Source organism: Cryptomeria japonica, chromosome 5, assembly GCF_030272615.1.
Source record: "Cryptomeria japonica chromosome 5, Sugi_1.0, whole genome shotgun sequence".
Taxonomy (NCBI): Eukaryota; Viridiplantae; Streptophyta; class Pinopsida; order Cupressales; family Cupressaceae; genus Cryptomeria; species Cryptomeria japonica.
This window is the reverse complement of record NC_081409.1, coordinates 205,835,950-205,980,128: the sequence shown is the minus strand read 5'-3', so window position 1 is coordinate 205,980,128 and position 144,179 is coordinate 205,835,950. Positions and strand designations below refer to the sequence as shown.

Genomic DNA, 144,179 nt, shown 5'->3' with positions numbered 1-144,179 from the left:
TGTTTGATCACTCTAATATGTTGTCTTGCTATGTCTTCTTCTTGTATTTTTCTTTGGTATGCCATGTTTCTATGATCTTCAGCTATTCCAAAAAAAAAAATTCCATTGAAAGGATTCAATTGTCTAAAAGTTGTTTTGATAAGTGATCAACTGTCAATGTAAATGTGCTAGAGTGATATGACATGAAAAGATGGTTCAAGTGTTTAAAAGTTTGCAAGTTTTTTGATCTTTGGTTTAGGAGTGCAATGATGATGATTTTGATAAAAAACAAGTCCAATAGGAATGAAATATCCTATGATGTGGGACAAGGTTATCCTAACCAAACATTGTAGTTTTGTGATAGAGGATGATTGATCCTGATGAGAAACTATGTTTAGAGTGATCAGTTTATCAAAGAGGGTGATAATGCACTTTGAGGTGTTTTAGATCTTAAACTTGTTGAAGGTGAATACTTGAAAATCTTGAGGTGTATATTTCTAGAATCCGATTTGACAGATGATAACTTGACCAAGCGAACAAAGGAGACAATCCAAGCACATAATGACAACAATCAGACGTTTATGCTCACTCTAAATTGATTAGCCAGACATGATAATTTTGAGAAAGACATGCAAGAAAATAGTTCTAAACTGATAAAAACATAAATTTGTATGACACCCTATGCTGCTTTAGACGACAATTTAGGTAGGACAGGACAATAATTCATAATTCTAGCACGACGAAAGCTTAAACTCATATGAGCTTTCCCACTAATACAAATTTCTTCTTTAAACAGACTCATATAACAATTCCCACTGCATCGAACGACATACTAGATAGCTCATACAACAGATTAGCAGACTCGTACGACAATTCCCACCAGGTCAGACAACAAACTAAATACCTCGTACGACAAACTAGTAAACTCGCATGACTAAAGACAACAGAGACAAAAAAATTGTTTGGACTAATTTTTTATCAATGAAGTTTAATATTTTTCTTATGTTTTCTAGTTTTAGATGTTTGATTTTTTTATTTAGGGATGAAGACATAGCAAACACATGATATGATAAGTGACCTCAAGCACATTACGCTACCTAAGGAAGCTGGCTAAGAGAGAAAACCTTTGCTTGCAAACTTAGGTACACACCCAATAGCTAATCAGAATACGGCTACTAAGTCTCATGCAATGGATTCTCAACACCATATTATCCGACTCCAAATGCTAATGGGGGCATGATATGGCAAGTGTCTTGGGATAATTACTATCTCTCTAGCACAAAGATTATCACCCTTTTGAAGGTGAATCAGGTAGCTTCTAATATAATTGGAACTAGTAAGGGATCTGTTTGGCACGTTGAGGTATAAACTCAATTAAGAGGTCTCCTAGCCTTGAAAACCAAAGTTTGATATACCCAAAGGTACGAAGGAGAGCTATTCCGGAGCACTGTCATTGACTTGATTTTCATCCAAGGTGAGAGCAACAAAGATAGAGGCCACGAGCTAATAAGGAAAGGCAAAGTCAGAGGCATATACAGTAGCCACGCCATAAAGCCAAGCCACCAGTTACTCTAGCAGGCTCGGATAATGAAATCGAGCTAGTCTCATCGGCACTCTCACTCAGTGGACCAAAGGACAGACGCGAGCAGCAGTGGAGACTCCATGAGTGGGGAGAATGGTGAGATAATGCTCAACAATCTCTACCATCTAGAAGACCGGTTGATGATTCTTCATAAGCAAGCAGAAAGTGCCAATAGGTAGGGACACAATTTCCATTATAGTAAAAAGAAACCTCATTGCCTGATTAGTGGGCTGCCTTTTCTCCTGCTATCAAATGGAAGTGGTTAACACGCATAGAATAGACCAGTCATATGCTCAAATCAATAAAGTAGGGCACTCGACACCCAGTGATCTGTTCCTACACGTATTAATAACTAGATAGAATCAAGAGAGATCGATCTTGGGTCAGATCGATGCTTAGATAGACAGATTGAAAGATGAAGTATGGCTGCCACCATAAGGCCAATTTTCCGCCGCCCCTACGGGCTAGCAGGCTGATTAATTAAGGGTGGGTGGGAGGTGATTCATCGAGATCAAACCACAAGTATGTATTCATGGCATCAAATGTGCAGTTGAGGGGCCAATCGAAACCCCCCTTATTATTATGGTTCAGTTTGGGATCTTCAGTAAGAATAAGAAAGCTCGCCACTGAAGCAATCAAGCAAAAGCGGATCGACCTCGTAGGGGAGAGCTCATCTGTCATCTTATCCCATCTATCGAGTGCAGAAGCAAATCCTCGATGCCACATCTCTTCATGATTGGTTCCACACTCCAGATGTGGGTCAGCTATTACATTAGACAAGAGGTTCAGTCATGAAAAGGGGAGTTGAAGGTGGTCCTACTCCGGAGTTACAAGTAGTGTGCTCTTGAGAAGTTACCCTATGGAATAGAATAATAAGGATTATTAAAGCTAGCCTTAATTGGGGCCTCTATTTGAAAGTCAGCAACCAATAGTGCTTACACTTTGAATATGGTTTTGATCAAGCCCCGTTATAGACAAAATTAGAACAAGGAGCGCCTACACTTGAATTGGCTATAGTTCCAGAAGACGACAAGATCTAACGGGCCCGTTCTACCACTTCTTGTAGTGTACTCATTCTGGCCCCACACACAAGGAGGTGGGGGGGTTGGCATCATTTGTATCTGCTTACTCCTTGGGGATCCAATTCCTAGGCCACCGATGATGGCATGAGGAGATGCTGGTTAAGCTAGTTTGCTCTCCTCACTCACTGGGGGAGATCTCGCTCCCTAACTTCCTAAGCTTACCTAGTCTCAGATTCTCTAGTCATAGTTGATCCAAGACCAATAAATGACCTATGTGTGTATTCTTTCAATCCATTTGAGATCATCTCTTCTCAAGGACACGAGTTAGACCACCATTGAGATGGATGTGCTCATCCATCCGTACATTATATGGCCTACCTTCCCATAGAATTATAGGGGCCACCTAGACCTTGTAACGTGACTTCGGGGCCTCTCACATTTTTTTAATAGTGGGTTGGAGTACTTGGTGTTAGCAATTCCCACTTGGTTCGTTCCCCTCTCATCGACCTTAATGGCTTAGAGTAATTAGCTCCTCAGGAGGGCAGGCCTGCTAAAGATATGCACTAATGAAAGCAAAGGATGAGTCTAATTTTCTAGTCACCTAAGAAAGGTGAGAGCATAATAGCCTATCATCAAAACACAAAATACATGGTTGTTCATTCCCATTAGCAAAATAAGTGTGCCTAGAAAGTTTAAAGAAGACATAAATTTTGGTTGAGTCCTCCTAAGCAACCTGCAAAATAGATGCATTAGTAGTCATGATGTGTTTTGGTGAAATGAAGCTTTGACAAGCGTAATCTTTGACAATCATCCTAAAAAACCAGTTAGGTTGTTGAAAAACTCACAAACAAACCAAGGTTAGCATTAGTAATAATCCAAATTAAGCATAAAACCTTGAAATGTAATATGCTTTGAAAACCAGTAAGCAGAAATTCGTACAATAATTCACAGTGTCGTACGATAATCTTTACCCCTTCGTACGAGAGCAAAAATCATGTCGTACAAGATGTAAAGGCTATTCATACGATATTCTGATTCCACTCCGGCCAGAAACGCGCTAAATTGTAAATTTGATGATGTCAAGAGGTCAAAAATGAGATTTCCAACCCCACGGTGGGTGCCAAAATGTCATGCTCTATGAAGTGTGATACCTGCAGTTGCAACACAAAACACTCAATAGATCATTACAAGCATGGTTAGTGAATTCAAATGCAAATGAAAGATAAAAACCATGACAAAGCGACCTATTGCCTCCTAAGAGATGCGAGTGTGGATTTGCTCTCAGATCTGGATAAGCAATCCCAGTGACTTGACTACACCTAGACTAAGCATTTAAAAATGATATGATAATATGCAAGATAGATGAGATTGATTAAGTTAGATGCAAGATCCAAGAGACTAAGATAAGCTAATGATATGCATGATTAAGCTACAAAATGAGATTGATAAAAGACTAATTAAGATGCAATTGCCTATAATAACAATGCACAAATGATAAACTAAGATGCAAATTTCTATAATACCAATACTTAAGATGACATGAGATGGGATCCATATTGCTCCAAAATGGGGATATTTATAGGATTTCCAAGGCCAGGGGTGAGGTGGTAGGAATCAATGGTCAAGATTAAGTCTGAAGATATCAAGGGTGAAATTGGAGGAGGTTGGAGAAGAGGTTGGAGGAGGAGAAACTTGTCATCTCTATGGTGACAAGTGTCAAGAAGTTTTGCTCATAAAAGGGCAAGTGTCCAAGAGAGGAGACATGTGGCCAAAGTGCCATGTGTCTCAAGAAGAAAATACCCACCCCATATGAGGTTAGGATAAGGAGGTTAGAGTGTGCAAGATAAGATAGGGTTGGTTAAAACCCAAGTTAGGTGGAATGGTTGAGGTTAGAGGGGTGGTTAGGTTAGGTGGTTAGAAGTTAGGAGGGATGTGGGTAATTTGAATTTAAAAATTCAAATAATAGGAAAAGACTAATTAATTCTCAACAACTCATAAATTGATTTGTTTTAATTAATTAGAGGATTAGAAGAATTGATTTAAAGTGGGGGGGAGGATTAATTAATTTGAATTAATTAATCAAAGGGGACTATGGAAATGAACCTATTAAATAAATCCTTAGATTTATTAATAAGTAGATGAAAGGGGGAATTTAATCAAATTGCTTAATGAATTCAATTAAATTAGGGAGGGGGATTAATTAAATAATTGCTTATTTAATTAATTATCTTCAGACCATGTTTAGGTGTATACAATAAGGTGTTGACTATTAGCATTTGTCAAAGGTCTTTTGAAAAGTGTAAACCTTGGTATGTTCGAATTAACAAGAAAAGAGTTACATGTTGTTGCAAAACTCATGTTCAATTTCACTACCATTATGATGTATTTCAATATATGCGTGTTACGATGCATAGTAATGGAATGTTGCAAGAATGTGGTATAAATATACCACCTGAAACTATAAAGGAGTTTATATCAAGTTTGTTTTTCAACCCACCAAATGAGCAAAATTTTCTTTTCCATGCATATGTTTCCGATGTATGTGATATATGTGGCAATCTTGCATTGTTGGATGAATGTTTGCATGAAAATCTTTCAAATGATTTTGGACAAAAATTAGTTGATGTTAAAAAATTTAAAATTGTTGAGCATCCACTGAAGGATGGAAAGGTTGGAAGATGGTGCGATCTAATCACTGAAAAAGTTAGTGTTCATTCATTTATGAATGAATTTAAGAGTAAGATCGTACCTAAATATGTTAAACACTCTCAAAATTATAAATGGATCAATGATTAGTTTCGAATATGTAAGGATACATTTCCTGTTGGTAGTTTACTTTTGGTTGTTGACTTTGCAGAGAACTACATGCTTGCACCACAAGATGAGGTCCAATCACAATACTACAATTCAGTGCAAGTATCGATTTTTGTCCATATTGTCTATAGGCATTCACCAGATAGTATAGAAGAGGATCATAAAATTTTGAGAGACTACTATTTCTATATGAGTGATAATAAATTACACTCATCTGAGTTTGTCCAGTATTGCTTCAAGACCTATTTTGAGAATTTGAGGGAGAGAGAAATTCAAATGACACAACATCTAATATGGTCAGATAATTGCACAGGGCAATTCAAGAATGCTAGAATGTTTTATTGGTTGAGTAGGATTCATAAGAAAACTAGTATCGAACACATGTGGAGATTTTTTGAGGGTGGACATAGGAAAGGAGAACATGATGGTGTCGGTGCATGTGTTAAGAGAGCCCTTTGCAGAGAGAAACTCAAATTCTAGGAAAAGGCTAAATCTAAAAATGCACTTGTGCAATTGTGGATTGGTGTAGTGCAACTTTATCCACAGGATCAAGTAAGAACTATACAATTAGATATTTCTTTTGGCTAGTTAATGAGGAGAATATCCTTCCAAGATATGATTTTGATACAATCAATGAGTCAGCTAGATGGCATTCATTTAAGAGTTCTAATTCTAACACTTGGACTATATGGACTAGAGAACTTGCATCTTTTTGTTAATTTTGTGTTGCAGGTGAATGGGAAGAATGCCAGAATACAGAATGGGTCAAAGAATGGCAACACAAATCCTTAACACCTAGTGAGACACATTATCAAGATGTTAAAAGAAATGAAGACCCAAATCATTCATTTGCATCAGAAGATTATGATTGTGTTTCAGACCTCATACAACCTGGTAATTTAATTCAATTTCATGTTTATAACATTAAATTATATATTTTTTATGTATTGTCATATAATTTATTATTGTATTTGAATTATAAATTCTAACAAGTTTTATTTCTACATGTACTTAAATTCGTTTTCTAGTACATGTGTATGTTGTTGTTGCACCTGAGGATAATGATGAGCAAGTTGAGTATTGGCTAGCTAGATTTATAGAACCTAAGAAAAAGTTGATATGTGATCAAGTAGATGATGATGGTTTTAAATATCCAGTTGGTTCCATGTGATAGTTGGCACATGGCTACGCAAATACCTAATAAGAAGGAATGCCTTACCAGCTTATGAAGACTACCAATCAAAAAAGAAGATTATACACTATTCTCATTTGGTGGTGGCAACAAACATCAAATTAGAAGATACAAAGGTAGACCTGCTAATAAGGTATTGTGGACACTTTTAGTAGAAGAGCATGAGGCAATCATAGACACATTGCAGAAGAGAGAGGATGCAGATGGTACATTAGGTTGAATCAAATTTATATGCAAGTAAGTTTGTGTTAATTATGTGAAATCTTTTTTATTTAATTATGATAAAAAATAAAAATAAAAAATCCCTTTAACATTGTATTTGTCTACATTTGATACAATTTTGGTTTCATAAACAACATTATATTAGTTATCTTCTTCTTAATGTTATTTTGTGCACATTGTAATTGTGTTACAATCATTCTAATTTTTTATTGTGTTACATTGTATTTGTCTAGTTTAGATACAATTTTGGTTTGATAATAATTTAATGTTATTTTGTGCACATTGTAATAGTGTTACAATCATTCTAATTTTTTATGATATTTTTTTTTTATCATAATCTCTTCATAGATTAATTGTAAGTTCTTGATTTGGCGTCAAATCACATAACAAGACCTGATATCATAATAGCAAGGAAATGACATAATAAAAAGTCCTATATATAATCACATAACAATTCTTGATGACATAATAACAAGTCCTGAAAAAATAATAACAAGGAAATGACATTAAAACAAGTCCAAATAACATAATAACAAGTCCCGGGATAACATAACAAGTGTCATTATAAAAATTCCATAATACAATAACATGACATGATCTAAAATATATAATCTAAGAACTCTCGTGCATCTCATCTGCAGTCCTCTTCACTCCATGTGAAGGTGGCTGAGATGAATCATCATGTTGCACGTGGTCCCGAGATGCACCATCTTGTGTGTGTGTGTAGTATCAGTGTCTCGACCCTCTTGTACATTATTAACAGATTTTACATGAGAAGAAGATTTAACATGAGAAGAATTTACTTGCATAATTCACTTATAAAGTAATTAAATATTGAAAATTTAAAATAAATTACCATACGACCGTGCTCTACAATGCCCTCACTGGTACGTGGAGGTCCACTATCATGGACAAGAAAAGTGGTTATAGTCAAGTCCTATAAAAAATTATTGTACATCAATTTTGATAATCCCTATAAAAGCCAAGTACATAGTATAAACAAATTAGAAATTATTTTTCTAATCATCACCGTAAATGACAACGTCGATGGTTGCATCTAGCTCAATCCCATAACCATACCAATATTAGTAGTGGTATCGACCTAAACAACATATATAAAGAATGAATCAAACTTGTATATATACATAAATTATAAGGTATATATATAGACTACAAGTTTATCGCAGAAAAGCATACATATGGTGTGTCATGTGCAGCCAAATTATCTGATGGGTGAAGGCATACATGTGATGCATCATCAAACAATCCAGAAGCCTATAATTGCAAAAAATAACGAATATGAATCAGTGTTGTACATAAATTAGTAAGCATACAAACACTTCAAATTAATGGATGAAAAACATACTAGTGCTATATGAGGCCGAGCATCAGTAGTCGACGGGTAATGTGAAGAACTACCCACCTCGGAGCTACACGAAGCACCCTACAAAATTGAAAAAACATATCATACACATCATTACATTAAAAAAAATTATTGTTTATTTTAAATGTACATATCAATACAATGTATCTAGATGAAAGTTCATACCGTAAATGGGGCACTGAAGTCTCTAGGTATCGAGGTAACATGATGTCGGTCCCTCAATGATGTGGTATGATCCATCCTCTATTCAGAAAATTGACTCATGTTATGGTTCATATGTGTATATATAAGGAATTTAATATTACACTATAAATTATATAAATAAATTTGTACCTCTGTAGGCTGATCATCGTCTACCCACAGGAGATCAACATATGAAGAGATGGCATCAGCATGTGCATCCTCCTCAGCATCATCATAACCACCATGGGAAGCACCAACATCATCAAAATCACCATCTCCTCCTAGGGAAGCCTCACTTTGTGGACCCGTACATACATTCCCGCAACTCGTGCAAACATGTGCTAAGTTGGGGGCAACCCTCACCTCGCGCTACTGTTCTACCAAATTGTCTGATAGGGCACTCAATGAACCAATAGCAGAATCCATTGTTCGATGATGGGCAAGTGCTAGAACAATTGATGCAGGAAGAGGAACTAAGGGATCACCACGCACATGATTTCTAACTCTATCGCTCAATTTGGCCCTTGGCCTATCCTGGGGCATGCTTCTCCCGACCCCCTAAAATAATCTAATGTCAAAGTAATTGGGGTTTTTACCCAATTCAAATTTGGCCCATAATTTTTTCAAAAAATACATGGGAACCTCATGATTGGAGTGTGGCAGATAATCAAAGACCATCCACCACCGCTCCCAAAAGTGTCTAGCTATGCCAGGGTGCCTACACCATCGAATAGAGATATGTGGCTTCTTCAGATCTATCTCTTCACCCGTCTTAGGGTTCACAAAATATCGTTTCAAAACCATTTTTGTTATTTTTAATTTATTGACTTGTTTGTATGATAGGCCATCAGTGTAAAAAGCACGCAATCCCTCCCTCCAACTACGATAGCTATCCAACTCACTATCTAAATCATGTACAGACTAAACAATCCCTTGCATACTATCTACAAGGCATAACAGTTGTGGAGGAGGATGAGGCTCGCGTCTAATAGTGTGGATATCTCTAATCAAAAAATCAATATTCCTCCTAATGGTCTGTCTCAACTGGTCGGGTGGAGGTGGAGGGGGTGGAGGTGGAGATGGCACTAGACCTAATAGCTCATCTATCTCAAACTCATCAATTATGTGAAAATAATCTGCATATATATACAAACATGAAAATTTACAATTACTATTTAATTTACATTTCACTTTCCAAAAAAACATAATTAAATACAATTTACCAACTTAAATATGAAAAAATGAAACTCACATAGATCTATATTATTAATAGGTGGGTCTATTTTAATAATAAGCATCATTTAAGAAATATTATCCACTTAAATCAAAGTATAAGAAATATTCTACAAAATAAAACATCATAATGCCCGTGCAACTCAAACAATACTTTTTTACCTATTTTTCTTAATATATATTATTTTTTAATAATCATTATATAAATCATTTTTAATATGGAACATGAATTTGATTTAACATAAGGAACATGAATTTGATAAATTATTTTGATTTAAGATAGATCAATATTATATAAGGAACATGAATTTGATTTAACATCTAAAGATGCATTAGTATAAGTTCCATCAAAATCATAAAAATAATCATGAGAGAGAGAGATAATAGATAATGAATAAAATGACTCCACTGATTTAGATAATGAATAATCACCTCATCTAGACTCCACTGAGGGCTCATTCTCGATTAAGATTTTTTTTTAGTCAGCATTTTGGGCCATCATGGTGCATTTGTATGTTTGTTATAGAGAGATCAATGATTATAATACCTATGATAGTTGTACTTTGGGACCCATAATAGTTGACCATATTGTCATGAGAGGCTTCTAATCATATTTTAATGGTAGCATTGTGTAGTTACATAGTTGTTGTTATCTTCTTGGTTGGATATCATGGTTTTTCTCTACCCCTTGGAAGATCTTTGTGTTTCAAATAACTTATTTGATTGGGGAGGACTATGGGTGAATTGGAAAGCCTATGATTTTTTGTTCCTATAGTGATCTCTAGTTCATCTTTTCAAAGAAGGTAACTTCTATGGAACTACAATTTAGTACCCTTGCAATATTTAACCATTATCTTCAATTAGGCTACCACTTTATATTTTCAACTTGATAGGAATCGATTCAACTACTCTCTTTTGGTTTTAACTAAATCAATTAAAGTCATAAGTTATATCTATGAACTTGTCAATACATGTACTACTTTGTTGTGTTCTTTGCTAGAATCATGAGATGATTTAGTGATCGCAACTAGTAGTACTACACTAAGTTGAAGCTTGAATAAATAGTAGGTTCTCTACTCTTGGAGGAGTTAAAACAAAACAAAAAAACTAATTTTTTTAAAGGATGCATTGGTTATTAGAGGAAGATAAAAGGATAAAGCAGAGAGAAAAAATAAGAAAAATGACAAAGATCAAAATCTAAAGTGAGATCTAAGTCTCTCAATAAATCCTATGTTAAGCTTTATAATTATGTCAAGAAAATCCACATAAAAATGAATGCAAGAAAAATATTACAAGAATGAATTAAATGATGATTTAGATTCAATAAATTATTAGGATGACAATAGTGATATAATTGTTATATATTTGGAATGCATATATGTGAGGATACATGGATGATTAAATATAGAGATTCTTTCCACATGACATTCTATTTCTCATTGAGACATAATTTTACATTTAGTGTAATATTTTTTAAGTTCAAAAACATCTTTAGATGCACATTGCGACATTGGTAGAAGGTGGACTTTAGGAGTAGATGAAATTTAGTATAATAATGTCATTTTAGAAACAATTAGGATACTTCACCGATAATGTCACTTTGATGACAAGTTGAAAATTTGACAACTTTTTATGACACTTTAACAATACTTAATGTTTTTTATTAAGGTAAAAACAGGTTTTGAAGGGGCCCCGAAACCCTTTACAAAAGATCCTTACAAGATAAAAGCATTAAGAAACCTAAAGGAGCATACGTAAGAAAAAACAACATAACAACTATAAAAACTAACTAAAAAGCCCCAAAAAACCAGCGATAACAAGCCAAACCAAACAGAGCACAGAAAAGGAACTAATTTATGTTTTTCAGGGCATTAGCCAAGTTACTGCTAATCCCATACAGATCTTTGATATTATCCCTTAGATTAGGGATTTCCTTAGCAGACATTGCAGTTGCTTTCTTCACGCTCACCCTAGTTCTCTTTGTCGCTCCACCAGGCATAGCTTCCCCGCTCCCAGACTCAATAGCATCTTCATCAATGTCGAGGTCCACCACTAGTTTGGGAGAGCTAGAGATTTCAAGGATCTTATAAATATCCTCTAGGTTCTTTGTAACAGTAGACAAGATATTCAAGATCATTCCCAGCAGGTTTTTCATTGCCACTTTACCTTCTTCCAGATAGTTTATCTGAGTTGCCATCTTTTTTCTTTTTCCTCCATGTCCTGCTTCCATTGCTTCTGGTTCCTATCATCTTCCTTCCTTTTCTCCTCCATCTTCTTCCCATTTTTTTCCAAATTCTTCAAAAATTCATATGTCCATCTGTCAAAACCCAATCTAACCTCGGTAAGGTTTTTGAGGTTATCCAGGAATAACCCTTCTCCAAAACTCTCCTTATCCTTACTCAGACTATCCTTAGACATTTCCTTCTCGGGTTCCTTATTATTCTCCCTCTCAAAATCCATATCTTTTTCCTCACTAACCTTATCATCCTTCTCCACCATAGGCTGGTTGTTGTCATTGCCTAAGCTAGCACTGTGAATTGGGCTATCTTGGTCAGACACGTCCTCAACTTCATCTTCTTCTGCACCCATGTCCTCATCTTTCCAACTTTCCTCACTTCCAAACTTGTCTATTTCCATTTCACTACCATCTTTTCCAGTTTCCTCTGTGTCATTCTTGTCATCTTGGGTTTTCATCCCAGTGGCACTCTTGCTTTTTTTGCTCTGAATCGACTCTTCCTTGTTGGGTCCTTCTTCCTCCAGCTTTCTCTTGCCTTTCCCTGGAGAAGAAAACAACCTCTTGTTTTCCTGAATGGCAAGGATTTTGTAGTACTCATAAATGAGCAAAATGAGGCCATAATGAAGCACCGGGTTCGAAGGATTCTTGTTGTGTTTGTTGAGAGACCTCGACAAAGACCTGAAGAGATAATAGGGCAAGGAAACCCTTTTCTCATGCCTAAAGTGGATTAATAGCACAAAGTGATACGTATGGGCCCTAGTGAAATGAACCTCCACTGTTATGTATTCCATGATAGCATTCAACACACAACCCCAAATTTTCTTGATGTTGGAGGCATCATAATAACCCCTCGTGGCTTTACCTATTTTAGCCCTCTCCTTTTCCTTACGCAGAAAAAGTTTAACTGCATTATTGGAAACTTTAAGATCTCTAAAAAAATTGAGCCCTGAGTGGGGCATACCTGTTACAGTCACAATAAGGCCTGCGTCCAATTTGAACCTCACACCATGGATTTTAAAAGACCTATTACTCCAATTTTTAGTTATTTTGGAAACTACAAGATTAACCCTTCCTCTATCATAATCAACCAACTTCTCCATAAAATTCATCAGGGACCCTTTTTCCAGCTTCGTCCATACTTTTGGCATTTCCTTCCATCTAGAAATGTTGTCTGGTTCCTCCCTCCTTAGATCCCCACCCATATTCAATTTTAGAATGTCTCCTCTGTTCTTCTGCAAGCTCAACGTTTCCTTATCGTTGTCTCTTGAAATTTTGAAAATGATAACCCACAAAGTGTGCAGAGTGTTAATATCTTTGATTGCAATTCTGCCACTTTGCCAAGTAATCATAACCTTTCTATAAATGTATAAAATACTTATTTCAGCTATCATAATTGTGCGGTCCTTCTTTCCCCATGAATCTATCCTTTCTTAGGAGATCTTTGATACTAAAATTAATATTATGTTCCCTGTGCCAAATAGTTTGAGCTTCAGAATTAACGCCTAGGTTTGCCAGGCCATCCACAACCAAATTCTTTTCTCTAAAGGCATGTTCAATTATGATAACTTTAAAACTAGCAATAATTTCTCTAGCTTTCAAAATTATGTTTTCTATAGACCACAATGGCTCGGTTTCCCCCTTCAAGCACTTGACAATATTTAGTGAGTCTCCCTCCAGCCATAAGTTGTCATGATTTAGGTTCTTAGCAATAATTAGAGTATTTAGTGTTGCTAAAGCTTCAGCATAATGACTGGTTTGAATTCCCAAAGGGCTAGCAACCGCCACTAGGTAACTTCTAGCAAAATTCCTGACAATGCCCCCATAACCAACTTTACCCGGATTCCCCTTCGACGCCCCATCAAAGTTGGCCTTTATCCATCCCTAAAGTGGAAAGCACCACGCTAGACCTTCCCTACCCTTCGTCTTACTGGATTTGGTTGTTGAAAGGTTCCACCTATCATTAAAGTCTTCTTTAGCTGCTAGACTATGATTAGTACCATTGAGACATTCAAATATACTTTTGTATATTTTATCCACCACAACTTCAGGGTTAGCACTTTTATCCCTAAAAATCCTATTGTTGCGCTCCTTCCAGATGTTCCAGATTACATGAGGGAAAGTAAGTTTCCAAAGCTCCACAATCTTAGGGTTGGAATTAAGATAGTACCATTGCTGCCAGGACTCCCCTAGAGAGTTCAGAAAAACCCAGCTCAACTTCCACCTACTAAAAATATTTTTCCAAATTTCCTGGCTGAAAGTACACTGGTGGAGAATATGGCAAGTAGACTCTTCTTCCCTGCAACAAAGAGAACACATGTTAGGAAAAACAAATCCTCGCTTTTGAAGGTTATCCAAAGTCAACACCTTGTTTTGGATAAAGATCCAAAAAAAGATATTAACTTTAGGAATTAACTTCTTATTCCACACTTTAGCCCAAATAGGATCTCTTTCATAACTTTGTTGTGGATAGCCACAGCCAAAGACACGAAATAAATCCCATCTGGGGTTTCCCTCCAAATCAAACTATCCTCTTTGTTGTCCCTCAAAATTTTAGAAGAAAGCAAAATCTCAAGAAACTTTAAACCCAGACAATGTTGGCTAAACTCAATCCAATTCCCATTTCTCCAGTAGTCTCTGACCAAACCCCCATGCCTACTTTTTAACCAATCTTTCCAATCATAAAGGATTGGAATTTCCTCCAACGGTTTATCCATAAGCCATCTGTCTTCCCAAAATATTATACTTCTACCATTCCCCAATTTCCACATTCTTCCAGCAGTAGCCCAACTTTTAGCCGATTGGACTTTAGGGACATACTACCTCTAGGTTTGGAGTTTAATATCTAGCATCTCAATGACTCACCCTTACATCTAAGATTTCCATAAGGTTTTAAATAAATATACTATGGTGTAGCATGAACACATGGGCCGCATTAGTGAAAAAAACTTAGATATTTGAAAAATAAAAAATCTTGTTGAGGGATCAACTAATTATTTTTTATTTTCACTTTTGTGATAGTTGTATATATGAAAACAATAATTTCTAGTTTTATTTGAGATATACTTAGAGATATGTCTACACCTATAAATATGGAAAAAATATAAACTAACTACAAACAACATTTTGCTACACCTAGAATTATGAAAAAACATGAATTATTTGAGCAATATTTGTCTGCACTTAAAGATTTGGAGGACATGAGTCATGTGTTTTGTGATAGTATGATTGGGAGCCTCATGTATGCTATGGCCTACACTAGACAATAAATTACCAAACAATGGGGGTATTGAGTTGGTTTATGGCTAATCTTAAAAACAATCACAAGGTTGCATTCAAGAGATTTTTTAGATATCTTTATGGTACTTTGGATTTCTCTATTTGTTATCAAGGATCTTTAGAAAAAATGCTTTCAACAACCATGTTTTCAAAGCACAAAAATTGGAAAGAAGAAAGTTTAGTAGTAGGATTGTTCCACATGTTATTAACATATAGGGACTTGTAAACTTAAATTGGATATGGGATGTTGACATTAGGAAGTCTAACATTGACTATGTATTTAGTCTATGTGATGGTGCAATTAGTTGGATGAGTAGGTAATAGGTTGTGGTTTCTCTTTCCACTATTAAGTCAAAGTATATGACATGTTATCATGTTTGTAAATATATAGTATATCTTTAGAGATTCGGCTAAGTTAGGAAGTAGTGAGGATTAATAGTGATAGTTAGAGTTCTAAAATTTAAGAACCCTATTTTTCACACACACAAAAAAGCACATTCATATTTATTATCATTTTAAAGTTCAATTTAAACATGAATTAAACATCAAAACATAAATTAAACATCTAACTTTTACAAAAGAATCCTATAATTAAATACAATATTTAGAAATATAAATTTAAACATTCAAACTTTTACGCATGATTAAAATAGAGAGAGAGAGAGAGAGAGAGAGAGAGAGAGTAGGTAATTTGAGATACAACGAGTTAGAGAGAGAATAGATAACGAGAGATAGAGAGTAGGTAATGACAGAGAGATGGTAGTGAAAGAGAGAGAGGGTAATGTGTGAGAGAGAGAGGGGGGGTAATGTGTGAGAGAGAGAGAGAGGGAGAGAGAGAGGGGGTAATGTGTGAGAGAGAGAGAAGGGGTAATGAGAGATTGAGAGAGAGAGAGTAATGACAGAGAGGGTAACATGTACGTGAGAGAGAGAGAGAGAGAAGGTGGGTTTATTATTGATTTTCATCTAGGGTTTATTGTTTGTTAATTTTTTAAGGTTTGTTGTTCATTTATTTTCTAGGGTTTATTGTTCATTTTTTTCTATCTAGGGTTTATTGTTTGTTTTTTTGTCCAGGGTTTATTGTCTATTTTTTGTGTCTAATGTTTATTGTTTGTTTATGTTTATCGTTTTTTGTTGTTTTCCTATGGTTTTTTGTTTTTTTCCTATGGTTTTAAGTTTTTACTATTTTTTACTTTTCATGTTTTTTGAACTATTTAAAAACTAAAAACTATTTTAAACATGAAATTAAATTAAATAAAAAACATTTTTCAAACTTTAAAACACTACAATTAAAAACTAACAATAAATTAAATTTTTTTTTATGAAAATTAATAAAAATAAATAAAAAAGAATATAAAAAATAAAACTATGTACCTAGAAGGAGGTAAAAAATGGTCTAGGGGGGTCAGCTAGGATGAAAAAAATGGGTACCCGTGCTCCTCTGAAACATTTACCCATTTCTGAAACAGTGAAAATGATGGAAAATGGTTTAAAAATAAATAAATACATTCAAAAAATGGGTGCTCGTTTAGCTTTGGACACCCGAACCAAAACGGGCAAAAATTTTTAAAAAAAATGTGCACCCATTTTGAATGCCTCAGGCAAGACACTCATAAGAAAATGGAGACCCATTACTCTCCTCAATGTGTCCTGTAAAATTATGGCCAAGGCTCTTGCACTCAAGTTAGAGAATGTATTGCCCAAATTCATCTGTCCCACACAAACAGGGTTCATAAAGGGAATATTCATCCTAGAGAATCTAATTACCAATTGGGAGGTGATGGACTGGGCAAATGTATCAAGGTAGAATGTGGTCATGTTTATTTTATATTTTGAGAAGGCCTATGATAGGGTTGAATGGGATTTTATTTTGATGATGCTAGAAGCCTTTGGATTTCCTGTGGAATTCTGCAAATGGGTGAAGATTCTCCTTAAAGATGTGTCTGCATGGGTAGAGATTAATGGATCTATCACGCAGGTAATTAAACTCGATAGGTCTATTAGACAAGGTTGTCCTCTTGCCCCTACGCTATTTGTTATTGCTTCTGATGCCATGTACTATATATTAAGACCATATCCCCTAAAATAGGACATGTTATGCTTCCTGATGGGTCTAAACTGATTAATACCCAATTTGCTGATGACACTGCACTTTTTGTTGAAATTACCAAGCAAAACATGTAAGCCCTAGAGTGCAAAATTAAGTTCCTAGGTGAGATTTCAGGGGCAAAAATCTCTCAGGCTAAATCTACCCTACTTGGGTGGAAAGAGGAGCCTCCAGAATGGTTACACCTCTCCTCCTCTCTCAAGGAGATGTGGGTATGGGTTAGAGGCAAAATTGACAAGAAGCTCAATAAATGGAATAATAGGTATTTATCGCTTGCTGGTAGAGTGTAAGTTTGTCAAAAAAAACTATCCTCATACAGCATTCACTATTCCTCTATTTGGATGTTCTCCAACTATCAAATCCTGGAAATACAAAAAGCTATAAGTAACTTCTTATGGTCTGGCGGAAAAGGAAATAAGAAGATACACTCTGTTAAGTGGGGATGGTGCCACATAGAGAAGAGACTGGGAGGGTTCAGGTTAAAAGACCTGAGAATTGTACAAGGGTTTGCTCTTGCTACAAAATGGATCTTCCAGGAATTTGATGGCAGTGAACCATGGAAAATTCTGGTCAGCAACAACATCATCAGAGTTGTTCCTCAGAAGGTTAAATCCTGGAAATCTCTACCCTTTTGTGACCTAGTGGCTGGAGGATTTGCAGTCTCAGTACAAGTTTCAAGTGTCTTTAAGTCTATTTGGAAAGCCTGGGAAATTATTAGAACTTACATCACCAATAGTAGGGCCAAAAACAATGACCACATCGATGGGGAAAGGTCTATCTGGTGGAACCTTCTCCATTCTTCTAAACCTCTCGTGCTTACTCAAGGGTGCTCTGCTAAGTCCTAGGCCATTGAAGACATTCGTTGCTTTAGAGACATTATTGAGAATGATAGGCTCATTCCCTAGGATACCCTTAGAGTTAAATATGATTTGCAAAATTCCCAAAAGAGAACCTACAATATGGTGAAACATGCCTGTACAGATTTGCATTTGCCTATAAACTGCAAGATAATTAATGAAAGATGTACTGATATTATGTGGAATAATAATATTTTTGTGTCCAATATCAAAGCTATTAATGTTTATAATACCCTCTCATATGATGAATCTATTATAATGTATGCTAACACTTTGTGGTATGCAGACCTCTCTGTGAAACAATGGCAGAATATATTCTCACGACTATGGAGCAACCTTATTACACCCAAGAAATCATTTTTTAAATAGTTGATGATTATTAATAGGTTGTCATTCAAAAAAGAGAATAATAATAGTGATATCTGCAACGTGTGTAGAGTACCTGAGTCTATTAGGCACATTTTCTTTGAGTGTAATATTGCTAGAGAAATTTGGTTGTTGTTTGGTATCTCTATTCCTAATCAGATTCTTATTCTAGATGTTCTCACTGGGTATATTAAGGGATTGAAAAATGATACTAACCTATTTTGGCATATTCTATCCATTAAAATTTTATGGTATATATGGAAAATTAGAAATGAAGATAAGTTCCAAGGTAAAGCTAGGGCCCTTACTGAGTCATTTCGTGGACTCACTCTTCATCACATTTTTTTGCAGGTATTTGTTACAATGAACATTGAGAAGAAAAAATTCCTCAAATTCCTTAAAGACGGACAAGCCAAGATGTACGTACATGAGTTGGAGAATAGGTACAAGTGGAGGCAGGCTGCAAGGGAACGCTAGTCTATTTATTTAGCATTGGAGAGCCTTGGGTTAGAGATTGGGAGAACTAGAGACCCAGTGAAGGAACAAATTCAGATGCTTAGTCAATTACTTGAGGGTAAGCAGGTCGTGTGGATGGAAGGCCCTCTGGGGTGGATGACCTAGATGGAGGCCTTTCAAGACCACGAGCAGATGTGTTTTGCCTTCTCCATTCCATTAGCTCACCCATGTGATCTGGATATTACATACTATAGAGATATGCACAGTCTTATATAGTTATAGACTTCTATAGTTTTTTGGATCAGTGATCCATATGTACACACAGTTGTAATCAATAAGATACTGGTAATGACAATTTTTTGTATCAGTTAACTCCTTATAAAAATAAAAATAAAAAATATCTCGGGCACCCGAAGTGAAATGGATGCCCGATTTGTAAAAATCAGGCACCTGTTTCTAGCGGACTCTTTTCCCAACCCGCGAACTTCCTCAGGATTGGGACCCAACTTTGTGCATTTACCCTTCTAGAAATTCATTAATGATTAATGTATTGTATTTTATATGTTATTTCCTTTCATTTGGTTTTGAAGATAGAAAATCTTGTTAGGTTGTGGGAGGAGATAGTTTCTCCCTATTATTAATCCTATTTCAGTGGTATCTCTATACATACCTATTTTTTAGGGGATAATATGGATGAAACTAGATAAATAGAAAAAGAGAAGTTTAAAGACAACTTTAAACTTTGGAATCTCAAGCTAGAAGACTGACTAACTCTATCTAAGTGGAGTAGATTGATGCATACAACTTGCAACTAATTAGGAGATGAATTAGTTTAATGTCCCTACCAATGGAACTAGTATTGTTGGTCCTTTAAGTCTTTGGTTCCTAGGTGATATGATGATCCCTAATATTCTTACGCACATCTCTAAATATGTAAGTTATAGAAATATATATTCTACATAATAAAAAAATTGCATGCTTAATGTTTAGTCATAATAAGTGTTTTGGTGTGATGAGAGTTTAATTTCTATAGATTAGTACATTATGGAATGCAAATGTCTTCTTATATTCGATCCTATCAATCTTGCGCATTAATGACATTCTTCATGTCTTAGACATTCTATGTAATGTAAGTACGTATTTTTTTGCTTGATGTATGCATAAAACATAACCTAGATCAACATTTTAGAGCTCCAATTTTTTTAACAAATATTGGTTCCTACTTTAAGAGACTTGTTCAATTTAAATTACATTTACATGTAATAATGTTAAATAAGTCCAGAAAATCTACAATTTATTTAAAGTTTGTGAAATATTGAAATATATATAGTCCAGGAAATACTAAAGCATATGGTTCATGCAATACTAAAATAAAGTGTGCATGCCTAAACAAGTAAAAACTAAAATAAAGTCCATGAAATGTGGACTGAAACATGTCTTTGGAGTCAGAAATTAGTTAACATGATAAAAATAATACAAATCATCTTTCATGTAAAATAGTGAAATATATTCTGTAAGTTGGGTATTATCTTTAAAATCAAGACTCCTCTTCAATCCATGCAAACCAAATTGACCCATCTCATGTTGTATAAGAGAAAGTAACTTCAAATCAAATTTTAAGTTTAAAAAATTATATTTAATCATTTGCACATAAGTATGAATAATTTTTTTATTTAATTCATTTTAATTTATAAAATCACAACAATTATCATGTGAAGTTGTGCATCTCTTCCCACAACCTAATGTGCATGACCTAGTATAGGTACTATCAAGTCAAGACCTATCTCATTTTCTACAAGAGAAAGAAACATGTGCAAACATGTATGATTTAAATTTGATTTAATCCATTAACCAATTTATAATTCATTTACAGATTAATTAAATAATCAATATTTAAATTACCATATAAAGCTTCTCATCTCCTCCCACAATTTGTTGCGCAAGTGGTATATGTACTATCAAATCAAGACCAAAAGTCTTATTAGCTAACTCCTACAAGGTCGGAATAAAGAACAAAAATTAGGCTTAAAAACATACTCAAGTACCAATTTTGTTAATCTATATAAAAGAAGTCTACAAATTGTACATAGAAAATTTACTTTTAAACAACTTGAAATAATGTGGATGATACATGAAGTTGGCCCTAACAAGTAGCCTAAGAAACACCCATCCTAATAGTGGTATCAACTTGTAGACGCATATATTAAAATATTTAATACATGTGTTAGATATAGTGAATTGAAAGTACAAATTTCAAAGTATAGTTCTTAAAAATTACATATAGGGGATGACTCATGCATAATAGTTGATGATGGAGGAGCACTCACTACACCCTCTATTCAGTTGGACATGGAAGTTGCATGACCTCCCTGGAGCAATAAAAAAATTCTACATGTCCAAGACTGAATTATATTACTCAAATTTAAATTATTTAATATATCTAAAAAAATCAAAATGTTAATTCAAACAATTCAGTCTAGATATTGGTAAATACTCTAAAAGGTGTGCCAATTTGTACAAATACGAACCCAAAATAAAAATCGATCAAATGTAGTTGATGTCCTTGATGCTATCATCTACACCAAACAATATGGATGTTAAAATATTATATATAATTTTTTTTATATTAAATAATTTTTTTTGATACGTAAATAAAAAACACACTTAATTTATGTATGGCATACATACCTATGTAGGATGCTCATTAGAACAAGGAGCATGCTCTAGAAACAAAGGTTTACGTCAGCTTCCATTCTTCTGAAATCTGTATCCAAATAATTTGTCCTTCCTCCTAGCTCTCAGGCTTTGATACCATGTTAAATTTTCTACACAGTAGAATACAGACCTAGCTAGGAAGTAAGAAACAAAACTTCCAGAAAATAGAGAAGAAAAACAAATCTACAAAAATGAAATTATATTAATTCATTATATCAAATTATGCAAAGATTGCATGATTTATATACAAAGTACCATCACCACAAAAGAAAGGAATTGTGGAGGTAACAAAGGCAAAACAACTACATAGAACAAAACTTGCAGTGAAAGAGGTGGAACGGGTTGTTGCATGTCCATTATTCATGAGGAAAATTAATCGCATTAGTTAGCTTAAACATAGCAATTGCAACTGATGGTTTCTCATAAATCACAAAGATGGTGGTACAAAAAACTAATGCTAACACCTTCGTGAAGTCCAACCAGTACAACCATGCAGAAAAACATCTATGCTTCTATTTCAAAATTCACATTACAACAAGGCCCATCGAAGATTTCAACTTTGCTAGAGACTGTTCACAAAACTTCGTATGAGCCTTCTCCAAAATAAATCTGAATCGAAAACCTCATCTCTTATTACTTGATGGACTCCTTCTCTTGTGCTCCTCCTTAACATAAAATCTAAAAAGTTGTAATCTTCGTTGTTTTTCTCCTCCTATGGGTTGAAGCACTCTTGATTCACCAAATTCTTTTTACAGTTCGTAATAATATCATCTTCATTAATTGTCATGTTTTCTTGAAGAACCATGACGACTTCATCTATTTTTCGTATTGTTCATCAAGAATTCCATAAGCCACGACTTGGGCAACCGCCAGTAGGGATAAAAGCACTGCATCTACCTCCAATGGTGATATTTTCTCCCCTCTACGGTGAATGGATTCCTTGATTCTACCGATCAAGAAAATATAACCGTCCTTGTCAAGATAACCGATATGGCTGGTGTGAAACCACCCGAACTGGAAAGTGGTTTTATTGGCTTCTAGATTGTTCTGATATACCTTGGTAACGTTCAAACCACATATGTAGACCTCATCGTTGGTGCCTTGTGGTTGGGGCACACCACTATCATCCAAAATACCGACTTCTAAACAAGTGGGTTTGCCAGCACACCCCGGTTTCTGTTGCCCACGATGAGGCAAAGGGTTTGATTTCATCTAATGTGACGCCTCTGTCATTGCATAAGCTTCTAGAACTGGTGCCCCAAAAGCGCTCTCCAGGTGCTTTAAGATCACCAAAGCCAACGAAGCGCTACAACTTCTTATAACTCGGAGCTTCGGGTAAGCAGCCTCTGGTTTCACAGAGTATCCTTCCACAAGAATTTGATGAAGCATGGGCACCACCATGTACCACGTGGCACTGTAGCTCTTCATGTCATTCCAGGAGGTGGAGACACTAAACGTGCCCGCCACTAGTAGCATAACTGTTGATTCAAGTTGCTCCTTCACAAAACTCTTCTCAACCTCAGAGTTCTCATCATCCACGTTGACACTATCATTAACATCCATCCAATCAGGTTGGTGAACCATATCTCCCTTCTGTGACGTCTGAAACTACTTGGAGAGATGCCCACTATCCTCGGCTCTTGTTAGTGGTTGCTTCTACTTCAAACCAGAAAACCATCTTTTATCTTGCACTACGTCATCTGAATCCATAGGCTCGTAGTCTTCATGAGAGTGCCTCGTTATCTTAGCTAAAGCCGTGCCATTCGTAGAGCTCTCAGAAGGCACAATTTTTACCAGGCTTCCTTGCCCTGTGACTTCATTCCAATTTACATCCTCCTCCTCACCATGGGAAGCAAAATCAATAGCGAATTCAAATTGGGTTTCCAATGGCATACACTCTTCCTCTAAAATCTTTTGATGACTTATTTTCCATTATCTTTCTACCAATAAATTTCAACTGAGGCATCATGGGGTTCAACCTTCACCACACAAATGCCAACAACTTCCTGTCCATTAACAGTTTGGCCAATAAGTACCAAAGCTGGCTCAAGCGAGGAGAAAATAAGAATCCCAACATCCTTCTCTTTTACTGGATTCTCCTCTTCAATTAAGTTCCCCTCTTTCTTCCAACCATCCCACCAATGTACACAAGGCTTGAAGCATAGTTTTACATGGAATGTAAAACTACCATAGAAGTTATGAATTTTACCTTCTCCTTCTTCCTCCATCTCTGCTCAAACCAATCATAGCTCTGATACCAATTGTTAGTTTAAATCGATCAAAGAAATAACATAAAACAATGAAAGAAAAACAAATTAAAGAATGAGACACGAGACACGATTTACAGTGGTTCAGAAAATGCCTACGTCCACTCTCAAGCAAGGAAATCATCTATTAACGGATATTCAAAATTACAACATACATGATTGCACTCAGTCATTTATACAACCACATTCAGCTGTGAAATAAATATTTTGGGGAAGTTGAAAGATCATTTGACCATTGGGCTTCATATACCCAACATTTCGTCTACGGAAAGGAGAAGAAAAACACATTTAAAGGTTAAAAAATTTAAATGACTCATTCGGTACAAATTTTCAAATCATAATTATATTTTATTTTACCTTTTTATATAATGTAATTATTATTAATTATATATTCTTGTCTCATAGTTATTCCTTACGCCCACCTCATTTTTCCTTTGATTAAAAAATTTATAGATATTTGTAAACTTCGAAATATTCAATAAATAAGATTATTTAATTAATTATATATTATATTTTTTATTTTTTCATATTTATAATATTAATTAAATATTAGATATAATTATATTATATATAAATTAATATATTATTTAAAAAATGAATTTACATTTTATGAAATATAACATATTTTATTATTTTAAAAATGAATTTATATTCTATAAAATACAATACTTATATGATTACTAGGGTATTTGTGCATATTGGATCACTTGTGCAAATTTTGTAGTGGCCAAAGGAAATAGTTAATGGGACAATAGAGAATATGTATTGAACATCAACTCAAAGTGACCAAGCTTTTTTGTTTGTCAAAGTTAGCTATAATGGTTACTAGTACCCTTCCACCAATATAAGTTGTATTTTTTTTTATCGATAATCGGGTTAGATTTATATTGCTTAAAAGGAAAGTATACATGCTTAAAGTTGTTCAACAACATTCCACAAAATGGGGTCTAGCCCCTACAAAACCAAAAGAACCTAAGACTAACACCACACCTACAAAGCCTGCCATTCCATACGCAAACCTTACAACCAAGCTTGCCCACCCAAAACCCAACAAACCCCATGAGACCTTCCTACCAAAACCAACCAAGGACATCCTCCCTAGATAAATTGGGGATGCCCTAACTAGGACCTGCCTCGAGTGTCACCATCCCACCACCTGTCGAGGTTCCTGACCTACCACCTTGAAGCAAACTGCGATCCACCACCATTGCACTCTTCCGTAGGATTTGGTGATGCACCAACGGTCGCCCTTCTTCATCAATTGGAGCCTGCAACTTCACGGGGGTCTGCTTGCCACACATTTTCGCTCTTTTCGCTGGTCCCAGATCCCGCACAAACTCTACTACATGCCTCCACCCATTACTTGCATCCTCCATCTAAGCATCCATTGAACGAGAAGTTGACCACACCACCAACAGCTGCACTGCTCCCCTTTCCTCACCAAGACACCGCCACAACCCTTACACCAATCTAAAGCCCTTGCCAATCTCTGCACAAGCAACCACCTCTGCCAGCACACCTGACCATTTAGGTCTCAGCACAAGGGACATCACCTGTAACACCTCCTCTTTCGAACCTCCCACCATCAGGGCCAGTGCCACAAACAAGGATGATATATCAAAGTTTGTTCGTGGGCGACAATCTGAGTCCAAGAATTCTTCCCCAAACATCAGACGCACAACCCTCTAAAAAACTTCCTCATCCACCCTGAAAATGTTCAACAGTCGATTGCTTGAAATTGAACCACGAAATGCAAGCATTTGGCCCTCTATAGACAGCAAGAAGTTGGCTTCTATCCTTCCCCACACTCGCATCTAAAACCTGCTCTCACGAAAGCAAAAACTGTCCACTGTGAAATACCAAAACAAAAAGAGACGAGGCCCTAAAATAATCGTAGCCACTCCAAAAAATAATTACTTCTCATGCATCACCTCAAACCAAGCATCATCAGCTGGACAAACCTCCAATCGCTGACATCAACACACCTACGCTGCCATTACCACTTGCAACCAAATTAAAGATCATGAACCACGTGATACATCCCTTCCCCTCCATCATTTATACCAAATCACACAAAAAACAACACCACATCTTGGGTTCTCCTTTCACTTCCTAAGCACCATCAACCAAACTCTAAGGGACACACATCCCTTAGGTCCTCAAATAAATTAAAATAGTCAGCCAAAGAACCATTTGCGCCAATTTTCAAAAGCTTGTTAGCCTCAGCATTTGCTTCTTTGAGCACATGCGATACCTTAAAATCCTCAAACCCACTCAGAAGGTTATTCATCCTTCTGACATGTTTATCCAGGTACCAGGCCTCCATCTATCCCCTAGCAATACCATTCACCATTATCTGGGAATCCCCCTCAAGATGGAGTTTTTTCACCTCCAATTTCTTGGCCAAAAGAATGGCTTCAGTTGTTGCCTGACACTCAGCTTCATTGTTCAAACCATCCACCAGTCTCTTAGCTCCAAGAGCAAGAATACTTCCATTCTCATCAAGGGCTATGACCCCTTCCCCGAAGATCTCGGGATTCCCCCTTGAAGCCCCATCAAAGTTGATCTTTGTCCAACCCTTATCTAGAGGAACCCACTCTTGACTTTTATCTCCCTTCCTAGGAGGATTAGCCCTCAAAAGCCCATTAGCAGGCCTAAATTTAATCAAAGGCCATCTCACCAGGATACCAGCATCAAATTGAGTGAAAGAGGTATTTGCCATATTAACCTGGGAAGCAACATTAGAGACTAATTCTGAAATTACCCTCTCCAACTTGATTAGAAAGTGTTCCCTAGGTTCTGATTTATCCTCAAAAAGTCTTCGGTTTCGTTCTTTCCATACTTCCCACATTACAGTTGAAGGCATAACCTTCCAAATTGCAGCAAAGGTTGAAGACTTATGCAAAGATGGTCACAAGTTTAGCCATTCACACAAATTCCCTTCCAGCGGCCCCTTCCAACTCAACCTCTGCAACCCAAAATGCCAAGCTTCCTGGGCAAAATCATAATTCAGCAGAAGATGATCCACATCTTCCTCCTCCGACTTACAAAGAACGCAACGAAAGGGGCCCGCAAACCCCATTCTCTTGGGTCTATCTCCAATTAGAATCTGATTGTTTCCTGCCAACCATGAGAAAGCACCTACTTTCAGCAAACAAGCGTTGTTCCAACAAACCTTAGCTTCCCAATCCACCTTCATGCCTTTTGCCTCCAACAAGGCATACCCCAACTTAACAGAATAAATGCCACTCTTTGTACCACACCATATTATTTTGTCTTCCTCCCTAGAACTCATCACCTCTCTGCTAGCTAGCATATTCCTCATCATCCTTTGATCAGCCTCCTCCAAGTCCAGATCACGGGGGTCCTTCTAGGTCATTTGTTGTCCCAGTTCAAAAGAATCTTGGTCCAGGAAATCACTCACTTTGTTCCCCCACTGTTGGATGGTCATTTGGATAATCTGTTGGGGAGCCCTGTTATCTAGAGACAGGCAACCATCCCAAGAATCCTACCAAAAACTCACCTTACGGCCATCTCCAATCCGCCAAGTGAGATGATTAGTAATAAGGCTCCTACAATTCACCAAAAAATTCCAAAGAGTTGATCCTCTCGGGGGATTTTCAACTGTGAGAATCCTCTCCCTATCTCCATTATCCAAATACTTAGCTTGAAGAATGCAGACCCATCTCTACTCCAACTTACTATACATCTTCCACACCAACTTTGCCCCCATAGCTTCATTAATCAACTTCCAGTCATGGAGCCGTGCACCTCCTCCCCCTTTGAGTTTGCACACTCTATCCCAAGCCATTAAAGGAATTTTGTCTTGATGCTGTTTACCGTTCCACAAAAATTTCCTCATTTTCTGTTGAATATTCTTAATGATCATGCTTGGAAGTTTAAAACAAGCCATGGAGAAGATCAACATTACCGAAATAATTGATTTCAAAATTGAAATGTGACCAGCCAACATGAGCCATTTACTTTTCCAGCCCTCCATTTTTTCTTTGCAACCATCAAGAAGCTCTTTCCAAATTTTTGACTTTCCTACTCCAACAAAGAGTGATGTACCAAGGAATTTCCCTAGAAGCTGTCCAATTCTGATTCCAAAGAGTCTGGCTATGGCCTTCTAAGAGCCAGCTTCTGTGTGAAAGAAAAATATCTCTGATTTTTACCAATTTATCTCCTGACCGGTGGCCTAGCTAAATCTATCCAACACTTTTTTCATCACCGATGCTTCTTGCATGGAGGTCACTTTGAAAAGACAAGTATCATTGACAAACTAAGAATGAGTTGTAGATTCCACCCCGCAGGCAATCTCGATACCTTTCCACAACCCCTGAGATCGCTTACAAGCTATCGATCGACCAAGAACTTTCGCTAATCAAATGAAAAGAAAGGGGGATATGGGATTCCCCTGACGAATACCCCATGAGGTGGGAAAGAATCCGCACGGGATGCCATTGACTAAAACCAAAGCATTGAACTACATTACCATACTAGAAATCCACCTAATCCAACACTTACTGAAACTGAACTTGGCAAGCACAACCAAAAGAAAGACTTGTCAACTCTGTCATAGGCTTTCCGAATGTCAAGCTTAAGTATCATTCTTCTCTGTCTGCTCTTCATGGCTGTGTGAATCACCTCATGAGCCACAATAATCCCATCCACAATATTCCTCCCTGGAGTGAAACCACTTTGTTCATAAGAAATCAGTTTGTCCAAAATTAGTTTAAGCCTGTTGGCAGCAACTTTTGAAATAATTTTATAAATAGTGTTACACAACGAAATCGGGTGGAATTCCTCAAAGACCACTAGTTTAACTTTCTTTGGGATAAGTGCTACCAGAGTACAATTGAATTCTTTCAGAATAAAACCCCTAGACCTTGACTCTTCAACCACCACCAACAGCTCGCCACCAAGCAAATCCCAAAAGAACTGGTAGAAGAAAGCCTGAAAGTCATCCGAGCCCAGTGCTTTCTCCCCTCCCAAGCCGAAAACAACTGCTTTCAATTCCTTCAAAGAGACAGGCTCCTCAAGCATCTGATTGTCTTCCCTAGAGACTAAAGGATGGATCACTTCCAAAAACTCTGATTTCAAACTGTACTGACCTACCCCACTCTTCTTCCATAAATTTCCAAAAAAAAACCACCACCTCCTAGTTAATCAGGGCGGAATCCTCCGTTAAGGTAACATCCATGAGTCTTAGGGATAAAATTCTATTAAGGCTTCTCTTAACCTTCACCGAACTATATAAAAATTTGGTGTTTCTATCTCCAACTCTAAGCCAATTCTCTCATGATTTTTGCCTACAAAAAATCTCTTCTCTCTACAGACCTTCCCCATATCTACTAAGCAGATCTTTCTCCATGAGATAATCCACCTCGTCCATACCCTCTGCCATGAATTTCGAGTTCAAAGCCCCTAACTCACCTTCAATCTTTCATTTTTCATCAAAGATATTTCCAAAAACATCCTTGTTCCAGCTTTTCAGTTTCTGTTTAACATAACTTATCTTTTTAAAGAACTGGTAGGCCAAGAAGTCGTCAACCATAGGGGCCTCCTTTCACCAACAAACCACCTAATCTCTGAAGCCCTATTCCCTTAGCCACATCTTTTCCACCTTAAAGGGACATCTGAGCTGAACTCCATCCTTCTACACAACCAAAGAGACCGAGAAGTGGTCCGAACCTTAAATAGCCAAAAAAATTGCCTCAAAAATAAGGGGAGCCATGTTCAAGTCCCCAGCTAGAAAGAGCCTATTGAGTCTCTCAGCTATGTTGGAGAAGCCCAAATGCCTATTAGTCCACATAAAATTCCCCCCTTTAGCAGCCACCTCAACCAAAGCATTAGAAACCACAAAGGTCTGAAAATCAGATCAAATCCTGCACAACCTTCTCACCCATCCGCGTTTGTCTGAATAGGAGAGAGTGGAATTGAAATACCTCACAACAATTGTTAAGGCCAACCTAACATCCTCTAAAATCTTAGAAATTTCCTCCCATAGCTAGCACTTATCTGTTGTTTTAGTAGGCCCATAAACATTGATTAAAAAACTTGAAAAGTTGAAAGTCCTTGAGCTAACCTTTACCATTTGCCAATATCTAGAACTTGAGACTGGTTCCACTTTAACAAATTGGGGGTTCCATAATATACCCAACCCACCTGAATCCCCCTCCAAATCCACAAAAATACCTGACCACCTCTGTCTAACACCAAGAACTCTAGCTGTTTCTTCTCTACCTAACTTTGTTTCTTAAATGCAAATAACTTTCGACTTCGCCTGATCAAAACCTCTTTTGATCAAGCGTCACTTGTCAAGGGCATTGTAGCCCCTGACATTCCAAGTAAGGAACTTCATTGCTTCCCAGGAGAGAACAAGTCTCTCCCAGATCTTAGAAGTCTAGTATGTCCCTTCATGTTGTCTGCTTCCTCCAACAACTTCTGTCTATTTTCCTTTCCCCTCATACTCTCTTCCATCACCTTAATAGGTTTTTCTTTAGATTGTTTGATGGTCCTTAAATTTGTCTCCCCTACCTCTGCCAACAACCCCAAAGAATCATCACTCAGGCCTTCTTCATCTTCGGACTCCAGCTCAACTGAATTCACAAAATCCTCCTTAACCGAGGACATATGGATATCTTTGAACCTGCCTACCTTAACCTCTTCAAATCATACTCCAAAGTCATGACTCGGGCTCACCGAAAGATTCCATGTCATGCCAACAACTAGTACCTCCATCCCAGGCCCAGATGGGGGAGGCGACGAGGGAGGGGAGGGAATCCCCACACCACCTACTCTAGCTTGAGAAATAAGCACTCAATCAAACTCTGAGACAGAGCCAACCATAAGACTGAGACCTCCCCAAAGCACTTCTCCATTTGTTGAAGCCACATGTGTCTCCCCAACACATCCAGCTAGAAGCGAAGACTGATCCAAGGGAGTCTCCCCTACAAAAGCTTTCCTATTCGCATCCTCCACACCAACCATAGGAACAAAGGTCATGGCTTGATCAACCAACTTAGATGCCATTGTATTTTTAGAAACCAAGGACACTTCAAACCCACCCCTTTTTGCAATGCTATGTTGGAATGTCACATATGGACTAACTGTCGAGTCAAAGACAAGAACCGACTATGAGAGTATGGTGTCTGACACCACCTTTTCACCATCTGTTAATGCTATCAACTGATCCTCCAGTGCTCTGTCTGCCCTGTCCTTACCTTTTTGACCTGCCTTGCAATTAGACTCCTCATGCCCCCATTCTTTACAGGACTTGTACTTCACCATGATTTCTTCAACTTCAATCTCTTGCCTCCATAAACCCTCAAGTGAGCGGATTTCAATGGTCTTGGGGAGCCTAGGGTGCGATTTCCACATGATACAAATTTGAGCATACATACATGAGTCTAGTTTGTCAATGGCTTCATCAGATTTAATAAATCTCCCTAGCTTATCTCCAATCACCTTGAAGACTTCCTCCTTCCAATATTCATGTGGAAGGTTATACAACCTAATCCAAATAGGGATCTCCTCAATGGAGGCTTGTCGGGGATCAAAGTTGGGGATCCAATCTTTAATGTAGAACCCTATTCATAGCATCATGAAAGGCCCTTTGTTCATTATTCTAGTTTTTCCACTTTCGACCCAATAATGATTAAGAAGAACCCATTAGTTAGGGTTTTAATCTTAAAGTGGCTCCCTCATTCCTCATCAACCCATTTCCTAATCTTGGAAAAGGCAAGCCAATTACCTCCCCACTTCATGAAGAAGGCTTTAGCACGCAAGACTTGAACTGATTCCTTCCAAGCCGTTGAATCAATATTGATGCTAATGGTTTTCTTATCTATCGTCATCGATACCTCCACCGAAATGGGGTTCTTTGAAGCTGCTAGTATTTTCTTCCACAACTGCTCCTCAGTCTATTTTTTGCTCCACTTCGGAAAGTTCAGAATTTGGGAATGGCCCCATTTGTTTTTATCTTGCTCGAAAGAGAGTCTGGCCTTGCCAAGACTCCCCCCGTCTCTCCTCCTACAGTCTGAGACCTGCCACTGAAAGTGGTTTGCGCGTGGTGTAAGCCAAGGCCGATGATTTACCAGGCACGTGGAGCCATCCTCCCAAGCTTGCGAATGAAAAGTGCCACCGCCTGCAAACCCTAGCCTCCTCCTGTGGTCCATTTAAAAATTAATGGTTTGAACCAAGGATGTAAGCACTATAGGCAAGAAGCCCCACTATTTCTCCAAGGTTCTCCCCAAAGTAAGGGTGCTCCATTTTTAACACGGTAGAGATGAACCCATGGAGTTTGAACCTAGGTTGTAGGCACTATAGGCAAGAAGCCCCACCATTTCACCAAAGGGTCATCCCCTAAATTATGATTTAAACCAAGGATGTAAGAACTATAGGCAAGATTGCCATTAGTTTTCTACTTATCAGATTGCCATTAGTTTTATGTCAAAGTTATTTTATATACTCTAGTCGGTTATCTCTACTGAAATATTCAGTCAGTATGAATAGTCCAGTTGGTTACAGAAGAAAGTAGTCTCAAAGCGTAGTATACACTGAGCTGTCTACCGAGTATCATTACATGTCTACCGAGCAGCAAAGATGACACACCGAGTTAATATACATTGAGTGAAACGTGTTACTAGATTCATTGAACCTGGACATGCATACGAAAACGTGTTACAAGATTGAGGCACATCTAACCGTTATCACATTGGAAATTGCACTTAAAGATTGTGTATGATTTTGAGGTCATCTAACCAATGAAATATTTTGTATGGTTATTCATTCGATAAATTGTATTTGTAAGATCAAAGCAATGAATTAGATCATTGTCATAAGAGATCTATTTATACAACATCAATTGAGATCAGAGATACAAGTAGCATGACAGAAAGGATGATACAAAGATATATGAAGCAAGACATGTGAAAGCACTAAGTGTTATGACTGTTACAAAGACATAGAGGTCACCGAGAAGGTTTTCAGAGAACAATCAAAGAACAGAGTAAACAGAAGGGTTTACCGAGTTACTATATGGGTTACCGAGGTATGCTACAAGCAAGGTAATCTTATTCTGAGCACATAGAATCTGCTCTAACATTCCAGATGTAAAGTTGCAGATATTTGTAATATTTTATTGTAATATTTTGAAGTTGTAAGAGAAACCTCTAACAGGGTAAAAGACTCTAATCAAGTCTATAAATTGTAAAGCCTCTAATCAGGTGCAGCATTTTTAGATGAAGTGTTGTAAAATCCTTTAGCGAGGTAGATCTAATAGATCTTGTTACTCCTAACAAGGTATGCTATCAGAAATAGCTAAACATGTAGCTCTAACCGAGCACTCTTTATTATTGCAGTAGTGAAGTTGTGGGTACCATCCCCACCGCAGTTTTTCTCTCTAACCAAGAGTTTCTGTGTAATCAAAATATATGTGTTATGGAGTGAATCATGTATGATGGTTATCTATTTGTTTTAGCTTTATATTATGTTACTGCACTATTCGATTTATGCATAATAGTAAAGTTATTATTGAAGAAATGTTTTGAAGTACGGATTCACCCCTCCCCTCTTAGTACATTAGCTTTCCATATTGGGCCTAACAGTTGAATCAATATTGATGCTAATGGTTCTCTTATCTATTGTAATCGGTACCTCCACCGAAACAGGATTCTTTGAAGCTACTGGTATTTTCTTCCACAACCGCTCCTCAGTCTGTTTTTTGCTCCACTTCGGAAAGTTCAGAATCTGGGAATGACCCCATTTGTTTTTATCTTGCTCGAAAGAGAGTCTACCCTCACCAAGACTCCCCACGTCTCTCCTCCTACAGTCTGAGACCTGCCACTGAAAGTGGTTTGCGCACGGTGGAAGCCAGGGCCGATGATTTACCAAGCATGTGGAGCCATCCTCCCAAGCTTGCAAACGAAAAGTGCCACCGCCTGCAAACCCTAGCCTCCTCCTGCGCTCCATTTAAAAATTAATGGTTTGAACCAAGGATGTAAGCACTACATGCAAGAAGCCCCACTATTTCTCCAAGGTTCTCCCCAAGGTAAGGGTGCTCCATTTTTAACACGGTAGAGACGAACCCATGGGGTTTGAACCTATGTTGTAGACACTATAGGCAAGAAGCCCCACCATTTCACCAAAGGGTCATCCCCTAAATTATGATTTGAACCAAGGATGTAAGAACTATAGGCAAGAAGCCCCACTATTTCTCCAAGGTTCTCCCCAAGGTAAGGGTACTCCATTTTTAACACGGTAGAGACGAACCCATGGGGGTTTGAACCTAAGTTGTAGGCACTAAAGGCAAGAAGCCCCACCATTTCACCAAAGGGTCATCCCCTTTAAATTATGGTTTGAACTAAGGATGTAAGCACTACAGGTAAGAAGCCCCACTATTTCTCCAAGGCTCTCCCCAAGGTAAGGGTACTCCATTTTTAACATGGTAGAGACGAACCCGTGGGGGTTTGAACCTAGGTTGTAGGCAAAAATTATGGTTTGAACCAAGGATGTAAGAACTATAGGCAAGAAGCCCCACTATTTCTCCAAGGTTCTCCCCAAGGTAAGGGTACTCCATTTTTAACACGGTAGAGACGAACCCGTGGGGGTTTGAACCTAGGTTGTAGGCACTACAGGCAAGAAGGCCCATCATTTCACCAAAGGGTCATCCGCTGAGGCAAATTATGGTTTGAACCAAGGATGTAAGCACTATAGGCAAGAAGCCCCACTATTTCTCCAAGGCTCTCCCCAAGGTAAGGGTACTCCATTTTTAACACGGTAGAGACGAACCCATGGGGGTTTGAACCTAGGTTGTAGGCACTGCAGGAAAGAAGCCCCACCATTTCACCAAAGGGTCATCCCCTAAAACTTGAAATCACTTTTAAAATATGGTTTGAACCAAGGATGTAAGCATTGCAGGTGAGAATCCCCACTATTTCTCCAAGGTTCTCCCCAAGGTAAGGGTACTTCATTTTTAACACGATAGAGACGAACTCGTGGGGGTTTGAACCTAGGATGTAGGCACTACAAGTAAGAAGCCCCACCATTTCACCAAAGGGTAATCCCTAATTGTATTATTATTATATCCTATTTTTTATATAATATAATTTCATATTTTTTAAATATTGTACCTGCATTTATAATAAAACAATTATTAAGTTAACACCCTAAAATTGCATTCTCTATATTTATTTGTGGGAACATATTGTCAATTCTTATATTAGGTAGTAGAAACAAGAGTTTGTTTTGAGTTCCATGGTTATTTAGAAGATGTGAGATAATTTGAGCCATGAACAATGTGGTCACATTTCTTCTCCTACCAATGAAGAAATTTGGAGACAAGATGATACAGTGGTTGCCTTCTTAAGCAAGTACATTTCATGCAAGGCATTTAAACTCCAAACAATTTATTTGGTACAATGGTCAATTGAATGTTATAAAAATAAAGCATACTCTTTTATATGATAATGGAGAACCTATTATATGAAAGGATCAAAAGACTTGTGTAGCATATTTTTTAGACTATTCTTAACACTAAATTTAAGCATGTAGGAGTATGATCTTTTATGATGTTTTGACCATTAGAAAAATATTGAATGTTCAATGCTTCCATTTCTACAAACTTGAAATAAAACAAAAGAAGTAATCTAGAACTAAAACAAAGATAAAATATACATCCCAATATTAACAAATTCAAATATTTGCTTCATTGTGAGTCATCCCTTCCCCTAGTTAACTGTAGTTAATATGTTTCCAAAAATTAATATTTTCCTTCATAGAATGTAATTGACATTTCTCACCTATTTAGGACTAACTTTTCAAGTTGTTAATGTGATAAGTGCCTCTGATTTTGTGTTGAATCAAAGTTTTCTTACAATCTTCCATTCAAAAAATTGTTTTTCACGCTCACATATTAAAGATAAACAAGTTCCTTTTTTTTTCTTTTTTTCCTGTGTTGGACTTATAGATGTGTTTTTGTCTTTTGCTTAGCATACTTAAAGCTAAGTGTACCTATGCAGTTATTTGGTCATCTAGGTTCCATGTTGAAGCAATTTCCGTTACAATCTTCTACGCAACAAACTTTTTCTCATTCTCACATATCAAAGGTAAATAAGCTTCTCTTTTCTCTTTGTTGGACATATTAATGAATTTAAGGTATCGATTCTCTATTCCCATAAATATTGTTGAGTTTAAGGCAATTATTTAAATTGCATTTGCATAGGAAGTCCTATTACCTACTGAATCTTGCAAAGTACCTTGTCAACACCAATCAATAAACATAATCCCCATAAAAATATTGTATATAAATTCATAATAAAAAAAAAAATTTAACACCCAAATATCATATATAAATATCTTGGCAATATAAAGTGTAAATGTATTCAAAAAACACCTAAATATTTCATACAAATAACTCATGAATTTAAGGTGTAGATTCATTTCAGTAACACCAAAAATTCTCACATAAATATCCAAAATACTTAAGTTGTAGTCCCTTCCAAAAACACCCAAATATCTCATACAAATACACAATGTAAGGTGTAAATCTTCATTTTAGAAACATTCAATCTTCTCACATAAATAACTTGATAGTGTTAACTATAAATACATTCTAAAACACCACAACATCTCATACACATAACCTTGGAACAATGTACAGTGTAGGTTCATTTTAGATACACCCAAAATTTTCACACAAATAACCTAATATTTCTTTCACTATGAAGTATGATTCCTTTTCAAGAACACCCAAAACAAACTCATAATTTTTTTAGAGCCCTAGTAACTCAAGCCAAATTCTTTGAAATCAAATTTATTATATAAAAAATTAGGCTTGAAAAGCATAGATGGTACATAGTACATATCCATGAGACCCTTGCTTGAACATCCCTTATTTTCTTAATGGTTAGAACCATCTTGGTAATATAAATGACATTGGCTAGAAAAGAAAGCTAGAAATGCAATGTGAGATCCCATAAAACAAAGAGATTAATGTGACACCCTTGTTGAATAAGAAGCACCTATAATTAGATATGGGTTAGGTGCATCTACCTCCACAATGAAAACTAATGATATTATCATTACCATCATTGTCGCCACCAAAAGTAGGGCATAAATATTATTCATTACTACTCCTGCCATCTCCATACCCAAGTCATTTTCTTCATGACAATCCTATACTACTTCAAAATAACTTTGAAATTGTTAGTGTGACTAGTACTTTTGATTATTAGTTGAATCATTTTTTTGTTGCAATCTTCTACATAGTTCTTTGTTGGACATACAAATGTGTTTTAGTTGTCTACTTGTCATAGTTCAAAGTGTATCTCTGCAATTATTTGGTCATCTAAGGAAAAAAACTAGACATTCTTTTTTTTCATAGTTCATTAATTCATAATACAACCATGTTTAATAAATTATATTAGTCATACTCTCTTATTAGTGTCAAGATTTTAGGAAGATATTATTGTATTTAAAACAAAGAAACATAAATCAAGAAAATATATGAATATTGGGATTAGTTAGGGAATGGAAAAAATCATAGCTTTTCCCCTATAAAATGTGATTTTCAAAAATGTTGATAGCTAATTTTGACTTGTTTCCCATTTTCTACAAATTTTTCTAACTATAATTATGGGTTTTTGGATTTTTATGTGTCGAATTTGAAAGGAATAATAACCCTCTTATTATTAATTCAACACAACAAGCTTATTCAGTCAACATTTAGACAATCACAACCAAAAAGTTTTACACCATCTCTTTAACATGAAACTTATGTTTAATCTTGTGTTTTGCATTCACAATGATTGCAACTTGCATACAATTTAGCGCCAATATTCAAGCCCACACTGTGTCACATGTTTGACACTTAATGACCCCCCTTACGAATTTCCCTTGTTCATCTCTCTCTCTCTCTCTATCGCTTTATCTCTCTCTCTCTCTCTCTCTCTCTCTCTCTCTATTTTTCTTCATCTTCCTCTCTTTCTCTATCTTCAGCTCTACTTCTATCTTCTCCTCTCCCACTCTATCACTAGATTTATTTGGACATCTCTCAACCAACTCTCTCTCCCTCTCTCTATATTTTTCTCTTCCATCTTTATATAAGCCTCTCTCTTTACCTCTTCTTCTCTCTTTATTTCAACTTCACATGAGCTTATATTTAATGCATGCATAGTTGATTTTGTTGGTGTAAATAATTATTCATCTTGGATATTATTACACCTTACTTAAGTTTACTTAGGTACATGCATTTCATAGTAGTTTGGGTATGAGACACTTGGGCGTTTGTGCCACATTGGGATAATGTGTGTAGGAGAATTTCCACCTTTTATGGTGTGATCTTGTTGTTACACTCCACATTCAGTGGGTGATCCACCTCATGTGGACTATTATATTGTTTCTCCTACCTACCCGCATCTATTTCCTACCTACCCTTGTTTCTTATTGAGCCACATGTCATGTTTGTGTGCTCACATATCCATATAGCCTTGCCTATATAAGAAGGCTCATATTCATTGTATGTAACATCGATTGATGATCCAATTGATCAATATTTTTCATCTTGATAGAATATAGTTTATTTCTATCATTTATTTTGTTCTCTCTTATTTTTTCTTTCCATTGCCTCTTGATCTTGGCAAAATCTCAAATGGTATTAGAGCTGGTCCATGTCTCACATGGTATCAGAGCCATTAGAGTGTCATTGGTTTGCTGATTGAGAGAAATTTGATGCTATTTGGGGTTGTGTATTTTGGAGTTTTCTATTGCAGGTTATTATTGAAGCTTGATGGTTCAAATCTGAGGTTACCATTGGATTGAGGAGGTCCAAGAAAGTCAGTTTTGCCTTTTGTTTCATCCAAATCGGACTTTGGAGGTCAAATCTAGAGGCATTTGAAGTTTGACGCTCCGGCGGAAATTTTTCAGAAATTATAATTTTGCAGGCAATTTTCAAATAGCGATATCTCACTCATCCGGACTCGTTTTTTCGAGAGTTTTTTTTTGTTTTGGGGTAGAATTTCGTGATCTATACAGTGGTGTAGAATGTTTCTAATTTTTGGATACAGGTTTTTTGGAAATCGTGAAATCTTGATTTTTACAACTTTGGAGGCTTCATTTGGGCTCATATGGACTCCTTTTCAGGTGCCATTTTTTTTTGAAAATGCATATTTTTTCATCTACTTTCATAATCTGCTATCTGTTTGCAGTGATTTTAAGTAGAAATTGTACTTTCAGTATTTGACCATTTTTGGCATATTTGGTACTTGCATTTTGCTTGGATCTCAGTTTAGATCACTAGTAGTATTTGTTGAAGTCTCTTAGATCTCATTTTGAGAAGTTGTAAATTGAAATCAGAAGTCCACTTTGCCTTGTTTTGCAAGTGGCCCATTGTATACGCACTAAGTATAAAGTGCCAAAATCACCATTTTGGGGGGATTTCTTGATCGAGTTTTTTTTTTTTGGGGGGGGGGTGTGTCTTGTGTGATTGTGCCTCTCTCTATCTTGTGTTTTTTCATTTTGGTGCTATGGGTTCTCCTAAATTTCCACTTTTAACTCCTCATAATTATGCATCATGGAAAATTAAGGCATGGAGTAAACTAATGGAAAAAGGACTCATTCATTATGTAAATGAAACTATTACAGCACCACCTGATCCTAAGGCTGATCCAAATGCTCAAATTGAATGGCTTACTAAGAATGCTATGGCACTTGGAACTCTTAGAAAGTATGTATCAGATGATCTCATTTTTCACATTGATAAGTGTACAACAATTAAAGAGGTTTGGGATATTTTTAAGAAATTGTATGGTCAAGTTGATGAGATTAAGGGCTACAAGCTTGATAGTGAACTCACAACTTTGGATCCCAAGGATTTTGATACAATCCAAGATTATGTCACAAAAGCAACTGAGTTAAGAGCAAAGCTAAAGGATTGTGGAATTGACAAAAAGGATGCTCAATTGGTTTATAACTTGTTGGACAAGCTTCCTTCAGTGTATGCAACCTTTGTATCTATCTTTCACACCCATAGGTTAGCTCAAGGTTCCTCATACACTTCTCCCTCATTTGATTCATTCACGGAGACGTTGATACTTGAGCAATCTAAGTTGACCATGATGGGGATTCTAAAATCTTCAAAGTCACAAGCTTTGGTGGCTAACAAAGGGAATCAAAGTAATCAAGGAAAAGGCAATAATCAAAAGAAACCTAAGTCTAAACCACAACAAGATGGAGCACAATCTTCCTCTCCACAACAAGGTGATTCACCATTCTCATCTAAGAGGAAATCATATAAGGAAAATCTTTTTTGTGGATATTGCAAGAAGTTAGGACATGATGAACATCATTGTTATAAGAAGGATATTGATGAGTTGAAGAATCTTCTTGAGAAGAATAGAATCAACCTACCTTCTAGAATGTCTACATCGGCTTCTTCTTCCAAGGATAAAGGAAAGGATCACTCCTTTGGGATAGATAAAGGAAAGGAACAAGCTCTTTGTGCTACTACAAGTCATGATTCAGGGAGATGGCTTCTAGATTTAGGGGCTTCTCATCATATGGCATCTTCGCAGTCTATGTTTTCTACATTTGAGCCTTGCCACATGCCGCTGATTTTGATGGGCAATCATACATACATGGATGTGATTGGGAAAGGATCTATTTCCATTAGGGATAACTCCTTCAATGATGTGTTGTGTGTACCCCACTTGACAAATAATCTTCTTTCCATCTATCAAATCACACATGGGGCAACTAGGAAAACTGTGGAGTTTACACCTGATTCAGTTATCATTAGAGACTTGGAGAGTGGAGCTATCATTGCGACTGGGGTGGTTGATCATGCATCTTGGTTGTACTCTTTTTCAGATTTTGGTCCTATTGATGAGGTTGATTCTTCCTATGTTGATGATTCATATTTTGAGGAGAACTTTGGGCATTTGAACTTGGGGATTCTCACATGTGACCCCGTTCTTGAGCCTTGCATTTCATCTCCTTCTATTGATATCACACCACCTATTGCACCTAATGATGCAGCTAGTGCGACAATTTTGCCTTCTTATGATTCAGTGCAACGGGATATTTCATGTCTTCCAGCTTCAGTTGATTGGGATGCCTACTTGACAGACATTGCAGGTTTGTTTGTGGACTCCTACATTGCAAATTTGGGAGACACCATTCATGACATTCATCTTCTCTTTGATGAAGATGATCCTTCTTTGATTGTTGCGAGGGATAACTCTAACCCTCTTGTGCATTCTCTACATGATCAATCTTTAGAGGTTGACATGATTGTGGATACTTTTGTACAACACTTGGAGGAGGTCTCTTTATCTTTTGAGGATACATATGAGTCTTTGGATATTGTTCTACATTCATCTCCACTAGATCTTGGAGTGCCTTTTTCAGCAGTGTGGCACAGTTTACCACCCTTGGAGGGGGTACCTTTCAGCATTGACATGGGGACACTTGAGCAGTTTTCAGAGATTCCTTTCATCATGAGTATTTTTGCTTCATCTTCCCTTCATGGTTTGGGAGACTTCATGGATACACCTTTGGTTTTGTTTCTTCCTAAGGGGAGGAATGTTGTTCGACGTTCATGGAGCAGTTTCTTCATTCATCTTCAAGCTTCTATCATTGGTGTAGATTCCAGATTGAGGGGGGGCTTCCTAGTCTCTCTTCTTCTTCTCTCATATGGGGGGGACTTTTTCCTCACATGGGGTTTTGTCCTTCACATACTTCTATGAGAGTTCTTTGTATCTAGTTTTTATCTCTCTTTTGGGGGAGGTTTTTTTCCCATTGGGTTTTTCTCTCTTTCCCTGCTTTGTGAGAGATTTCCTTGCATTGGTTTTCGTGCATTTGCATTTGTACATGAGTACCTAACATGGCCTTGTAGCCGGGACCCATCTTGCATTGCTTAGTTGCATTGTAGACTTAAGTGCATTCCCCTAAGTTGCACTTAAGGGGGGGTGTTGGTGTAAATAATTATTCATCTTGGATATTATTACACCTTACTTAAGTTTACTTAGGTACATGCATTTCATAGTAGTTTGGGTATGAGACACTTGGGTGTTTGTGCCACATTGGGATAATGTGTGTAGGAGAATTTCCACCTTTTATGGTGTGATCTTGCTGTTACACTCCACATTCATTGGGTGATCCACCTCATGTGGACTATTATATTGTTTCTCCTACCTACCCACACCTATTTCCTACCTACCCTTGTTTCTCATTGAGCCACATGTCATGTTTGTGTGCTCACATATCCATATAGCCTTGCCTATATAAGCAGGCTCATATTCATTGTATGTAACATCGATTGATGATCCAGTTGATCAATATTTTTCATCTTGATAGAATATAGTTTATTTCGATCATTTATTTTATTCTCTCTTATTTTTGCTTTCCATTGCTTCTTGATCTTGGCAAAATCTCACATGGTATCAGAGCTGGTCCATGTCTCACAGATTTGAATCTACCAATTCTCTATTGAGACCTTTGTTGCACAAACAACATTATTTGCTAAACAACCTGCCAATTGACCTAATCTACTACATAAACATATGGAAAAAATAGACTAAAAAAGTCTTTGATTGGCCTTCGACAACTCTTCGATGTACCCATTGCACACCAATATGCAATTGCTAATTATATATTACCATGTACATAAAGATTATTTATGTCGAAGGCGTATCCTTATATGAATTAGACAGACTACTTTAAACAATTCAAAACGCTACTTTAACCATTCAAGACGATCAAAATCATCTTGTCCGTTCATTTGGCTATTTCACCATCACTGTTCAAGGCATTAATTTCATGAGTACTCCCATGTCCCGCTTTGCAGGTTAAAGCACTTTTCCATTCATTGTATCGTCATCTTTGTTGTTTACGGAAATGGTATTGCATTATTCAATGACAAACTTAATTACCGCCTGCAAATAGTACATGACCAATTAATGAATATTGGTCCTTACTTTTTTCATTTAGCTAATTGTTAAATGTTGCTACCAAAAAGCTATTTAATTTCTTATCAGTACTTGTCATTAGGCTAGTACTATTGCAATCGGTTGCAACCAATTTTCATTAACTCTTTATTATTCAATTACTTTTCCACTAATTATATCTATTAAAAAAAATCGATATTTTTTTTTTCAATTTTCAAATAGTTAAGATGCATGATTTTTAAGTTTTCAAATTAGAAATTGTTTTTCTTCAATATAATTGGCTCAAATAATTTGCATCTTATTACCGGATTTCCTGGATCCACTTTCTACATGAATTTTTTTAGGCAATTTTGTAGGTGCATTAAAATAATATCTAGTATATTTTAATTTTCTTTTCAAATTATTTAGAATCTGTATCTAAATCTTTAAATCCTTTAATGCTTTATTTTATTTATACTCATGCAATTTGATAATATAAAAAATTGAGAAAAAAAACCAAGTTTTTTTTATTTGATATATGTTACAAGATAACTACCACGACAAATAAATTCTGCCTTTATTATTGAAACTAGGTGAAAAAATAATATAATGAATATTAATACAAAATGTAATATAAATAAAAATTGTTGTCACTTCTGTCTCTTTTGCTATAGTAAATATTTAAATTTTCTTTACTACTATTTAAGAATAGTTATAGTATTCTTAATTGAAAAAAAATTTTAAAAAATAATTTTATATAATTAATTGTATGATTCTTTTAATTAATCTCTTCTACTTGCTAATTGTTTGAACAAAAATATTCAATTACTATTACAAATAGGCTAGGATTATATTTCAATTAGGGTTAGATGTATAGGTTAGTGTTAGAGTTTAATTAGAAGTAGGGTTCAATTAAGGCTATGACTATGATTCAAGTAGTGTTTAATTAAAGTTATAAAATAAATTTTTGAGTTAGGGTTAAATTATGGTTATAGTTCAGATATAGTTAAGGTAAGGATTTACTTAGGGTAAGGATTAGGTATAAAGTTAAGTTATGTAAAACTTTTGATTTACTGTTAGGGTTAAATTATGGTTAGGATTCAAATAGGTTTGAATACAATTCAATTAAGATTAAAGTTATAATTGGAATTAGAGACAATACTTTTATTAGAGTTAAAATAGGGTTAGGGTAAGGGTTAAGATTAGTGTTCAATTTAGGTTAGGGATTATTATAGTTAAATTTAGGATTCAATTAGTATTATAGTTAGGGTTCAAATAAGATTACAATTTAATTAGGGATAGGATTCGATTAAAGCTACATTACAAAATTATTAATCTCTTCTATTTGCTAATTGTTTGAAAAAAGCTTACTCAATTACTTTTACAAATATAAATGGCAATTACTAGCCACTACGTGGCACTTGTTTCTATTGTAAATCTCTTCCCGAATTGTTTCCTTACATAACTTTCTTAGCCTATTTTTTCATTTCACGTGGTGTTACAAAAATATTTTGTGCATTATTTGTTGTTTATCAATTTACACTATATTATTTAAATTTCTAAAGGTGTATAGTTTTAGCGAGGATTCTCGATGCAAGTCTAATTTGACACGGTTTCTCAAAAAAAAATACCATCTATGTGAGTTGAGATTTATTTTTACCCTAATCTAAAAGGTAAACAACTTTCAAGGGCACATGGAGTGACTAACTTAAGTAGTTATCTGATAGGCTATTTTACGTGGGCTTTGGCCGCTGAGAATGTCTCACGTATCCCGTTTTAATTACGTCACTGCTTCCCGCTTTGTTTTCAGGTCACGATTTTGTTTTGAGTAAAGATATAATATTCAACGAATTTTTTGTTGCCGCCCATTTAAAAAATGATAAGGGAAACTTTTGACATATTTTACAAAAGTTGCGATGTCTTTTTTCCTGAGAGTATTATTTTTAAGATTTAAATGTTATTTTTTTATGATTTTGATATTTTTCAACAATAATGTATTAATAGCTAAATAACTTTTAAAAAAATTAATATAAAATAATATTATTAATAATATTTAAAAATTAATTAAAATTTTTAAAATAAAATTTAATTATAGTAAAAAATTATATTTTTAAAAATAAATTTATAGATAATTGATAGTTATTTTAAGTGATTAATTTTGTGATTATTAATTTTAAAATACTACCAATTGATTTTAATTTTGTAAAATATTAATAGGATACAATAATTCTTAAAAATAAAATTTATACTTACAAGTAATAATTAATTATTAACTAAAAATCAAATATACATAAAAATTTCTAACTATTTATTATTGATTTTTATTTATTTATATAAAACAAGTTTATTAATGCTTATATCATATTCATTTGTACTAAATGGTATTTGAAAATTACAATTTGAAATTTAAATTTTTTAGCCATTTGTTTATAAGTGTACAAATCATGTTCTTAAATTTTTTTTTTGATAATTTTACCAATATTTTCACTCAATAATATATCTTGATTATTATTATTCAATAATCAAAATTCAGAAAACAATATATATACCAATATTTTCACTCAATAACATATCTTGATTATTATTATTCAATAATCAAAATTCGTAAAAAAAATATATCAATATTTTCACTCAATAATATATCTTGATTATTAGTACTCAATAATCAAAATCTTAAAAATATATATCTTAACAATAAATAGAGATTACTTGGAATGAATTGGTTAATTCTACCACAATGGTAATTTTAATGAGAAAAATACTACCAAGAAATTGCCAAAATCTGGGTCAAAACTTAGGCTAACAATTAAATCAAAAAATGACAAATTTTCAAAAAATAAAATTTGTAGGATGAGGGACAATTAAAAGGGTTAGTCTTTGATCTTTGATTTAAAAAGTGTTGTTTGTTTCAAAATATTGACTGATTATGGGATTTTAACTGTCATAAGTTCATCAAGAACAAGGGATAATTTTCTTTGACATTTGCCTTCGATACATTTATGAGAGCTTATTTCCATTTTTTTCAAGGAAAAGTCATCTAAGAGAGTTCAAAATTAGTAACCAACATCTACTACACTCAACTCTTCATTTGACATATTTTGTCTTCAATCAATTTAATTTTTAAATGTTTGATATATATATATATATATATCTCAGGTTATCTTTGAAACAATGACACCTTCATATATTAGTGGTCTCCATACATTAACATATTCTAAATAAACTTACATTCATTCATATTTAAATTTCCAAAATTTTCATTAAAACAATGACACCTTCATATATTAGTGGTCTCCATACATTAACATATTCTAAATAAACTTACATTCATTCATATTTAAATTTCCAAAATTTTCATTATATATCACTATGCAAGGGCTAGTTATATTATGTATGTGAGAATTTCATGACTTAATTTATTAGTTTTACTTTCTTTTTATTTATTTAATAATTTTTTTATTTGTAATTATCATTTAAATTATTATTTCTATTAGCATTTGGATTTTGATGTAGTTTAATTTTGTATTTAATTTATAATCTTTTAAATTTATTATAATTATTTATTTATTAATTAATTAATTTGATTTCCATATGATTTGTTTTTTATTATTATTTATAATTTATTATTAACTTTGAAAATTAGTCATTATTTATTTATATATATATGATCAGTAAAAGGTTGAAGTCAGAGAAATTTTATTAATTAAAAGAAAGTGATTACAACTCCATTCACTGTGGGCACCGATAGGAAAGAATGGAGGGAGGAAAACGTCTGGTCTCGCCCAGATCCGTTAGAGGATCAAAATCTAATGATACACATAGCAAGTGAATAAGAACAAGATACAATAGTCCTTGGGGAAATCCCATCAAGGCTAAACTGAATGAGAGAGAGATATCGATCTAGATTTTTGAAGTGCTAAAAAATCGACTCATTCCTTAAAATGATGTCTGCATCAACTCAACCCTTTATTGCTTGGAACTAGTCTCTTGAAAGAAGGTTACAAATTATCCCCCTTATCTGCAAAAGATCTTACGACCAAGATCAATGTCAGGAAAACACTACAAAGCATAAATGAGAGAAAAATATCAAGAAACTCCCTGAATGATTAATAAAGCTCCATATCCCTCAAAGGGAAAATCACTGCTAAGCTAATTGTGACCAAACCTGCAGAAAACTTTCAGACTTGTCCTACATCAAATCACTCCAAGAAATGTTAGTCCGAAAATATACTCACAACCAATGGTGTCAAGCCTTTACCATTAATCAACAACATCCGCAGAGCTATAAGTAATGATAAGAATTTATAAATCCAGAATCCCGCCTAAATCATAATGTAGCAATTTCATAGCACCAAACAGGGAGATGGGGAGCCATTCGGAAAAGAACAATAAGACTGAATCTTTCCCAAGACCATATCTTTCTTGCATTCTAATAATTGAAACACCACAGAGAGAAATCAAGATGGATTCCTCCTTTAAACATAGACAAACATCATGTGCAAGAGAGGAGAAAGGAGGAGATAACCCTGAACTAGATTTCAGAAAGAAGCTAGCTTATTCTACATAAAAACCTTCACATGAAGTCGGAGACGAGCCTCCTTACTGAATCATACATTATCATCCAAAAGAAATACACACACACACACACACACCCACACACACATATATACAAATAGAAAATAAGTGAGCGTAGATTAAGAGCTTGGAACGACAAGATTAATAAATACTTCCAGAAAGCAAAGAAGATAAGAATTATAATCTAAACCCATAAACAAGATCTAGAAAATAAAAAGACAAGAGGTCTAAGTTCGAACTGAGAAGGGATAAACCACCTTAAGAGATAGAACCAAAACTAAAGTTAGCGCATAAAATAAAACTAAGCAACCATAAGTCTAATGAAAGATAGGTCTGAGATAAGTCTAAAGACAAACTATAAACACTTGAGAGTTAGAAAGAGGCAGAAATTAAAAACCACAATGGACCCATCTAACCAACCCGACATCTTCTTACCAGCTCCTCTGGAGCCTTTTCTCTAGAGCTAGCTAGCGAATTAACAAGGGTGGGGGGGGATCACCAAATTGTCTGGGACCACTTCAATATTCTCCACTTCCAAATAGTTAGCCAACCACCTATTGCATGTCACTTTCTTAATCTGCAAAAGCCACATGAGGAAGAAGAGATTCCTTTGCCTAATTGGGTTGTAGGCTTCAAAGGTCGTCGGATCATCAATTGGCAGAATTGGATATCTAGGCACCTGGTTGTTCATTCGAATGAGATTGTCATAGTCACGAGGATTCAGAGCGGTGACCTCCTCGTCAATATTGACCATCACCCATTCCAATTCTCCTAGCTGTTCCTTCTTGAAGACCTTTTTACAAAGTTTCATTACCACATTCCTGTCACTCTCAAAATGCATGGCCACTGCCAAGAACATTGTGACAATGTTTGAATTGGCTTTGGTGCAGTCTACATTCAAAATATAATCATCCCTAAGGATTTTCATGATCGCCCTGATGACCAGGGGATTCAAAAAGAACAGGATGCCTTTCAACATCTCCTCCTTAATTTCTCCTACAAAATCCATTTGCCGCTTGATCCCTATTAATCTTAGCAAAGAATCCATAGGAGCTTCAAGAATTTCAGATAACCAAGAACTCAAACAAGTCATTACAAGTAAATAAAGCTAGAATTAAAAGGCACCGAGAAATATAACTCAACATTCACGAAGAGGGCCGATAATCACTAAAGAATGTCTGAAGAAGAAACATCAAGATGCAATTGAGGCAATCTCCAGGACCAAGGTAATAAATACCACTGCCTTTAAATGAGCGGGCTACTTAGCAATTGCTGGCTATCACGGTAAGAGAAGTCACATCAACATCTCAAGTGTGTCGCCAAGTTGGCTCCAATCAAGGGATATTGCTGACAAAAGATGTCCCGAAAAATATCGGCTACCCCTAAAAATATGGCGAAAAGCTAGAGATAAATATGGCCAAAATCATTTCTACAAAATAAAAATAAATAAATATAAAATATAAAATATAAAATAAATAATTCTAACTCTTAAAGCACCATTATCTTTTATACCTATTGGTATACAATATATCTATATGAATATTAATACATATACATCCATGCATATATATATGCATGTCTGTATAAATATGCATATCCATATATGCATATGTATACCAATAGACGTAAAAACTTATAAGGCTCTGAGAGAAGATCTTGAGAAGAAAATATATGAAAATTAGCATTCCTTGAAAATGTCCAGAGATCCACAAATATAATCTGCAAGATTGAGAGAAGCTCGCTTAACTACCCAAGCTAAGAGTGATGCTAGGAACTCATCCTACCACCTTTGATCTAGGATAAGCCCCCAAAGGCTGAAGAGACTAACCTTCTTCATAGGGAGAGGGAGGCCACAATCTAGAAAAAAGACCCTAGGGGAAAATATATTATTTATATTATCGTTCTATTATTATTTGGATTTTGATGTATTTTAATTTTTTATTTAATTTATAATATTTTAAATTTATTTTAATTATTAATTTAATAAAATAATTATATATTATTGTTTTGTTAATATTTAGATTTTAATATATTTTGACTTTAAATTTTAATGTTAAACTTAAATTTAAGTTTGAATTTTATTTTAATATTTTGTGTTCTTATTATGAAATTGAAAATAATAATTAGACATTATTAGATTAATATAATAACACTCTCATTCACTCTCTTTCTCTTTGTCACTTTCACTTTTGAAGTAGATAGACATTACACTGCACTATCTCTCTACCATTTTGGATGTCCATTTGACCATATTCAATATTGAATTAGGACATTTTCAATCCAACTATCGCTTGTCCCAACTAGATAATAACATATTTCAAATTTTATCTAGATCTTTTATGTCAAGCACTAGAATAAATGGCCCTATCAAGATCAATGGACTTAGTCTATTTCAACAATCACTCTCCCTCTCTCTCCCTCACCCTTTTTGTAGACCTTTATATCTATATCTCTTTACTTCTCTATCTCTCTCCATATATCTCTTCATCCATCTCTCCCTCTTTTTTAATCTTGTTATATATCTATCTCTCTCTACCCCTATATCTCTCCATCTCTCTATACATCACTTCCTATACATATCTTTATCTTTCAATCTCTCCTTTATCCCTCTTTCCTCACCATATCCCTCTCTTGCATCTCTATCTCTATCCTTATCTCTACACCCCTCTATATTGCTCTTCCCCCCTCTATCTCTCCCACTTTCTATTCCTATACTTATTGATCTCTTTGTCTCTCCCTATTGCAAACATAACACAAGCATCTCTCTCTGTGTCTCTCCCTATTGCAAACATAACACGAGCCTTTCAAGAATGGAACCTAATTATCTTCTCGATTTAAAGGTTTTGTTTTAGTCATGTTTGAATCTATGTAAGTGGATGCATGGTTGATTGGAAACTATTGCTTCTCCATTGAAACCTTTGTTGTTCAAAAATTATTATTTTGCTTAATTTACTATCCATTGACCTCCTTAATACACAAATATATGCAAAAACTAACCCAATTTTTTTCTTAATTCTATACCTCTTCGACGTACCCATTGCACACTAAGATGCAACTCCTAGTTCTCTACTTACAAAAATAAAATTAAAAAAATATTGTACATTATACATAAAGAAGAAGGAATGGAACCAAATTATTTCACATCCACTTCACAACTACCTTGTGATCATTGAATGGGCAGGGACATAACAACAATGTTGGTCTTTTAACATACCTCGTGACCATTGAATCGGGAGGGACCTAACAGCAATGTTGGTCTTTTAACATACGGCAACAAATTCCACATAAATAAAGTCCGGTTTCACCTCTAACCGTACCTTTTGGAAAAGATAGGGAATTTCAAAGGGAAGTCGCAAACATTTCCCAAGAGAGATAAACTTGAAATCAAATCCAAGAACTTTCTGCATTATCATCGTCCTGGTTTCCAATGGCTATGGCTGCCATAGCCGCTTCAGAGCTATGCACTTCCATATTAACACCAAAGATTTCTTCGCTTGCGCACTTTTCCCCTTCTTTGACACGTACTCGTAATCTTCTATTACTTGGCCATCACAATTGGAAACAGAGACCAGCAAAAAGATTAGTCATTCGAGCTGCCCGAATACAATCCAAAGCAGTGCCCCTCAAATCCAGAGCCCCAAATTTTGAGGTAACATTCGTTATAACAACTTTCTTCATTCATGTCCCTCCACATGTATAGAATTTTATTAGTTAGCAGGTTTTTGCAGCTTCCAGAGCCTTTGACTGGAAAGGTTTGGACATTGGAAGATTTCGAAGCATACCCTGCTCTACTGGTATGTTTCTAACCTTTTTACCAAATCCGAGTCTTTTTTTGATAGCTAATTGTTGATGTTATTCAACATGCAGGTGATGTTCATATGTAATCACTGTCCTTTTGTTATTCACTTGAAGCGAGACATTGTAAAACTTGCCAATGATTATGACCGAGTATGTTGTTTCTTACCTTTTCATTTGAAGATTTGGGTGTACTTGTGTTTTTTAATTTTTTTCCTTACCAAGTCAAATTGGCCTGATGTTTAACAAGGAATTGGCATACCTATCATTACGCTTTCAAATTTCCTCACAGCACAATATTTCTCAATAACTAATAAACCAGCCACATTATATTTTACAATATTTCTGCTATTGGTGGATTGGTAGGGCTGGGTTTAAAACAAACCGAGTTATCATAACAAATCCTAAATAGTACAAATCTTTGAACAATATATAAGGTTAATTAATTTTTTTCTTTTATAATAAAAAAATTCTATGAAACTGTTTAATACATCAAATTAACCTAAAAAATTAGCTTCAAGTTTATCGTTTATGGAACAATAATGCCCGCAGCATTGAAATCCAACTCCTCTTCCCCATAGACCAGTCCGCATTAATATAGGGACTACTTTAAAGTTGAGGACTCACATATATTAGGGTGTGAAATATGGCTTTTGTTGACCCATCTTACCACTTGGCACTGGACCAGAGCCGGTCATAAATGTGTGCTATGCAATTATATTTCTTTATGTGTCTATGGGCGTCCATCTAGTGAACGAATTATTGAATTGTTTGTCATGCAGAAAGGGCTTGCAACTGTAGCTATCTCATCCAATTCAATTGTTACTCACCCTCAGGTATGATCATATTTCCCAAAGAACTTGAGAAATAGCTAAAGAGGCCTTGCCTGGTATAAGCTTTGATTTCCCCTATTTTTGTGCAGGATGGTCCAGATTTTATGGCTGAGGAAGCTAAGAGTTTTGATTATCCATTTCCATATCTTTATGATGAGGTGAGTAAATCCTGGAAAATAAACCTATTCTTCTTTCATAAAGAATCACACAATTCATGCATTTCCTCAGCTTCAATTGTCTACTTCGAAAAGTATAAGTATTTATCAAGGTATGATTATTAGAACTGAAGTCATCTGGGTTTTACAATGTATTGTTTCTATAATACTATACTAAATCCCAATAATCGATAATCTTATGGAGTCTTTGGGAAATAATTAGTGAAACCTCTCTTAAAGTAGATCTAAAATTTGAGATCTATCTAGATTATAAAAAGCAAAAAAATATCATCCTCAAGGGAAAAGTATTTATGGTACAGTTAGCCAATCGTCAATTCAGAAGGTTTAATTCAAGAACAGAGGTAAACTTGTGTAGCAATTTTGCATTCATTATCATCCTCGAGGGAAAGTTATTTATGCTACAGTTAGCCAATTGTCAATTCAGAAGGTTTGATTCAAGAACAGAGCTAAATTCATGTAGCAATTTTGCATTCATTAATCAACTAAAAATTTCTAAAGTATATAAGGAGTATTCGGAGTACTGTTCCAGCTAAGGTTGCCTGCAAGCTAAGTCGGGGAACCTGGTGAGGGTGAAGGTTTTTCCCTCGGCAATTTAGACCTTGTTGTTTGAAGAGTCGAACAAATGTGTGCAGTCTCACTGGCATTTTGAATATATCTGATAGATAAGCCTTTCGCTTTTTCTCTAATTAACCTCATCGGTTTTGGTTCAAGTGATTGAAAGCAAGTGTAAGTTAAAAGACTGCTGTAAGATCTCTTAGATGGAAGTCTAGAGTAAGATTTAGTCATTATGTTAACAACTACTGCTCCTCCTGCCTCCTTCAGGAATGAAAAAGGAAAATCAGGTGTCAAAATTTTGTAGACTGAATTCAGTTTGCTTATCCTGGCTGAAATTTGATGCAGAGAGTACCTCAAGTCTCCTCTGCCCTTGTCTCTCGATCAAACTGCTCAATAATTCATAGTCACAAACCAGGAAAAACACTGTTTCCGATAAGGAAAACAGTCAAAGGTGCTTTGCGCATCACAAGTCAATTAAAATCTTAACTAAATGGAATATAACTCAGATTTACAGAATCAGAATATCACATAATTGTAAACAAGAGGATATCAGAAAACTGAGTCATGCTGTTTATTCATATTTGAGCAAGAAATTGTTTACAAACCCAAAACTCCGTATCAGAGACCTTCAACCAAAACCAAAAAAACTTCCACACCAAAACCTAAACAAAATCTGCCACCCACCCCTTAATAAGGAAAGGAAAAATAAAAAATAGAATCTGTCCAAAACGGACAGGTACAAACCAAAAAAAGGCATGAGACAGCAAGGAAAAAAACAAAGCAGTCAGGTAGTCCAATGGTTACATTATCTTCCCTGCCTTTGAAAGGTTCTGAATCTTTTCATTAAGAAGAGTCTAATCTTGTAAATTTCATGGGGTCTTCGGTGATTCTTGTGTTGTTGGAATCAGGTAAACCCACCCATTTGACCAAACACATCTTATAATTTTGGCTCTTGTGGCAGCAATCTTAGTATTTACTAACTTTTCAACGTGTTCTCTTTTTTTCTGTGGCAAAGTACTGGTCAAGTCTCTTAGCATATTTTCATCAGGAACTTGTTCAGGGCTAGCATGGTAGGGGTAAAGATCTGCAACATTGAAAACAGGACTAATATCCAAATCTTCAGGCAAATCTAACAATAGGTATTCTTACAAATTTTCTTTAGTATTTTGCATGGTCCCACTCTTTTGGGTTTCAGTTTGTTATATGTGCCCTGAGTTAATCATTCTTTACATAAATACAGCATGAATTGCTCACCCTCATATATTTTCTCCTTTCGATGCAAATCAGCATTCCTTTTATATTGTTCATTGGATAATTGTAGATTGTGCTTCACTTCTTGTTGTTGTATTTCTTGTATATGCCTTGCAAAGTCCATAGCATTTTGACTAACCCATTTGCCATTTGGAATATTAATAAGATCAACAACTCCCTTGGGATTGTTCCCTAAAGCAACCTGGAAAGGAGACTTACTAGTGGACCTATTGATGCTTGAGATAAAAGAAAACTCAGCTTTGCCAAAATCCAATCCCACTGTCTTGGATTCTCACCAACTTGAAGCAAATTACGCAAAGTCCTTTTTGTTAGTTTTAACACTTTCAGATTAATATAAACTCAGAAAACCAGAATTTAGTTTCTAACTAAATTGATTAGATGAAAGATTTATAGTTTTCCAGATTTAGGCATAACAAAGAAATGAACAAAATAAGAACAAGACACGGTTACCTTGGGAAAACCTCCTAGGAGGAAAAACCCAGCCAGAAAAGATCCTCAGATCTGATTATGAATTATGTTCATATGAGGGTTACAACACTTATCTCAAGTACTTGAAGGTGTTTGTACTTAAGACTGATAATGTCTTCCACAAAACTGCACTTTCACAAGCATCAAGTAGTCACATTTGCACCTTTAACCCTTCCAACAGCAATCAGGTCCAAACCCTAGGTTGGTAATGTATGAAGTCTGCTCTTTGATGGACAGCAACCTTATACCTTAGTTCGCTCTCTTCATTAATGAATTTCGCACCACAACTAGCATGTGTAGTTCGCTGATATGACGGGGATAAATCCCTTTAATTGCAGATATAATCTTCCTCTTGAATTCGCATTGGTAGGCACATATATTTCGCATGGATGGAAAAACTGAATGAGTGAATGATAGAGTGAAGTTGGAGTTTATTTATATGGGGAATAATAATCTTAATCATGTCGGCTTGCATTATGATTTAATGACTTTAATTTATTTATTTAAATAGGGTTGGCCCAATACATGGTGGCATGTTGGCTTGAGTGTAGCGTGGGATCTTCATTTGATGCCGTGAGGTATAGGGCCCAGCCCTACACGTTGGGAAAGGGGCTGGCCCCCTTGGGCGGATTCCAATGTTGCCCATGGCAATTGGAATCCGCCATCCCTAATTATAATCAACACTCCCTCTTAATTAGGGAGAAAGATAATCTTACAACCAGGTTACAAGATTAGGGCCCAGCCCTAAGTAATATATACAATGTTTAAATTGTAATCCGAACTTAGCTGTCAACTTCAAATACTCCTGAGAGAGTATCACAACAAGTATCTCATAGTATCCATCTTGTATTGCTTGTGGAGGATCACTTCAAAATTTAACATGCACACTTGCAAGTCATGAATACATACACAACTCATTCATGCACATCATGGAGTCTTTCCATGCCATTGATCACGCATATCCATCATTCATTGTCTTTACCTCAGTTTTCTCCCAGTGAAGAATGTAACACCATAATCTTCCATCTTGCACCCAAGCATAGAGTGAAGATACATAATCATTGCTCTCCATAAGCATAAAATGAAAACATAGTCCTCCATCTTGCACACGAGCATAGAATGGAGTCTAATAAACATAATCCTCGATCTTGCACACAAGGAAGAAATGGAATAGACATAATCAGAATATTGTAGTCTTCCATCTTGCACACAATCATAGAATGGAACTACATAACATAGTCTTCCAGCTCGCACACAAGCATAGACTGGATCCACCTTACATTGTTCGCAGAGAGTGGAGAGGATCTTTTCTACCATCTTACATTGCCTGCAGAGGATGGTTAACAATTATACTTCTCCCTGAGAAGATTACAATACCATCTTACATTGCCCGCAGAGGATGGTTAACAATTACACTTCTCCTTGAGAAGATTACAATACCATCTTACATTGCTCGCAGAGGATGGTTAACAATTACACTTCTCCCTGAGAAGATTACACTACCACCTTACATTGCCTACAGAGGGTGGTTGATACAACACAATGTATCATAGAGGTTGAGACTCCCTCTCAACCAAGGCGGTGTTCTCCACAACTCCAAGTCTATCTCAAGCTTCAAGAGACTTGGTGAGAACATCTACAACACATGATTGTCCTGCCATAAAACATTGAATTGTCAGGTATCTCTATACAACCCTGATAATAATTTAAAACAGCATAACAAGAATTTTGAGAAACCACACTGCTTCTCTTGATGCAACACTTGCAACAATGTGTTTAGCTTCAGCAATACTCAATACAATTGAGACTGAGGACGGTCTCTGTAGGTCCAAGAGATCGCAGCGGGTGAATGCTTGAAGTGTTTTCCTTGTCCGTAACACTTCTTGACCAATTTGAACCTAAGCAGCTTTAGCCTATGATCAATTGTGTCTTGCAAATATCAAAGTATGCTTGGCTGCAACAATATGCTTAGCTTTGATTAGCTGAAGCACTCACCAATCAACCTACCACTATTCAAATGAATTTGCAAGATCATAGTTGGTTGCAGACATACTCAACTTCTTCAAGTTAGTTTCCATATAAGTTTACAATCCATAATTTTAACATAACAATAGAAAACTTGACTTATAATAATTTCATTAGATCCTTGCCACACTTCTAACCTAAAAGTAATGCATTTTAGGTTTAGATCTTCCATCTCAATTCTGAGCTAATTCTTTCTTATATTAAATGAGACTATCTTTATCAGTCAGAGTTAGGTCATCCACATAAGGAGTTAAAATTAGCATTTCAAATACTTTAAGGAACAGGTTAAAATCTTTACAAAACCCTAGGCTTATCAAGTACTCTTTCATACCAAGAGTTTTATTGAAGATCATAGGGCTCCCTCTTAATCCTCAATATCATACTGATAGCCAGGCATCATAGATCATAATTATTCATAAACAAGAATGAGAAATGCCAACTTCATCTTTTATGAATTGGACCCGTGGCTCAATTATGAACAGGACATATCCTCAACCTTCTTCTAAATGAGTGTGAAGATCCTTATGCCTTATTTCAAAGCTTCCTTTGAAGCCACATCAATCCAAGCTTATGGATTTCTGATGTCAGTATGGCCTTGGCCGTCAACATACATCACCTACTATATGAGGTTATATAAAAATGACCTTGGGTGAGGATCACAACATTCATGATAAGTTAGATGCATCCCTTTAACAATATAACCAATGATACATAGAATGCTGAGACAATACTTATGTGACACAAATTAAAGGAGCTAGCCAGTAACACACAACCTTGAAAACTTGTACATCACCATACAGGTTATAACAAAAATCTAATTTTCATAAAAAAACTCACAAGGGTCAAGTCATGAACATTTTCTGTCTCACCAGGGTTTCCACAGATTTGAGAGTACATGCATACAACCATTAGTATGACCTAATAGAGTCTACAATTAGCTCACAAAAGTACGATAGTTATCAACTAGAATAATTCTAATTCAGCAATTGAGGATGTAGTGTATATTATTAATTTTCATAATACTTCACACTTCATGATAGCAAATACTCAACTGAAAAATCAGTTTTCAAAAACTCAATCAGATCATAGGTGAGGAAGTACTACTAGAATGTTTACAAGGAGAGTGAAGTATACTTACCAATGAAGTATAATTACCAATGAAGATAATAACCAAGCAATGATAGTGAGAGCCTATACTTCCATGAATCAATAGCAATTAGTAAGCTGCAATATATATAATCAAAATAATTATGATAAAGGATTTCAGATCAAACCTCTAGATATCCAACAGCAAATACATCAAAGGAATTAATCTTCGGATCAAGCATTGTGAACAATAAATTCCTAGCTCACTTATTTATGATATTTATTTAATGAATACTTCATTTACTCAATTAGCAACGATACTTAAGTAACTGGCTTATTTTCCCTTATGCACATAGATAAAGACATACACAAATTAAATGAAGTTCAAAACAGAGAGGAAATATTCAAGTTTGCAATGTCTTTACAATTATATGAAGTTCAACTTTTCTTCTTTGTTTTGATCTCACTCATTGGAACAATTAAGCACTAGATATTTAATGTGGGCATACATTCCATATTTAATTTTAGTATTTAATTGATCAGGCACGTACACAAAATTTCCCTTACTAGGTTTAGGGATGTTTTAACCATAATTAATCTATTTCAAAATACTTATGACTTCAACTAAATTGATTAGAAGACAAAATCTATCTTAACATGAGTCAAATTTGTGATATTCCATAGTTCAATTAGTTTATCATCCACAATTCTTAATGCAAGTGTCAACCTACGTTACTACTTCAGTTTTAAGGAAGAAGGGGATGTCTATGTTACCAAAGCGCTCAGAGACCAAAATACAATAGGTTCCCTCAAAGTTTACGGGACGCTGATCCTTATCCTATCTTGGGAATCATCCTATTGATTGGTTTTAGACTGCCCCTCTTTGGAAACAACTCCATTCCCAACTTTCTTAAATACTGACAATAGTAACAAGCATTAGGCTATAAGTATACTATAACTTGTCATGTATTAAGAATACATATGAAATTAAGTATAACAGTCATACATAATGCACTGCAGAAGAACATTATCAGGTATCATATATTAAGCATACATATTAAGCACATCCCCATGCATACCACCTAGAACAAAGATGTTACTGCCTGTAACTTAATAACAGTTCTGATTCGATCCGATTTGAGGTGATATCACTGGATGCTTTGATTCCTTTCCTTTATGTCTCTCGATATGAGGGAGAGGTCACACCTCCTCATCATGTATGCTCTTTGGCAAGAGACACACCCTTTCACCATTAGCACCTTTTGAAAGAGTGCAACTCTTCATTATTTCTGCCCTATGAAAGGGACACAACCTTTCACAATCAGATCTGCAACTCTTATTTAAATCAGATCTTAAAGCCCAAACGAAATAATAAGCCCTTAACAACAACCTTAATTAACCAAGCATCCTCTTATAATATAAGGACTAAATAAAAGATTCATTCATTTAACATTTAATGTTTTCATTGACACCAAAGTCGTCTTATTGAGAGATCCTTATATTTACTAACCTGCCACCAAAGAAGGAAGGAACAAGAGACTGAATTTACATGATTAAATCTGGCAGCAAAATTGAGATTCCCATCAAGCCTATCTTTAACTTTCAGCCCCATTGACCTGACCTGTGAATGAGACAAAATCTGGAAATAAAGGAGTCCTAAAATCTGAAATCTGAAAGTTGATCTAGCCTATATCTCTGATACCATGTTAGTTTTAACACTTTCAGATTAATATAAACTCAGAAAACCAGAATTTAGTTTCTAACTAAATTGATTAGATGAAAGATTTATAGTTTTCCAGATTTAGGCATAACAAAGAAATGAACAAAATAAGAACAAGACACGGTTACCGTGGGAAAACCTCCTAGGAGGAAAAACCCAGCCAGAAAAGATCCTCAGATCTGATTATGAATTATGTTCATATGAGGGTTACAACACTTATCTCAAGTACTTGAAGGTGTTTGTACTTAGGACTGATAATGTCTTCCACAAAACTGCACTTTCACAAGCATCAAGTAGTCACATCTGCACCTTTAACCCTTCCAACAACAATCATGTCCAAACCCTAGGTTGGTAATGTATGAAGTCTGCTCTTTGATGGACAGCAACTTTATCCCTTAGTTCGTTCTCTTCATTAATGAATTTTGCACCACAATTGGCATGTGTAGTTCGCTGATATGACAGGGATAAATCCCTTTAATTGCAGATGTAATCTTCCTCTTGAATTCGCATTGGTAGGCACATATATTTCGCATGGATGGTAAAACTGAATGAGTGAATGATAGAGTGAAGTTGGAGTTTATTTATATGGGGAATAATAATCTTAATCATGTCAGCTTGCATTATGATTTAATGACTTTAATTTATTTATTTAACCGAAAGCATTAGGATAGGGTTGGCCCAATACATGGTGGCATGTTGGCTTGAGTGTAGCGTGGGATCTTCATTTGATGCCGTGAGGTATAGGGCCCAGCCCTACACGTTGGGAAAGGGGCTGGCCCCCTTGGGCGGATTCCAATGTTGCCCATGGCAATTGGAATCCGCCATCCCTAATTATAATCAACACTTTTTACCACCTCAGTCTGCCCATCTGTTTGAGGGTGATAGACTGAATTATGCTGCAGTTTTTTATCGAGCTTTCGCCACAAAGTCCTCTGAAAGTTACTCGTAAACCTTGTATCCCAATCACTAGTAATGGTTTTGGGCAATCCATGTAAGTGGACGATTTCTTTAAAGAACAAATCAGCAACCTTACTCGCATTTGGAGTCTTTTTGCATGGAATAAAGTGGGCCATCTTTGAGAACTGATCCTTGAGAACCGATCCACAACAAAAATAGAATCATTTCCTTGTTGAGTACAAGGTAATCCCAACACGAATCCATGGAGATGTCAACTCACGGTCCCTCATGAACAAGTAAAGCTTTGTATAAACTTGTGTTTTGCTGCCCTCCTTTAGAAACTTGACAAACCCTACATGTAGAAACAAACTTATTCACGTCCTTTCTTAATTGAGGCCACAAAAATTTCTCACTTACCAAGTTGTAAGCTTGGTCTCTTCCAAAGTGTCCCCACAAGCCATTCAAATGCATTTCTCAAATCAGTTTTTCCGTCTTAGATCCTATGGGGATACAATCCTTTAAATGAAAATCCACTTACCAACAAGTAATCTTCAAACAATTTAGTCCTTGCAGCAGCAGGACTATTGAGGGCAGCGATTGCTTCATTGAAATAAGGGTCAGTTGCATGTTCCCCTTTCATTTCTTCAAACCCAACAATCTCATTGGTCATTGAGACGAGTAGGTGGCATCTTCTATTTAAAGCATCAGCCACTACATTAGCTTTACCACTCAAATGCTGAACAACAAATTTATAATTCTGCAAGGAGGCCCATTTGGCATGTTTATGTGACAATTTGACTTGAGAATTAATTTATTTTAGTGCTTGATTGTTTGTGAACAAGATGAACTCTCTGTGCAACACGTAGTGCCTCCATTGTCTCAAAGTTTGAACAATAGCATATAATTTTTTATCATAAGTACCATACCTCTTCTTGGCATCATTTAGTTTCTCACTAAAGTAGGCAATTGGCTTGCCTTCTTGACTCAACACACTGCCAATGGATACTGCAGAAGCATGACACTCAATGGTAAAATTTTTCTCAAAGTTTGGTAAGTATAGGTGTTTCAAATGTTCTTCCATACTCTTGCTGAAAATCAGAATATCATCAAAAGAGATTATAACAAACTTTCCAATTGAGGATTTAAATACCTTGTTCATGGTGCACATAAAAGTGGTAGCCACATTAGACATTCCAAAAGGCATCACCAACTATTCATATAACCCGTCCTTGATCTTGAATGCCGTCTTCCATTCATTCCCTACTTGGATTTGAATTTGATGGTAGCCACTTCTCAAATCAACCTTGGAAAAAATCTGAGCACCTACCAAAAACAATCTAACATGTCATCCATTCTAGGAAGGGGGTACCAATACTTCACCATGATCTTGTTGATGGCTCTAGAGTCCACACACATTCTCCATTTGCCCCCCTTTTAGGTGAAAGTTAAGTAGGTGTGGCACATTGGCCTATGCTCTCCCTTATGAATCCTTTTTCTAACAATTCACAAATCTGTCTTAACCATCCTTCATTTCCTTCCGGGGATAATCAATATGCAGCTTGATTAGAAATCTTGGACCTTGGTACTAAACCAATATGGTGTTAAATATTTTGATGATGTTATATACACTGATACTTGTTGTTTTATATTGTTGAATGGTGATTCACAATGCACATGTTAATGATTTGGTTTTAACCATTATGACATGAGTTATTTTATCAATGTATGCAAATTCTAGTGTTATGATAAGATTGCAGACTAACTACACGATTTTGACCTAGTAGATGTAGGAAAGTTGTCATCCTCTGAGAAGGGAGAGAAAGTATCACCAGGAATGAGAGGTAATAGAAGAAGGACCTAATGTCGTCTGGAACCCTAACCTGTAAGTTTTAAACTTGTTGAGATGAGTAGGGTTTGGTACCTTCAGTTCAGTGTCTATCTAGGTAAACCCTAAGGCTAGTCTAGTGGTTAAGGTTGCTTATCCTTGTCTTGGATTATGTTATTCTTTTAAAATAAAATATAATCTAAAACAATTGAACAAATGATTATGACCCTTTGGTTTTAATCTTAATGATTGTTATGACATAATTAATACATACATGATTACATGTGAATGCTATGAAAATATAGTTTTGTATATGTGTGTGTGTTTGTGTGTAGTTCTAATCAAATAGTAAGCACATGCACACACACACACACACACACACACACACACACATATATAATTAAAGACTTTAATTTTCCTCATACTTAAGCATGTATGTATAGCCTACCGTAAGAACCTCAAAAGGCCCTCAATTGAGACAACTAACATTTTGCTGAACCTGTTGCGTTTCAAGTATGTTCTTTGCAAATAATGACAGCAAATAGAATTTTGACAATCTTAAGCACAAAAAGCAACTAATGGTATTTGCTGGAAATCAATTTGTATTCAACAACATTGATCAAACCCTCATTATATCCATTCATCATTTATTAATACTCAAATAAAAATAACAAGAAGCTAGAGAAGAACTGATAAAGACCATTATATTCTGTTAAAACCCTTATTTTCCTATTGCTGGTCATACACAGATTTAATAACAGCAAGCTGCAATCTATTTTAAACTGACCCGAAATACTCGCATGTTAGCCCGATGGAAAGACATTGGCAAGGCGTCCCTTCTGGCATTTGTTTCGGAATTTTCGAACTCCTCCTCAGCAAAAATTGTACCCTTTCAAGGAAGAAAGGTACGGCAGACCAGTAAGTTGTACATGCACAAAACCCCCATTTGTCACACACTTATTCCTGCCTCTGTTCTGACTCTGCAGCTGCAATCAATCTTTTGCATAAAAATTAATAAACCCCTTTCCAATCTGTCCAATCTTGGTTTCTAGATAAAACCAACTGAAAGAGCAAGATCAACTGATATTTCACAACCTCTGATGCTGTTGCACAAGAATCCCACGTTTTCCTGTACCGATACCTCTGATCATTGCAGAAGAATCTTTTGCTGAAACCCTAGGCCAAAACTCCTCTCAGAGCTCCCAAGCAAATTATCCAAAACTCAGCATAATGAAAGAAGACCTAAAATCTTCTTTAATCATCTCCATTTAGGGTTGGCGCGATTCCCAAGAAAGGTGCGATTTGGCCTTTAATAATATTTTAACTTTTATTATTTATTTTTGACTATTTAAGTGTCAAAAAATAAATCTTTTTCCATTTAATATAAAACTGGCCCCATCTGATGAGAAATAGACCCTCACTTAAGTTATAACTTAAAGTGACTTTTAAAACATTAAAACATTAAAGTTCGCCATTTAATATTTAATTAAAATAATTAAATATTAATATCTCTCTAAGTATTCATCAGAAATGCTTGCCGTCTGAATTGGAGACTGCTAAACCATAATCTGTCCTTGCCCAACCTACTTGCTATAAATAGCAGGGCTGCTAAAAATAGAAAGTATCTCAAACGGAGTCCTGGAGACCTCAAATGTAAACCAAACCTGGAGTGCTCGCTCTGAAGATGGTGAATCAAACTTTGGAGGACCCTCTACCCAACCTCATCAGCCTACGAGGGTCAGTGATAGGCTAATCTACTCAGCTGACAGATGTCAACTAGAAGGGGACATCACAGTCCGCCCCTCTTGAAATTGCTTGTCCTCAAGCAATCTCAACTTCGGATGTTGTAACATTTCCTCGCTTTCCCAAGTAGCATCCTCTACCGGCAAATCCTTCCATTTCACCAGGTATTCTGTGATAGTTCGTCTCCTGAAATTCCTCTCCCTGAACTCAATGATAGCCTTAGGTACGAGTATCAACTTCCCCTCATCATCTAGGGGTGGTAAGACCGTGGAAGGAACAATACGGTGTCCCAATGCCTTTTTGAGACGTGACACATGAAACACATTGTGTACTTTGCTATCTGCCGGTAAATCCAACTCATAAGCCACCTCACCTATACGCCGGGTTACTCTGAAAGGGCCATAATATCGAGGCTTGAGCTTTTCTGCTCCACTCCTCTTGAGAGTAGATTGTCGATAAGGATGCAACATTAAATACACCATGTCTCCTACTTCAAATGACCTTTCTGTCCTCTTCTGATTAGCATATTGTTTTTGCTGATTTTGTGCCCTGGCTATATTTTCCTTAAGAGTCTTCACAATGTCCTGACTCTCCTGTAACATGTCTCCTGCACTAGGCACCCTACTGTCACTCAGCAATAAGTCAATGAGACTAGGAGGTTCATACCCGTATAGTGCTGTAAATGGAGTCATCTGAATGGACATGTGGTGAGTGGTATTGTAATAGTACTCACAAAGGTAAATCCACTTCACCCACACCTTTTGCTGCCCTGAAATATGGTTCCTGAGGTATCCCTCCACCCATTTGTTAACTATCTCAGTCTGGCCATCAGTCTAAGGGTGGTAATTGGTACTCGATGTAAGCTCGGTCCCACAAAGTCTGAAAAGCTCCTGCCAAGTATGACTGTAAACCAGTATATCATCAAAGAACACCAATATTGATTTCCTCAACTGATGTTTGAAGACTTTGTTCATTGTGGACTGGAAAGTAGCAAGAGCATTGGTTAGCCCAAATGGCATAACCACAAACTCAAAATGTCCATAATGACAACGAAAAGCAGTCTTCTCAATATCTTGCTCACGAACACTGATCTGGTGATAGCCTGATCTCAAATCAATCTTTGAAAAATAACAGGCCCCATGTAATTCATCTATGAGCTCATCAATATGCGGAATGGGATATCTGTTTTTGATCGTCCGCTTATTAAGGACCCTGTAATCAATACACATCCACAAAGTGCCATCCTTCTTCTTCACCAAAACAATTGAAGAAGCAAAGGGGGACTTACTAGACCAAATATGTCCCATGGCCAGAAGCTCCTGTATGGTTTTCTCTATTTCATCTTTCAGGCGCTTTGGATGTCTATATGGAGTAATCATCATTGGCTTCGCTCCCTCCTCTAGCTCAATGATGTGCTCAAAACCCCTATCTGGTGGCCTCCCTAATGGTATGTCACTGAAAACCTTGCTATGTTTGGTTCTCAGTATCTGAATGTCAGGATGATATTCAACTTTTTGAGCATCCTGCTGTATGGGCACGATCATACACTCTGCTGCCCACTTAGTCTGATCATGGCGTACAAGCCTCTCCATCTGCCTGAGTGTAATCATTCTGAAATTGCTGTCCTTAATCGCTTTCAGCACATTTGTTTTCTCGTCAATGGTGAAAGACATCTCCATCTCCTGCAAGTCAAGTGTAAACTTGCCTAGTTCATGCAACCACTTCATACCAAGGACCAAATCTGTGTCTCCCATCTGAACCACATAGAAATCAGTCTTGAATTCATAATTGTTTACACGTAATGGGAGTTGTGTAATCATCCTATTACACTTTAAAGTGTAACCATCTGCCACCCTCACATGAATGCCTTCAAACTCTTCTGTTTGGATTCCTCTCTTCTCCACCAACCTGGCATCAATAAAGTTATGTGTGGCTCCAGTATCCAGCAGTGTAATAACTTTCTGACCAGCAAGTACTCCTCTCATTCTAAATGACCCTTCTTGCTGAATACTCGTGAGAAGTGCCTCCTTAAGGTGCTCATCACCTTCTGCATCCATTTTTTCAAGTCTCGGAGGACCCTGTGTGTCATCTTCAGCCTCTAAATTTTCATAACCAGCAGGCTGGCCTTCATGATCAGATTCAAAATCTTCATAATATGCCCACATTACTCTGTTTGCCTTGCCCTTAGGCCTCAAAGGACAGTCGTGGTTGGCATCATATGGACCTTTGCAATAAAAACAAAGTTTCTTTTGCCTTAGATCGTTAAGTGTCTCCCGATCTAAGGGAGGGGCTGCTGGCTTTGGCTTGTAATCATTTCTAAAGTTTGATTTTTCTTTCCCTTTGCTGAAATTCCTATTATCTTTGAAAGATGTTGACCCTTTTGTCCCAAATTTATTTTGAGTGGCTATCACATCCATACTCCGTACCTTTTTAATGGTGAGTAGAAGTGTTGGGGGATCAAATGTCTTTACCCAGCCTCTCAAAGGCTCCATGATTCCCTCTATAAACAAAACTACTAATCGCTGATTTGACATGTTATTCACCATGCATTACAACTTCAAAAACTCTGAAACATACACCTCCAAGTTCCCTATTTGTTTCAGCTGTGCTAACTCCTAGAAGTATGACTCAGGGTCTTTCTTATCAAACCTCTCTACTAACAAATCAGCGAACTCCTGGTAGGTGGTAATCTCATCATGTTGGAGAGTGATGAGTCCATTATGCCACCACTCATGTGCAGTACCGTCCAAGTGTAAGGTTGCAAACTTAATTGCATCCCTTTCAATCATGGGTCTCAGTGTGAAGTATGTATCCAGTTTATGGATCCAAGATCTAGCTGTAACTGCACCGCTGCCATCATAATAAGGTCGAGTGAGCTTGCTTGTGGGAAACTCAAGATCTCTATGTTGGAAATGAGGCCTCCTCTCTTGCCTGTTTCTCTCTACCTCCCGTTTTTGCCTCATGAACTGATCAAAATTCAGATTTTGCCTCACATCAGGTGGAAGAAGACTCCACTCATCATGTACCGTCATAACATTATCAACAAAGACAGGCTCTGCCTCAACTCTGGCAACATCCTCAGGTTCTTCTGCCAAGAAATTAGGCCTTGAAGGCCTGTCAACTGTACGTGTAGCTACCCTGTGAGGTCTAGGAATATTGGCTACACTCCTATTGTCCTCTCGTTCTTGATTGTTTCGGTTTGGAGGATTCATACGCTCCATCATGGTGGTGAGTGCTTGTAAAGCCTGAGCAACCTGTTGCTGCCCCGTAGCCAAAGTCCTAAAAAATTCTCGTCTCCTCATCCTCAGCTCTGTGACCTCTGGTTGGGCTGGCTGTATGCCTTTCACCCATGGTATCTGACTGCCTGTTAAGACTCTGTTCTCCTTCACGAAAGGCTTTGTTGCGTGTGTAATACCTGTGTGAACCCGTTTCCTACGACTGCATGTAAATTGCTAAACCCTTAGGATGGCAGGATTTAGCTCTGATACCATTGTAAGAACCTCAAAAGGCCCTCAACTGAGACAACTAACGTTTTGCTGAACCTGTTGCGTTTCAAGTATGTTCTTTGCAAATAATGACAGCAAATAGAATTTTGACAATCTTAAGCACAAAAAACAACTAATGGTATTTGCTGGAAATCAATTTGTATTCAACAACACTGATCAAACCCTCATTATATCCGTTCATCATTTATTAATACTCAAATAAAAATAACAAGCTGCTAGAGAAGAACTGATAAATACCATTATATTCTGTTAAAACCCTTATTTTCCTATTGCTGGTCATACATAGATTTAATAACAGCAAGCTGCAATTTATTTTAAATTGACCCGAAATACTCGCATGTTAGCCCAATGGAAAGACATTGGCAAGGCGTCCCTTCTGGCATTTGTTTCGGAATTTTTGAACTCCTCCTCAACAAAAATTGTACCCTTTCAAGGAAGAAAGGTACGGCAGACTAGTAAGTTGTACGTGCACAAAACCCCCATTTGTCACACACTTATTCCTGCCTCTGTTCTGACTCTGCGGCTGCAATTAATCTTTTGCATAAAAATTAATAAACCCCTTTCCAATCTGTCCAATCTTGGTTTTTGGATAAAACCAACTGAAAGAGCAAGATCAGCTGATATTTCACAACCTTTGATGTTGTTGCACAAGAATCCCACATTTTCCTGTACCGATACCTCTGATCACTGCAGAAGAATCTTCTGCTGAAACCTTAGGCCAAAACTCCTCTCAGAGCTCCCAAGCAAATTATCCAAAACTCAGCATAATGAAAGAAGACCTAAAATCTTCTTTAATCATCTCCATTTAGGGTTGGTGCGATTCCCAAGAAAGGTGCGATTTGGCCTTTAATAATGTTTTAACTTTTATTATTTATTTTTGACTATTGAAGTGTCAAAAAATAAATCTTTTTCCATTTAATATAAAACTGGCCCCATCTGATGAGAAATAGACCCTCACTTAAGTTATAACTTAAAGTGACTTTTAAAACATTAAAACATTAAAGTTCGCCATTTAATATTTAATTAAAATAATTAAATATTAATATCTCTCTAAGTATTCATCAGAAATGCCTGTTGTCTGAACTGGAGACTGCTAAACCATAATCTGTCTTTGCCCAACCTACTGGCTATAAATAGCAGGACTGCTAAAAATAGAAAGTATCTCAAATGGAGTCCTGGAGACCTCAGACGAAAACCAAGCCTGGAGTGCTCGCTCTGAAGATGGTGAATCAAACTCTGGAGGACCCTCTACCCAACCTCATCAGCCTACGAGGGTCAGTGATAGGCTAATCTACTCAGCTGATAGATGTCAACTAGAAGGGGACATCACACCTACCTTGCCACGACTTGAGTAGACTATGCTGTAGTTGAGTGGGCTTGTATTATAATATCACTGCAAGACTTTTGAATAAGTTCAAAAGGGAAATAATGAGAGCCATCGGCTCTTAGCCGATGAGAAAGTATATGATTTCACATTCTTTGTAAACTTATCTTTTACTGTCGCCTTCACAATATGGGAATGGAATTAAAGCGTTTTGAAATGAAATTCGATTTTAATGATCCGAAATCAGCTTGAAATAACCATGAAATGCAGATAACTGTTTCATTCTATTGAAATGAAAAGAGAAATTGAAATCCGTAGATATATATTATGAAGAAGAGCATTACTTTTAAAAAACGCGACAGATAGAGATATCTTGATACAAGAAAAAGGGAGGAAAAATAATTCGAGTTCTATCTCCATGGTTTAATAGTGCGGGTCCAGGAGCATCTACAGCTGCTTACCATCATAGCTTGTGGAGGAAGAAGGTCCATCTCTTTGCTAAGCAAGAAGAACCTTTTCAACTGCAATTGTTTAACAATCATCTAGGTTATGTTTTCCTTGATTTAATTTGAATAGCATTTTATAGTGTGAAACATAAATAATAAGGATAGTTTTTCCTTAACGCACATATAAGATGCATTATAAGCTTATACTAGTTGTTAGTTGTAAACTTGAGAATTTAAACTGAATAAGTGTAACTGGAAATATGATAGATTGCATGGCAGTATTTTCTTTCCTAGTTAATGAAATTCAATGCATCACACCTGAATTTAAGAAAAGATCAGGGTATGATCATCGTTCACTATTATAAAGGAGTAATTACTTACTCATTTTAAAATGGTTAAACATAGAGAACAAGAATTGCTTTGACAAATAAATGCTACAATTTATAGAAGAAGCTAGAAATAGAGGTTAATTGTTTCATTGTGAAATGAAAAACATAGTAAACCTGAATGTTACCATTTGGATGCTACGTAGAAAACAAAACAGCAATGAGAGGATTAAACTGGAAAAAAACTTAACATTATATGCCAATTATAGTGGCCATTTATTGGTTAAGTATCACCACAAACGGCTTTGGGACATATTATTGCTGCAACATGTTATTAATTTCATTGCTACAATAGAAAATTATCTTATCTTGAAAGGGAATTGAACACAATTATAAGGAAAAGATAATTTAGTATAGTTTCCAGAATGAGAGTTCACACTTGTGAACATGAGGGAGAAGGACGCTAACTCGTGAGTACACGTATGGATTTGATACTAAATCAACCAAGTAAATTATTAAATGATATGTGATTCCGTATTTATGAATTTTAAATAGAGGCTTTCCAGTCCAATATATTGCCTTAAGCTTAAACATATGAGTAAGCCAGAAAGCCACAAGAGCTAGTATGCAATTAGCATAAGGGACAGTCATGATGGCTTGGAAAACCTTCACTTGTTTGAGTCTAGCTGAGTAGGGTGATGAACAATGACTACACGCATCGACGTGTTGCAACTTATAAATTCTCTGGCCAAGGTGATGCTACAAACTATAAGTGTCAGTCAATTCTTTTTGATTGAGACATACAACCCAGTCAGAGGTCATACTAGTTAGGAGTAGCCTATGGTGTGCGATCGACTAGGGATTGTGTAGGGTCAAACACTGGTCTCAGATGGCATTAGATTCCACATCTATTATTACCTTACAAAGGGTCGGGCCTTTCCAGTTGGAAGAGGCATGAGGGAGTAGTAAGTCCATGGTTGGGCGGAAAAGCGCCCTGATGATACTTTCCTTCTTTCAGCATTGTAAAGAATGTTTAAAGATCAGGATGAAATCTAAAAGCTGTAAACATTAAACCACTCTTAAGCTTTATTTATGGTTGTACTATGTTATATTTATGCAATCAATCTTATGCAAATGTTTTACATCTTTTCTAAGATTAATATCCTTCTTTCTATTTAAAAAAAAAGTTATCTAGATTTTCATGTTTCTAATTTTTCAGTTTCAATCTTGCAAATATTTAGTTGCTAGTTGTTGCATGTTACATATGGCATCAGAGCATCGGGTTTGACATTGAACCTAGGGCTCGCCACCACTAAGAATTTTAGTATAGTAAAATTCTAAGATACTGGTCCTTCCCCTTTTGGCCTGGGTCCGGGTCCTAGTTCTTGCCCGCTCCTGGTTCTCCCTAGGTTCCCAAAAATGGGGCCCACGGGTCAAAAAAAAAAAAAAAACTTTTTAAAATAGTTTTTTTTATAATAGAACTCTAATTCGCCCCTTTATGACTTTCAAAAAAAGACTTGAAACTTGAATATTATCTTTTTTGCAAATTATGAATATGATATTAGACTTTAGTTATTAGTTTACTGATTACATTTGCGATATATGAATATTTATTGGCATTGGCAATTATGGATTTATCATTTATGTATGGATTGTATATATATATATATATATATGTACGGACGAACTTGTACCCGTACTCAAGATTTTTTTTTGTTGTTGCCGAATCCGCAAATCCGTACCCGAATCCCAACCCGAACTGGTAACTTAGGTAAAATTGAAACGAAACATTCTGGTTTTTACCAGGATGTGGATTCGAACCACCAAATGTAAGAGAGCTCAACATCTAGTTTACTCTCAACTTTGGAGAGTAAGAATTGTGAAACATGACTATTCATGTTGCTCTTCACCCTCTGATACATAAACTCTTGTTGATGCACTTAAAAGATTGAGGAGAGAGAGAGAGAGAACCCTGGACAACTTCAAGAAAAGAAGCAATGAGAGCAACTACCCAGGCCAATAAAGCACCTAAGACTGAAAACAAACCAACAAAGTAGTTGTAAATTAAAAGGAGTTTGTTGACTCAAAGAAACTTCGTGTAACCACTCCGGGTTTCCTATTAGTTCCGTTTTTTGAATTTGAAGGGTAGGAAGAGCCCACAACTGAAAGTAACAGTAGCTCCTAGATAGAGCTTTGTTTATGTATATCAAGGTTGAAAAACTCGGACTCGACAATGACTCGGCAAGGCCAATTTTTTTTAAAAACTTGGGACTCGCCAAAACTCGGGGAAAAACTCGGCAATACTTGGCAACTTTGTCGAACATTTGAAAATACATTTTTTTAAAATATTATTCAAAAACACACATTTACAGCAAATTTGTATAGCATATATTGATTTCCATAATATATAAATCAAAGTTTGAGTTAAAGACATAGCATAAACCAAAAAACAAGTGCAACATATGAATAAGAGTTCAATACATTTCAATGTATTATAGTGACATAAAGTCAGATAGTCATAGGCCACAAAACAACCACCTCTGAAATTCTGATTACATATCAAGTTCAAGTTTTGGTATCAATGAAAATGAGAAATCATAAATTGCACCTACGACTAAAGCTCAAAAAAGAGTGTTGCTGTGGGGGGTTGGTGCTAAACTAGTGGCAACATCCCCAATAGGTGCCTCTGTTGCATGATCAACCTCGTGCTCCTCCTCCTCACGTGCTGCCACTTCCGCATTCCATTCCTCTCTTGCCCTCTCCAACTCACTTAGCTGCTCATCAGTAAAGAATGGATCCAAATCATTATCAACATCATCAGGAGTGGCAACCCATTCTGCTGCATATGGATCAATGTCATCCAAGTCAAGTGCTTCATGTGAATCTTGCCCTTGCACCTTCTTCTCATGCAATCGAATGTTGTATCACACACAGACAAGATCATTCAGCGTTGTTGAGTCAACCTATTGCGCTTTTTTGTATGGATGGCCTCAAAAACACTCCAGTTGTGCTCACAACCAGAAGCACTACAAGGCTGCGATAATATGCGGATGGCAAGCTTCTGAAGATTAGGCGCTGTGGCACCATAATCTTCCCACCACAAATCTACAAGGATAAAAAATGCCATTTATCATTTGTAAAGATTTTCATAATCTTAAAGAGAGAAATAAATGGTAAAATAAAATTAAACATGTTTTTTTTCACCTGGTCGTAAGGTGTCTCCTACGTTTGCAATCAGGTGAAGAAAACAATGGCCCTGTGGCCTTCTTCTAGCTCTGCAACTCATCAAGTATCAGGTCTCGAAGGTTCTCATCATCAACTAATCTTCGTATGCATGTGTCAAGGCCAATTCTAACCTCTGCATCTGCTCTGAAACTCGGGGAGTAAAAAAACTTGGGATTCAAGAAGTAGGCAGCAGCATGAATATGTTGGTGGAGTTGATGGTTCCACCTCCGATCAAATATGCGCCATATGGGTTCATACTTGGTCTTGTTTGATGCATATAAGTGTTGAATCGCCTCTTTGGCCTTATCCATGGCCTCATATAGATACCCCATAGAGTTATGATCCCCATCCACCATTCGTAGCACCCTCACCAACGGTTCGGACACCTAGATATAAAAAAATTAACAAAATCAGCAGATTGTAATATTAGAAAATTAAATAATAAATCATCAATTAAAGTTTCAAAACTTACATTGATGATCTCCTCCACCATCTTGGCAAAATTTGAATATAAAATGGAAACCACAACCTTCTCTGCTTCAGGCTTTGTAGCATAAGGACTCCCCAACCATCTTTCACTCACGAACATCCGCTTCAGGTTGGGCAATGTAGCAAGTATGCTTTGCAAGGTGAGGAAATTGGTAGCAAAGTGTGTGACCCCTGATCGCACAAGATCCTTACCATCAGTGTGCTCTCTCATAAGATTAAGGACCCATGTGTGATTGTAGATGTATTTGGTGATATTCCTTCCATCTTCAACCACTTTCTTTACCCAACTTAGTTTCCCTATGTCCTCAAGGAGCAAGTCAAGACAATGGGCAGCACAAGAGCTCCAAAATAATGTCAGATGTCTAGCCATTAGAAGTTTGCCAGCTGCCACATATGCAGCTGCATTATCAGTCACAACTTGTATGACATTTTGCACTCCCACGTCCATCATCACCTCATCTAACATGTTGCACAAGGTCTCTGCATTCTTCACTTCATTGGAGGCATCAATTGATTTTAAAAATACTAACCGTTCCCCTGAAAAAGCTAGAAAGTTGATGAGTGTCCTATTCCTACCATCCGTCCACCCATCTGAAAGAATGGTGCAACCATTCTTTTCCCAAATACTCCTTTGCTCTTCCACTAATGCGTGAGTGTTTGGACCTCATCTTGCAATAGCAGTCCACTAATCTCATAACGACTTGGGGACTTGAACCCCTTACTTGCCATAGTCAATGCGGTGACCAATTGGTCCCAAGATGGACTAGAAACAACATTGAATGGAATATCGTTGTAGATCCAAAATCTAGCACACACCACCTTTGCTTGTTGGTGAGCCTCTTTATTCCATGTAGTGCCTAGCAATCCAGGTTGTACACTAGGAGTGTTATGTGGAACAAAGTAGTTTTCCATATGGCTGCCCACACTTCCCATTCCTCATATCCGTGGCCCAAGGGAAGAACTAGATCCCCCCACATCTGTATGTGACCCTATAGAACTCAAATCTGCCATTGGGGCTGCCATTGCCTCTGCTGTTCTCCTTTTTGTTGCCTTCCTTTGATCATATGCTTCAAGCGTTGCTATTGCATCCCTCGTAGCCTCTTCAGGACATTTCTTACATCCTCTGGTACCTCGACATTCAATCTGTGCAAGGTGATATTTGAACCTATTAATGACATCTTTTATAATCTTGGTGCAATGGTTACAAATGACGTCTCCTCGTTTGGACCTGGTGTCCCATGTTTCCAACAAAGGTCTCTCTTTTTGCCACTGGAAGCCATGAACCTAGCAAAAGAGAGACGACATTTAGAAAACAATAACACTGTTATTAACTTATTGCATTCCTAATTCTATCTATATCACAGTAACATTGTTATTAATTACAATTTACATTGAATAACAGTGTTACTGTTAATAAGTTAAAAACAATTAAAATAACAGTTAATAATAGATGACTATATTAATGTATTTTATTTGCAATCATCTATTAATAGATGATTATCTAAAATTTAAATAAAATAAGATATCTATCTATTACAGTCACTGTCATATATTACTGTAATAAATGACTATCTAAGATTCTAAATAAAATAAAATAATATTCATGACTGTTATATTACAGTCATTATTAATTTATTATGACAGTCATATATTAATAATAAAATACAGTCATCTACTAGTAATAAAATACAAAATATTCTTCAAAATATTAATATAGTAATGTATTGCAGTCCGTAATACATTAATATATTAATATTTTGAAGAATATTTTGCATTTTTTTTTTGTTATTAGACATAATAGAGTCATATATTAATGACAGTAAGAATTAAGATTAGTGTATTACAGTCATATATCAATATTATTAATATATGACTGTAATACAATAATCTTACTGTGTATAATGTATATAATCTAAGTTACCGGTTCGGGTTCGGGCACCGGTTCGGGTTCGAAGAACCCGGTATGCTGGTACGGCAAAATTTTGAAAAGGGGTTTGGGTTCGTTAGTACAAAAACATGTAAATTATATATGTATGCAACCTATAAGCATGAATTAAGATTAGCATGTCACATAGCATCATATAAACAACAAAACCAACATAAACTTGTAATCATAGCATCATGATCATACCATAACAACATCATATACATCAAGTTTAATATCAAAATGATAAAATATTCAAGTATCATTGTTTCAACTTTCAACAATTTGAAGTTTGATCATTAAATGGATTCTCTAATGGGTGTTTGGGGCAATGCCCCCAACGGTGTCAAGGGGCAGCGCCCCTTGTGGGGGTCTGGGGACAGCGCCCCTAGCAGGGTCGAGGGGCAGCGCCCAGGGCACGCTCCCTGTCGCGATACAGGGCGGGGTCGAGGGGCAGCGCCCCCGCCGCCAACACCAAATCACAACCTTCAAACCCACACGGAACTCCATGGTGTGCATCAATTTTCTGCTTTTTTAAGACGTCTAATTTTCTGCTTTTTTAGGTTATAACTTTCACTTTTTACAAGGCGGAATTGAAAAAAAAATTAAATTTGCATTGTTTTTTGACTTTACGGGCCGCCCAACTGCCCGGGTTCGACTCTGGGTTTTTCGAACCCTGGTCGAATCCAGGTCGAACCGGACCCGTACCACGGACCTAGTCGAACCCGGACCCGTACCAGGGGGGCCCAGAGGCGAACCCGGTAACCTAGTATATAATATACAATAATATATAATATATATAATATATTACTGTATATGAGGTAATGAGGTAACATATTATGGTTACCTCATTACCTCATATACAATAGTGAGGAAGAAATCGATATTAAAAATTTAAACAAATGTGATTTTATGACTATCCAATATATTTGACATTTGTTAGGGAAAAAAATTTAATAAACTTAGCACTATTCGAATGAAAACCTGAAAGGTGCGTTTTTTTGCTGATCAACTATCAAACGATTCAAACCCTAGTCGCGATACTCTGGCCGCACAAGCAAAAGTCGCATCGCGTCTTTTTTTTCACTCCTGTGGTCGCGCAATGAAGTGAAATATTTAGGTGTTTCTGCCTTTCCCAACTTAAGTTATTTTTTTTCGTGTTTCGTGTCGGGTTTTCAGACATTTTTTGGTGAGTTTTAGCGATTTTTATGCCCAAAAATCGCAGTGGGTATTACTAAAACTCGTTGCTGAGTTTAGCTGCGAGTCACTCGCATGCCATTAGGGCTCGCGATTACTCGCGAGTTTTCCTATGGCGCACAAAGTTTTTCATCTATGATGTATATAATGTAAAAAACAAATTTTGGAGTGAATAATATAATGTCAATTTTGTTGTGTGTAATTCTTGTTTCTTTTACTTGCAAATAGATTAAAAAAAACAAAGATAGAATATTGAGACTGGATGGATGTTTAATCAATAGGTCACAAAAGTAATATTAGATGTCTAATATGCAAGAGGGTGGAGGAGAATCTGGACCACCAGAGACTTCAATGGCCAAGTTAGATTGGCTCATACACATGATGCAAGACACCCAAACCAGGCTCCGAATTTTGGAGCAAAGGGAAGGGGGTCAAACTGAAACCCAAAATGAAGAACATGAGTCTCAGTATAGAGACAGACGATTTGAACAAGAACACACTCGTTAGAGTGAGTGTAGGGGTACACAATCCCATACCCAACATAGGGAGGATAAACGTGTAGTGGGTGTCATCTCAAACGATATGAAAAAGGTTAAGCCCCATCAATATGATGGATCAGGGGCCGGTGGTGCCCTTGAGGCATGGATAACCAGAATGGAGAAATATTTTGAAATCCGGGATTATAACGAGAATATGAAAGCAGTTTGGGGGGCCTACGAACTAATAGGAGAGGTTGCTGGTTGGTGGGAGAATAAGAAAGCTGAACTAGGCTTGAAGTTAGCCAATGTGATCTAGGATAAGTTTGTAGAGATCTTTAGGTAGGGATGGCTGCCACAACTATTTTTTGAACAAAAATTGACAAACTTTCAAAAACTAAGACATGGGGAACTCTCTGTGCATGCCTTCCGGGAGAAGTTTATCTCCTTCTTAAGTATGTGCCCTAGTTCCAAGCAGATGAAAAGTACAGGATTAAGAAGTTTATCATGGGTCTTAACAATCACATAGGACGATTTGTAGATGTCTTGGCCCCTTCAACAATGGACGAAGCCCATGAGAAGGTTGTTAGAAAGGAGCAGAAGCTCATAAAATATGACTCCATTAGGGACAAAAATAGGAAGAAGGGCAATTGGTCTCAACCTTCCCAGACTTTTAAAAGAAAAGGAGACGAGTACAAGTTAGGCAACAAAAATGGTAAAGGTTTCAAGGGAGGTCGACAGGACTCCAGAGGAGATTGTAAAGGCTTCAACAATTCTAAAAAAGACAGTGAGGGGAATAACAAAGGGATAGAGAAGAGAGGACCCCCTGGGGGATGGTATACATGCAGAGGTGAACGTTATGCTATCGGTGTCCAACAAAAACACAGGTCAGCAGTAGAGGAATCCTCTACCGCCACAGCAGATGGCTTTTCAGCAAAGGATACATGCAGTGGTGGATAATCGATAGGCCGAATATCAGTTCACCCCAGTAGAGACTCCAAGTATGCTTTATGGAAACCCCATAACAGTATTGATAGATATAGGAGCTAGAGAAAATTTTATTTCTCCTAGATTACTTAGTAAATTTCCTAAAAGAATTGGTTTCATGGCTAAGTCTTGGACTGTCGATTATGCCAACCAGTCGAGAGCTCGGGTAGAGCAGTGCCTATTTGAGGCTAATGTTGAACTTCCTGGCTTCACCACATAAGTTGATTTATATGTAGCATCTTTAGGCACTTATGATATCATTTTAGGTATGAATTGGTTGGGAAAGAACAAAGGTAGGGTTAACTGTTATGACAAAATAGTAGAGTGCTTGGATGACCTAGGAAACAAGGTGCTTTTTCAAGGCATTCGTCGTGAGGTCAAATTGTAGCAACTCTTTGCTATCTAATTAAAGCGGAGCAAAAGGAAGGGTTGCCAAGTATTCGCAGTTTCAATGGGGGAAATTAATGAATCCATTTATGTTGGATACCATGATGACATGATGATGTATAAAACTAGTTATCATCATGGAGAAGGTTCTAGGGAGAGTGAGAAACTAGAGGAATCATTTGAGGAAAGATATCCTTATCTTCAAAACTACCAAGACGTATTTCCTGAGGAACTACTTGAGTTGCCACCCAAAAGAATATTTGATTTCTCTATTCAGTTAGTGCCAAGAGCAGCGCCAATGTCAAAAGCTCCCTACTGTATGACAACTGTCGAACTCATGGAATTGAAAGCATAATTGCAGAAGTTGCCATGGGGGACGCTAGTAATATTTGTCAAGAAGAAGGATGGAATCCTTCGTCTCTGCATCAAACCCCTTGCCACACATTGGTGATTCGTTTGATCAAATATATGGAGCTGTGGTATTCTCCAAAATAGATCTGCGTTCAACGTACCACTAGTTAAGGCTTAGGGATGAAGACATCCACAAAACAACCTTTAGGACTCGTTATGGGCATAATGAGTTCACCTTATTACTATTTGGGATCACTAATACCTGTTGATGTGTTTTTTATACACAATCAAACACATAATAAAATACCCAAAGGTACCTTATCCTCTCTTGAACAAAGTTTCCTCAAATGCTGAAGATTTCACTTAAGGATCAATCGAGGCAACTCCAAGGTTATGGTATGTAGGTTCTCTACGTGTGGATAAGCACCAGTGTTCGTTGTGTTTGTGTTGTGACGTTTTCACACATCGCCCCATTGCAAATGGGGACCCATGTTTTTTGCTCGTTTTCGCTTTGCTTTTTAGGGTTTTGGTTTGCATCCAGTTGGTTTTGGGAGCTTTTTTTTTTTTTCCTTTTGTAGGATGTAATTTTGAATGAAATGAATTCGCCAGAATGGTCTATTTTCAATTGGAATTTTGAACGCAGAGTCTAAATTTGTCTAAGCGTTGATGATGAAACATGAATTTTGTCCAATTGAGTAATTTTGACCAAATTTTGACTTTTTTGAATTTTGATCCTAGGCATTTCAAATGATTTGTTTTCGCCTTGTGAAGTGATAAAATGTGTAAAATCATGATATTTTGGCCTGTAGGAGCAAAATCGCTCCTGTCCCTCAGTGAAGGACCGGAGCTTAAAATCAAATATTGCTTTGTCCTTGCAGGATTTTAACGTCTTGACGATGTGAAAAGGTCCAAAGAGGTACATTTTATCAAATGAATATAACTTGAAGTGCTGTCGGGGGATATCTACAGAATGGCATAAATTTCAAAGGACAAACAAGTTTTGAGCAACCAAGAGGGTCGAAAGGACATCATTTCACGTAATGAAGATGATTGCAAGTTGGTAAAAACAAGAACCAGCACATAATGATGAACTTCGCTCCTGTCCCTCAGGAAGGGACCAGAGCGATATTAGGTATATTGATCAACTCATGCAAGAATCACGTAAGGACAAGATTTTGCAGGGTCTTAGAAGGTCCATGGTGCCTTTTGAAGATGGTATATAGAGATTTTGAACGTAAAATGATCATCATTTTGAACATGGGCGACCTCTTTCAATCCAGCGTTCCAAGGCGAGGTACATCATCATCCTGCACATCAAGGATACAAGGAGTTAGAACAAGGGCTCGTTGAAGAAGCAAATAATTCCAGATGAATTAATTAAAGCAAGCTTCTCAACAACATCAAGTTGAATATTTACCAAAGTTACAAGTGTCAGATGAGGTGGTATCCTAGTCATCACGTTTCCAATCAGTGAGGTCCATCTCAGCATGTCCAGATTCAATGTACTTAACTCATGGAAGGTGGCACAAACTCTGATGTACCTACCCCGGCTATCCATTGGTCGATTTTTCTAGAGAGGACATGTGTCCAAGCAATACAATTATTTCATTGGTCAAGCATTAAATGTTATGTAATGGTTGTAACAAACCCTAATTAGGGTTTTCATTGTAAAATCTTGGCCATTGATCTTGAATTGATCTAAGCCATCAAATTGTATTGTGGGCACTATATAAGCCCAGGCATTTCATTTGTAAAGGCTAATTGGCAATAAGTTAGAGATAGCATGTAAATAGTTGGAAGAGTTAGAATATAGTTGATAGAATAGTAATTAGAGTAGAATAGGAGGACAAGGCAAGAAATTGTTGCCATTGATTGTAAACAAACTCCATTTTCATTGAAGTAATGGTGAAATATGTCATTTTCTTGCAATTTGCATGGTTTCTTGTTGAGTCTTCAATCTTAGATGGTAGATGATTAGATGAATGAAGGAAATGTGATTGATTGATGGTGGAATTCGTATATCCATACTACTAGCAGTTTGTTGATTGCAGACTTGCCTTGTGTAGTCAACTGGAATCGTTCAGCTTAAGCTCAATTTCAATTTGTCGCCTCTTCATTGATATGCATCAACTTGGATGGTATCTATGCCTGCGGTGATGGTTTGAATATCATAAAGCTTCCCTTAGAAGATCGCACTAGCCTTGTGTAGATGTTCCATTGATGTCAAAACAAGACCTAGTTAGAGTTTTATCAAAAATCAAGTCATTGCTCCTACATTCTTAGTATTAGGATTAGATCCCCTCTTCGCCCTTATCCTTTTTCATTTTTTTTAAATCTAAGTTAGTGAGAGCCTGTGTCCAGCAAAGCAGATCGGAAGTTCAATCATCACATGTAAGTCCCCTTGTGATCCCAGCAAATCACATCATACCACTGGAGCTTGTCCACACGTAGAGACCCTACATCAAAGAACCTTGGAGTCTACCTAACTGATCCTTTATGCGAATCTTCAGCAGTTAGAGACTATTTTCTCAAGAGAGGATAAGATGCCTTTAGGTATTTTATTCTGTGTATGATTGTGTACAAAATACACGTCAACAGTTTGCTATTTCGCCAAGGGGCCTTACGTACTTTCTATGAAAGCTAGTTCTTGCAACTACTTAACCAATGAGGTACAAGATTTTCCTAAAACTAATCAATATTTCAGAAAAGCACAAAAGATAAGGGATTAGAGAGGACTATGTTAAACTAAGCCTTTGAATGACTAAATAAAGGGCAATCTTAGTGAAACTCTACCAATTTCAGTATTGCCATAGAACAACTCTACTAGAATTGGTGCGATCTTCTAAGGGAATTTAAAGATTTTCAAATCATTCATGAACATATATACCATCAATAGGGTGCATATCAGCACTCATGTAGTGATTGAACTTTAAACAATTTCAATATCTCCAGTTGACCACACAGGGTGGCGCACTTACAATCAATAAGAGGCTAGTGGTTTGGACTATGAGCTTCACTAAAAGATCAAGCACATCATTTATCACTCAATCTAACTCTAACATCTAAATACCATCTTCAATAAAAGTGATTCAAGAAGATAAACAACCATGTAAGAAGCCGCAAAGATTGCAATAAAACACCATAACTTCAATGTTTCATTAATTTCATAGCAAAATGTAACAACAATTGCTCAACTTTCTCTCTTCACCAAATTTGTACTCTCTATGAATAACTACTACTTCTCTTCTACTAATAACCTTATTAACCCTACAAATGAAATGAGTGAGAGCTTATATAGCATTCTCAAATACAATGAATGGCCCAGATTTAAAGAAGATCAAGGGTTGAGATTTTGACACCTAAACCCTAATTAGGGTTTGTTACAAAAATAACCCTATTTAGATAAGCATTATCATAACATAGCCAATATAAATTGGCACAAATAATGAGGAAGCATCCTCCAATAGGGATTGAATTGCCACATCATTTCATAACTTTTCATCTAGAATTTTGTTCCCTCTTCCTTGTTCCTTTCTGGAATATTCAATGAATCTGCACATAATCCCCTCAATCTTTGCAATGGGAATCTCAGGCAGGTTCTTCATTCGTTCCTCCAAGTGAAGGACCTCATCAAAGGCCACAAGAAGAGTCATCGGTGCTCCAACTCTTTTGTTCTCTCAATCAGGAACATAGTAGTATACATCTGATTTCGTTGCTCTTCTGTGATCATGCTGTCCTCTCTACGAAAGATGACCTTGATCCTGTCCTCCAACTCTTGGATATCCACATCTGTTTCAATCTTTATCCTTCTATCAAGGATCACACATAGTACATCAAACACTTTATCTTGAATAGGATGGATACTGTCCTCAACTTGGCTGCACCTACTATTGATGTCCTTGAATATAACCTCCATTTGGAGCAAAGTTGACCAGTGTAGGAGATTATGAGTTCCACCATCAACTATCCTTTCTTGTGCTAAAACCTGTCTTGATGTCTTCCTTACTATTTGCAACACTGGGATGGTAATATCTCTAGTATGAGTGAATGCATCGACAGTTACCACTAGATTATGAATGATCTCAAGGACTTGGATGACCCTGTGGATTGTTTTCATCATTCTTCCAACAAATTCTTTGGCTACCATGTAGGATCTATCAATCCATGTATCCATGAGTTGGGCCGAGTTCTTCATCTTTTCTACCTGATTTATTGACTCAAGAGAGAGTGCTTGTAAGGGTGAGACTACTAGATTCTGTCACCCTAATGGCTCATTAAGCTGACTAAAATAATTCCTCCGAGCATTAATCTCCTTTTCCAACCTTTTATTCTTTTCTATCTCTTCTTTTAGCTTATCATTGACTGCCCTCACTGAATCAGTCACATCTTCCATGGCTTGCTCGGAGGTGAGTGGACTAGAATCAAAAGTCTTCAAATCATATTCTTCGACCATGATCTCATCATCATACTTGTCCACCACTGGTGTCACTATCTGTATCTTCCGGGAGCCTGTATCATCTCTAATCACCTTAGATATCTTTGTAGCTTTCTTCTTTTCAATCCCCTCTTGAGACTTGCTTAGCAAACTTTCCAAATCAAATACTTGCTCCTCTTCTTCAACTACAACTTCCCTTGTAAGTCTTTCTCTGAGCCAATCTGGAATGGAAGATTTTCCTTCTTTTACTTGCATTTCCTCAGGCAATGGTCGCTCGTCTCTAAAAGGAGATGTCGCTTCATCATCATTTCTTTCTTCTTGCTGATCATTATCACAAATTTGGAGAGGAAGAGATTGACTTGATGATTGTTGAGGTGTCCTTCCTTTATCTTGTTTATCATTTTGTACTGTGGACTCCATGGACTCATCTATCTCGTATACCTTTTCCCTTTGATCCTCTCCTTGACTTATCTCTTTTTCATGTTTGGAGGAAGCACTAGGAGGATGATCTAGATTTACTCTTTGTTTCTTCTTGGATGACTCTCTTTTCAGGTCCTTCCTTTCTCTTCGACCCCTTAGAATGAGAAGTGTTCTCACTTGTACTCGCCTCTCCTTCTTCCATTCTTGTTTCCAAGCTGAATGTCATAGCTATGTTTTGTTCCTTCAACTTTTGATGCTAGAGATCCACCCATCTGTGAGTACAACTCAAAACTGGATCCATCAATACTCTGAAGTCCGCGACCTCTTGTTCATCCCAATCAATCTTTACTTCTTTGTTTTCTTTCTCATAGGAAGATTGGAGATATCTGCCATTGTCTTGTGCTTGATTTGCCACTCTATAAACTTTGCACATCTTGATAAGATCCAAGGGCAATCGAGAGTGCATCCTCTTCTTTATTTCCAAATCATCTTGAGCATTTATCCAAAAATCCTCTACTTGGGACACATGCTTGTGTTTCTTCCCGATTGTTTCTTCCATATGACCACTAGGATCAAAATTATCTCTCGAAGCAAAAGATGTGAATGAGTAGAGAGATAGCTCCTTTTTTGCATCTTCAACTGCTTGAGAGTTAGGACAATCTTCAATTGAATTTCCAAGCGAAATGGGTAATAGGGATACAATTCCCATGCTTGTGCCTCAATACCTTAGCACACGCTGCCAACTGTCGAGTTACCTCAAGTAGTACTATCCTATCCGTTGGATACCTTGGCAACATATAAGGAGGTGTAGGACATCCATGAATTTTGATGTAGGTGAATTTAGGAAATTGAATGAACCACGCACCATGTTTCTTCACGAGCTCTTGTGCTTTTGGAGATAGTCGTTGATGAATTCCTCCTTGTAGTGTCCTAGTGATATGCATTGTGAAAGTATCATTGACTAGCTTGTAGTACTTCTTAGGTGGATGATGCAATTGGGCATAGGAATCACATACTTTTATCTCTCCGGGCCCTCTCCCAACAACGCCTTTGTGTGGTAGTCCCGCATACTCATAACATCTGGCTAAAGAATATATAACATATGAGCTCATGTGGAATGACTTAGTAGGGACTAATCTCCGCAACTGCACATCTAGGTTGTTACTGATAATCCTGGCCCAGTTGAACATCCCTTTCCCTTGTACGATCACTTGTATAAAGAAAAACATCCACTTGTTGAAAAAGAAGGCTTGAGAGGCACCTACAACTCGATTAAGCATGGTTATCAAGTCTCTGAATTCTTCTTGGAAGTCAATTTTGTGAGGTGTATTGGGTATCTTATTTAGGCAAGGCCTACTCTTGAGCAACCAATTCTTATTGACGAAATTTAGACAAGTATCAAGATCATCTTCGTAGATAGACTTGGCTCCTTCTAGGCTCTTGTAGATCATATCCCTCTGCTCTGGAAGATGAAAAGCTTCACTTATAGCTCCCTCTGAGAGATAGGCGAGGACAGTCCCATCCTTGGCCACAATTGTCCTTGAATGTGAATCATAGTGGCTGGCACATTCGATCATTAGCTCATGACACCTAATTGTGGGAGGGAAACTTGCCGCCTTGATGATTCCACTCTCAATTATCTTCTTGGCTATGGGTGATGGCTTGCCGATGTAGGGTGCTTCTTGAAACTTCTTCACATTGAAGTTTCCTAGATTGATATCTCTGACATTGCTCCACTTGGATATGATCCTCGTCTCCAAGTCGTCACTCCTTTGATCTTCCTTAATGAGGGCTTGCCGAGTAGAGGATCCGCTTGCTTTGGGGTTTGCCATTTATCACCTATGTAGATACCTTAATTTAGGGTTTTAAAGAGATAGGTCACAAGATGATTAATTCAAGACCTTAAAATAGCAACTATGCCTATACTATGGACTTCAATTTGAAAATCAAAATAATAAGCTTTAAAATTATGAATTTTCAAATCGACATCACATATGAATCAAGCTATATCATGAAGACTTAACTTCTCTAAAATAAGTGATATTGAACTGAATCAAATCTTCATTAAAACTCCTTCAAACAAATCAGATTGCACATACCTTAACCTTGATTTTAAAGATAGCAACCTGAAAAAGATGGGTAAATGGTAAGTTGCTGTTGAATTCACATTCCTTCCAAGTGATGCTTTCACAAGACCTACACCTTAAATATATCAGAGTCTCTTTATAAGGATCGGTATTTTTTAAACTTACGCTCTCAAATCTGAAGCTTACCTCTCCACTCACCAATTTAGCTACTAAGTCTGTCTTTAAGAAGATGCCTTGGCGAATTAAAAAAAATGAAGACTGCTGATAGGTCTGGAATTTGCTTCTTTACTGTTGAAAGATTACTCTCATTAATCTGCTTTTATTACACCAGGTATAGGCTAAGAAAAGATCGCTATCATGCCCTTTGGAATTCGCTTTCATCAATATATAAAATTAGGCCTTTGCACTTGTCAAGTCTGGAACTCTCCTTCCAACTGCTGAGTATCGCCCTCTCAATCTGCTCTTAAATTTGCCTTAAAGGAAATTTGTTGGAATAAATGATAAATGGTCAATGATCAATCCTCCTTTATAGGTGCCTTCATGGGGAGATGTGCTTTCTAGATGAAAGCGGACTTGAATAAAACCTACCGCATTTCCTTTAACCTGGCCAACTTTCTAATCAAAATTTCAACCTTGTTTTGGTGCGAAAAAGGTGAAATTGGTTTATCAATGCATCTATGTTGCTTAGCCAATTTGTTTGCTCTTAGGCCGACTTGCATCTAGCCTCTTCTCCATTTAGTCTTTACCATACGCTTTTTCCCTTTTTCCGTAAGAGGTATATGTGTTTGACAACAACATTGCTTGTGTACCTTAGAGAGGGACCTGAGCGAAATTCCTTTCTTCAATGCATTTCGCTCTGGACCCTTTGGAAGGGCTAGGAGCGAATTTGCTCCTTTAGGCTCAATTTACACTTATTTTCTCATATCTTTGTCTTAGACTTGAACTTTGATCCTTTTCTTTCCATACTCAAGCCAATTTGCTCTAACCATCGCTCAAAATGACAACCATTCAATGACTTTGGTGAAGAATTAGGTCTCCTCAAGGATTTCGCTTTGGCACCTTTGGAAGGTAAACGACCCTTTGAGAAAATTCGCTCTGGACCCTTTGGAAGGGTCGGGAGCAAATTTTGCAATTTTTTGCACAAATTCTTCACACTTTGTGACCACAACTCACTCAAATGATGCCTCTAAGTTCAATCAACCTCAATCATTGCCAGGCTTGATGTAAATTGGGAGAGTTTTCAAGAGAATTCGCTTTGGACCCTTTGGAAGGGTCAGGAGCGAAATAGCTATTTGCACTCAAACTCTCATCATTTCCTTCAACTTTGCTCTTAGACTTGGCTTTTGGGTCCTTCATCTCAATCATGTCTATTTGCCCTCAAAGTGATGTCCACTCAATGCTTTTGGTGAGAAATTAGGCCTTTCTAAGGATGTCGCTCGGGACCCCTTGGAAGGGTCAGGAGCTTAGGTGAAATTCGCTCTGGACCTTTTGAGAGGGTCAGGAGCAAAATTTGCTCCTTTAGACTCAAATCCTTCACTTTTTCATCATTTTTCTTTACTTCAATTGTTTCCAAGGCATGATAACGTCCTAGTTGAGTTTCCAAGGCATGAAATTAGTCCATTTTTGAAGCAAAAGGGAGGGTCTTAGGAAAATTCGCTGTGGACCCTTTAGAAGGGTCAGGAGCGAATTTTGTCATTTAGTCTCAAATTCATCATTTCCTTTGCTTCAATTCACTTCTCAAGGCAAGTATACATCAATCCTCTCTCAACCACGTCAAAGGAACAAAGATTTTGACCTAAACAAGGAGCACATAGGTGTTTAGGAAAATTTGCTCCGAACCCTTTGGAAGGTTCAGGAGCGATTTTCTTCCTTTGATGCCATTCATCTTCCATTCATCATTACTTCGCCTTGAACTCAATTTTTCAAACCTTCCTCATATCATGATTATGTCAACTCGCTTCTATCTTAGCTTAAAACAAGACTTTTTGGTGCATTAGGTGAAATAGGGCATCCTTGTAAGGATTTGCTTCTTGGTTCAAACTTCTCTCATTTTGGTCTTCAAGTTTGCTTTAGTTCATTTATAAGGCATGTATAGATCATTCTTTGTTCAATTGAAGCCTGGAAGCAAGGGTTATAGTTTAAGTTAGGACCAAGAGAGGTTCTTAGGAGAATTCGCTCTAGACCCTTTGGAAGCGTCAGGAGCAAAATTATTTTTTAAGCTCAAATTCTTATCTTTCCAAGGCTAAGTTTGTTCAAAGGTACCTCCAAGGGTGGATTCAAGCTAATTTCTTTCCAATTCATGCCTTTCTAGAATGAGATTTCATCCAAATTAGGAGAGAGTTTAGGAGGAATTCGCTTTGGACCCTTTGGAAGGGTCAGGAGCGAATTTAACATTTAAGGCCAAATTCTTAAATCTCTCTCAAATTTTTAAATCTATCTCTCACAATTACATTCCTCCAAAGGGATAGGCAAGTGTATTAGCACCAAACAAGGTCTTAAAGTGTAAGAATCCATCCCAAATGAGGGTAATGATCTCTTTCTTAAGAGATTCACTCTTGAAACTTTGGAAGGGTCAGGAGTGATTTTGACAGTCTTTCAATCAACTTTCCCTTGCTAGCCTTCATCGTTCGTGCCTACACTTCGATTATTTGCTTCATCATATCAACTTAGACTTCACATAAGACAATACTCTGGCCTAACAACTTACAACTTGATCCACACCCCTGACTCATTTGGACTCAAACTCTCAAGACCTCTACAAAATATACATTCTTCAACTCTCGAAGGCAAGGCCTTGCTGAAATTCACATCAGGATTCTAGGCATAGAACTATGACTTCCCATTCTTAGGCCAGACTCGACCCTTAAATGAACCCTAGGGAGAATTATGAGGCAAGCTATTCAAAAGAAACCCCAATTTACCTAACCTAGGCCAACACTAACTCACTCAAAACACTTAACAAGCAGAGAAAAGCCGAGCAAAGAGAAAGTGAGTCCCAAAAAAGAGAGGGGTCCCCATTTGATGGGGCGATGTGTGAGATGGTCACAACAATATCCTAGTCGCATTCATGAACCTAATGAATGGTGTATTTCATGATTGTATCGACAAGTTCGTACTGGTATTCCTAGATGATATTCTAATATACTCCAAGAATGAGGAAGAGCATCTTTAGCATTTGCAAACTGTTCTTCAATGCTTGAGTGAAATAAACTGTATGGAAAGTTATCCAAATGCACTTTCTTCCAAGAAGAGGTGCAATATTTAGGGCATATCATCTTAACTAAAGGTATGGTTGTAGATCCAGCTAAAATTAAGGCTATTTTAGAGTGGCCAACTCCTAGAAATGTGCACGAAGTAAGAAGCTTTATGGGTTTAGCAGGTTACTATAGGAAGTTTGTAATGAACTTCTCACGCAAAGCTTACCCAATAACTTCACTTCAAGGAAAGGAAAGAGATTTGAATGGACTGAAAAGTGTCAAAAAGAATTTGAACTCGTTAAAGAAAGGTTAATCGTGACACTGATATTAAAAGTGCTAGTTCTTAAAGGACATTTTATGGTGGTAATCGATTCATTAGGGGAAGGACTGGGCAGAGTCCTAATGTAGAATGGGCATGCTATAGCCTATAAATCTCGAAAACTCAAAAATTATGAATAAATTTATGCACCACATGATTTGGAGTTCATTGCAATAGTGCACGCCTTACAAATTATTTATTAGGTAAACCTTTTGAGCCCCGATTTGATCACCAGGGTCTGAAATACATTTTCACCCAACCCAATCTCAATGCATGACAAAGACGATGGCTGGAATTAATCTTCAACTATGACTTTGAGATTAGCTACATCAAAGGAAAGGAAAATCGAGTGGCAGATGCTTTTAGCCGTCGACATCACATTAATGCTGCAACTGTAGTGTATACAGATTTCAAGAACTGAGTGCTTTGGCAGTTAGAGGGTGACAGATATTACCAATAGGTAAAAGAAGCCCTACAACTAAATTTTCAAGATCCAAGATATGAGAGTTTTTGAATTGAAACTGATGGGATGCTAAGGTATCAAGGCAAAATGTATGTGCCTGAATCCTCTAAATTAAGAAACTCACTACGGAAAGAGATACATTCAACACCCTATTCGGAACACCTAAGGGTTACTAAACTCCTAGCTGATATTAAACCCTTATACTTCTTGAAGGGGATGAAAAAAGATGCCACAAGGTTTGTGGCTAGTTGCTTATAATGACAAAGGGTTAAAGCAAAGCATCAACACCCTGTAGGTTTGTTACAGCTCAATGCAGTTCCCAATTGGAAATGACAAATAATCAATTTGGACTTCATCCAAGAATTGCCTATGTCTAGGAATAAACATAATGCCATTTTGTTAGTGGTTGATAGACTTACAACGGTAGCCCACTTCAACCGAGAAACCTAACAGATAGGGCATCCACTATGGCCTACAAGTTTGTATAAGAAATATTTAGATTACATGGAGTACATGAGAAGATAATATCAGATAAGAATGCTAGAATGGCATCCAGGTTCTGGCAAACCTTGTTTGTAGCCTTAGGTACTCAATTAAACATCAGCTTCGTCTATCATCCAAAGATAGATGGCCAGACAAAAAGGGTCAATCAGGTGCTAGAGGATCTTCTAAGAATGTACCACATGGACTAGCAGTACAACTGGGAAGATTATCTTCCCTTAGTCGAGTTGGCTTATAACAACTATTAGTCGTGTATAAAAATGGCACCATTTGAGGCACTATACGGAAGTAGGTGTAGAACTCCTATCAGTTGGGATAATCTGGAAGATAGGATAACCCTTGGTCTAGAAATGCTCTTAGAAATGGAAGAACAAGTAAAGCTGGTCAGAAAAAGGTTAGTAGAAGCTAATGATCGACAAAACAAGCTACATGGATGCAAAGCGAACTCCCAGACAATTTGAAGTGGGAGAGAAAGTTCTTTTACGGGTCAAACCCCACAAAAGTGCCATAAAATTTGGGAAATCATCCAAGCTTGCACCTAGATATGTAGGACCATCCGAAGGGCAGCAAACCTTCCTTTCTGACAACAGTCTTCACTTGAAGGTCAGCGAACTGTCATTGAAGGCTGTGGACATCATTAGTGAACTTCATCTTTGTGACAGCAACATCTGCAAATAAGTTCACTGTGTTTAGTTTGCTGATAGCTTCAAGTGTTGGAGCTCATTGTAAAGATTCAATTGGTTATTGTTTAATAAAGATCTGAGATATTGTAGTTGGGTTTTTCACCTCCAAGATGGAGGTTTTCCTAGGGTATAAGCGTGTTATGTGTGCTTTATTTTAGATTGGTTTTCTGTTCTATACTGCTAATTTGATCCAGGTAGACTAACATGGTATCAGAGCGGGTTCCTTCTATAAAGCCTAACAGCTTGAAGGTAGATCCTACATCCTTTTTGCAGACTAAGAAATCAGAGCAGATAGCATAGAGAAGTGTTGAAGAAGACTGGCATGAATGCAATTCTATCAGGCTTATCGCTCTACTCATACAAATTGGGAAATGATTCACAACTATTGATTGCTAATGTCACGTAGTGTCCAGACTTTAAACTAAATTCGCACTCCTATGGCGAGGGTATTTATGAAGTACTTATAGATGAGAATGGATTCTGAGTGATGGCGAGGACTGAAGGCTACACAACCATCATCAAATGATTTAGTGTGATCTAAGTGGATGGTTATGTTGGAAACTAACTTATAAGAGAAGTATTTTTTGAATTTTTCATGCTGTTATCAATTCATTGGATAGTGAATCATGTATGATAGTCTTGAACTATTAGTAACCTCTCTTAAATGCTTTCAAGACGGACTGAGGAGCATAAAGATGATGATTGTATTCAAGAGAGGAAGTTTTTGAGACATCCTGTGAGGAAGCATCATAGGCCGAAGACTAAGAGACATAGCTTAGTTGGTGATACTACAATCAGGTTCAGCTTTAGAGGGAGCTTGTTGTTTTTAGCTTCAGAAGGAGCTTGTTGTGTTCAGCTTTAGAGGTGTTGGCGGCAATATTGTACATGAAAATAAAACTAGTTAATTAAGTTGTAATTGTCTTGGTTAGTTGGCAACCAAGGGGTGGCAGTTGTGGTGCGACGGTTGGCACTCGCACCCCCTCGGTATCTTTATATACTTCTGAATGTAACTTGTGATGGGGAGAACAATGATGAATGGAATAACATCTCTTATACTTGTCTGATATCTATGGTGTATTTCTGCATTACGTGCTTTATGTTTTAAGTTATTCACCCGAGAGGGCAAACATTTGGCGTCGTTGCCTAGACGTACTCGGGAACGGAAGATGCGGATGGCGCACGGACGCGATGGGCCTACCCGTCGGTGAGATGAACCTAGAGGCCAACGACGCTCACACGGAACAATCGGCGAAGGGGAAATTGAACCCTGTAATAATCTGGGCACAATGTTGAGATAAATTGTGGCTGAAAGGAAAAATAATAAAAGTTTTTTTTTTGTACATGGCGTGTGCTTGCTATGTACGGAAGTGATTTATGCCCAATATATTAAATAAAGATAGAAATAAAAAAATAGAAACGGACGAGTGGGAGGCCGCACAGAGGGCCTTGATTCTGGAGCAGCAAGTAGAACGTAGACGGAGGCTGAGGCAACTTGCCGAAGGACGACCTGCCGAAGGGTGGCCCGAGGGGAACCAAGGAGGTGTCACGGAGGGTGCAGAAGCCGAAGGAAATTTCTACGTGTCGCCAGAACACCGTAGGGTGCGGAGCCACGAAGAGTTTCTGAAGGAAACAAGGTTAAGGAGAGATCTAGTCGAAGAGACCCGGGATCGGTTTAGAAACTTATCCCTTACACCACAAAGTGAGGATCACCAAAGGGAGGCAGGAGTGGGCGCGGGTGACAATGAAGGGGAGGATAGCCATACGGTAGGTGCCACACTTGGCAGGCAAAACACCGTACCTCCAGTCACCCATGCGGGACACCACCGACACCGGAGGGATTGGAGGGAGCGGCGTAGGGGCATAGACACAGCCACAGCCACCTCCAGGAAGACGACCCCCATCGATGGGGAGTAAATAGAAACTGCCGAAGTTCAATGGCGATGGGAAGGAAGATCCCGTCCGCCATTGTCGAACGTGCGAAACCATATGGTCAGCAAACGGTGTTACCAATCAAGATGAATGGGTAACACCAAGCTTGCAAAACTTGGCGAGCCATTAGAAAACTTGCGAGTAATTGCGATCCATAATGGCGTGCGAGTTAATTGCGAAAAAACTCGGCGCGATTTTTCCATATAGTCGCCGCGATTTTATTGACAAATACTCGCCGTTAATCGCCAAAACCCGCCCGAAAACGCGAGAAAAATGCGACTTAAGTCGCAGGCAAAAAAAAAACCTAAGTCTTTATTCCATTTCGCGCAACTCCGGAAGGCAAAAAACGCAGGCAAAAAACGCCAGGCGATTTCCAGTAGGGTTTGCATTTGCACGCGCGACCAGGTTTTTACTTGTTTATTTGTGATCTTTTTGTATTGTTTTATTTTGAATTCACAGTCATTTTAAATTTTAATCGACTATGTATTCACAGTCAATTAAAATGAGTCAAATGACTATGTTTTAAAATTTTAAATGACTGTGAATACACAGTCATTTGAAATGACTGTGTAATACACAGTCATTTGATGACTGTGTAATACACAGTCATTTGATGACTGTGTATTACACAGTCATTTGAAAATGACTGTGTATTACACAGTCACAGTCATTTCAAATGACTGTGTAATACACAATCATTTCAAATGACTGTGTATTACACAGTCACAGACTCACAGTCATTTGAAAATGACTGTGTATTACACAGTCACAGTCATTTCAAATGACTGTGTAATACACAGTCATTACACAGTCATTTCAAATGACTGTGTATTACACAGTCATCAGTCATTTCAAATGACTGTGTAATACACAGTCGTTTGAAATGACTGTGTAATACACAGTCACAATCATTTGAAAATGACTGTGTATTACACAGTCACAGTCATTTCAAATGACTGTGTATTACACAGTCATCATTACACAGTCACAGTCATTTGAAAATGACTGTGTATTACACAGTCATAGTCATTTCAAATGACTGTGTATTACACAGTCACAGTCATCAGTCATTTGAAATGACTGTAATGATGACTGTGTATTACACAGTCATTTGAAATGACTGTGATTGTGTAATACACAGTCATTTTCAAATGACTGATGACTATGTAATACATTAATGTACATTGTAATTAATGACTGTGTATTACACAGTCAATTGTGAAATGACTGTGTAATACATACTCATACTCATTTGAAATGACTGTCAATTGTGTAATGTCAATGTGTATTAAAGACTTAAAGTATTTCATTTAAATTTAAATTTGAAGTTAAAAACTTAAAAAAATACACAACCAATTAAAAATTTTAATTTTAGATAGTCATCTATTAATAGATGACTGTAAATAAAATACAGTTATACAGTCATTGTAATTTTTGGATGTTCGTGATTTTTTTGTTAACAATGTTATTTATCTCTAAATGTTGTCTCTCTTTTGCTAGGTTCTTTTCCACATCTTTTTGAAAGAAAATGGATTCAGCTTCTACAGTTAAAGTTGGTGGCAAAAAGAGAGACCCTTGTTGGAAACATGGGAGACCAGGTCCAAAACGAGATGTTTTTTGCAACTATTGCAAAAAAATTGTAAAAGGTGGCATTAATAGGTTCAAATATCACCTTGCAAAAATTCAATGCCGAGATACCACAAGCTGTACGGAATGTACTGAAGAGGCTACGAGAGATGCAATAGCAGTGCTTGAAGCATATGATCAAAGGAAGGCAACAAAAAAGAGAACAGCAGAGGCAATGGCAGCCCCAAGGGCAGATTTGAGTTCCATAGGGTCACATACAGATGTGGGGACATCTGGTTCTTCCCTTGGGCCACGGATACGAGCAAAGGGAACTTTGGACAGCAACATGGAAAACTTCTTTATTCCACGTAACACTCCTGGTGCACAACCTGGATTGCTTGGCACTGCATGGAATAAAGAGGCTCACCAACAAGCCAAGGTGGCGTGTGCTAGATTTTTTTATCTACAATGATGTTCCGTTCAATGCTATTTCTAGTCCATCTTGGGACCAATTGGTCACTGCGTTGACTGTGGCAGGTAAGGGGTTCAAGTCCCCAAGCTGTTACGAGGTAAGTGGACCGTTATTGCAGGATGAGGTCCAAAACACTCATGCATTAGTGGAAGAGCAAAGGACTATTTGGGAAAAGAATGGCTGCACCATTCTTTCTGATGGATGGACAGATGGTAGGAATAGGACACTCATCAACTTTCTAGTTGTTTCAGGAGGACAGTTAGTATTTTTAAAATCAATTGATGCCTCCAATGAAGTGAAGAATGTGGAGACCTTGTGCAACATGTTGGATGAGGTGGTGATGGATGTGGGAGTGCAGAATGTCATCCAAGTTGTGACTGATAATGCAGCTACATATGTGGCAGCCGACAGACTTCTAATGGCTAGACATCCGACATTATTTTGGAGCCCTTGTGCTGCCCATTGTCTTGACTTGCTCCTTGAGGACATAGGGAAACTAAGTTGGGTAAAGAAAGTGGTTGAAGATGGAAGGAATATCACCAAATACATCTACAATCACACATGGGTCTTGAATCTTATGAGAGAGCACACTGAAGGTAAGGATCTTGTGCGATTGGGGGTCACACGCTTTGCTACCAATTTCCTCACCTTGCAGAGCATACTTGCTACATTGCCCAACCTGAAGCGGATGTTCGTGAGTGAAAGATGGTTGGGGAGTCCTTATGCTACAAAGCCTGAAGCAGAGAAGGTTGTGATTGCCATTTTTGATACTAATTTTGCCAAGATAGTGGAGGAGATCATCAATGTAAGTTTTGAAACTTTAATTGATGATTTATTATTTAATTTTCTAATATTTCAATCTGCTGATTTTGTTAGATTTTTTATATCTAGGTGTCGGAACCGTTGGTGAGGGTGCTACGAATGGTGGATGGGGATCATAACTCCATGGGGTATCTATACGAGGCCATGGATAAGGCCAAAGAGGCGATTCAACACTTGTATGGGTCAAACAAGACCAAGTATGAACCCATATGGCGCATAATTGATCGGAGGTGGAACCATCAACTCCACCAACATATTCATGCTGCTGCCTACTTCTTGAATCCCAAGTTTTTTTACTCTCCGAGTTTCAGAGCAGATGCAGAGGTTAGAATTGGCCTTGACACATCCATTCGGAGATTAGTTGATGATGAGATCCTTCGAGACCTGATACTTGATGAGTTGCAGAGCTATAAGAAGGCCTTAGGGGAATTGTTTTCTTCACCTGATTGCAAACGCAAGAGAGCCACCTTACGACCAGGTAAAAAAAAACATATGTTTAATTTTTACCATTTATTTCTCTCTTTAAGATTAGTGAAATCTTTACAAGTTATAAATCACATTTTGTATCCTTGCAGATTTGTGGTGGGAAGATTATGGTGCCACAATGCCTAATCTTCAAAAGCTTGCCATCCGCATATTATCACAGCCTTGTAGTGCTTATGGTTGTGAGCGCAACTGGAGTGTTTTTGAGAACATCCACACAAAAAAACGCAATAGGTTGACTCAACAACGCTTGAATGATGTTGTATATGTGCGGTACAACATTCGATTACATGAGAAGAAGGTGCTAGGGCAAGATTCACATGAAGCACTTGACTTGGATGACATTGATCCATATGCAGCAGAATGGGTTGTTTCTCCTGATGATGTTGATAATGATTTGGATCCATTCCTTACTAATGAGCAGCTAAGTGAGTTGGAGAGGGCAGGAGAGGAATGGGATGCGGAAGTGGCAGCACGTGAGGAGGAGCAGGAGGTTGATCATGCAGCAGAGGCACGTGTTAGTGTTGAGGATGTTGCCACTACTTCAGCACCACCCACCCAGCGGCCACAATCTGTTTTGAGCTTTAGTCGTAGACGCAATTTATGATTTCTTATTTTCATTGATACCAAACTTTGAACTTGATATGTAATTAGAATTTCAGAGGTTCTTGTTTTGTGGTCTATGACTCTATGACTCTATGAGTCTGTCACTATGATACGTTGATATGTATTGAACTCTTATTCATATGTTGCACTTGGTTTTTGGTTTATGCTATGATACTTGCATTTGTTGCTATGTATTACCAAAAAAATTTGATTTATATATCATGGAAATCATATATGTTATACAAATTTGGTGTAAATGTGTGTTTTTGAATTATATATAAAAAAAAAATGTATTTTCAAATGTTCGATAAAGTTGCCGAGTTTTGCCGAGTTTTTCGTCGAGTTTTGCCGAGTCTTGAGTTTTAAAATTTTTTTGGCCTTGCCGAGTTATTGCAAAATCCGAGTTTTTCAAGCTTGGGTAACACAATTCCTAGCAACCTTGAGAGGAGTGGCCATAGATTGGTACTCAGATATGGACAAGGCCAAAGTCGGCACATGGCCTGACCTAAAGAAGGAGTTTGGGATAGAGTTCTGCCTCCTGAGAGATGACAACGAAATAGTCACTGAGATCTATGGAACGAAGCAGAACAAGAATGAGACTGTCCGAGCCTATAGTCGACGGCTGAAGGAACTATTGGGAAAAATGGAGAGTCAACCAGCAAATGGGTTGAAAAAGCGATGGTTCGTGGAGGGACGAAAGCATTACCTCCGAAAGAAGATGAAAATCGTTTCACCTACATCATACGAAGACGCATACAATAGAGTGATGGATCTCGAGAGCGAGACCAAGACATCGAAGAAAAAGAAGAAGGATAGCTCGTCACAGGAAAGTAGCAGTGACAGCGAGGTTGGCAAACGGGTGCAAGTGCTTCGGAAAGACATGGAGCGAATGAGGAGGGAATTCAAAATAATGAGAAGCACCAGTCAGACCAAAGGGGACATATGGTGCATTGAGTGCAAAGAGGAGGGGCACACAAAGGGTACTTGCTCGAAGAAGGCATTCTGCGAGATTTGGCAAGTGATGGGACACTCCACCAAGGAGTGCCCATACAACATGAAAACCCGAAGTACGCAAATAAGCCAAGTGTTGTTCACAGAGCAGGCCACAACATCCGCACCAGCAGGTACGACCCAGCAAACCAACACAACGGCATCATCTGGAGGTTACCGGGACAACAGACACGGCGGCGGAAGGAATAGCAACAATAACAATAACGGAAGCCGTATCCAGTATGACACCAAGGGCCGGCCAATTATCCAATGTAGGGCCTGTAATCAGTGGGGGCACTTCGCTCGTGATTGCACGAAGGAAGCCACCCCTCAGCACCTCTGCCGATGGTGTGGGCCAGGCGACCATGAGGACGCAAATTGCCCACAGGCAAGGGTTAATCTCCTCAACATTGAGAAGGTTGAGAAGACTGGTGAGAAAGAAGTACTGGCGATCACCCGCGCCCAGACGAAAAAAGCCACTTATCCTGACCCCCGTACGGAGAAGGAGAGATTATGGGAGGCAAAGGCCAATATTGAACGTGAGATGACGGCCGAACGACGGGACAACGAGGTGGCCAGTACATCATCCCGTATGGAAGCAGAAAATAACATCATTGGGCAAGTACTGCAGATGGAAGAACCTATAAGGGTAAAGGACCTTCTAGAAACAATGCCACAGCTAAGAACTGCCATTTTTAGTTCCATACAAACCCCACTGCGTAGGCACCTTTGCGTGCCACATAGGCGGAAGTTCCGGTCAGCCCCTCGGCTGACCCAATGTTGTTGGCCTTAAATAGTGGTCGACATCTTGCTGTAGTAGAGATGGGAATTCTTGGGGCTATCCTCAAAGACACCATCGTGGATGGAGGTTCGGGGGTGAATGTACTGCCAGAGGATACGTGGAAGAAGCTGGCGAAGCCAACATTATGGCCACCCACGTTCAACTTGGTAAGTGCAGACCAACACGGCATCAAGCCACTCAGCACCCTGATGGCCCAGCCGGTCACCATCGGTACGCAACCTTTCATACCAGATTTTGTGGTAATCCCACTCAAGAAGAAGGGGTACGACGCCATCTTAGGCAGAGGGTGGTTGGTTACAGCAAAGGTAAACCACGACTGGAAAAAGAACAACCTTTCTATGGAGAAAGGGGGGTGGAAGTACACCATTGATCTGAGGACCCAAGTTGTTGACGAGGAACTGGCATCATCTTCGGAATCGGAGGATGAAGGAAAAGGCAACCTGAGGAACGAAGGACAAGGTTGTAGGGAGCCCAACGACGAAGGGATTCTCAAACTAGGAGAGTGCTCCGAGGATGAGACGGGGTCATTGAACGGGCTCTTCCACTGGCAGATGGAGGATTATGAAATGTTCCAGAGCTACAGGCTCAAAGTAGAGGAACCAGAGCAAGTAACAAAGGAGGTGTACTTGCCAGAATACATAGAATATTGGAAGGGAGACGCCCCAAACCTCGGTGACGTAGATAATCCGAAGATCAATTGTGTCGGCAATGATTGGAAACCTGTGTGGAAGGCCGCAGCTTTCAAAATCTTTATTATTCTTCTTCTTCTTATGTACGGGAAGGAGACCGTGGTCCCTATAGAATTTGTGGTTCTAGGTCTTCGGATGGCCATTGAAAATAGATTTGCCACCAACGGATCCAAATTGAAACCCTACCACGCGAAGCGCGTAGGGGATCCGAGAGGCCGAAAGGACACCCGAGAGGTCAGAGGCGGACCCGAGAGGTTGGGTAGGCGACTTGAGAGGCACGAGACCAACGCAAGAGACTCTTGGGCGAGGAAAACCGAGAAGGATGAAGGGTGATCCCAGAGACAGGGGACTCGAGTCGACGACTCTCTAGACAACTAAATTGGGAAATTGGAAAAATAAATAAAAATTACGGCCGTACGGGTCCGTATGGCAGTTGACCGTATGGCTTGAAAAAGAAAATTAATTTTAAAAAAAAGAAAAAAGAAGAAAGCCACGGTGGAACCACCGTACGGTAGCACCACCGTGCGGTGGCAACACCGGTGGTGGAACCACCGTGCGGTGGCAACACCGATGGTGGGACCACCGGCGGTGGAACCACCGTACGGTAGCACCACCGTGCAGTGGCAACACCGGCGGTGGAACCACCGTACGGTAGCACCACCGTGCAGTGGCAACACCGGCGGTGGGACCACCGTGTGGTGGAACCATTGTACGGAAGCACCACTGTGCGGTGGCAACACCGGTGGTGGAACCATCGTATGGTAGCACGTCCACCACCGTGCGGTGGAAACCACCGCTACCGCGGAGCACAGAGACATAAACGCAGCCCCCGCACAAACAAACACAGCCGTACGGTGGAGGGGGTGTTGACCGCACGGGAAGGTGGCCGTATGATTGGAGGTGCCAGTGTTGTTGTTGATCATACGGGGAGGTTGTATGGCTGGGGTGCCATCAGGGACATTATAGGAAGAGAACAAAAAAAACAAAAAACAAAAAAAAACGATGACCAAATTTAAAATCATTCGATGGAGTCTGGAGCCAGGACACTGGAAATTTAGAGTGTAGAAGAAGGGTTTTGACATCTTAAAATATCACAGAAATGATGCGTGCTATGATGTATATTGAATTCATCCTCTATGAGAATGCATGGTGGATATCATGGAAAGAGTCCATGAAGCATGGTCACGATGTAACTTGATTATTCAAGGGATCCTCCCTAGCTAAGAGGGAGTGTTGATTTATAGCTAGGTCGGATCCCTTTCTTGGGCTGATCTAGTTCTCTTAATTGCTAATTGGCCTTTGGCCTTAGCAAATCGCCATTTCTCTTATCGAGTCCTATTTGGGCGATTTATGCCAAATACATATGTAATGTGTTGTGACTTGCATATAGGTCATGACCTATATTAATGTATAACATGTGGACCTAATTCAGTTTGGCGCCACCTCCAATACATTTGATTTATGCTAGCTGACTTGAAGAATTAAAGGTCAAGTCGCCTATAAGTACAAAGTACTTATCATTGTTCATCTCATCTTCAGTGAACTATCTCTGCAATACAACAGCAAACATCTGTAGATGCACAACGAACACTGTTGGAAGCATAGCGAACACCCTCGAAGGTCAGCAAACTCCATCCAAAGGGCAGCGAACCTTCCTTTCTGACAGCAGTCTTCACTTGAAGGTCAGCGAACTGTCATTGAAGGCTGTGGACATCATCAGCGAACTTCATCTTTGTGACAGCAACATCTGTAGATAAGTTCACTGTGTTTAGTTTGCTGATAGCTTCAAGTGTTGAAGCTCATTGTAAAGATTCAATTGGTTATTGTTTAATAAAGATCTGAGATATTGTAGCTGGGTTTTTCACCTCCAAGAGGGAGGTTTTCCCAGGGTATAAGCGTGTTATGTTTGTGCTTTATTTTAGTTTGGTTTTCTGTTCTATACTGCTAATCTGATCAAGGTAGACTAACAATTTAAAAGATGTAGACTGTAATGAATGACCCAGCACTCCTTTAAATTAAGGGATGATTGGATGTTCTTGAGAGGAATGCTTACAGTACGAGGACATTCCAATCATCTCCAACAAGTCTACAAAGAGGAATGCAGGATACTAGAATTGAAATAGTATTAATGCCAGTATTAAGCACGGGCTGTTTAATGGGACAGTAATTACTACAGTGTAGCTTGGAGCAAAGAGATCCTCACAGACATCAGAGAAATTCACAGATTTATTACAAGACAAGATAGATAAATTCATTAAAAAGAGTAAGGATACAAATAGTTGCAAGATGGTTGAGACAAGAAATAATGAATCCATCCTACCACTTCACAGAGCAAAGTGAAAAAGTTCTGTAACAGGCACACCATCCAGGCTGTGGTGCTGAAATTATGCAACCTAACATCTAACAGAACGAGAGTGGTATGCACACTCAGGTGCTCACTTGTGTATACATTTAATAGGCTCTTACCTTGTTCTCTTACCCTAAAACTGCATGAGACATATCTTATATTCTTGGGAATGCATCCTCATGTGAAACAAGTCTTTCCTCTATCATGAGATTTTGTGATCACGTTTGTGTATTTCTCTATACCAATCCAGATATTTTTTGCATGATCTGCAATGCCTCATCTAAAATATCTAGTCCCCTTTAGGAAATATCAAAGCACAATTAGTTTTGAAAAATCAACTCTAATTTTCTAAATTGTTAGGAAATGAACATTGAAAGCTTGTTTTTCTCCAATAGTTTGGTTGAAGTGGATAAACCACTAGTTTTTTACATGTAGAAATACATGAAAAAATGGATCCAGCCTTATGGAGTCATTTCATTTGGCAAGATAACATGGATACGATCTTTTACAAGAGAAATAGGTATTTCCATTCTACTGTCCACCTATAACACAAGGTAATTTCTTTTAATAGAATAGGAAATGAGAGCTACACCCCTTATAAAATGGCGCATAATGACTCGAAATTTACAATTGCACAATGTACTCGTTGAGATATCAAAAAGTGAAACCAAGTTTGTATGGTGTCTTAATCTGCCCACTTTCACTTGACTATATCAAACTGAACTTTGCTAGGGCTGCTAAAGGAAAGTCTGGCTCAACTAGTGATGGATGCATATTTAGATATGAGCATAGTGAATGCAAGCTTATCTTCTCTTTAGATATTGGTAGAGATACTAATAACCGGGTAAAGGCAATGGCCATGTCGAAAGGCATCTAAGTTGCAATCGTCAGAGGATGATAGAAATTAATTATAGAAGGTGAATCACAAATCATTATCAATGCCATGAAATATGAGAAAGTCCTTTCCTAGAAATGAAAGATGTAATTGACAAAGCAATGTGTCTCAAAGAAATTGGAACAAGTCTCATTCTTTTGCATCAAAAGGGAAGGAATTAAGGTACCATACCTTGATGTCATAATGACTGTGAATTTACTTGCCTTTGATGGAGGCCTTGACAAATACTTGGAAGGAAACTTCCAAGCTTTCCTCCATAATATATTTGTTTATGATGCAAACCAAATTCTTCTACAACTTACTCTCCCTCACCCTTGAGACCCATATTATCCTTACTTCTTATCTCCCATGTTCTACTCAAAACTTTCTCTCCATCCCCTCCCTTCCTCTATACCCCCTTAAATTTTTTGTCAATCATCATAAGGGTGTAGCATCGTAAATTATAACTCCTTACAAATTTACACTACTTTTTGTGCCCTTGCCTTGGTGAGTTTTCTCGTAGCTATCTTTCAAGTGTATTTTTGGCCTACTGCAAAATTGAAGTCATGTGTTTATATGGTGATTTGGACCTTTGTCTTGGGACGGAATGCACTTGATTCACTTTGTTTTGGGCGGACAAGAGCGTTTGGGCATCCTTGTCCCTCAAATCAAGGCCCAATTATGAATTTGTGGGTGCTCGATTCCCTCCAGATGGTTCCCGATCTTGATACTTCACTATGATTGTTAGAGGTCGGCCTAATTTATGAAATACCTTAAGAACCCTATATAAGAGCATCCTTTCAGCTCATTTTATCATCCACTAATATCCCATTGATGTCATATTATATCATATCATATCATATCATATCATATCCTTCAAGCATTCTTCAAATCTAAGCATTATGGAGCAGCAAGTTGCAACAATCTTCATGAAAGCATGTTTTTATGATTGATTCATTTATGTCTTGTCATGTCATGTTATTGCATCAACACTTGTGATCACATTCAAAGAGCATTGCATCGTCAACCATCATCAACTACAAGAAGCTTGATGTATAATATTCAACATTCTGCTTAAGAGCTTTTCTTTCAATCTATCAATTTCATTCAAGGGTTAATTCCAACCCATGGTTTGACCTAGGCAAATCCCTAACAAACAACACAATATTCCTCCTTTGTATGTGCAGGTGACAGATTTATGAGACAACAAATATAGATTCGGAGAGATGCACAAAACTAGCTTTTGCAGAGGCAAAGGAGGACAAGGTCGCCCACACACCATTGCCCTACACATTTTCGACGGAACTTTAGAGAAACACTCAGAATAGCATCCCGATCCTGATAACAAATCTATTGTTTGCATCTGATGCCATGGACAAGGGCGCCCAAGCACCATTGTCCTACATTTCAAACTCCAAATTTCAGACATAGGTTCCTCTCTGCATTCAACCCTCTTCATCAAAGAATTGAGGTTGAATCTATTAATTTCACCCCCCTTTAATGTATCTTCATTGGAAATAAGTTTGATCCTTGTTTACATAATTAAATTAGTGAATCCTTGTTTCCAACATCATACAAAGGGCATATTCATTCCTATTAAACTCAATAGTATTCCCAAAATGGCTAATGCAATAATTAAAGAATGAGTAGTGAATGTTTTTTATTATCACTTCTTGTGTCTCTTGTTTGATGTACATCCTCCATGGAAAGCATCATTGTTTTTGATTTAATGGGTAAAATAGGTTTTGAAGGGCCCTAAAATCCTTTACAACAAACTTCATCCAACACAAAAGCCAAACAATGGAAAAACTGCAGCCAAGCTACCAAACAACATCCCACAACCTTAATGAGTAAATAGGTTTTTTTGGGAACTCAGACCCAATTAAAATGAAAGGTCAAAAAACACTAACTGACCCAAAACATGACACAAAACTGAACAACACAACTGTAGCTAAGCATTAGAAGGGAATATCCCAACAAACAAAAAAACCTACACAATGCATGACACCAGCCTTGCAATCCTCACACCCTTAATCTGCGGATGTGATTTTGAAATAGACTTAGGAAGACCTCTCTTCCTTCTTTGAACAATCATCTGAGATACATCTTTTTTAAACTCCATTGAAAATGGAGAGAGGAGGACGTCCTACACCATCGCCTCATCTCCAATCACCTCATGCGATGGGGAAGAAAGTGTATCCAAGGAAGTTGAATGCAACACAAAATCTATCACGTTTTCAGTAGCAAGAGTCTCCTATAATCCACAAATTGAGCAATGAGGCCAAACAACATAGGAGAATCCTGAATTGATTTTGAAAAAGTTGTTGTAGAGGTAAATGAAATAGTTAAATACACATCATCCTTAGGGTAAGCCACCTTATGAGGAGCCTCCACAATAACATCAAGATCCACCAATAGGGAGTTAGGAGAAGGAACCTCTCCACCAAAGGCAAAAAATATCAAGGGCATCCGGAGTCAAATGATTGGGGAGGGCATTGTGCCATCAAGTAGCAGAGATGGAAAACCTATGGTGATAACGTGGACACTCAAAAATAAGATTTCTTATAGAAAACAAATGCCTACATCAAAACAATAGGCTCTCATAATCAAGTGGTTGAAACCACTTCCTATCCTTAACCATCAACACAACCTCTCCATGAAGAGGCTTGGATATGTTGATATCCACCAAAGTATGAGCAAAGGTGGAGTGGCCAATGTTAGAAGAGGTTGAATCCACCTTCAAAAAATGATCAATATCACTGCTAATATCCTCAAAGTAGGCAACTTCTTAAAATTGGGGAGGTAAGGCAACCTTACGCAAATTGGTGTAACACTAAGAGATGTTGTCATAGGGTTGAAAGATGGAAACCATGGTTTCAGAGAGGGAGTGCTCACCCCACATCCTTAATCAACCATTTAGTACCACCTCCGTGTCCTTTAGAGAATGATGTCTTGAGATAAAGAAACCCCTGGTACAAGGATTTTTTAATAGTGGCCTTGGTGAGAGGTCTCCAAGACTCCAAACCCATGCATGCAAGTTTGGGAGAGAAGGGCAAAAGCTGTTAAATCTACAAATTAGACTTCTATGAGCATAAAAGCTTTCATTTTCAACTGCCTCCTTCCCACAAACCATGGCCAAGGTAGAGTAAGAATAAGAAAGAGGATGGGCCTTTCCACGTTGAGATTGGCAAGCAGAACCAAAGGGGGCCCTCGAGCTAGCCATGGATGCACAAATCTCATCCTAGCCACCCCATTCAAGTCACTAGCTATTGGAATACAACTAGGGGACCCAAAATTGCTATCATTAGAAGAGCCATACACTAAAGCATTGGCCCTAGCAAACCCATGAGTAGGAAGACATTGAGCATAGTTGAATGCCTCGACACCATGCCAATAGTAGGAACACCAAAGTCACCATATGCAAGCCTTGTGAAACCAATAATTGCGGTAGGAACAAGGACGTAGACAATACTATTCGCTCACATTGTAGAGGAACCAACTATTTGTATATGCAATGCATATGAACTAACCCCTGAAGCGATGATAGGGGCCACTAGGAGTGGTAGAATAAGGTCACTGGGGGTTCATCTTCAAAATCTTCATTGTTACATTCAATGGATTTATACAGCCATGTAGCCTACAACTACCCAACAACTAACTAACAACTAACTAAGAACAAACATATAATAAATTAATATTAACATGTTAATTTACTATTTTTGATATTATGTTATGTCCTGCACTATAATTTCTAACACCCCCCATTAGTGCTGACATATGGACGTTATTTTGGTATTGATCAACAACTGGATTATCTCATATTTACCCCCTTAAATGAATGTCAGTTTCTATCGATTATGCACTCAATGACAATGTGCAATTGCAAAATCTATTCCACCCTTGTGGCTCCAAAATCTTTATACAAAGTGAAAAGATAAATTAAATTGACAGTAACCATTTAGATACCTCTGTCTTGCATATCAAACTGCAAATTGAATATTGATAATTAATTTTGAGTTTTGTGTTCTATTCAACAACTTTCCAAAAAAATTTAAATTTTTGAATTTCATTCTAAAATGAGAAAGATATTGCAGTTTTAGTGAGTTTGTGTTAAACTGTCATTTTAAAATCAGAACAATATACCAACAATATCATGATGCCTAACCAACAATAGCATGATGCCTAACGAGAACATGATTCCACCTTTGCACAAATTGGCTATCCATCAAAGAGCAACATAATAAATCCATACCAATCTAGAAGCAAACAAACCCTTATAACTAAAAGATAAAAAGCTTCTTTTCAACCACTTTGACCTCCTGCACTTTATTGCAACACCATAGATCTTTGCAACTTTCAATGTATGGTTTTCAATATTTTTTAAAATTCTCATATGAAAATGAATTGGAATGAAAAACTATATAAATAGTGAACAAGATGGGGAGAGGAGAGAAACCAAATGTAGATGGATGATGAATGTCAGCAGATTTGCATGAATGGTCTGCACTGTGTCTCTGTTGACAAAATGCAAGAATGGTGGACAGACAACAATGATTGTTGTGCATGGTCTGCAGACTATGCACTTCTTGGCTGTTGTATGAATCACTTTGGAGAGGAAAAGCAAGTGAATGGAAGGCAAACAGAGAGGTCTCACAAGACACTTGCTCTGATACCATATTGAAAATGAGAAACAGAATGCTGGAGGCTCAAACCCACAAATTAATTGTTCATCTTCAACATCTCCATTATTACTTTCAATGAATTTATATAGCCATACAACCTATAAACTCAACAACTAACTAACAACTAACTAAAACTAACATATAATAAATTAACATTAACACGTTAATTTATTATTTATTACATTATGCTATTTCATGCAGTATAATTCCTAACAAGCGGGAGGACATCATTTGTGTTAAGCTTAGAAATATTATGATTTTGAAATAATGCATGAAAGATGAAAGCATGGTTGTTGTAACTAAGCCCATTGGTGAACATTAAAAACTTTTTACTTGCCATCTCACTATGGTCATTTAAAGGTGGCAAAGAAAGAGATTTTGTGGAGTTGTGAAAGGGCACCACGTAGGTGTTTTCTTCCCTTATTATTTGTTTTCCGTAGGAAGATAATATAACACTAATTTATTGATAACAATAAGCCAAATTTTGTGTATGAAATGACATTTGAGTCTCTCAATGAGTTATTTGGGATTGGCAAGTTTTTCAGTTAAATATTGAAATATTTAATTTATGCATGTCTAGATATTTTGAATGCCTTTGGCTAATGACCTGCGATTTTCTCCTTCTAGTGTAATTCTTGCTTTGGTTTGGATGAGTGGCTTTGAGTCTAGATGGTGTGGTTCCCCTACTGTTTTTTGTGCACTTGCTTTCCTAATAGATGAAAAATTCTTTTATGAATTAATGTTTCTCCAACAGAAAGCAAAAAGGGAAGAAAGAGGTATAGTTTACAAGAAACATGAAATCTTGCATCAATCCAGCTTTGATAATAAGGGGATAGGAAAATTGATTAGAGGCAGTTCTTCCAAGAACAGTAAATTTGTCTTCTCTATAGACAATTTAATTAAAGAATTTAGCATGAATGCGTATAGAATTTTTTGTCATGACTCACCAAGGATCTGTCTTTAGAAACTACATTAAGGTAAGATGTGATTTGAACAATCATAATGTCGTCGTGGCTCAACAATTGATAGGATAAATGATCAAGGACTCAACTTCAACTTATGGAAGAAAAATATTCTATGATGTGGTACACAACATGGCTTTGACCAAACTTATTGCAGTGTTTGACACTTCATATTAGTTAAATAAGAACAACATAATTCATGATGCTAACTGCAAGGTAAGATTCACTAGGCTCATTTCCGTAATGTCAAGTACAATATGCGTTTTAATTACCTCCAAAAATGTGTGTTGTGGCTGCAAACTTTTGTGTTCCACTATTCAACCCCCTTGTTGAGGTAAGTCATAAGTCATTTTGATAATGGAATGTTGAAGGGTGGTCTAATGGAAACCATAGTCATGGATTAAGATGATAAGTTAATAAGGTCTTTGATAAAGTTCCAAAAATTTAAAATTTCAATGCAATTTTTTCCACATATAATCTAGTAGTTTCCTTTGCGTTAAAATTAAAATGTGATAACTCCTAGAGTCCTGGATAGTTTGTAGAAGCTAATACGAAAAGAAATGGAATATTGATTGATAAAGAAGAGGTTATATTGAAATCAAGTAGAAGTTTTCTTGGATAAGAACACTACATGTCTTAGTTATAATTAAAGATGTGAATCAAAATAAATTGAGCATTGCTTAAAGTTACAAATAAAGAGTTCTAAGTTGGCTATCTCTTCAATGTGGCATTGCTAATAGATTCAAAATTGGTAACACTTGTTGTCATGGGATTTTTAGGAGATGGGGATTGAATTAACAACTTTTTATATGAAATTTGTACTTTGAATGATGCATATTTTCACAAAAAGAGGGACTATTAATGGACTATGGTTCAATTTTGTTCATTGATCCAATCCATTAGTTATGTAGAGAATATTCTAAATGATTATTGTAAGTAAATTCTAGCCTTCTTTGTCCAATTAAATCATAATTTTTCTACGAAATGTTGATATTTTCAAAAACCCATATGGTGCTGCAAAAGTGATATTTTTCTATTACTTTTGGCCCTACTTTTAGCTTGTGATAACCCCCATATGTAATTTATGAAGTGATTATAATATAATATAAATTTTATTTATAAGAGATAATATAATATTTTATATATGATTCTTAATATTATAAATATTATTATTATTAAACTATCATACTTATATTTATATTTTATAATAACATAATAATATTATTATAAATTGTTAAACTTACATGTTCATATTATTATAAATTGTTTTACGGTAATCAACAAACGATAACATTTATCGTATTACAAATCAACGATGGCAATAATCGAATTAGGCATAACTATGTTAATTATCGGCTGGGAACGATGACAAGGTTCACCACTAGCTTGCCGAGTGGGCACACCTCTTCGCGGGGTACAAGCACAACCTTTCAAACCGAACAGGCACAACAGTAACATCGTGGCTTTGGCAAGCACGGTGAATATAAGTAATAGAAACCTGCGATAGGAGGGGGAAGAAAAGGGAGTTAGGTGAAATCGTGGCTTTGGCAATCACACCACAGGAAATATCGACTCTGCTACCACTTTAGCCAAATGCTATAACTACTCCGCATACACTATCAGAGGTATGTACGTTTTCCACAAGATACCGATAAAACAATTAAGTTATCGTAATACTGCATAATGTTAATGTACTCTTAATTTACAGGGTAGAAGTCATCAGTTTAAATTATAATCTGCAATCACTGAAACAAGTCATAATATGCCATCCTTACATAGAACTGTAGCGTAGGGAATGTATCTTCTTTAATATAAATTCATAGTGGATCTTAAATTAATTCTTTATATGTATCACTTATATTAATAAGCAATAAACTATTTAATTTAATCCTACAAATTGGCAAACGAACAACTTAGAGCAAGAACAAATATTAATTTCTTACCAATTAGTATAGTAGGAAGGGTTGCGTGAATGAATAGGGAAAGGCCTGTGTAAAACCATCAGGCCTCTATCTCAAGATGGGTAGAGATCAACGACTCATATAAGTCCTTGAGGGTGTCGTCCCAAAATTAGGCCTGGGCTTGGATCCAAAAACCCTGAGGGAAGTCGTCACGCTGAGGTATCAAAGTGTCCTATTCAGGAGTGTAATCTTTTCCGAACTTACATTGGTAATAAGGTTTAAAGTTGAACCCCACCTTGAGGTTAATTTTTGTTTTACCTTTCTATTGTTTGAGAATATAGAATTTATGATGTCTTAATTGGTTAAACTTACTTGGGGACATTACAATTGGTATCAGAGCTCGTATCTTGCCATCTTGTGGGGAAAAACAGTTCCTGCAAAACAATCAAAGAGCCCAAAGGGTGTTGGAAAGAGAAAGGAGGAGGCTAGAAGCTGAATCCAACTCAGAATCATATCATTCAATGGAAGAACTAAGTCAAGAGGATATGAGATCATTCATGGAAATTACAACCAAAACTTTGATGGAACAAAATGAGAAAACGCAAATACTCATGGAAACCTTGAAAAACATGAACGCTTCAATAAATGATCTAAGATCCAACCCTAGTGGGAGAGATTTACATACAAATCAATCAGAAAATAATAGTAGGTCATCCACGCCCAAAAGGAATAATCCATCCTTCCTACGTAGTGCAAACACACCCAAGAGGGAGGAAGGGAATAATCAGCCTCGCATAGAAGAATTGGTAGAGGCCTACACTAGATTAAACCCGGAAATAAGAGGACTTATCTTTAAGAGAGTATTGTGAAGCAAAAAAACTGGAAGGCCCTAGAAAAGAAAGAGAACCACAAAATTAGAATCTGAGACACAAGGTAAGCAAGGTCACGATACCAAATTTTGATGGGTCAAACAAAATTTCTGCCCATGGGTGGCTCCAAAAGCTGAATACATTATTGAACCTTAATCCCATGATAGAGGAAGATGCAATTCAATTTGCCATCTTGCACTTAGAGGACACAACCCACGATTGGTGGTATCACGGTGTTCGTACACAAAGATATGAAAATATAAAATCCTATGAAGATTTCTCACAAAAGCTGATAAAATGATTTGATCGGAAACATCCTCAAAAAGATTTTAAAGAACTGACCCAGCAAAAGCAAACATGATCAGTAGATGAGTACATCAATAGATTCCAAGGATTGTCCACAGGGGTTATAGGAATTGATGAAGAAAAGTTAGCCTATCTTTTTGTAGAAGGGTTAATGGACTCAATAAAGGGATTAGTGCTTGCATTCAAACCCACTACTCTATATGATGCCATAGAAACAACCTTATGCATAGAAACATCAACACCCAGCAATAAAAGCTCATATGTCTCCACCAAACCATTCCCAAAGAAGGAGCAATTTCAGAAAATCAGTCCCACCGTAGAGGAATTGAAAAAGAAAGGCTTATGTTTTAGATGCAAACAACCATGGGGGCATGGACATCAATGCCCAAAAAGAAGGTTGAATCCATGCCGAAGATGTAATGAAGAATGGGAACCTGACCATAAATGTACAAACCAAGTCCATCAATATGAAGCGACCTCCGAAGATGATGAAGGGGAAAGCCCCCAAAAGAAAGCTAAGTATGAGGACGATGAGGGAGGAAAAGTGACTATAGCCACTATTACTTCTAGGAAGGCCAAGCACCGCCCTTTCCGCATGAAAGGAACCCTTAAGGGACAAAAGGTCATTACCTTGGTGGATAGTGGAGCCTCCCACAATTTCATAAGTGAATCCTTGGTGGCAAAAAGGAAACTAGCAAGTAAAGAATTTAAAGGTTTTTCTGCAGTAACAACAACAGGGGCTTTAGTAAAATGTACAATAAAGGCTCCCCAATTAAAAATGCTAGTAGGGACATACCCTATTAAAGCAAACTTTTATGTGGTTCCTTTAGATTCTGACTTAATATTGGGCACTCGGCGGATCTACTCATTGGGATGCTTCATGTTTGATCTACCAAATCTCACAATCCGCTTCCTACACAAAGGAGAGGAAGTAGTAGTAAAAGAGCTACCCAACGGATCCCCAAAGATAGTCTCTTGTAAAAAAATGGAAAAAATATTTAGGAAAGACCAAGGAAAATGGGCAGCACAATGTCTAATCCTTGACCAAGCCACGCCTCAAGCAAAAACAACACATATAGAAGTAGAACCCATACTAAGGAAGCACAAAAAGGTTTTTGATGACATTCCTCCCGGATTACCACAAAAAAGGGGATAACATATTATAGAGCTAGAGAAAGGAGCCCAACCAGTAATCACCACACCATACTGACACCCACAAAAGTTTAAGGAGGAGATAGAGAAAACTATCAATGAATTACTAGAAATGGGTAACATCCAGCCCAGTTCCAGCCCATTTGCATCATCTGTGGTACTAGTTAAAAAAAAGGATGGAACAATAAGGATGTGTATTGACTCTAGGGCTCTGAACAAGAAAACCATAAAGAATCGATACCCTATTCCTAGAGTGGATGAACTCGTAGACAAGCTACATGGGGCCAAATACTTTTCAAAAATTGACTTAAGGTCGGGGTATCACCAATGCGGATGAGAACAGAAGACATTCCCAAAACAACATTTAGATGCCACTATGGGCACTTTGAATTCCTTGCCCTTCCCTTTGGCTTAACCAATTCCCTAGCAACATTTTAATCTTGCATGAACCATACCTTTAGGAAGCAACTCAAATTTTTTTTGCTAATATTCTTTGATGATATCCTCATATATAGAAGAACTTGGGAAGATCACCTTAAACACATTGACAAAGTATTGGGAATCCTTGAACAAGAGTCACTCTATGCTAAAGCATCAAAATGTGATTTTGGGCTAAAGGAGATCTTGTACTTAGGCCACAAAATCAGTGAGCACGGAGTAAGTGTTGATGAAGACAAAATCAAGGCTATCAAGGAATTGCCTAAACCTAAAACACTGACCCAACTTAGAGGATTTATTTGACTATGCAGTTATTACAGACAATTTATAAAGGGATTCTCAAAAATAGCAGCACCCCTTATAGACTTAACCAAAAAGGGAGTATTTGGATGGAATGAGAAAGCCCAACAGGCTTTTGAAGAACTCAAGAGGGCCATGAGTTCATTTCCCAGTTTTGGCAGTCCTTGATTTCTCTCGAGTCTCTACCATTTGAATTACAATGTGATGCATCAAGGGAAGGCATCGTTGCAGTACTAATGCAGAACAAACACCCCGTTGCCTTTGAGAGTAGGAAACTTCACTTGTTGGAAAAACCCTATTCCATCTACGATGAAGAGATGTTGGCAATCAAGCATGTCTTGGCAAAATTTAGGCAATACCCGGTTTGTGGTAAATTCCTAGTGAAAACGGACCATAACAGTCTGCAATTCTTCCTTAGACAAAAGGATCTGAACGATCATCAACAGAAATGGGTAAGCAAACTACAAGCTTACAATTTTGACATAGAATATGTAAAGGGAAATAATGTTGTAGCTGATGCACTCTCTAGAAGGCCGTACTTATTTACACTGATAGACATCACACCAGATTGGAAATACACCATCATCGCAGAATATGCCAAAGATCCCCATGCCAATGAAATCATGCAGGGAAGCATACCATCAGAGAATTATAAGGTGGTAGGAGTAATCTTATACAAAAATAGAATATATCTTACTCCAGGATTGAAAATGAAGACAACCATCATTAAAGAATTTTATGACAGCCCCCTTTCAGGTCATCAAGGCTACTACAAAACATACAAACAAGGGAAATTTATTCATGGAAGGGACTTAAAAAGGACATGCTCAAGCATGTTCAAGAGTGCATGACCTGCTAGAGGAATAAAGCAGAACAAGTACATCTTGCCAGATTGCTGCAACCACTACCAATACCCAATTAGAAGTGGGAAAGTATCTCCATGGATTTTATAGTTGGCCTTCCCAAGGTTCAAGGAAAAGATTGCATATATGTGGTAGTGGATCGTCTGACTAAATACTCACACTTTATGGTTATATCTAGGGAATACTGAGCACCACAAGTTGCAGAAGTATTCTTCAAAGAAGTATTCAGACTACATGGGCTGCCAAGGAATATTGTTAGTGATAGAGGTCGCAGATTTTTGAGTATGTTTTGGCAAGAGTTATTCCGTTTGTCAGGGACAGAATTGACACCTAGCACAAGTTACCACCCCCAAACTGATGGACAGACAAAAATTGTAAATAAATGGGCAGAAGGTTATTTGAGGAATTATGTCACAGGGCAACAAAATGCATGGGTAAAATGGCTACACCTGGGTGAGTATTGTTGCAATACCACACATCATCTATCCATTGGGATGAGTCCATTCAAAGCACTATACTATGAAGCCTCTTCTTTCAGAGGTTTGATCCTTCCAGAAAGCAGGGTACGGGGAGCCAAGGATTTTGTGCAACAAAATGTGGATATTATGAGAGCACTCAAAGATAACCTTCACCATGCACAAAGCCAACAAAAGATGTACGCCGACCGAAACAGGACTGATCGAGTTTTTGAAATCGGAGATTGGGTATTTTTGAGGTTACAACCCTATAAACAGGGAACTATTAAAACCAGTGGAGCAGAAAAATTGAAACCACGATTCTACAGGCCATACAAAATCCAAAAAAAGATTGGAGAAGTGGCTTATGAATTAGAACTACCTGAACACAACAGGATTCATAGTGTCTTTCATGTATTCAGACTTAAAAGGGTCCTAGGTCAACAAATTGAACCATGCAAGGAACTACCTCCGCTCGATGATGAGGGAAAACTCATCTTAGAACCTGAGAGAGTTCTCAGCATGAGGGAAAAGGAACTAAGGAACAAGACCATTCCGGAATACTTGATCAAGTGGAGGGGTCTACCAAAAGAAGATGCATCATGGGAGGGAGCAGAGATCTTTGAACACCCAAACCTTAAGTTGCTTGAGGACAAGCAAATTTAGGAGGGGTGGACGGTGATAACCCCCATGTGTAATTTATGAAATGATTATAATATAATATAAATTTTATTTACAAGAGATAATATAATATTTTATATATGATTCCTAATATAATAAACATTATTATTATTTAACTATCGTACTTATATATATTTATATTTTATAATAACATAATAATATTATTATAAATTGTTAAACTTACATGTTCATATTATTATAAATTGTTTCACGGTAATCACCAAATGGTAATCAACAAACGATAATCACCAAACGATAAATCGTATTACAAATCAATAATGGCAATAATCGAATTAGGCATAACTATGTTAATTATCGGCTGGGAACGATGATAAGGTTCACCGCCAGCTTGCCGAGTGGGCACACCTCTTCGTGGGGTACAGGCACAACCTTTCAAACCGAACAGGCACACCAGTAAAACATCGTGGCTTTGGCAAGCACAGTGAATATAAGTAATAGAAACCTGCGATAGGAGGGGGGAAGAAAAGGGAGTCAGGTGAAAGGGTGTCTGAGGTAATCACGCCACATGAAATATCAACTCTGCTACCACGTTAGCCAAACGCTATACCTACTCCACATACACTATCAGAGGTATACAATTAAGTTATCGTAATACTGCATAATGTTAATGTACTCTTAATTTACAGGGTAGAAGTCATCAGTTTAAATTATAATCTGCAATCACTGAAATAAGTCATAATATGCCATCCTTACATAGAACTGTAGCGTAGGGAATGTATCTGCTTTAATATAAATTCACAGTGGATCTTTAATCAATTCTTTATTTGTATCACTTATATTAATAAGCAATAAACTATTTAATTTAATCCTACAAATTGGCAAATGAACAACTTAGAGCAAGAACAAATATTAATTTCTTACCAGTTAGTATAGTAGGAAGGCTTGCGTGAATGAATAGGGAAAGGCCTGTGTAAAGCCATCGGGCATCTATCTCAAGATGGGTAGAGATCAGCGACGACCCATATAAGTCCTTGAGGGTGTCGTCCCAAAATTAGGCTTGGGCTTGGATCCAAAAACCCTGAGGGAAATCGTCACGCTGAGGTATCAAAGTGTCCTATTCAGGAGCGTAATCTTTTCCGAACTTACATTGGTAATAAGGTTTAAAGTTGAACACCACCTTGAGGTTAATTTCTGTTCTACCTTTCTATTGTTTGAGAATATAGAATTTATGATGTCTTAATTGGTTAAACTTACTTGGGGACATTATATAGCCTACCATATATTATCCCAAAGTATAGTATACCAAATAGTCATCATCCCACTTGAAGACTTACACCTTGCAAATGCAAGGTAATAATGCTCTCTATCTATATTATAGTACTTGCTTATAAACCTTGGGAGTTGGTAATCAAAACTCAATATATCTAGTATAAAAGACAACTGCAAAACTATGTCTGAAGATGAGTATCTCATAATGTTCATCATGAATAATATCTCTTATTGAACTCCAAAGCATCCATCTGCACCACCTAGCCTATAGCAAATTATTTATCAAATTAATAAATATAATCATAAATGTTGTCAAACATTTGAGAAAGTTTTGATCACATTATGTGCTTTAGAGATAACATATTTATCTGGGGTGTTAAGGTGACCCAAGGAATAACACACTAAATGAATTCTAATTTGTTACGAATGGCAATGAATGTGAAAGAACAATAACAACCATTAGGGTGCCTTAGCAAAGAGGACACACCAACAACAAATTAAAGAGTGAATACTTATTCAATGATTTTACAAATTTTACAAAGTTTGTTAAATGATTAGAGAGGTTAACAATATCAACCAAATTGAATGTCTATTTTAGTAATTAAATGATTAGAGAGGTTAAATGTATCAACCCAATTGAGTGTCTAATTTAGTAGTAAAATGATATATTTGATATGTTAATATACCAATATCAGAAATGAAAGGATTGCTTGGCAATTACAAGTTTTAAAGCCACTTTCCATCCACCTATTCAGATTCTCCATATCTTGTTTTTGTATTAAGTATCTTGAAATACGTAGACAAAATAGAACTGGCATTGTTAGAGTTGTGCAGTATCAAGTATGAGAAATTAGGTTAATTTGGACCTTGTGTGCTTGGTACAATGACAAAGCAAGTGAAGAAAAAAGTCAGTTGGAGTAATATCACCATACAAGATGGTCAAAGTACCAAATCTAATTGGATCTCTTGCAAACCCCAAATCATAGGAGGATCTATATGTATATTCCTAATGACCACATTTCATGTGGCAATTAAGAAGCGTCCAAAAACGAATAATGTATAAACACTTCCAAATCTTGGATCAATACATATTCATAGGATGATGCATGTACCCACTAATACGAGGATCTATAGATGTCAAATTTGTTATATTATGGACATTTGACAATTCATATAGCTTAAAGAACATTTGGATTTCTATATGCCACCTTACTTTACCTTGGGGATGACATACAAAATTCTAGTAACGGTAGAGTTTGTAGGGGTTTCAAATGGGTTAGATGGTTAGATTTTTTTATTGATAAGCATGCATAAAAAGCAATTAAGAACTGTACTTTTGGAAAACCAAACTCAGTTGTCAAATCCTAGCCACATAAAAGCTTCTATAAACATTATTTGATCAAAGGTTCTTGAGAATAAAACAAAAAACTACTCTTCTCTATTATATTTAGAAAGAAACTATAAATTAATATCCCTGAATGAGTACAAAACGTCAGATAATACAGATAAAATTTGTTTTGAAAATTTTAGTAAAGAAGTTATTTTTCTTTTCTTTTAAAAAAAAATATTTGTTAAAGAATTAGGTGCTAAATATGGGATCTACATGTTGCTTAAAGCAAAAGAAAATAAAGGTTCGAAATATGTTATGTAGGGTAATATGTGTTACCAACTTTATTTATGATGTTTCGAAAGTCATAAATGGAAATAAATAAATATTTCCAATATTGAATAAAAGTGTGTTGGAGTGGCTAGTGAAACTATTTAGTTAAAATCTTGAGTGACACAGTTTTTAATGATATACAGTTAGTGTACAGAATATTTTCCACGTATTAATAAAAGAAAATAGTAACATAGAACTCAATTGTCTCTGTGGCCTTATAGGAAGCAGCAATATTTCTCTTGTTAGTTGTTGACTACTATGATAATTGATATATTTTCTATACTCTGTTAATAGACACAAGAAGTTGCACATGCTTTTGGAGCGGCTTGCACCCCAGATTTTTTCATTTTCAAGAAGGTATTAAGTAGAGTTAATGTAGAGCTTGAAAATAGTGCTTGCATCTTAGAGCTTGAATATTGAATGTTATGGAAGCTTTTACCTCATTCAGTAATAAACATAAATTGTTGGTGACTTGGTTGAATAGGATGGAAGACGACCATTTGAGCTTTCTTATCATGGACAATTTGATGATTCACGACCTAATAACAATAGACCCATTACAGGGCGGTATGAGCTCTTAATTCTTATGAGCCAAAAAAAATTTGAGTATTTTGGATGAAATTTCATATGTTAATCCTTTTTTCAATTTATTTGTTTGTAGAGACTTGAGAATAGCATTGGATTGTGTGCTAAGTGCTCGACCCATAAGTATTCCACAAAAACCAAGGTACGTAGTGTTAAGCTTACAATATGAAAATCAAAGTCACTATTTATATTTATTAGAATTGCAAGTCTATTTAAACACATTTCATTATGTTGGTTTTTAAGTATTGGATGCAGCATCAAGTGGCACCCAGGTAGCATGAAATAGTCTTCTTTGTAGCTTGGGATAAGCTGTGGTTAATCATAATCAAAATTTGTTACATGAGTTGTCACAATGTTAGATGTTGGGAACTCTAGCATTTATTTCATTGAGAAATATTACTTATGCTCTATCACTATGGTATGTGAATCATGTAGAAATATGTAAGATGATGGTATGTGAATCATGTAGAAATATGTAAGATGATTGATTTTTATAGGGATAGGAGAAGTGGATTTAAACAGATGAAGGGTAAAACATTTTGCAATTGATAAATTTTTCTTGTGGGTAATATTGGACATAGATTCCATGATTGACAAGTATTATTTGTTGCAATGCACCACATCCAATAAATTGAACACATTATTTCACCAATTTAAGTCATCATGAGCACTATTTGTCATTTTATATTTACATGAAAGACATCACTATCTTAATATCTATTAACTAGTTAAAGAAGGAAATAAATAGTTAAAAAAATTGTTAATAAATCTGGGTAAAAGAATTATACAATGTTGATACCTCCTACCTATTTGGAAGGGATAAATTTTAGTATTGTAAAGCAAAACAAATTTAGGCTAAAGAATATTTGATAATTTGTAAATAATTTAGTATGGGACTTGTCTCTCCTAATTTTGAAAGAACAGTAGAGCACACACCATATGCAATAATCAAGTAATAGTGACAGTTTATTTTAAGTATTCATTAATGTCTTGTGGTTGGACATAATATGTTATTGACAATTTATAGTGAAGCTTAATATTGATTGTATGATACTTGGATTAAATATCCCTTTTAATCTAGTTTTGATCCTTGCTAACTTCTTTACTTAACTCATTTTTTCAATATATCATTTTTAACTTAATATCCCTAATAATACCTTGATGATAAAACTACTCTTTATGTTTCCAAACGTTGGCTCCAAAAACTACAATCCCTTTTCCCCTAACTTCCCTACTCATAAATAAGACAAGGGGAACAAGTTACCTTGGAAAAGGAGATAAACCATCAACAAAGAAAATGCAACCTGAGGCTAGTGCATAGGGTAGATTAATCCACCTTCAATTTCTACTAACCTTAGAGGGTGATTGTTGAGGCCTTTTTGGTATGACAATTAAACGTAAAAGAAGAAATGATATTTAGGCATTGATCAACATGCCCTAATGACAACCATTTTTGGACATTCAAGACCTCACAATAAGCAAATTGAAATAATCAATCATATGCAAATAGAGATAAACATAAGCTTACACTACTAATCATGAATCTATGCACCATGTGGTAATATCATTGCAACACTCTTAATGTTTATTAATCACAATGTTGTTATCAATATTAATTGTTAAAAAAGGGGCTGTAGAGGTGAGTAGAACCCTTATATGCATACCTCTCTTAAGCATTTTATTCAAGCGTTAAACCCTTAAGATGTGACAACATTTATAATATTGAGTTATGTATGCAAGAAAAGTAAGAATGACGATATGATGTAAATATATAACTATGTTTCTTATTGAGTGGATTGATTAAAAAACCAAACATGTTGTGCTTACTCAACTAGGAGATGAGGTTAACATATTGGAATAAAATAGGGCACATGGGACTGCAATAGAACTAGAAAAATGCATATGCACATATTATGGTAACAAGGAATGTTAAACCATTAGTCATACATAACAAGCCATCACTAATAAAAATGAATTTATGTTCATTAAGGGAAAGGTTGTCATGAAGCCTTCATAATAGTTTTATTGTTTTGCTAGACTCACTCTGAAAGAAAACATATTAGGAAATGTAATATGAGAGTTCCTACAATATGAACTCTCACAGAATACTTAATGTATCCACAAAGATATCTAATCATGCAATTGTTAAGCTCGATCATACCTAGCTCAACCTTTATGAAAAAAGATCAATACCTCAAAATATTGCAGGACTTGAATTGATCCCTTGGAATACATTTCGAGCTACAAAGTATGTAATGGAAGCAAATACCAACCTTAAAGACATCTTACGTTCATGTACATTTATATTATTTTAATTTACAATCAACCTCTTGGGTGCATGCACCTTTGAAAAATCATGCCAAATCAACATGGATATCCCATCATAATCAATAATCACCTAAAGGCAAAAACTTGCAAAAATATAGGGGGAAATCAACATTGGATTTAACATTTAACATACATTAGTACATGAAGAATCTCCATGCTTATATAATTCATTAAAATCATGTTATAGGTTTGCAAGAGCATGTGAGACACCTATACTAGGTGCAAAAATCACCTCAAGCTACATCCATTGCACAATTAGCAATATATTCATCAACAAACAAGAGCTCACTTGATTAGCATGAAATCTCCTCTCATGTCTCAACATAAAATCCTAAGGGTACCCACAACATTAGTTAGTGCATCATACACCGTGAACAAGCATACCCATGTTTTTTTGATAGGAAAGTAGGGATTTTGAAAGGGCCTTGACCCTTTTACAACATGAGGGTTGTGTTTGAAAAGATAAGTAGTAAACTAGAGTGTTGAACCCTTTACAACAAAGGCCCCAAGGGTTGGTAAACATAGGCCATAACAAGCCACTTACAACACAAGCAAAAAGCAAGCAATCAACATCAAGAATGGATTGAACTTACACTAGACCAAACCACTATTATAGTAATAGGGTGGATGGAATTAGGATCTATCATATCGAACCCTCAACACTACTATTGGCAATTGCCTATGACACTATTATGGGTGATTACATAGACTATTCACTAATGACAGGGATGAACTCTTGGACCTTTTGCTTCCACCATAGAATAGTAGGGGCCCACCCAACTATGTGTGCGGATGGGTAGGGGGCTAAAGGGATTTTTGTTGGACACAATGGATCACTGAGAGGGGGGTGAATAAGTGATTTAACACTTTTCCTTTCAAACAGGGATATATCGGTACTCTATGAAGCAAACAAAGTACAGATCGATAAGCTAAACTATGCAAACAAAATGTATGAAAGGATTTGCTATAACATCAAAATAACTCATACACCAGAATGCATCACATTACAATAGATATACGAGGAAAACCCAATATGGGAAAAACCTCGGTGAGAATAGATGTTGGAGATCTTCTGCTCCAATCTAGCCTCACAATAAAACTCATTTGATTACAATTTTAGGGAACCAACCCAAGGAGCACCAACCCCTGAACAATTTAAAGGCTACAACCTAAAGGAGCTACAACCCCTGCACTGAGCACCTACTCAATTAAAACAATATGATGCTTCAAATACAAAAATAACTTCCTTGTTGCAAATGAAGTTTTGCAACCCTTCAATACATTGCACTACCAGTTTCAATCTTACCGATCTGTGAAACCTCCACACTCACTGCACCACTGCCTTTATGCAGGTTCTTACTTTGTCAAAAATTTCCCTTCCTTTGTCGACTGGATTCACCTCACACCTGCTTACACTCTTACATGTTTTGTCTCTGTCGGTTGTTCTCTGCCGGTTTACACCTTGTAGGTTTCTCCTTCAACACACAGTCACTAGAGATTTTCTTTGTTTTTCACTTAAACAATCCCCTCTCTCTCTCTCTCTCTCTCTCTCTCTCTCTCTCTCTCACACACACACACACACACACACACACACACACACACACACACACACACACACACACTCTCACATACACTAGCATAATCACATATAATTCCGCAACAACTGTCATATCGATTTTAGACTTGTATATTTAAAAACAAGTTTTCTCGCCAAAAACAAATCCAAACATCAAGTGGTTAGGGTTTCTTTCCTTTGACCAAATCAGCATCAAATCTTGTTTGATCCACCTTGGATCGTTCACTTACTATGGGGAGATGCATCTGTACACGTTTTCAGTCATCCAATGCATGTTTTCTAAAAATAGCAAACATTACCCTGCTTTACAGCCTTGATCTTGGTCGACTTCATCTTGTCCAGCTGTTTTTGACTGGAGGTCAATCTCCAATCGGATTCCGTGCTCCGATCACCATGCCAACAACTACCTAATCATTCTTTGTCGTCCATTCAACCTCGAGCTGCAACATTAAGATAAAATCCCATTGTTTTTGGATTTATCATTTAATGACCACCAACTGTACAAACATCCATGTTGATGAACATTTTATCAACCTCTGCATGTTTGCCACCTCAGCTGCCCATGGCACACATCGACATACTTTCAACTCACCGACAAAGGGTCTGTTCCACCATGAACATCCCTGCCGGTACAAACCCTTCTACTGGTACAGACCTTTACCGGTATGCCAAATACACAGGACAACCATTGTTATCGGCATTACACTATACTGACAGTTCATCTAGCCTTCCAGTATGTCTTCATGCCATTCGTTCAGTTTAGCTCATCGGGTGTTGTTGTGATTCATCTAACATTCCACCTCTTCATCACAAACAAACAACTAGCCTTCATACCGGTTTATGCCTTACCGGTTAATATTTAGGCATGCCAACTCACTCCTGTTTCTCACCTTATACCGATGATATCATTTGTCAACACATGATCATACCTCTCTTCTTTATGTCGGTTCAATCTTCTTCATACCGGGTTGACACACCCTACCGATAGCCTGCAATACCAGTTGACATCAATGACAATTCAATGCCAACAATCTCCCCCTTTGGCATTGATGTCAACATTTTATGTTCCGGTTTCTCTCCCCCTTTGACAACAATGGCAAAGGGAACCTTAGTCTGACACCAACCATACTGCCAAAGTCTACCCATAATCTCTCCCTTGTCTACATTCTGTAGGACACATTCTCCCCTTGCATCCATGCTTCATGATTCAAGAGTCATAGGATATTAACAATTGTTGACTCCCCCTAAACCATAAATCTCTCTTACACATTTAAGAGTGCTGCCGGATGGTGGGACAACTCCCATCTTATGTCTCAAGTACTCAAATGGGTCCAAAGGAAGTGGCTTGGTAAATATGTCAGGAATCTGCTTAGTGGTTGGAGCATATTCTACTATGACCTCCTTGTCTACTACCTTCTCTCTCAAGAAGTGATACTTGATTGCAATGTGCTTTGTGCTTGAGTGCATTACTGGATTCTTGGAGATGTTGATTGCACTTGAGTTATCTCATCGGATTGGAATAGGTTCCGGTATCTCCACCTATATGTCTTTCAGTGTCTACTTCATCCACAATATCTATGAACAACATGTAGCAGTTGCTATATACTCTGCCTCAGCAATAGATAGTGACACCAAATCTTGCTTCTTGTTGTGCCATGATACTAATTGGTCTCCTAAGTAGAAAGCACCTCCACTTGTACTCTTCTGGTCATCAATACTTCCTACCCAATATGCATCAGTATAAGTGTGCAAAGAGAAGTCTCCTTTCTTTGGATACCACATGCCATAACTAATAGTTCCTTGCAGATACTTGAAGATTCTCCTGATTGCATTTAAGTGAGAATGTTTAGGAGCAACTTGGAATCTTGCTACCATGCAAACAACTTGTACAATATCCGGTCTAGATGTTGTTAGATATAACAGACTACCAATCATAGACCTATATAGTGTTTGCTCAACTTCTGGTGACTCATCTAGTTTGCTCAACTTACAACCGATAACCATGGGAGTACTTACCGATTTGCTGTCCTCCATTTGAAATTTCTTCAACATGTCTTTAACATACTTGGTTCGTGAGATGAAGATTCCTTTCTCCTGCTGTGAGATCTGCAAACCAAGAAAATAGGACAACTCACCCAGCATGGACATCTCAAGTTCTGTCTTCATTTGATGAGAAGCCCATAATAGACGACCCATTAATGAGAAGCCCACCCATTGTGGAAAAAACCGTAGTAGTAGAAAAACCAATGCCAAAAGACACACCAACAGCAAACACAAAATAACCATGGCTCATTGCGATAGACAACGAACGAACACTAGAGACGAGGAGCACACTTGCAACAAATGACCGATGAATGGGAAGCCCATCCACGATAGAAGAAACTCTAGTATCAGAAGAATCAATGCTAAACGACACAACAACAAACACAAAGGAACCATGGGTCACTATGACAAACAAAAGATGGATAGGAGCAGGAGAAGCCCGTTTCAATTATTTTACAAAATATTAAAATTTTGGTGTGCCAACACCGAGGTAAGCAAATTTTTCGTGGTTGACATTAGTAGAGAGTGACCCTATAAGTTTTTAACCTTGTTGGCTCTACAAGCAAGAAGCCTCACCATTTCACCAAGGGATCTCCCCTTGAATTTTTTTGTGTGTTAACACCAAGGTAAGCAACTCCCCATTGTTGACACGGTAGAGAGCGACCCCCATGAGGTTTGAACCTTAGTTGTTGGCTCTACAAGCAAGAAGCTCTACCATTTCACCAAGGGGTCTCCCCTTAATGTTTGGTGTGTTGACACCAAGGTAAGAAAATCTCCATTGTTGACATGATAGAGAGGGACCTCGAGGTTTGAACCTTGGTTGTTGGCTCTATAGCTAAAAAGACCCACCATTTCACCAAGGGGTCTCCCCTTACTAGCATACCCATGTTGCCAATGACTAAGTAAATACATATCTAGCCTCCGAACTCTATGACTACCAATAAGAAGAAGAATCCAAATTTTGAGAGTATACATGACATGGATAGGGTACAATGAAAGTGATGTTGCAAGAGCCTCAACCATTGTTGTAAATGCCACAAACAATATGAACTTGATTAAATTTAAGCATCATTTTATTATGTTTAAGTTCTTGGTAGAAACATATGGCCATTGTGATGCTAGAGGAAAACATAAGAGATCAATGATCATTAGTCATCCATGTTGGCAACAAAAGCATGTTAATATTTATGTTTGGGGGTGTTGACCAATAGAAACTTGAAAGAGACACATGAAACTATGTTAGCAGTCTATGATCAAATAGAAATATTCGTTGGTGGGCATAGTAATTTGAATTAAGTTGAATGGGCAAATATGAATTAGGCAAAGAGATGAGACTACATAAGGAATCTAACACCAATTCGTGTGACATTAACATTGAGGTGGTTTGGTTCAATCCAATAATACTATTGAATTGGCGATTATTGAAGCTTAGAGGACTAATGCACATGGGTAATGCATAGACTAGAACATGGACAAGATTACATGAACAATACTAAGACTAATATCTGGATTCAAACTTTAATGAAAATATTTTTGACCAATTGTTTACATAGAATTTACTAGAGCGTGGAAGTACATCAAACTAGAATATGGAAAAATAATGCCAACATAAGAAAGGAAATTACTATATTAGAGGATACTAGATACCTATACTTGACCTTACCAAGGTTTAGTTTCTCAAAATGAGGTAATGGATGTTAAAATTTTTAGAAAGAATAATCACTTATTATGCCAAAGTAAAAAAAAATAACACATGATGATGATAATTCTTGTAACTGATGCATAAAAAATAAATCTGATGTGTCTTATGATCACCAACAATGGATAGTCTTTGTAACAACTCACTTTTCAAACCCTCAACTATTGTGTAACCATAGTTTATCAAAATGAAAATACAATAAATGTATGTTCATCATCTTACAATAACATGGAATCATGTAAAATATAGCATACACACAACACACCAAGTTAACATGGAGAAATCTTTGATTCAATGAAAAAAAAACCCAACAAGAGTATGCCATAAAAACCTCATACACACTATCTTAGTTATTAATAGGCTAGTTGGAGCTTTGCCAATGTATTCAAAGCCCTCCACACTTATCTTGTCAACCCTCCAACAAAGAAAAACTATCATCTTTCCACTTATTTGTGGAAATTGAAGATCATTTCGTAAGGTCTCCCACTTGATCCAACCCTTCACACTTCAATTTTGTAATAGTTCTAATAATCCTACATGTTTCCCTGGTTATAAAATGAAAGAAGCACATAATTTGTATTGACTCAAATAGAAAAATCATTCATATTACATTCTCTATCCACACAAAATGAAACCACCACCTACATTACCCTATTGATCACAAATTTATTGTGGTGTTTATGAGATCATTGTGGCACCCCTTGCATTCACATGGCATATGAACACCCACAAAGCAATAATTGCAAAAACTATTCATCTCCTAGTTCTATTTGTCCTTCAATTTGAGAATGAAATGCCATATATCTCTTATACTTAGTATCCAATATATTCCATAGAATGCACCAAAACTTATACAAGAATTGAGAATCCCTATATCAGTAGATCACTTTCAACTAGTCTTTTTATAAACCACCAAAACACACATCTTATTGAAACTACTACAACAAAGGTACGCGTTATAAATTCTAAAGTGTACTTCCATTTGAGAGATCCACTAATCAAATTTCTCAACATTTATCTCTCCATTATATGTCTATGTATATTGATCTTAGCTTTGGCCTTGAAGAATTCTTCATGTGAAGGCTCTACTTTCTTGGGTTCACCCTTATCTAGTTCTTTATCTTATTCATGATGCATTGTCACTCCAAGTCTAAGTCAAGGCTAACATAATTGTCTCCAACCTATCAATTTTATTAACTAAACTGGAAATCTAAGAAACATCATTAGGGCAATTATTTGAAATTGACTCCATATCTTATTCTTCTCTTTCCATGGCTCTTCTATCCTTAGTTCACTTATTTATGTAAATCTTATGTTTTTAAGCAAACAATTCTCCACTCACCAGACCTATAGGATAGTGTACCATGTTCACCACTCCAATTCAAGATCTAAATATAACTTTGATGTTTCTTGATCCATAAAATATAGAGGTTATGCTTCTTATGATCATTAACAATGGATACTCTTTCTGTCAACTCACTTTTGGAACCATTAAAGTACTCTCTAACATCCTTGATTGAAATGGAAACTTTAGTAAACAAATGTTCACAATCTTAAATTGTGACAAATTATATAGATAAGAAAGAACACACAATACACCAAGTTAAGTGGGAGAAAACCCTAATTGGGTGGAAAACCCAATAAGAGCATATTATAAGAACTTCCTCTAGTATCTTAGGTATCATTTGTGAGTGTTAGATTTCCTTATAGGACAGTTGTATCTTTTATAATATTTGTAAATATCAACACCTATATTTTTGACCTTGGAACTAAGAGTTCATGTCACCTTTCCACTTGTTCATGGAACTTGAATATCAAAGATTCCATGTGATCAAACCCTTCACAATTAGATTTTACAATATTTGTAGTACTCCTACCTCCCTTCATGACACTAAAATGGAGAGAAGCGTGTAATTTAAATATACTCAAGTACAAAAGAACTTTTTCTATATTGGTTATCTTATGTTTGTTGTAATATTAAGAGATCACCATGGTATCCATCAAATCGTTTCAATATGTGTGTTCACCACAATAAATGAGATTTTCACTACCCGTACACAAAGTGACAATTTCACCATTATTCATTTTCTAGTACATTTCAACATTAGAAAATTGAACAAAGAATTTCCAAACCATCCTTGTTATCCTCCAATCAACTCCATGAACCATTTTTTTGTGACACGAAAAATCTCTTAATTATGTGTCATCTAAAGTGAACCCTCAAGCTGACCACACTAGTCTGGCTTAAGTGACTCAATTTTCAAATTAGTAACAAACATTTTATGTGATACAATGTGCAAACATGAAGAATCATGCAAATCATTCAATGTGGTGGCTCATGTTTGTGGTCATCATCATCATCTCTTCTCCCTACCTCTTGTAATTATACTTTCTAAAATGTTCTCCCCTTACAATTATTTTTACTACTATCTCCAAATGATCCTAAGACACACATGTATGAATAAAATCCTTCATTAGATTCAAAAATATGAAGACAAATAAATAATTCATTTGATAGTTGTGGATATGGCCTCTTCTAAAGATGTCTCCTCCCAGGATTTTGAGGAGTGCCCTGTCAGGGAGATTGTTGTTCCTTCTATGGTTCCTTCCTTTGCCTATTCTCTTTTGGTTGTCGTCCCTTATGTGGTTCCTTCTTTCAATTGGTCTCTTCCTGTTGATCCTTCAGCTTTCGCTCCTTCTTTAGTGGTAGTTGAATGCCTCTCGCCCTCTCCTTTTGTTCCCCCTTCAATAGTTGTTTGTCTTCTTGCGAGGGGATATCCTCCTCTTCTCTCCCCTCCTTGTGGAGATTCAAAAGATAGTATTTCCTAGATGGTTGTTAACAGATAGAGGAAATGTCCTAGTAACTTTTCTCCCCCTCTTTCTTTTCTAAGGTTGGGACCCTTGTGTCTTGTCGGTTCTTAGCTCTGGTTGAAAAGCTTTTATTTTCTTCGTTGTTTCACCCCTTGTGAGACCCCTCTTTGTTGCCTTGGAGGTTGTTATATATATAGGCTCAATCCCTTCTCGATTTACTTAATTAAAACACAATGCATTCATATTTAAATAATAAACTAATAAAATCATAAATACTAGATTAGCAACCAATAATCATGCTCTAAGTATTCATAATAAACATCATTATTCTTTTATTCTATCAAACACTAGTAAGCAATAGTTTTAACATTTTAAGGTCATGATTAATATTTGACTAAAAAAGGCATTTGTTAGGTGTGTCTATGACTAGAACATTCTAAATAGGGAACTTCATTTCCCATATGCGGAGACATTTTAGCCTCTTCCTTTCATAACTATAGTGAAATGCTTTTACATACCATTATTTAAGGTGGCCTGAGTCTCTTTCTAGTTTTTCTCCATCTCAACCCACAAGTTCCTATATTTTGTTGAGCTCTTAGAGCTAGGAAATTTATTTCACTTGTTTCTAACCATATCTTTTCTTACCCCACCTTTCTTGTTTTCTTTTTATTTCACAATTCTTCAAACTCATTATTCTCCATTTTTTAAAAATTGGACCTAATTTTTCGTAGATATAGTATTGGAATTCTAGGATAATTTCTTTTATTTACCCTTATAAAATCCCTCATTTGCATCCATAATAAATTGTCCTATTTAGCATGATTTTCTATTTGATCAACCTCTTTAGTCTTCTCTACATCTCCTAAAGATAGATCTTTTGTTGTTCACAATGTGGATCTTCTCTAACCAAGCATCCCATCTTAATTATGATCGTCTTTATGAACCTACTTATTATCTTCATGTGTTAGTTTATGCCTTTCTCTTTTACAAAAGCAATAATCTTATATTTGAATGCTTTTTATGTATTCATTGTTTTATTGAGATTCCAATATGTTTTATGGAGTTTATCTTTGAAAATAGTATTAAATTGTTTCCACCTAATATTTAACCTTCACATTCTTCTTGAGTAAAGGAATAATGAACTTCTATACTTGTAGTATCTAAATGAAGGGATTTTACCTTCACACTTTTGAAGTACGCTATAATTCGATAGCTTGTTATTACCCTTTCATTATTATCCTTGACATAATTTTTTATAATTTCTGGAATTTTTTTCCTTTCTTTAGCAAATATAAAGTAATTCACCAAATTTTCTCTCAATTTGCTTCAAAATATCTCCATCTTGAAACTAAGAGAGTATCTTGTAATGTCTTGCCTATTGTGGCACCTAGGTTAATAATTCATCTTCAAAGTTGAATAGAGAAGTCTACAATTTTAGGTATAACCCTACATTCCTAAAATGTTAGGGTATGTTATCCCTTTACGAGGCAAATTGGAAGGCCAATTGAGAATTCTCTTTAGACTAAAAGATAACCTTAGGTTTGTGGTAAGTTTGCCATTTCTTCCCAATCCAAGCTCATAGATTATCCAATAATGATCATACTCTAATAAATTTACAAATTAGGGATTTTTGAAATTGGTCTCAGATAGTCCTGTCTAAAACTTATCAAGAATTTGAATGACTAGAATGGTATTTGAAACAATTATTTTTAACTCCTTTATGATATTCCCAATTAGTTTTCATCATTTTATTTATATGTCCATTAGAAAATTCACTTCTTTCCCTTTCTCACCACATTTTGTATTGTAAGATCCTTCCTATGCCATTGCTTGTCTAACTTGCTATTCATAATTGTGTCCCTTTCTTCTTTCCTATCCTCCTTCGATGATTACAAAAGCCTAGGTGTTCTAATCTCTATAAATGATGAACTCAAATTACACCTCATTGTTGATATTTACATCTCTTCCACATCACTACATTCTTTGACACTTTTTCTCTTCTTTTAATTAATTTTTTTTTAAAACACCAATCAATTCAATCCATATATATATTATTTCTAAATTGTACTTACCATCTAAATAACTTATGTTTACAAATACTTCTCAAACAAAAATATATATATTCATTTCTTGAAGAAAAGGTTAACTAAAACCAAAAACTTAAACATGCAATCATGAAGCTAATTAGTAGCTAGAAAATAAGGATAGCTTAACTCACTGATGCTTTTATATAAAATTTAGGAGGACATAACGGGATTAGATAAATAACATTTTCCTTCTAATACAAACAAATGATTTTAGCAATTTAATTTTCTAATATGTCAGTATTTGCAGCAGACATCTCTCCAACAAACACATTTGGCTATAATAGATTCTTTTTCATTTTCTCACTTATAAAATTATTTAACATTAAATCCCGTGCTAATACAATAGTTTTGATAAATAGCCATGCGAACTTAAATATCCTTTTAATTCTGGTAGGGAAGATAAATATTTATATATAGGTATTGAGATATACACAGATAAGATGACATATATACATTATGTATCACATCATTGAATGACAATTACAGTGCAACAAAGAGACTAAGACAAAGAATTCCAAGTGATTATTTATAAGTTTCTGGTGATCGCGTGTTTTGAAATTTGATTCACTGGTATTAGTTTTTAGTCGATTAACCAATATAATAATTATTATTATTATGTAGGTATGCAGATTAAATACATTTTGAATATAAATCAGTATAAAAAGATAATAGTATATTACATATATTATTATTATTTTTAAATTGTGTATTTTTTATATTTAAAAAAAATTTGTATAGATTTATTTTAGATAAATAGAAAGTAAAATATTATTATTTAGTTATTAATATGTATGATGGATATATATAGTCATCTTAAACAATAGTAGATTGTGAAGAATGGGGAAAATTTCTTATCATATAAGTAGTTTAAAAAAGGAGATAATTGATTTTTATAATAACTTTTAAAACAATAATAGATAATTTATTTGTAATAATCATGAATAAAATTTAGAAATTATGAAAATTAGTCACAAGATAAAAAAAAAAAGAAGGTTGTAAGACACCTAAAATAGAGAGGTAATTAAAAGTGGGTAGTAGATTTTTGTATTAATTCTCGAGATTAAAGTGAGTGATTTATCAAGACTAGTCATAAACAACAATAAATTATGAAGATGGTAAACGTTAGTCATATTTATATACAACTTAATTTGTCCAAACGTGAATAAATTTGAAATATATGCTCATTTTGAATAGGGGGTTGAAATTAAAGGTGAAGCTGATTTCTAGAGATAAAAAAGTAAAAAATATGAATTCCATCTCCATTTTACTTTTTCATACATACATACATACATACATACATACATACATACATACATACATAGATATATATATATATATATATATAGACACACACACACACACACACACACACACACACACACACATACACACACACACACACACATATGCATATACATATGTACATACATATATATACATACACACAGTTTTATCTTTTATTAATGGATAATATATAATTAACAATACATGAAGTTATTATTAAATAGCCAATAGACATATACTTTTAACTTTTATGGCTAATCTCTTCATATTTATGTTTTTTCTACAGTCTTTTCATACACTGCTCAACCAAAAGGGCTATAAATGTTTATGCTTGTTGAGCCATCCTTCATGAAATAACTCAAATGTAGAAAAGTTGTACATTACGGTCTAACAATTAAAATACAAATTCAACATTTTCTCTACTTTACAAAGAGAAGAAATGTCAATAAATGCTTTAAAATATTTATTAAAGAAAGTTTTTGGGAGATTGAAGGACACTAAATTATAGAACAATTTGAGAATGTGGTAATATTTTATTAGGTACTCTTTGATCATGGCATATTAATGTGGTAATTTTATAACCTAGATAGAGACATATTAAGAGAGATGGAGAGGTAGAGAGAGTTAGGGAAAGAGGGAGGGAGAGATGTAGATAGGGAGAAAGAAGAGATAGACATAGGGAAAGTTAGGTACAAAGAAACAAATAGATACAGGGGAGAAATCAAGTAGAAAAGGAAGGACGGAAATAGGGTGAGAGAGGGAGATAGAAAGAGTTGAGTAAAAGATTATAAAGTGGGGAGGGAGAGAGGGAGAGGTTAGGGAGAGATACAACTATTTGGAGGGAGAGAGGGAGAGGTTAGGGAGAGATACAAATATTTGGAGGGAGAGAGGGAGAGAGGGAGAGATTGGGGAGAGATACAGAGATTTGGAGGGAGAGAGAGGGATAAAGATATTTTAGGGGGAGGGATGGACACACAAATAGAGGTGAGAACATTCAGGTGGTCACATATATAGCCTATTGTGTGACCAAACAGGTTTGCTATCATAGGAGGTGTAGTCTTATTTATAAGATATTGGGATATGGTGGGTCTACACCATGTCAAGTATGGGATTCCATGATGTGATGGTGATGGTGATGGCATTCATGTAGTGACGAGATAATGACACCTCCACTTTCCATCTTTTGACGAGGGAGATGATGGTCACAATTGAGGACTACATTGGATTTTGCATCTTTCGATACATGGAAACATCATGATACTAGTAGGGACACATACACCCAACATTATTGATGAGAACAACGTGTATTACATAGGGTAAGATATACCAAGAGACAAGAGGGGTTGCATCTATCTATGTTGGTTGTTATAAAGTATTGTGGACATTCTCGTCTTATGACCAATATTGATTGCTATAGCCACTCTTGTCATAGCACTCGATGGTTGAGGTACACATCTACATAGAGGCCTTGTACACACTATCCAAGTAATGGAGGAGAGTATGATCTTCTTTTCATGGGGATAGAGTATGCTAGCACAACTCTATAACAATCTCATGGGGATAGAGTATGCTAGCACACCTCTATTACGATCTCATTCGCTATGTACACTATAAGGGATACAACTTGATGACTTGTACACTACTCTAGGTGTGGGTATTCAAGCATATTACATGCATAAGGCAAGTGGATTACCTAGTCAAGGTCAATTGGGTGAGATCGCAAGAACATGCCTATCCACTAACAAGGCCATGTAGAGGAGATTTATTGTACTAGTGAGTTATATTTGATAGATTAGAGCCTGTAGAAATCCAATGGAGACCATATAGGACTATGAGATCATGGGTAGACATCACATGCAGTAGATGGTGAGGATGTTGCGGTACCAACTCCTCATTAGTTTCCATGACTACAATGTTATGCCATTCTTCTATGATTGAGTCATACAATAGTTTGGTTAGATACAACGAGATCCTCACTTAATATCGATGTATGTCCAGTTAGCTTGTAGTATAGTGAGACTCAAAAACGAGCCCCAACTGGCTACACTAGATGTTACCTTGAGTGATGTGGAGAATGAGGAGAGAGACACTTTTCCAATCTCAGATGAGGATGTTGTAGGTGTATATTAAGGATACACTAGATGGTGGAGCATTGCTCGTCCTTCCCCCATGTTTCCTAAAGATCATCTCATCGATGATCCAATGCCATGGGCCTATTAGAGACATGACTTGGAGGAGGATGAGAATGGATATGGTTATAATGAGGATCAGCATTGGGACTGAGATCAGGACCTATCGATCATAGAGGATAAGGGGAGGAGAGAAAAGGAGAGAGAAGAAAAGGATGATGATACACCATGAGAGAGACCTAAGTATCAAGAATGTGTATCACAATCATCACCCTCTTTAGCTAAGGCACCTAATTGTTTGGAGCATTGGTAATTGAGTAGAGTTGTTTCTATCATACCCTCAATTAAAGTAAAGGCTACACTGTCAAGGACTCCTATAGATGACTTCAGGCAATCCCAATTGGCGATATGGAGATCCAGGTGAGATGTTATATATGTACACATTTGATTTCACATGTTATAAGTTTTTTTATTTCAATATACATGATGAGATTACCAATTTCATACTTCCTTGTTTTCTTGTAGTTGGAACACGAGGATGACATGAATTTGTAAGTATTATCATAGTAGGGATGGTCTCTTTCATTGGCACCCAATGATTTGTGTGAGCTAGTCATGGGCTACAACATAATGTAGGGAGACATGAGGACATCTTTGAGCTCATGGTACAACTAAGAGTAGAATATGATGAGAAGATTGCAAATTTCTCTCACATGGATTCCCTAGAGGTTGAGGTTGAGTGAGTGAAATATGAGAGAGATTAGATGCATCGTGACAATGTGAGGATCATGCTAGAGGTAGCAAAGCTTAGATGACTTATCTAAGAATCAGAGACACAAAGTCAACTAAGGAGTTACATTCTACAACATCACACAAACATGTATCTATCCCACAACTAGAAACACCAAGACCTAAGAGTTCTACTAGCCATCATTCATATGGTGATGAGATATGTTGTTAGAGTACATGACATTTTGTTCCAATGGTGATTTTGTTGTATATCTTGTATCGGAAGCTATCATGTTATTTGTGTTTATGATATGCTTTACATAGATGTCACATGTGGTTTAATGCATTACAATGTGTTATATTGGTTTTGATTAAATGCAATAATTATCTAAGTAAAACGTAATGATAAACATGTATCTCTATTTTAATACAATTGTGATTGATTAAACGACCTAATGATATTGCTTAATAAATTCTCTAATGATTAAAATGATACATGTGTGCATTGTGATCTAGTTAAACAACTTATCATAAGTGCTTAATTAAATACAACAAATGGTGATGAAATGTATGCATGTTAGGTTAAACGTTAATATGATCGAGAGCTAACATTTTTTCTATCTAAATACAACATAATATATCTAATATTATATAGGGAATACTGAATTATATGCTAACATAAAAAATGTAATTTCTTAATCTATGAAAAATAACCTACGAAATGAATCCAAGACAACCTAAAAGTTTGTCATGAAAGAAGCAATGTATACTAAATAGAAAGAAATTATAACTATCTAACATAACATGCTTTGAAGAAGAAAATTCTAGCATACCATTCGATAAAGGAGGAGGAAAGAAGATTAAATATAAAATCTGATGCCCTCCTAAATGACACAAGGTTAGTCTAAGATCAAAGAACACAAAAACATACAAAACATTAGTGTTAGTCAATCTAAAACTAAACATATGAAGGCATTCCAAAAGAGACACAAAGAGACATGCTAATATATCTAATAAGTAAAACAAAGATCATGAGACATCTCCAACTGCCTCTTAGCATGGCCTTAGCTTCTTCTCCCTTGTTCCTCTCCGCTCCAAGTTCCAAAATAGTGTAGCTCTCAGCAGCTTTTTGCACTATGGATGCTTATGGAGGATTGAGATTGTAGTATAGCTCTAAATGTGAAATAAAAAGCTAATACTAATGCTAAAATGATGTATTTTAACCAAAAAGACAAGATGTTAGATTGCTTATGCTAAAATGCTCTCTAAAATGTCTATAGCTTAGATGCATACAAGTTTTCAGGATCCGGATTATGAAGGAATGGGCTCTATTTATAGGAAAAATGGAGCAATGGATGGCCAAGATTGAAAGGTTTAATCAAGGGTCAAGCTTGAAAGTTGGGGATCCATGTGCACAATTTGCACCAATAAAATAGTGACAAGTGTCAACACAGGATTGGGTTGAGAGAAGAGGTTGGAGGCATTAAAGGCCTGAGAAGACCTCATGGTTATCTAAAGGCTAAGGGTCAAGTCTAAATTAGGATTACCCACTGGATTAGGAGTTAATGCAAGGATAAACCTTTGTGCAAATGATTAAGAGATAATCATGGTCAAAGCATTAATGACCTGATGAGACCCTTGGGTTGGGTAGATGTTGAGTCAAAACAAATGTTTTAACCATGTGGAAGGGTTTGAGTTAACCATTAATGGTTATTGGAGACTTTGGGGATTAAGTGGTTGAAAGTTGGAAGCCTTTAATGGTTTTCAAAGACTTTGGGGTTTTTGGTGGTTGAAGGTTGAAAACCTTCAATGGTTATCCAAGACTTTGGGCCATTTGAGAAGTGACTCCCTTTTGCTTATGAATGTGACAATAATTAGGGGATGGATTAGGCTAATTAGGAAGGGGTTAGAAGAATCTAGAAGGGGATTAGATTTTGCAAGTGGATTTGGTGGGTGAGGGAAAATAGGATTTTATTTAAAATAAAAATTCATTTATTTCAAAATATGTGCAAGTTGCATTTGTAGGAAAATGCAAGTGGGGTGGGGACAATGATTTAAATAAATGTTTTATTTAATTTATTTAAAAGAGGAAAAGGGGATTTAATTAAATAAATTGATTTTATTTATTTAATTGATTGAAATTTGATTTAATGAATTAATTAAAATAAATTGAATAATTTATTTAATTAATAGAAGAATGTTTGGGGATGAATTAATTAAATATTAATTTAATTAACTGGTGGCTAGTGGATTTTTAATCAAATAAATAGCAAATATTCATTTAATTAAAATGGATAGATTTGTGTGACTACATTTGCCCCTCTTTGAGATGGTGCGGTTTATCGCGTCGTTTCAAAGAAAGAAAAATAGGTGTGAAGAAATGCCCCATAAAATGTTAATTTAATGGGTGGTATGCCCCCTCGAGAGATGGGCCGAAATTTTTTGAAAAATCGGGCGATCTCTCGAAAAAGAATGAGAAGTGGAGGGGAGGTAGAATAGAAGAAATTAGCAACAACAGTGAAAGAATGGAAGAAAAATAGAGTGAATATGGAGAAACAACAAGCCAGCGAGTACCCTGAGGTCATGCAAGAGATACATAGCAGATGTAGTGTGGGGTTTGGATTGATGCTGTACAATTGATCAAAATTGGTTGAACAATTTGGTGCAATCGGTTTAATTGCCCCGGTCAAGTCAAAGCATGACAGTTGATGCCAGTTGTTTGCTTGGACAAGATAAAGTCTGAGTAAGTGAATCAAAGTGACCTGATGTGACTTAGACAATTGATGTAATTGCCCGATGAAGTCAAGGTATATGAAGCAAAATACTCGTTGAGACGTAGACAATTGATGTAATTGTCCGTTGGATTGTGTTTGATTGGTTGATCAATTGATAATGTGTGCGTGTGATGGATGGTTGTGGGGAATCATGGCAGCCCCGTTGAGACTAGGTCATTATGATAAATGCCTGATGTAGTCTAGGATTACCATAATCGATTACCTGTTGAGACCCGAAGATACTTGATCAGAGTGTCTGTTGATAGTCTAGGTGTGTGTGAGTTGATGTACCTATGCAGATAGAGTAACTTTCTTGGCTTATTGGATGACTTAGCATAGGAAACACAATCCCTGCTATTTAGAGATGGATAGTGATGAACGTGGCTTGATTGGGTTGATTGAGAAACGATGTAGGGTATGTGATGCTGATTATCGAGATGGGGAGGGTGAGGGGGGTGGGTTCGATGTTAGATAGAAGAAATGGAGAACCTATGACTCATTCCTATGGAAGAAGAGGAAAATAGAGTATGCATTATTATGACTATGTATGCATGATATGTAGCTATTATGAATGTATGGATGGGTGGAATGCAACGAAATGCAATATATACAGATGAGATGAGATGACGATCCATAGTGCTCTATTTTCATCATTGAGCTTTAAAATGTTGGAAGAGAATACAAGCATCTTGACATAATGATTCAAGATGACCTGAGTATCCCTTACATGGATTTTATATAGCAAGTTAATACAAACAACTTGATATAATGGATCAAGTTGACCAGAGTATTGCTTGCGGAACAGACAAGGATTATCTCCTTTCATGCATGACTTGGATCGTCCTCCTTGATCTTAGGCTGATCATATCCTGAGACAAGTGCATACCGTACTAAGAGATAAAAACTTTTATCCAAATTGGATGAGGAGGAACCAAAGAATGAGCAGTGTACCTGTAAACAAACAGTATATACATAAAGAATAAAGAATATGGATCCTTGGTAATGGTTCATGCTCATATGGTCGAGGTATACGCTGTAGTCAGCAAGTCGTAATGATCTATGACTGCATTTTGCATAAGATCACGTAGCTTGGTGAACTTCCCACGTAGACACCATTAGTACATGCCCCAGAACTTCATCGAAAATAATGTGCAAATGATACAAAACAATGCTAAAAGATTCCGATACAGATAAACAAACGATTGTACTCACAAATCAACCAAGTATTTGATAGCCTAACAGAATTTTCGTGTCAAAGAAAATGTCATCTTGTCTTTGTTTTGGTAAGGAAGGATGCATCCTTGTTTAAAGACAGGTTTGGATTGTTGAAGTCGATTGTGTTGGTTTGATTGGTAAATGGTCAGTGTGTGAGTAGTTGTCAATGTTTATTTTGTATCTGATCGGATAAATATGTACAAGGTGTTGCCATGTTTTTGTGTGATTTTTGATGGGTTTTCCGATGTTTTTTGGATTTTGTGAAACAATTTTGAATGTTTTTGGTATTTTGAGAGTCATTTTGGAATGTTTTTTATATTTTCTGATGATTGCCTGAATGAAGAGCGTAATGACATATAAGACAATGTAGAATCCACTTCCATCAATAGGTTAAGGGTATTGCCCCCAGTTTGTAGATCGGACTATGAAAAGGTGGGATGCTAGACACATGGAGTACTTTCTTAATTGCAAGTCAAATAACAAGCCATGGTTTGGATGGATGGATGTGTGTGTGCATGAATGTGATCGCAACGAGCCTGAAAGATACTGGAGCCATTGCCTTCACGAGTGGCGCCTGTTTGCCAGGTTTTCACCATCGTACTTACCCAAGGTGCCACCGGAGTGGTTGTTCACCGTTTGGATGCATGATTTTTCTTTACTTTTTTTTTTAATGTTTTTGTATTTTCTTCAGGACATTTTCTGAATGTTTTTGGTATTTTCTGATGTGCAGTGGAGCCTGATGCTCTGTACACCTTAGGTATAAAACCTTTTGAGGTGCATGCTGTTGATTGGATCTGCAAGTGGTTCTCCTTCTGATGTAGCCAACTGATATGCCCCGGACCCAAATACAGCAGTGACAACATATGGGCCCAACCAGTTTGATTCAAACTTGCCTTGATGTTCTCTGTTTGGTTGGTTGCGAGGATTCTCTCGAAGAACAAGATCACCTACCTCAAATGTACGAGGTCTAACTCGGTGATTGTAGCTTCTACTCATGCGCTGCTGATAGGCTTTGAGGTGATTGTATGCAGCTTGTCGCTTCTCATCAAGTAACTCTAAGTCCTGAAGACATGAGACTCTGTATGCTTCATCATCGATGAGATTATGCAAGGAAACTCGTAATGATGGTATCTCAACCTCAATAGGTAAGATAGCTTCTGCACCATAGACCAATGAATAAGGAGTTGCACCTGTAGGGGTTTGAATGCTAGTTCGATATGCCCATAGCGCTGGATTCAATTGAACATGCCAATCACGACCGGCATCATTGACTGTCTTCTTTAGGATCCTCAGTATGTTTTTATTGGATGCTTCAGCCTGACCATTGCCTTGTGGGTAATAGGGAGTGGAAAAGCGGTGTTGGATATGAAATTTCTCACAAAGTTCACGGACATCCTGATTTTTGAAAGGAAGACCGTTATCTGTGACGATGGACATGGGTACACCATACCGGCAGATGATGTAGTTGAGGATGAATGAGGCGATCTGCTTGCCGGTGACTTGGGTAAGTGGAACAGCTTTGATCCACTTGGTGAAATATTCGGTGGCGGTAATAATGAATTTATGGCCATTGGATGAAGATGGGTGAATCTTACCCACAAGGTCAAGGCCCCATTGACAAAAAGGCCATGGTGTTGTGATTGGTTGCAGTTCCTGTGCTGGTGCATGTATCAGGTCGCCATGAACTTGACATTTCTTGCATTTCCTGACAAAGTAGTAGGAGTCCTTTTCCATAGATGGCCAATAGTATCCAGCTCGCATGATCTTCTTGGCTAGTGATGGACCACTTGAGTGAGTCCCGCAAATTCCTTCATGTACCTCTTCCAAAACCTTTGTTATCTCACCTTGTTCCAGACATCGAAGGAGAGTACCATCAAGACTACGTCGGTATAGGGTTTCGGCAATAATAGTATATCGAGCAATTTGGCGAATGAAGGTTTTTCGTTGGTTATTTGATTGGTTGGGAGGAAGGGTATGATCGCGGAGATAGGTGTAGAACTCACCGTACCATGGGGATTCGGAACCAACAAGGTGACATATCATTTCAGATTCGGGGATATCATAAGCGGGGATCCAAAGCTGTTCTACCAAGAACTCGTAGTGTGTTGAATTCTGTGGAAGATCTAGTAGAGATGCGATGGTAGCCATGACGTCAGCAGCTCGATTCTGATCTCTTGGTATCTGCTCAAAAGTGATAGTAGTAAATGATGTCTTTAGAGTGTCCACCATTTGCTTATATGGCATGAGTTTATCATCTTTGGTCTGATATTCATCTGTTACTTGTCGAATGACTAGTTGGGAATCGCCATATACTTGTAGTTCTTGTAATTTCCATTGTACGGCTAACCTGAGTCCTGTGATCAAGGCCTCATACTCTGCTATGTTGTTTGTGCATGGAAATGTGAGCCTGTAAGACTTTGGGATGCTGTCACCTTGAGGTGTGATAAACAAAATGCCTGCCCCTAAGCCGTGCCTAGTGTATGAACCATCAAAATATAGTTTCCATGGTTGTACTTCTGTGATCATGAATATCTCTTCATCTGAAAAATTGGAAATGAGGGGATGATCGCCTATGAGTGGTGCATCGGCCAACTGATCTGCAATGACCTGCCCTTTGATAGCTTTACGGTCCACATACTCGATGTCAAATTCACTTAGAATCATTACCCATTTGGCCAAGCGACCTGTCAATGCTGCTTTGCTGAGTAAATACTTGAGTGGATCAATCTTTGCGATGAGTTGTACCTTGTGCGTCAACAGATAGTGTCACAATTTAGTGGCTGCTAAGATTACTGCTAGGCAAGCTCGCTCAATAGGTGTGTAATTGAGTTCATAGCCAACCAGTGTGCAAGAGATGTAGTAAACAACACACTCTTTACCTTCTGCATTATGTTGTGCCAATAATACACCCAATGTTGTACTTGTTGCTGAGATATAAAGTAACAACGGTCTACTTGGATCTGGTGGCATCAGCAATGGTGGATTCATGAGATAGTCTTTAAGCACCTGAAATGCTTGTTGGCATTTGTCATCCCACTGAAAGCGGATGTTCTTGTGTAGCAGGTGTGTGAATGGGTGACACTTATCGGCCAATTGTGCAATGAATCTGCGGATGGATTGAAGTCGTCCTTGTAGTGTTCTTAGCTGATTGATATTCCTTGGAGGTGGCATGTCCATTATTGCCTTAACCTTTGCTGGATCGACCTCAATGCCTTTGCTTGAGACAATGTATCCTAGAAGCTTCCCGGAGGTCACTCCGAAGACACATTTCTTTGGGTTGAGTCGAACATGGTATTGTTCCAGTCTATCAAAGATTTTATCTAAGATTTGGAGATGTCCATCTCTAGTGAGTGATTTTGCTAGTAAGTCATCCACATAATCTTCCATCATAGTATGCATCATGTCATGGAAGATGGTGGTCATTGCTCTTTGATAGGTCGCTCCTGCATTCTTTAGACCAAAAGGCATTACATTCCAGCAGTATGTGCCCCATGGACATGTGAAGGTTGTCTTATGTTGATCTTCGGGTGCAATCTTTATCTGATTGTATCCTGAAAAGCCATCCATGAGTGAAAGCATGGCATGTCCTGCTGTTAGATCCACTATGATGTCAATATTTGGTAGGGGAAAGTCATCCTTAGGACATGCCTTATTCAGATCTCTGAAGTCTGTACAAATGCGGATGCCCCCTTTTGGTTTGCCGACAGGCACAATATTGGAGATCCATTCTGCATAATCAATTGGTCTAATGAAACCAACATCCAGGAGTTTCTTGAGTTCTGTTTTGACTAGCACTGCAATCTGGCGATGCATCTTACGAAGCTTCTGCTTGATAGGTTTGGCTCCTTCTGCTACGGTGAGGTGATGCATGACTAAATCCGGATCAAGCCCAGGCATGTCTGCATATGACCATGCAAAGTTGATCTGACGCTGCTGGAAGAACTCTATGAATTGAGGCTGTTCCTCTGGAGTGAGAAGAGATGCCAGATGTATGATATGAGGGTTTTCAGGAGTCCCCACATTTTATTCTTTGGTTTCCTCGATGAGAATCGTTGATCGTTCCTGTTGTGTGCTTGCAGGGAGAATGTCAAACCCTTCATCCTCAGGCACCTCAGAGAGGTTTTCACCGTTGGATACGCTCTTTCTTTTTACTTTTGTGGGATCAAACAGTGCCACAGTGTGGTTTTCACTGGAAGATCCATGTTTCATTGTTATATTTTTGCAGCTGAAAGGTTTGGCATCCGCCCCGAAGTATGCTGCGCTATTAAGTTCAATGGCGAATCCAGCTTTGTGATCCCCGCTTGGTAGATTATCCCTTAATTCCAAAAAGTCAATGATAGCCTCATCGTTCTGGAAGAGGTCAAGACATGGGGGATTTGGTTGGTTCCATTCGATGAGTTCAGGGTGGATAATGGGCATTACTTCATCGATTAAGTTAAGTGCGGGAGATGTATCAGTGAGGGTTAAGACAGTGTGGTGAAGGTCGTTGATGGTACTCTCCCTGTCAGAATCAGGCGTAGGATGAGACGTAGGGTCTGTGGAAGATGTTTCCAGCTCAGGTACCCAAGTGGTCTTTATCTGTGCTTCTCCGTAAACAGGGATGTCTTTGTGGGGCGGAGGTGGTGATGTGTCTTCCTCATCTGAAGTGTTAAGCTGTACAGAATCAAATTCCCACTCATGTGAGTCGGTCTCTGAATCACTCTCCAGCATCCGATTGCTATACCATACTGGGATGTCTTTGGAGTTAAATACGGTAGGCGTGATTGGTTTATGTACCTTTGTAGTGATCGGTGCTGCAGGAACCGTGATGGGGTTTTAAAGGATCTGGCACAGGAAGTATTGGTAGTGTTGCCTCAGTGGTTTCTGTTGGAATGGCTGGTGCCATAGATGTTGTTGTAGGTTTCCATACAGTTGTTGCTACAAATGGTGTTGCTGATGGGATTACTGGTTCATTTGGTGGGATGATTGGTATTGTAGATGGTTGTGGTGGGTTTGTGAGCCTCGATGGGGCAGTGGGGATAGTGCTTGATGGTGCTTTGATTATGAAAGGTGTCCTCTTTGCAGTAGGTGGGCAAAATGGTTTGCTGGGTTTTCCTTTGAATTTGAGTTTAGGAAGGATCTCTTTTTCAAAGCCTAGGCCTGTATTACCTTTGGGCTTGAATTCTGGTAGTAGAGGTTCATGTCGTCCTTGTTTGTAGTATCCCAAAGCACTTTGACCATCATATCCCATTCTTTGCATAATGAGGAGGCCTTTGCCATATTGTTCCGTAGGAAGTGTAACTTGCGGTTCATCAGTGGTGATGGGATCTTTAT

The 144,179-nt window shown here is 37.0% G+C and overlaps 1 protein-coding gene and 1 pseudogene across 4 annotated transcripts; one reads left to right on the top strand and one right to left on the bottom strand.

The window, feature by feature from the left end:
- Positions 1-22,437: 22,437 nt before the first annotated feature.
- Positions 22,438-23,205, bottom strand: LOC131043942 (oxalate--CoA ligase-like; annotated as a pseudogene).
- Positions 23,206-50,665: 27,460 nt separating this feature from the next.
- On the top strand, positions 50,666-118,843 carry LOC131043947 (uncharacterized). Of its 4 annotated transcripts, none has more exons than XM_057977184.2 (9): positions 50,675-51,038; positions 51,118-51,183; positions 51,257-51,337; positions 51,967-52,020; positions 52,107-52,175; positions 117,901-117,963; positions 118,091-118,173; positions 118,268-118,333; positions 118,435-118,843. In XM_057977184.2, exons 1-9 carry the CDS (start codon positions 50,817-50,819, stop codon positions 118,475-118,477), a joined length of 747 nt encoding a protein of 248 aa, XP_057833167.2. In that variant the 5' UTR covers positions 50,675-50,816; the 3' UTR covers positions 118,478-118,843. The 4 variants fall into 4 exon arrangements, with proteins under 4 accessions (XP_057833169.2, XP_057833170.2, XP_057833167.2 ...); XM_057977188.2 differs by having other exon boundaries at positions 50,904-51,038; positions 51,108-51,183; XM_057977186.2 differs by lacking the exon at positions 117,901-117,963 and having other exon boundaries at positions 50,666-51,038.
- The last annotated feature ends 25,336 nt before the right edge of the window (positions 118,844-144,179 follow it).

Coding starts and splice junctions, on each gene's coding strand:
- LOC131043947 (XM_057977184.2), top strand. CDS start 50,817: ATGGCTATGGCTGCCATAGCCGCTTCAGAGCTATGCACTTCCATATTA. Junction 51,039..51,117: donor CCAGAGCCCCAAATTTTGAG/GTAACATTCGTT, acceptor AGGTTTTTGCAG/CTTCCAGAGCCTTTGACTGG. Junction 51,184..51,256: donor AAGCATACCCTGCTCTACTG/GTATGTTTCTAA, acceptor TTCAACATGCAG/GTGATGTTCATATGTAATCA.